General features: G+C 40.8%; 3 protein-coding genes across 11 annotated transcripts; 2 read left to right on the forward strand and 1 right to left on the reverse strand.

Annotated features, from left to right (window-relative positions):
* The first annotated feature begins 12,466 nt into the window (after positions 1 to 12,466).
* On the forward strand, positions 12,467 to 15,598 carry RAG1 (recombination activating 1). Its single transcript, XM_042907087.1, has one exon. It carries the CDS (start codon positions 12,467 to 12,469, stop codon positions 15,596 to 15,598), a length of 3,132 nt encoding a protein of 1,043 aa, XP_042763021.1.
* A 10,094-nt stretch (positions 15,599 to 25,692) lies between these two features.
* Positions 25,693 to 29,585, reverse strand: RAG2 (recombination activating 2). Its single transcript, XM_042906368.1, has 2 exons — positions 29,482 to 29,585; positions 25,693 to 28,643 (listed from the first exon to the last, which is right to left on the reverse strand). Exon 2 carries the CDS (start codon positions 28,613 to 28,615, stop codon positions 27,032 to 27,034), a length of 1,584 nt encoding a protein of 527 aa, XP_042762302.1. The 5' UTR covers positions 28,616 to 28,643; positions 29,482 to 29,585; the 3' UTR covers positions 25,693 to 27,031.
* Positions 28,929 to 94,596, forward strand: LOC122200658 (intraflagellar transport associated protein). 9 transcript variants are annotated; one of them, XM_042906371.1, is made up of 10 exons: positions 28,929 to 29,096; positions 32,678 to 32,750; positions 46,228 to 46,383; positions 71,714 to 71,787; positions 73,232 to 73,303; positions 74,685 to 74,751; positions 85,223 to 85,317; positions 85,640 to 85,779; positions 86,346 to 86,373; positions 94,352 to 94,596. In XM_042906371.1, exons 3-10 carry the CDS (start codon positions 46,251 to 46,253, stop codon positions 94,514 to 94,516), a joined length of 774 nt encoding a protein of 257 aa, XP_042762305.1. In that variant the 5' UTR covers positions 28,929 to 29,096; positions 32,678 to 32,750; positions 46,228 to 46,250; the 3' UTR covers positions 94,517 to 94,596. The 9 variants fall into 9 exon arrangements, 8 of the variants coding, with proteins under 8 accessions (XP_042762305.1, XP_042762303.1, XP_042762311.1 ...); XM_042906372.1 differs by lacking the exon at positions 28,929 to 29,096 and adding an exon at positions 29,156 to 29,338; XM_042906373.1 differs by lacking the exon at positions 28,929 to 29,096 and adding an exon at positions 29,723 to 29,740.
* Positions 94,597 to 144,179: the final 49,583 nt, after the last annotated feature.

A 144,179-nucleotide genomic window follows, 5' to 3' on the forward strand; every position in this document is an offset into this window, starting at 1 on the left:
GTAGCATTGGGGCTCCTGGGTGGCTTAGTCGGTTAAGCATCTGACTCTTGGTTTCAACTTAGGTCATGGTCTCACAGTTTGTGAGATCGAGCTCTTCATCGGTCTGTGTGCGGACAGCACGGAGCCCACTTGGGATTCTCTCTCCCTTCTCTTTCTGTCCCTCCCCCATGCATGCCCACTCTCTCCCTCTCAAAATAAATAAACTTAAATAAATAAATAAAATGGCAGTGTTTAATGCAGTATTTCAGCAGAGAGGATAGCAAGTGGAAATACTTATGGGCTTTTTGAGGACCAGCACAAGCATCAGTGTGGGTATAGCAAGTGGGTGGAAGAAGTAATGATCCTGGTTTGTCCTTGTGAAATCTTTGGCTTTTACTCTAACCAAGATGGGGAACCACAGGAGGTTTTTGATCAGAGAAGTAAAATGATCTGACTTGTAATTTTAACAAGACTAGAATTTGCTGACTCATTGGATGTGAGGATTTAGAGAAAGATAATGAAGAATGACTTCAGGAATTTACCTTGAACTAGGGAGTTAGTTGTCTTTAAACAAGATGAAAAAGACTATGAGGGGAGAGGGTTTGGGGGGAGGATGGGGAGTTATTGAGGCAACATTGTGCTTAACAGTGTGCTAAGCACCTTACATGTATTTGTTTAATTCTCCTAAGAACTTTACCAGGCACTACTCTATTATTTCCATTTTCAAATAAGGAAATAGAGTCAGAGAGGTTAAGAAATGTGCTCAAGATCACACAGCCTACAAGAATTGGGGGTAGAATTTAAACCCAGGTTTGTGTCACTCCAAAGCCTGCAGTACCCAGTACCACAGCCAAAACTGATACAGATAATAATGGCCAAGATAGCCACATTTGCTCATTAAGACGGTGGCCTAATGAGTATCCTCAGATGTGACCATCCATAGAGCCTCTTCCTCCTTGGGTAGGTGGATAAAGGAAGTGTCCAAGATAAGAGACTTGATCCGCACTATATTAGTCTGCTTGGCCTACCGTGACCAAACACCACAGAGTGGGTGGCTTCAACAACAGAAATGTTTGGGCACCTGGGTGGCTCAGTCAGTTAAGCGTCCGACTTTGGCTCAGGTCATGATCTTGCGGTCCGTGGGTTCGAGTCCCGCATTGGGCTCTGTGCTGACAGCTTGGAGCCTGGAGCCTCCTTTGGATTCTGTGTCTCCCTCTCTCTCTCTCTCTCTCTGCCCCTCTCCTGCTCACACTCTGTCTCTCTCAAAAATAAATAAACATTAAAAAAATTAAAAAAAGAAAAACAACAGAAATGTATTTTCCCACAGGGAAGGCTAGGGGTCAGAGATCCAGGTGTCTCAGGTTTGGTTTCTTCTGAGACTTCTTTCCTTGGCTTGGAGATGGCCACCTTCTCTTTGTGTCCGCACATGGTCCTCTGTGCTTGTGCATATGGTCCTCTGTGCTTGTGCATCTCTAGAAGTGTCCTAATTTCTTCTAGAAAGGACATCAGTCAGACTGGATTAGGGCCCACCCGAATGACTTCCATTTTGTCTTAATCACCTCTTTAGAGGCTCTATCTCCATCTCCAAATACAGTCACATTTTGAGGTACTGGGGGTTAGGATTTCATCATGTGAATTGTGGGAGATACAATTCAGCCCATGACACCCACCTTCAGATCAACAGGCAGAAATCAGAAATTATGTCAACACTATACTATGTTGTTGCTGATTATTACCAAGGAGAAATAGTTTTGTTGGAGAAAGGTCATGAGTTCACGTTGCCAAGAGGCCATTAAACCTGGAGTTGATTCCTGGTATCTTACACCAAGTCTCTATGTAATGGCCTGTGGGCGATGGGAAATAAAGAAGCCACAACGAGACTTAAGAAGTCTGAGAACACGTCATGATATCATATTGCTGAGAACATTTTTTTTGGTATAATACATGCTAACTAAAAATAATCATGGGTCTTTGTTAGTGGTTGGTGATTTTTTTGGGGGGCGGGTGGAGGGTACTGGAGATATTGGATACGTTGAAGGAGGTTGGAGGATTGGAGGAGAATGATGGTATGTTCTTTGCTAGAAGTACAAAGAACATCAAATCTCAACTAAAGTTCAACTCAGCTAGTCCCCCCCACCCCTTCTTGTCACAAAGCAAAATTACTTTTAAAAAAAAATTGTATTAAAAGTTTTTTTAAGTTCATTCATCTATTTTGAGAGTGGGAAAGGGGCACAGAGAGAGAGGGAGAGAATCTCAAGCAGGCTCCTTGCTGTCAGCACAGAATAGGACACAGAAATGAGCACCAAAGCAAGAGGTGGACGCTTAAGCAACTGAGTCACCCAGGTGCCCCAAGCAAAGTTACTTTTCAAGGTTGACATGAAGACAGGAATGAGTAGAATCCAGATTGGTCTTTGTAGAAACTTGTATAATGAAGTAAATTATTGCTACTAATAGCCATCCCTAGAAGTGGAATTAAAGATATAAACATTTCTCTTTTCTGCAGTGATAATGGCATGGTGGGATTTTATCTGCATTTGGAAATTGTGCTCTTTGTTTGAGTGGGAGAAGTGTCCCAGGAAAAATTTATAATAAGATAAACATTTAAATCACATAGTAAATTATAAACTGTTTTTTGAGAAACATTATAGGCAATTCAATGACAGATTTTTGCACAAAAGTAATGAGGAGTTGATTCTGTCTTTCCGTTTCTCTCCAGAACCACTATTCATAAGTTGAAAAGAAAATAGTTTTTAACTAACATTTATTGAAAACATAACAATTGTTCTCATTATATAGAAAATCAAGCCACGTAGTAACTACGTACAGAAACACAGTTAAATTAAATTAAATTAAATTACAGTTAAAGTCCCTTCGTTTAAAAGTATCTTTTTGTCACCCTCCAAAAATTATTGTGCAGTTTTGGGAACCCCCAAATTGTAGAGCTTGGGACAGTTGCCCAGTGCGGGTTTTTGTAAAACCGTCTAGTGCCGTCCTGTGATTACTCATTTGGGGCTATTATGTTTACCCTAGGCTGAGAAAGCTCATTCCTCAAACTTGAATTCTAGCCTTAAGAAATTTTGATCCAATTCATCCTACACTGGTGTTTGAACTCATTCTTAGACCATCTGCAGCTAAATAGGACAAGGAGGAAAGAAACGACTTTCTATATTTGGGGTTTGAAGACAGAACAGAGGACTCCAAATTAGAAAGGATGTCTAGTACAGTCACAACCACTGCACCTCACTTCTCAGTTCCTCAGACTCCTTCACGAGGCCATGGGGTCTTCATGTTTTCACTTGTTTGAGGAACGAGGAGAAGGCATTCATTACCTATTTTCTGGGGCCAGTTAGCAGTCATGAGCTTCACGTTGGACCCTTGACTCCAATGGAAGATTGCAGCCAAATAGGTGTGGGGTGTTGAGCCAGCTACTTCGACTGCCTAAGCTTCTGGCATTGTTTCCTAGTCTATAGAAATTGTGGGGGGTCCCCACAGAGGTAGAGGGGAAGGTGGCGGGGGCGGGGAGGATGGAAGTTGGGATAAAGGGAGGGGAGAAGAGAACCAAACTAGCACTCCTGAAACCAGTTCGCGGATTCGACTTCAGGAGACTTTTTTCTGATAGACTTTTTTTGCCCACACGATGGCACTAGCCGTTTAGAAACAGCCTCGCTAACATCAGCGAGCCCGCTGCGGCACTCCTGAATTTGTGGAGAAGGAGCAGCAGCTGACGTTTAGAGCAATTAATAACACATTAGAAAATTTACTAACAGGGATAATCCACATTGAGTTAATTAGAAAGCAATTTCAAGACTGGGGAAGTGGGGGAGGAGTGAGCGTATAGAGATGCTGGCTGTCTGCTACCAGAGCCGTGGCAAGTTTGCATTATCACGGAAGTCTCTAATCTAGCAGTGACCTATTAAGGTCCTGCTTCTTTGCCAACTCAAGTTCCTTTCCAGGCTAAGGGGAGCCAGATGGCATGGGGGTGGGAGAGGCAGGGATGCTCCCTTTCCAGTGAAGTGGAAAGAATCTTGTCCCGGGAGCCTCGAGAGCTGGTTTGCAATGCTTTTCCTGCGACTAATTCCCTCCTGTGACATTGAGCAGGACACTGCCCTTCGGGGACTGTTTCTCACCTATAAGATGTGTTCGTTGGGTCAGATAACCCCTGAGTTCCCTTTCAGCTCTGGCATTTGAGTTGGCGATGTTAGGAGGCAAGAGTTTTGTAAACTGGAGATATATAGATACAAGTTTATATATGTAATCACGATGTCAGTAAATAGCATCTGCTGGATTATGATAAGAGCACAAAATGCCGCGTTCACACACTCAGACCACAGCTGCAGGAGGAGATTTTGATTGATATCAGCCACTAGAGCTCATGGCTGTCTGGGAAGAAATTGAATTTGAAAAGTTCTCTTAAAAGGGCCTGCAGGAAGCCAAGGGGAGTAAGTGTAGGCAACTTGCTAAGGAGGGTTGGGGGCTCGGATGGAGAGGCCAGGGAAAGAAGTGACCGCCTGGGAGGTGCACGTGGCCAGAGGGAGCCAGGCCAGAGCAGGGCCTGTCGACACTTCCAGGATTAACCATAGCTAATCACTCAGCTGGGAGTGCTGTGCTCAAGGCTGGAAACTGGCATCCAGTCGTCCAAACGCCACTTTGCCCTTTTCATTCTTTTCCTCTTGCTAAATTTGGCCAAGATCTGTCAGCAGTGTTTTATTTTTAATTTGCTTGGAACAACGTAGTATCCTAGGCAGCTCTGACTTTGCTGATTTATGACGGAAGTCCAAGTTTGCTCCAGGTGGGGTATGTCACGTGGAAAAGATCTGGAGCACGAAGAGTGGGTAGAATTTTAGTGGCCAGAAAAAGGGACAAGAATTCATGGCTGAGCTCGTTTCTCCTGATGATCCAATAGAGGTCTTAATTCTCGGCAGAGGACCAGGTGACCGTGATGTATTTTCAACATGGATGGGAGAAAGGCCCCAGGTGTCATGGGGAAGAACAAGGAAATACTGGAAATCCTGCCCTTGAAGAATCCGATATGTATAAATCCAGACTTTTATTTAAAAAAAATTAGAAGAGTATATCTTCATATGCACCCAATACTATATTTTGCCTCATTTAAAATTCATTATAGTACTGTTACTTATTTGTAAATCTTATGTGGGTTTTTTTTTCTATTTTAAAGGTAACATAACTGATAAGATTAGACAATACAAAACTCTACGGTAAATATGGTAAAAGAAAAAAAAAAGATAAAGCTCTCTGATGGCTAACTGGTCTGACTTTCATGCCCCTGTCCCCTATGGCCTGCTGCATATTCTTTGACGAGTCTCTGTGAACACCTAACTTCCCTAAGAAAAATTGGAAAGGATTCCATTTATGAATTTTGAGCTTAGATGAATTTTCCGACTCTGGTTTGGGCTTGAAGCGTGACCAACTGACCCTGTTTGCCTCAGGCTTTCAGGTCTAAACTCAGGAAAGTTCCAGGCAAGTGGGATGGTTGGTCACTTCAGTTTCACTTAACCTCTAAGCGAGTCTTTAGAACTGAAGCCCGATCCTTGGAAGCTGGGACTCGCTGCTTTGTTCTAAATCTGTGAGATATTTCCCGTTCGCTTCAAGGCGAAGCAAGAACATCTGGCTCTCTCTCCTTGAGACATGAGTCCATGAAGACAAGGGTTTGGGAGCATGGGAGGATGGATGGGAAAAGCATCTTCTCCCCTATCAGTTATGTTGTGCCTCCTCTCTTCCTGACCCAACTGAATAAAGAGGACTTCAAAGCCATAAAGCCCACACACCCTGGAGGCCCTACTTCCTGCTGAGTTGAACAGTTGAACATGGACACGGAACTTCTCAGCTCCCACCTGCCCAGTCTCACAGAGTCATATGAATCTCAGGCGATGAGTCCATCCCCTTGGGCACAAACACACTGAAGTGCCTAGAAGCCACAGGCCATCCCTCCCAATAATATTACAATGGCTTCTGCTCTGTCTTTAGCTTAGTGAGCAGAAGCTGTGTCCCCGGGACTGTTGTGCAGTTAGATAGACCCGAGTGCAAAATAGTGGGGATCTAAGAGGAGTGTCTTAGGAGGACAGCATAGCACAGAAAAATCCGCGCACCTGCCTCTCTGACAGTTTTTGCTAAGAATCAGATGAAAACAGGGGCACCTGGGGGGCTCAGTCAGTTAAGCGTCCGACTTTGGCTCAGGTCATGATCTTGCCATTCTGGAGTTCGAGCCCTGCGTCCGGCTCTGTACCGACAGCTCAGAGCCTGGATCCTGTTTCAGGTTCTGTGTCTCCCTCTCTCTCTGCCCCTCTCCCAATCGCACTCACTCTCTCTCCCTCTCCCTCTCTCAAAAATAAACAAACATTAAAAAAAAAAACCACGAATCAAATGAAAACAAGACAACCCCTCACATGTTAGCTGGACAGAGGGGGTACTTTGGGAATAAAGCTGGCCTACGAACTATGAATGGTATTTGAAACAGATGGTGCCAGGGATTCATCCTCACACTATTACAAAGCGCCTTTCAATAGTCTTTCACAGTGGAGTGGAGTGGAGTAGAGTGGTTAAGGGGCCCACGTTCACTAGTTAGGGCTGTGTGATCTTGCACAAGTTCTCCATTGCTCTAAACTTCTGTTGCTTCTCTTTAGAGATAAGAATGTCCAACGTAGGAGATTGCTGGGACAGTTAAATAATAGGTAAAGCACTTACAAACCTGGCCTACTGCTTGGGGCTAAAATGATCCATCCTACTTGTAGATGAGGGGATTATGGCTCCCAAAGTTTAAGTAATGTATCAAAGACCTGAGGCAAGATTCAAATCTAGGTCTGTTGACTTCAAAACACTGATAGTCAAGTTTAAACTCAGTGTTGGTGCTAGGAGCACAATGTTCTCTGACTGAGAATTGACCAGGTACGAGGCTTATGGGATGGTTTGGATACTATTTTAAAATAACAACAAGAAATTTTCACCAAGCTAGTATTTGATGAGTATCTACTGAGGGCAGACACTGTCCCAAGTATTTTCCTGTCCTAACTTTCACTGTATAACCTCACTGACTCTGAGGTATATGCTATTAGTATTGGATGAGATAACTGAGGCACAGAGCCCTAGAATCTTGGTAGAAGCCAGAGCTTATGTTGACAAGTTCATTTCCAACCCAAACAGTCTTGGGGAGTGAACTGGCAGCTCTGGCAATGTTCCAGCACACACCCGTGACACCTGGGTCCCCCAGCTAAGCTTCCTGAAGGGCCAGGTGCCAGCTGGAGCTGGGGGCTCCTGGCCTGTGATTGGCCGCCATCATGTGTGGTTAGCTGTCCGTGGTGGGGGAGGCTGGGAAGGACAGTGGAGGCTGATAAATAATGCAGCAGTCTGTTCTGAGGGACGAGAAGGCAAAGAGGAGGAGGAGAACACACTTTGCCTTCTCTTTGGCATCAAGTGATATCAGACGAATTACAGACATCCCAACAATTTGGCCAGGCAGCCTGCTGAGCAAGGTAACACTCATGATTTTCATGCCTTGAGCCACAACATTTATTACATTTTTTTAATGTTTCTAATCAGAAGGACTTAGGCTTTTCTTCCTTGCAGGGATTGAGGGGAGGGATCAAGGGAAGCTGACAACAATTTGATTTTTCTTTCTAACGTATAAAAATTGGAAAGGAATAAGAAGCCGAGTTTAGGAAGACACTATAGGTTCATAGAGAAGGCACAGATATCCAAATTACTGTAAATGAATATTGTGGGCAGAGAGAGGCTTTAAGGAGCGCTTCTTGAATGAATGAGTAAATAAATCAGCAGAAGGAAAGCTATGACTCTTGGAAAGGAATACTGTGCTTGTCTAGGCGTGATCATCAGCAAACGGATTCCAGAGTGGGAGGAAATGTGTAGTTTCCCAGGTATTTCCAGGTATTGCCAGGAATTTCCTGAACTAGATTGGATGAAGTAGCAGTCCAGTTTTTCTCAAAGTGTGACCCATGGACTCCTCACAGCAGGATCACCGAAATGCTTAACAAATGCATTTTCTGGACTCCATCCCAGATAAACTGAATCAGAATCTCTGGAACCTGATGATCTGCATAAAATTTTAAAAGCAAGCTCCCCAGTGATTCTAATACCCAATAATCTTGGGAATTGCCACTGTAGAGACCCTACACAGAGGTTATGTTCTTGAACCAGGATTGCTGACCAGGGGGTTGTGACAGTGCCCTTCTCCTTCTGAAGTGGTTCAAGCAGGCAGTTGCCTGGAAGAAGGGCAAGAATCTTCGGGTCATGTCGTGGATGCCTAAGACTTATAAAAAGGCTGTGGACGTTGTCAACTTTTTGATGATGGTGTTTGGCAAAAAGCAGGAAATAGTATTTGTGGAGTGAACGAACGGATGAATGAGTGGGGTGGGTGTGACAATGAGGGGTCACACTTGGGCACGCAGTGGTCACTTGGACATTGTGTAGAGACTAAGTTGAAGATGGGAAGAGGGAAGACTGTGAGTCAAGTGCTAGGATGTAGGTGTGTGCAGGGGAGGGGTTGGGTGGGGAGTCGGGGGCGGGGCTGCTGCTGTGACCCAGCCTCCTGAAGTCACTAATCACACACTCACCAAACCGTAGCTTCTGCCCTGGTTTGTCAAAATGAATCTGTGCCCTGTGTTGACAAAGCCCCCACAGCTGTGATGGCAGGTGATGGCAACACTGAGGTGGGAACGGGGCTGGGCCACCAACAGTCACTTTGCCTTTTAGATTCTAAGGTTGGTCTGCCGCTGAGACCTTTTTTTAGAAGAGAGGAGATCAAGCGTTTGCAAGATTCCTGAGTGTCAAACAATGACTACACGATAACTCGTTCATCATGCTAACTTCATGCTGTCTATAGGTCCATATTTTAGCTCCCTTTCTATATGTTTACCAGAAAAAAAAAAAAAAAAAAAAAAAAAGGAAAGGATGCTGGTCAGATTTGAGGCTTAGCCAGGTCTTAAAATTCGGTGAGGAGAGGGGAGAATTTAGGAAGAAATAAAAATGACTATGGGTACATATGAATCTAGTCATTAAAACATTTTTCCCTAAAGTGAACTGATCACAAAATTAAAAAAATAATACACGTCTGTTGTGAAAAACTAAAATGGTGTAAGAATGAATAAAATAGAAAATTAAAGATACCTTCTCACCAGTGTCATTCCATTTTTAGAGTAGATGTTGTTAAGATTTTAGTGCATGTCCTCCCAGAATGTTTGCACTTCCAGGCCTGAGCAAATGTGCCTACATGGAATCTTACTATACTTGTTCTTGTTGTCCGTTCTCTGCTTTGTTGTGTGGGTATCCTTCTGTATCGTTGAGGCATATAGAAATCACACATATGCACTAATGCATATGGAAATGTTAGACGTCTGTGTTGTTTTCCATTGTATATCTGGACCATAGTTTACTTAATAATGCCCTAGGGGTGATTATTTATGCTGCTGCCTCTTTTTTAAGGTAACAATTTTTTTAAACAAATCTCTTTCTGTCGCTCTGTCTTTCTCCATGTAATATTCACTGTGGGAACAACCTGTGGAATGTTTATTCCCACACAAGGAATAGCCTGTGGGAATATATCTATAGAATAACTTCCTAAAAGCAAATTTATTGCACCAAAGATAAAATGTATTTAAACTTTTTTTTTCTTTTGAGAGAGAGAGGATACAAGTGAGCGAGGGGCAGAGAGATAAGGCGGGGGTGGGGGGGGAGCGTGGCTCATCCAGGGCTCACGCTCACCCTAAGTTGGGCTCGTGCTCACCCAATGTGGAACTCAAACTCACAGACTGTGAGATGGTGACCTGAGCTGAAGTCAAATGCTTAACAACTGAGTCACCCAGGAGGCCACTATATTTAAACTTTTAAAAAACATTGCTAAATTGTCCACTAGAGGTATTATACCAATTTATACTTCTCCAAAGAATGTATGAAGATATTTGCATTTCCCCACACCTTCATTAATGCTGAGTAATGATAGTTTTAATCTTTGCTAACCATATAGATAAAAAAAAAAAAAAACACCTCATTAGGTCTAGTTATTAAAAGTTCTATCTTCTTGTAAAAGTAATAAATGTTTATTTCAGAAAGTAGAGATCATAGGCAAGCATGAAAAATATAAAACATCTACAGCTCCCACAGATCGCCACGATTAGCAGCTTGATGTATATTCCCTCAAAACAAAGAGCATAACACATCCCTTCCACCCTCTTCTTGCTTTTTGTTTGGATAAAGTTTTAGCAGTTGAGGTGAAAGACAAAATAGCAAATACATTTGATTCGAATGTCAATGGCTAATAATTGGTTGGGATAGTACTCTTTCTCTGGGAGTATTTAAAGGAGTGTATTTTGGCAGATCACATTTCCAGCCAGTGGGTGTCAGGAGAGGAGTGGGCAGGGAGGGGAGATAGTTCTAAGGATCCTTCCAACAAGCCTTGTGGTTGACTTCCTCATTGTGGAAGCTCATTATTTAGCTCCAGAGATGGTGATGCAGTTGTTTTTTTTTTAAAATTTTTTAATGTTTTTATTTATTTTTGAGACAGAGAGAGAGAGAGCATGAGCAGGGGAGGGGCAGAGAGAGAGGGAGACACAGAATCTAAAGCAGGCTCCAGGCTCTGAGCTGTCAGCACAGAGCCTGACGCGGGGCTCAAACTCACGGACTGTAAGATCATGACCTGAGCCGAAGTCAGACGCTTAACTGACTGAGCCACCCAGGCACCCCCCCCCCCCTTTTTTAAATAACACCTCAAAATAGTATCTTGGAAATCCAGACAACAAGCATGTTAGAAAAAGACTGGGTAGGAAAAGGCTAATGGAATGAAAAGGCATTTGGGAAAGAGTTCCAGCCAATGGGACAGGGGAGACCTGGAAGGCCTTCACACCTGACATAGGACAGAATTTAGAAACATAACTGAACCATAAGCAATGTTGAGGTGTTTGTTGGGCTGCAGTTGAGATACTTCTGAGGTTAATGAGACTTTTGAGATGGTTGAAATTGTACAGATCTCACACAGTCCTGTGTTCATATCTCACACAGTCCTGCAATTTCACAGGATTTCCTTTTTGACCATGTTGTCATGAAAAACATCAATCCCTGAATCCTAGTGCATGCCAGATGGAATAAACTTCAGTAGTTTAAAGGGATGACTCAAGAAGAAACTTTGTTAGCAGCAGTTAGGATTAGCACTTGTCCCTCCTTCCCCACAGATCCCACCCCGGCTCTTTCCTCTGAGGATTAGTCTCCATGAACACATGATTATATAAAAATATCATCAATTTTGTTAGCTAATTAACTGAGAAGTCGGGGGGGGCGGGGAATGTGTTGCTTGATATAATTGATGGGTCAAGAGTGTTAAGCTAGGCAAATTTGGGAGAGAGATGATAGGTTGAAATATAGTTGCTATTTTTCCAGTGATGTGTACCAAGGAATTTTGAGAATAGTAGGCTGTTTGGATCTGGAGAGGACTCAAATGACATTTTCAGGTTTTTTTCTACAGCATGATTGGTGTCTACACTGACACCGATCGGTAGGGTTTCCTGGCATATGCAATTGCTAATATTTTTTTATCAGAAGAAAAATCTTATTCCCACCTCTTCTTATTACAAACCATAAAACTAATGTCCATTGTCCACTAATGACTTCCAGGATGGCCTATGTGATTTTTATCTGAAACTACTTGAATTTTTCATCTTAAAAGCCCTTTGAAATGTTTGTATGTGCACCCTACGGTTTGTTGCAGGTTTAAAGTTCTGTGGTTTTTTGTTTCTAATAGAGACACAGCCCTTATAATTTACAGCAGTGTTCACTAATTAAAATTGTAAGCATAATTACTATCCATGATACTTATTATTAGCTAGCATTCATAAAGCTTCAAAATTCACTTCATTCTTTCAAGTAGTGAGTAATTAGTTTCTTTGGGTTTGTAGCTTTATCATCCCTTTATGGCCTGTTTGGAAGAAATAAACAACCAACCTCCTGGGAGACTGCTTTAAAAAGCTGGAAATATATCGTCCAGCTAGAGCAATGAGGCTAATACAATGCAGAAAATATGACTTTTCCGTGGTTTCACTAGCCAGTTTTTCCTTATATTTCTTCAGCAAATAACTATTCAACCCTACTAGGAATTGTACTAGGAAGTGTACTAGGAATGTTGGAGAGACAGAAATGACTTACTCAGAGATTCTGTCCTCAAAGACCTTAAGGTTTTGGTGGAAAGAGGTAAGAGTGTACATATCTATGTAACACAAACCATGGTGGCTCACGGTGGTGTAAACGACCACGTGCACTGTCAAGGCAGGGAATGACTGTCCTCTGCTGTATGCTCAGCACCTAACATAGTGTATTAAAATGGGACGTTTGAGAAGTAACTTTTTGCATCAGTGAATGAATGAACAATTGAATGTATTCATTCCTATTTCTTCCAAGATGCATCAGTGGGATATTGAATTTTTTGTCTTAATCTGACTTATTTCCATTGTTCTCAGGTAACTCAGCCATCATGGCTGTCTCTTTGCCACCTGCCCTGGGACTCAGTTCCGCCCCAGATGAAATTCAGCACCCGCATATGAAATTTTCAGAATGGAAATTTAAGCTCTTCAGGGTGAGATCTTTTGAAAAGGCACCTGAAGAAGCTCAAATAGAAAAGAAAATTTCCTCCGAGGGGAAACCCTCTCTGGAGCAATCTCCAGTAGTCCTGGACGAGGCTGATGGTCAGAAGCCAGCCCTGAGTCAACCGGCATTAAAAGCTCACCCTATGTTTTCAAAGAAGTCCCATGATGATGGGAAAGCAGGAGACAAAGCAATCCACCAAGCCAACCTTCGCCATCTCTGCCGTATCTGTGGAAATTCTTTTAAAACTGATGGGTACAATAGGAGCTATCCAGTCCATGGGCCAGTGGATGGTAAAACCCAAGTCCTTTTACGAAAGAAGGAAAAGAGAGCCACTTCCTGGCCAGACCTCATTGCCAAGGTTTTCCGGATTGATGTGAAAGCAGACGTTGACTCGATCCACCCCACTGAATTCTGCCACAGCTGCTGGAACATCATGTACAGGAAGTTTAGCAGTGCCCCGTGTGAAGTTAACTTCCCAAGGAATGCACCCATGGAGTGGCATCCCCACACGCCATCCTGTGACATCTGCCACGCTGCCCGCCGGGGACTCAAAAGGAAGAGTCATCAGCCAAACGTGCAGCTCAGCAAAAAACTCAAAACCGTGGTTGACCGAGCGAGAAGAGCCCGTCGGCACAAGAAAAGAGCCCAGGCAAGGATCAGCAGCAAGGAAGTGATGAAGAAGATCTCCAAGTGCAGTGACATTCATCTTAGTACCAAGCTTCTTGCGGTGGACTTCCCGGCACACTTTGTGAAATCTATCTCCTGCCAGATTTGTGAACACATCCTGGCTGACCCTGTGGAGACCAGCTGTAAGCACGTATTTTGCAGGATTTGCATTCTCAGGTGCCTCAAAGTCATGGGCAGCTATTGTCCCTGTTGCCAATATCCCTGCTTCCCTACCGACCTGGAGAGTCCAGTGAAGTCCTTTGTGAGCATCTTGAACTCCCTGATGGTGAGATGTCCAGCAAAAGAGTGCAATGAGGAGGTCAGCTTGGAAAAATATAACCACCATGTCTCAAGCCACAAGGAGTCAAAAGAGACTTTTGTGCATATTAATAAAGGGGGTCGGCCCCGCCAGCATCTCCTGTCCTTGACGCGAAGGGCTCAGAAGCATCGCCTGAGGGAGCTCAAGCTGCAAGTGAAGGCTTTCGCCGACAAGGAAGAAGGTGGAGATGTGAAGTCTGTGTGTCTGACCTTGTTCCTGCTGGCACTGAGGGCGAGGAATGAGCACAGACAAGCCGACGAGCTGGAGGCCATCATGCAGGGACGGGGTTCTGGCCTGCAGCCAGCTGTGTGCTTGGCCATCCGTGTCAACACCTTCCTCAGCTGCAGTCAGTACCACAAGATGTACAGGACTGTGAAAGCCATCACGGGGAGGCAGATTTTTCAGCCTTTGCACGCCCTTCGGAATGCTGAGAAGGTCCTTCTGCCAGGCTACTACCCCTTTGAGTGGCAGCCACCTCTGAAGAACGTGTCTTCCAGCACTGACGTCGGCATTATTGACGGCCTGTCTGGACTGTCCTCCTCTGTGGACGATTACCCGGTGGACACCATTGCCAAGCGGTTCCGCTACGACTCGGCTTTGGTGTCTGCTTTGATGGACATGGAAGAAGACATCCTGGAAGGCATGAGAGCCCAAGACTTGGATGACTACCTGAATGGCCCCTTCACCGTCGTGGTGAAGGAGTCTTGTGACGGCATGGGAGATGTGAGTGAGAAGCATGGGAGCGGGCCAGCAGTTCCAGAAAAGGCGGTTCGCTTTTCGTTCACAGTCATGAAGATTTCCGTAGCGCACGGCTCAGAAAACGTGAAGGTATTTGAGGAGGTCAAACCTAACTCTGAACTGTGTTGCAAGCCCTTGTGCCTCATGCTGGCAGACGAGTCTGACCACGAGACGCTGACGGCCATCTTGAGCCCTCTCATCGCCGAGAGGGAGGCCATGAAGGCCAGCAACTTAGTGCTGGAGATGGGAGGCATCCTTCGGACTTTCAAGTTCATCTTCAGGGGCACTGGGTACGATGAGAAGCTTGTCCGGGAAGTTGAAGGCCTCGAGGCTTCTGGCTCAGTCTACATTTGTACCCTTTGTGATGCCACCCGCCTGGAGGCCTCTCAAAATCTTGTCTTCCACTCCATAACCAGAAGCCACTCTGAGAACCTGGAGCGCTACGAGGTCTGGCGTTCCAACCCGTACCACGAGTCTGTGGAAGAACTGCGGGATCGCGTGAAAGGAGTCTCATCGAAACCTTTCATTGAGACCGTCCCTTCCATAGATGCACTCCACTGTGACATTGGCAATGCGGCTGAGTTCTACAAGATTTTCCAGCTAGAGATAGGGGAGGTGTACAAGAATCCCAATGCCTCCAAAGAGGAGAGGAAAAGGTGGCAGGCTACGCTGGACAAGCATCTCCGGAAGAAGATGAACCTGAAGCCAATCATGAGGATGAACGGCAACTTTGCCAGGAGGCTCATGACCAAAGAAACAGTTGAAGCAGTCTGTGAATTAATCCCCTCCGAGGAGAGGCACGAAGCTCTCAGGGAGCTGATGGACCTTTACCTGAAGATGAAACCCGTGTGGCGATCGTCATGTCCTGCTAAAGAGTGCCCAGAATCCCTCTGCCAGTATAGTTTCAATTCACAGCGTTTTGCTGAGCTCCTCTCTACCAAGTTCAAGTATAGATATGAGGGCAAAATCACCAATTACTTTCACAAAACCCTGGCGCACGTGCCTGAAATTATTGAGAGAGACGGCTCCATTGGGGCATGGGCAAGCGAGGGAAATGAATCTGGCAACAAACTGTTCAGGCGCTTCCGAAAAATGAATGCCAGACAGTCCAAGTGCTACGAGATGGAAGATGTCTTGAAACATCACTGGTTGTATACCTCCAAATATCTGCAGAAGTTTATGAACGCTCATAACGCGTATAGAAACTCTGGGTTTACCTTAAACTCGCAGTCAGGCGTGGGGGACCCAATAGGCCTAGAGGACTCTCTGGAAACTCAAGATTCGATGGATTTTTAAGCAGGGCAGCCGCCTTTGTGTTGGTTTTGCAAATAAGTTTTCTTCTGGGTTGCACTGAGACCTTCTCCTGGCACCCTTCACTTCTGTGTGTGGGGCTTCACCACCCGAGCAGTGGTAGATCGGAGAGGCCAGAGGTGCCGAATCCATGTCAGCAATGGATAACTGATGAGCTGAGTGCTTGAGCTGTTTAGGGAGTTCAGGAAAGCAACAGGAGAAATCAGTTATTTGGAAGCTCAATAACTCAGAACAGGAGTAACTGCAGGGGCCCAGAGATGAACAAAGATGTGCGTGTGTGACTGAGTGCCGTGGAAAATCAAAGATAAGGTTGTCAAAGAAATAGCCAGGGAAGTCAGGAAAGGGATTTGTCTTGTGGTTTGCATTCCCCACCCCCTCAATGTATTATTCTTTGTATTGAGATATAAGTGTGTGTTTTTTTAAATACCATTTCTGTAGAATTCTTTATTTTATAAATTTCACAGATCTTGGCTTATTCCACAGGATTCAAAAATCTTTCAAAGCTTTTCAGATTTCTCTGATAATAACATCTTACACTTGTATGGCATGGTGACCTTTACAAAGTGCTCAGTGCATTTTCTCATTTGGTATTCTTATGCAGAAATACCCTAGAAATATCCAGAAAATTTTTGGAAAATCAGCCTTCTTCTGAGTCTCAATGATGTCAATGTCGAGTGACCTTAAGGGGCTTAGGGGGTCATCTGCCACCATGAATTTTTCAATAATAAAGTTGAAAGAATAAAACTGTTAGCTACAGTTAGTCATGAAATCTTCTGATAATACATTTTTCTTATCTATCAGTAGCCAAATATGATTTTTATTTTTACTTTTTAATTTCAATAGAGTCTCCAATGCTTTTCTATATAATCTTGAAGCCTTTTAAAATCTGGGTTGACTTACTGTATAAAAACAGATTTAATGTTTTACTGAAAAATTTCTGCCAGATTTTCTCCATGTGAAACCGGGGTCAATTTTACTAAATCCAGATTTCATGGAGTCTTTCCCTCTGCAATATGTTACTCTTTCTATTAAGACCAGTTTACTTTTTTATTATTTATTTTTGTTTTTATTTTTTGAGAGACAGCACAAACAGTGGAGTGGCAGAGAGAGAGAGAGAGAGAGAGAGAGAGAGAGAAAGAGAGAGAGACCCAAGCAAGCTTCACGCCCAGTGCAGAGCCTGACATGAGGCTTGATCTTGCCACTGGGAGATCATAACCTGAGCCAAAATCAAGAGTTTGGCTTGGGTGACTGAGCCACCCAGATACCCCAAGATCAGTTTACTTTTAGTGTATTCAGATTTTCATAGCAGGATACCTTTGTACTTTTCACACCTGCTCTGTTTAGATGAATCCTGCTCGTAGTAAAGAGGAAGAGTTAACATTTGTAGAGTGAGTTTTGGGGTTTTTTTTGTGGGGTTTTTTGGCCACTTTTGAATATTTTCACATTCATTTTTCCTCACAACAACCTGTGTGGGTGGATATTGTTATTATTCCCATTTGATGGAGGGTTAAACGATCTGCCTGAAGTTACTGTGATAGTAAATATCTGATCTGGAATTTGAACTCAGGCATTTTGTTTCCAAATTCCATGTTCCTTCCACCACAAAAATTAACCACCATCTTTTTTTTCTTTTTATAAGGCGGTATCATTGTTTAGGATCCAGAACTAATCACACTACAGTTTATAATTCTTGGGAGCAGAGATGAGTGGGTTTTACAAGTCATTATTGTGCTTTGAGCTCTTTGATAGAAGGGAATGCTAATGCCCCAAGAGGCCCCCAAATCTCTGGTGGCTCCTGTTATTTGGAAACTATTGTCTTCATCCTTAGGAATTTGAGAATTGCCAATTGCTGGCAATTTAGAGCAGGCATGGGATTTTATATGCTAGTGAGTCATAATGATATGTTAGTGTTAATTAGGTTTTTTCCCTTTCTTTGATTTTATTGGCCATAATTGCCACTCTTCATACACAGTATATCAAAGAGCTGTGTAATTTAGTTGTCAAACGTGTGTCAGTGACATTATCCTAAATGATGTGCATTTAGTGCTTTTGCAGGGTTTGAGCCCTGAATTTTCCACTAAAAAATACAGCAGTCTTCCTTGCTTTTTATATATAGCATATATATAAATTGCAAAGATATTCGTAATTTAGTTGTCAAAAATATATACAGATTTTAATTGTTTTTGTTTTTCTGGAGAATGTTGAGTTTTGTATTTTGTAAACTAATGGGCTTCTGAGCCACCCCTACCTTTCATCCCATTTAATCCTTACAGCATGTCTCTGCGCTAATAAACAGCTAAATTTATGTAATCATTCATTTCCTGAGGCATGCTGGTGCTGGTTATTTGCAGATTTTTCCCCCCATTTCCACTCTGTTACTTGATTGGTGGCACTGTAAATACTTTCTGATATTAAATTCTCCTTTCTAGCATTGCGGGATCTATTTTGAATGCATGTGACTAACAGCATGATTTATAGCACAACCTTCCCAATAATCTCTTAATCAGATCACATTTTGATAAACCCCAGGAACATCTGGCCGCAGGAGTTTCAATATGTAGAAATGCTGCCTCTGGTTGTTTGAGCCCTCAGTGTTGAGACTGCAATATCGAAGACCTGGTTTTATACTGGAGTTTTATTTTTGACAATGCCCATTGTAAATGCACGCACATTCTCCAGGGAAATTCACCACACTGAACAGAGCATTTTGTATTTTTTTTTTTTTTTTGGAGTGTAGACTGAGACTTCAGAAGTGCAACGCATTTTTCTCCAGTGAAACCTGATTCTACAAGTTTTCCTGCCAGAGGTGCACTGCAGGGACCAGTGGTAATGGCTGATGTAAACTGATGAGTGGTTGGGGTGAGGTCAAAAAGTGCTCTGGGATTAATAAACACGCACTGAGAAGCAAGAGCAGGAGAAAAGATGTGTTTTCCTTCCAGGTGAGCTGGAGTTTAGTTTTGCCTCAATTTGTTTTCACAATATAGAGACGAAGATAAAGATTTTGTTGGTTGAGTATGTAGGTCTCGCATTACATCAAACAGAATTCAAATTCCGGGGACTAGTAGGGTTTGTAAGCCAGTGGTGTTTGAGAGGAACAAATCACCATTTGGATGCAAATGATTTTTCACTGCAGATGTGTATGTGTCTTCAGTCGTAGACTGGGAGATGGTCTGTTCTTTCATTGTTAAGAAGTAAGGGTGTTTTAAGTAAGTTTACTTTCATTGTTTTAGGTAAGGGTGGATATTTTGTTCTATTTCATTTTTTCTCTTTAACTATAGTAATCTACATAAATATACCTCAGAAATCATTTTTGGTAAGATTTTTGTAAGAACGGCACTTCACTTTATTTTCTTGACAAATAATCATAAAGTCTGCTTAATGGCTTCCAAGAGCTTTCCTTTTTGTGTTTTAGGGAAAGTTCAGGTGCCAGGATGCAATGGAATTTTATCTGATGCAGCTTACCTATGTTTCCCTATCAAATGTTTTCAAATTAAACAAACTATGTATTGCAATACTTACTTTTGGATTTTAATATTTTTACTCCTTATTAATATGAATATTGTTTTTGTGAACAATTTTATGTTTAAGTATTTGAAATAAAGTTTAAAATTTGAAAACAGAGTGTATTGTGATTTATATTCAAATAATAATATTGAGGGCGACATTTGAAACAATGAAGTAACACATTTTTTCTTGAGGAAAATACAAAATAAATTTGGTGAACTTTAGAATAAAGGGCAACAGAGTAGAGATAACGAGTATGATTTATCCTAATATAGGCTGAGACCATTTGTTTCTAGATATTTGAAGTGAATAGTAAGCCTTTTGAAAATATAGAATTTGAAAATCAGTGTTTTGGCTCTTTTTGAGAATCAAATAAAATATGGGCCTGTTTCTCAGAAAATTCACATTTTCATACCCTGAAAACTTTGGTCAGAGTGGTCGACTTGTCCAGAGCCACACAGGTAATGGCAGGAATGAGCTAGATCCCGAGTTCTTTTGTCCAGTGTTTTTTCTAATGGTGATATTGATGGTGATGATGATGATGATGATGATGATGATGATGATGATACAAACATCAACAACGTCTGCCACTTAGCAAACAGGTGTGGTAAGCAATGGCACATGGTTTTCTCATTGGATTCTTTCAGAGCGGGTACTGTTACCTCCATGTTGCACATGAAGTCACTGAAGCTTAGCTCAGCCAGAAAAGGGCAGGCCTGCAGCTCCACAATTTCCCCTCCAGCTCTGTGCAGCTTCCCTGTACACTACTCAGTCATCTCTTCATCATCCATGGATTTTCAAGCATCTCAGCACATCTTTGCTAGAGACCTCTGAGCTCCCTTCTGCTTAGAACAGAGATTCAGCCTGTCTGCTTCTGTGCAACCGTACCAGCTTTTTAAAAAAATATTTTTAAGGGTATTTATTTATTTTAGAGAGAAAGGGAGAATGAGTGGGGGAGAGGCAGAGAGAGAGAGAAAGAATCCCAAGCAGGCTCTGCACTGTCAGCATAGAGCCCAGTGCAGGGCTCAGCCTCACAAACCATAAGATTATGACCTGAGCTGAAATCAAGAGTTGGACCATTAGCCAACTGATTCACCTAGGTGCCCTGTACCAGTTTTTAAAATATTGAAATCTGTTTGTACTTGTAGGCAAACAGCCTGTGTCCCCAAGGCCCTAGTAGTCTTCCAACTCTGGCAGCCCTGTCTCATCCTCAAGGAACCCAGATCCAGCAAGTAACGGGTTAATACTAGCACATCAGGGGGCCTTAAGAACTGCCTCAGCGCCATTTTCTTCCATTGATTTTTTTAAAACTGTGCTATCCTTGCTTTGCTTTGTTTTTCCAGTTTTGTTGAAATATAATTGACAAAATTGTATATCAAGTGTACAACATAATAGTTTAATACACATTGCAAAATATTTACCATAATCAAACTAATTAATGCATCTATCATTTCACATTGTTACCTTTTATTGTGGTGTGGGGAGGGTGCTTAAGATCTACTCTCGGAAATTTCAAGTGTACAATACGGTATCATTAACTGTCGTCACCATGCTGTTCACTAGATCTTCAGGACTTACTCATCACAAAACTAAAAGTTTGGACCTTCTGACCAAGTATTTGAATATTACTCCTGCCTTTGAGAATGAAGCATCTCCTTACCCCTTAAGGCCCGGCTAAGTTCTATATTGTTCCTGATAGCCTTTCTAACTACTTCAGCCTATATTTTAAAGAAATACGTATAGGATACCTTCTATGCACATGCAGTGTGTGCCTGGCACTGGAGATACAGTGATGAACAGCGCAGTTTTTGCTCACAAAAAGCTAGGTGGAAGCAGACATGAAGACAACAGTAAGCCTAATAAATGCATCACCGCACACTCTAGTAGATGTTATGAAGAAAAAGCACTAAGTTCAGTTTGAGTATAGTAAGACAATGGAATTTAAATTGGGGGGTCAGAAAAAGCATCTAGGAAGAAGGAACCTTTAAGGAGAGATGGGTAGAATGGGTGATGTGGGGGCAAGTGTGGGGGGTTAGACCAAGAGCAGACTTCACCCATGGGAAGATTCTGAGGTGGAGAGCAGTTGGTGGAGTCTAGGAACAGAAGAAAAGTCCCTCTGACAGGAGCAGATAGAGTGAATGCGAGGAAGGGGTTGTGTGTATTTGGAGAATCAGGCAGAAGTCTTATTATGCAGGACGTGGCAGGTGGGGTAAAGACTTGACTACTACCCCGGTGGAAATGGAAACCTTTGAAGAGTTTTAGGCGGGCAATGGATGCCATCCAAGCCATGCCAGGAGTGGGGCATGACTGAAATGTTTTCAGAAGGTATACATGGGAGGGGATTCGTCCAAGATTAAGAAGGGTCACGCATAAATATTTCAATGACGGAGTAGCGATTTCAAACATTTTTTTATGTCAATTATACATGACCTGCTGATTCATGTGTCTCACTACCTCACACAACTGTGTCTAACCCTAGGCAGGAGGATGTGAGGGAGGTTCTGCAGCAGCAACATCTTCTCATGAATTTAGCATTTCTTTCCATGACAGTTTTCCTTCTCTCTTGTGGAAAGTTCCTTTTCTCCTTGGCTTCTCTATGATTGTTTTTCCTCTCTTCATGGTGACAATGTATCTCTGCCTTCACAAAATACACACTGAGTTACTTGTAGGCCAAGTATGTGCATTTAAGTTTATTGATTTATTTATTTGAGACAGAGAGAGAGAGAGAGAGAGAGAGAGAGAGCACGAGGAGGGGAAAGGCAGAGAGAGAGGGAGAGAGAGAATCCTAAGCAGGCTCCACGCTGTCAGTACAGAGCACTATGTGGGGCTTGAACCCATGAACCGTGAGATCATGACTGGAGTCGAAGTCAGACACTTAACCGACTGAGCCACCCCGATGGCCCCAAAGTTTGAAGCTTCTAATCAAGGCTTGCTCTCTCGGGTGACCAGCCCCCATGCTGAAGTCATACAGGGCTGTCTCAATAGAACAAAAGACTCTCCTAGCACCCTTATCACTCAAGAAATGCCAGGAGTTTTAGGAGCTCTATGCCAGAACCAGGGACAAAGACCAAATATCTTCCTCTGACACCACATTCATAGTTTTTAATGGTTAAAAATTGATGATTTGGTCATCTTTAATATGTACACCCACACCCCTCCTCTTTTGGTTATCACCATACATTTTGGATGGCACTTCGAGCAGTCTTTTCCACATTTTAGAGTTGTCTTGGACACAACATCTCTTCAGCTAAGGTCAATATAACAAAGGAGACTTAGAGATATTTTAGTCCAATTTTTAAATTTTACCACTATATTCCAGGTTAAAAAAAAGAAAACTGTTATTGCAAGGATAGCTTGCACTATACAATTTCAAATTTGTCACCAACTGCTTCCAGTATACGATTTCACTTTCTGTAACTCTCCTGTCCTGCCCCTTGCCCCGTTCTACAGTAGGACAATAAGTTCCCTAAAGACGGGGCTCTTCTTTTGTTCTTTTTCAGGTCCCATAATATTTATTGTGGATCTTGGATTTTATTTTCTTTTTTGTTTTTTAATTTGAGAGAGAAAGTGCATTTGAGTGGGGAGAGGGGAAGAGAGAGAGAGATAGAGATAGAGAGTGAGATGGGGTGCCTGGGTGGCTCAGTCGGTTAAGCGTCCGACTTCGGCTCAGGTCACGATCTCACTGTCCATGAGTTTGAGCCCCGTGTCGGGCTCTGTGCTTACTGCTCAGAACCTGGAGCCTGTTTCAGATTCTGTGTCTCCCTCTCTCTCTGACCCTCCCCCGTTCATGCTCTGTCTCTCCCTGTCTCAAAAATAAATAAAATGTTAAAAAAAATTTTTTTTAAAAAGAGAGAGAGATAGAGATAGAGAGCAAGAGAGAGAGAGAGAGAGAAAGAGAAAATCCCAAGCTGGTTCCACACCGAGCATGGAGCCTGATGCATGGCTTGATCCCACAACCCTGGGACCATGACCTGAGCCAAAATCAAAAGTCAGACATTTAACCAACCGAGTCACCCAGGGACGGCCAAGGATGTTGGATTTTCAATAAACACTTACTGATGGGTCCCCTGAAATAGTCTATTAATAAGGGAATTAAGCCAGAGATTCAAGGGATCTTTATCCTTAAGCTATACATACTCACAAGCCTTTTTTTCCCCATGTTTATTTATTTTTGAGTAAGAGAGCATGCGTGGGGGAGGGGCAGAGAGAGAGGGACAGAGGATCCAAAGCCACCTCTGCACTGACAGCAGCAAGCTTCATCTAGGGCTCGAACTCACGAACTGTGAGATCATGACTTGAGCCCAAGTCAGACACTCAAGCAACTGAGCCACCGAGGAGCCCTATATCCACCAGTCTTTTTAAAGGGGTGTTATTGATAACTTTTCTTTCCTATTCTAAAAATAATAATTTAAATGAATATACATTTACTGGATTGATATCTAGAGACAGAATGAGGTATTGGTTCTCTTAGTAATAAACGTGCTGTATTAGATGTTTCTTGACAGAACTATGTTTGGGAAAATGTAATATCATTTATGGCAAATTCCAAGTCAAAAGGCAATGTTCTATGGTAGAGTAGAATTTGGTGGTGTATAAATCATTTGAAATTCTTGTGACTGTGGGTTAGAATGGCTGCCTATTCAAGCTAAGTTTACCAAGAAATGCCCAAGAATGGTACAGAAATAGACAAGTCCTAGGTGGTCTCACAGAGAGAACTGTGACCATGCTGAGAGAAGAAGGGCAGAATGATCTCCTCCATCATATGAGCCCAGTAGGGACCCAGGAAGCAGCTGAGAGAAAGCTAGATATAATGATGTCTGGTGGTTAAGGCTGAGATACAACTCAGGAGTCATCATGAAGCTGATAACCTTGGCCCTGTGGGGGTGTGGGTATTGTAGCAGAAGCCAGTGAGAAGGGATGACGACCCTTAAGGACCAAATGCTTCAACCCTACTCATTCCCACTTCTGGAAACCCAGTATTATGTTTCTCCCTGGAACCTGGATAAAAAGCTGGGTAAAGAGGGTAGACCTTAAATTTATTGAAATTAAATTTCCAACACACAGTAAAGGTGATGCATAATACAATGTGAGTTATAGAAAAATACAGATGGTTTTGTCTCTTGTACTGCTGAGTATATAAGCAGAGATTTGTAAGTGCTATGGCCATCAAGGAGGTAATGGGGTTCAGAACAGCCTTTCTGAGGGAGAAGGTATCTGAACTGAGATGTAGAGTGGATAGGAATGGGCCAGATAGCCTAGGATATTAGCAGGAGTTATAAAGCACCAGAGGAAAGGCATGCCCAGCAGAAGGGATGGGTTGCTCAAAAGCTTAGTTTAGTATTTTTGGAGAATGAATACAAAATGCGAAGAGTAGTGAAACAGGAGGGGGAGGGGACAGGGCAAACGGTATGAATGCAGTTGTATATGACTTTATTTTACCGATGAAAACCTCAGGGAGCCGGCCCCTTGCTTTAGGGTCACGCCATTCCATACTCCCTTTGTTTACTATATTTTAACCAGACTGACCTTTCAGTTCCTCAAACGTGATAAGCTTCATCTCACTCCAGGGACTTCAGACTAACTATTCCTTTTCCTTATGCTTCCTCTCTTTCTAAGACATTCAGCCCCTTAAAATGGTCACCTTGGAAAGCCAAATACTTATTTATTGATATTATTCTATGTAAGCAGTTTCCAGACTTATCTTTAGGACATATTTATGAGCCATATCAGAAAGACCATTTGTACTCAGACTTTCTTTTTTCTTTTTCTTTTTAACCTAAAGTGGTAATACTGAGAGTTATACCCTACTAGGGCTTTGGATGACATTTGTCTGTTTTCAGAGATGTTTCCTACTCCATCTCTAATGGTGGAAGAAGGACAGTTGTTAAGTGTCTTCAAAGGAATGAACCATAGGACCCGAAGGTGACTGAAGTGTGAGTTCTATAAATGTTTTAAGCAAAGGCAGTATATCATTAGAATAAGTGAATCCTTTTCTAATGTGGTCCATTTGAATGTTTGCATGTGCTTATCAGAACAGAAACTTCATCATCTTTAATGTCAGCTGCTGAATTCACTTAGGACTTAAAAAGACCTAATTCTACTAAAAAATATGGTAGTAAAACCAAAGTACTTGCTTTCGTGACACATACTCATATAACACACACACACACACACACACACACACACACACACACTCTAAAAGTAGCTATGCTGGTGGCATCTGAGTTTAACTATAGAACCCAGTGAGTTCAGAATTAAATCACTTAGATTATCATTGACTACAAAATAAATATGGTAATAATTCTTCAGCTACTCAGTCACTATACCTCTTGAAGAAATAACTCTTTTGAACTCTGTAAAGGATATTTCAGTTCTAACTTATGACACTTCCTATGAACAACAGAAAAAAGAAATCAAAGTAGAGTGATCCTGAGAAAATTAAATAGTATAATTTTGTCCTTAATTGGGTAACTATGCATATTAATAATGAGAAATCGATATAAACAAGACATTTTAATGCTTTATTGGGTTTACATAGATGACAAAAACAACAAAAAATCAAAGCAAAGGTATAGCAAATGGTTCAAAAGGAGTATTCATTAAGCAACATTACTGAAACAAACAACAGGACTTAATTCATCCAAGTTAGTTTTAGTAGCTAAGACATGGAACTGGTAGCAGACGAACTTGTATTCCAGGGATTTATCTCCTGTATGGTCATGTGCCCCCTAAATCTGGCAATAGAACTTCACACACTGTGGACTTTCAATGAATACTGATGAATAGGAAGCTGTGGCTTAAGCTCCTAGGATAAAGTAAGATGCTTTTCTAGAAAAATACTCCAAAAGGAGAGACATTTATTTATAAGGTCATCTAATTATCAGTTGATGTCTTAAAGCCTCAAAGTGAACAGTCTTTTTTAACTCTCTTTCTAGAAAGTATCTAATTGAACCATAGCAAGTTCATTGATTTTGCAATTTTCATTGGCATCCAACACCACATGTCAACTAGACACATACACACACAAATTTATTTTTCCCCACTTAAAATCTTATACCTATTAACTTTAGAACATTCTTTAACTTCTTTTATTGGGGGGAAATAATACTATTGTTCTTTATGAGATTTTAACTGGTGGTCTTTTCTTAGCATGCTCTGACTTATTCCCTTTTCCCAGACTGCTAAGTAGCAGTGGACTTCAGTTTTCATTAAATCTCTCAAAGAATTGGTTCAAGCAATTGGCCTTGGTCCATCATCTGTGCACCAGACAGGGCAGAGAGGGGGAATCCTCTGAATAAAGTCATGCAGGTAACTTGATAAAATATAACAAACTTGATGTAGAGTCCTTTTCTCCTCCTTCATGTCAATGGAGACTATGTTACAGCTTAAATAAGCTTTATGGAACTTTTTCTGTTCATAGATATAATCAAGAGACCAGTTTAGAGTTAGAGACATATAAAGAGTACTAGCATGGGATACAGGTGATCTTGGTTTTAATTTTTGGCCAACCATCAAATTGTTATATTGTGCAAAAAAATTCATTTAAGTCCTTTGGGTGTTAGTTTCTTTACTGGCTTAATTTTGTCTTAACTACTCTATAGCTTATTTGTTATGAAAAATTATATGAAGGATATAAACATATCTTGATTATTACTACCGCCTCTGTATTGAAGATTGCTTGAATGAAAAAATTCAGGTCAGAAATTCTCATTTAAGATACCTTTGACTAAAATTTTTTCAAGCATTTAGCATTGTATTATGAGCACTTTCCCCTGGCACTTGATTCATAAGACTAAAAGAAAACACGGGCATTTTCAATAAACAAAAATAGAAATATAATTTTCATCATTGTTATGATTCTTTAAAACAGGTTTAAAAATTTGATGCACTTGAATTTGGAAGACATTTGTGAAACTAATCAAACAGCCTTCTAAGAAAAGATTTCTTGGCAGGAGTAAAAATTTTCCCAGAACCTTTTTTGTGGAGGGATTTCAGTGGAGGCTTTTTTAAGGGTAGGTCTCTTTTGGGGGTTTGTAGTGCTCTTGCTATCTTCACATGCTCATTGCAGTAATACTTGTTGCTTCCTTCTGATAGATGGATGAGTGTGCGTTCTGCCAGATCCATGCATTGGGCATGGACCCAGTGCCCATCTCCATGAGAGCAATAGATCATGGCAGGTTTATTGAGCTCAGTTGAATAAAATGGTACCCAAGTGTTGATATCCACATCACAAGTAGCACAGCATGTAATCCAGTAGCCTGTCTCAGACTCATCTTCTTCATCGTCTTCGTTATAGGTGTCAAATTCATCATCGCCATCAAAACTATTTGCTTCTGCACTGAAACAAAATTCTTCTGAGTCTTCAAAGGGAGTGGAGTCCCCTGGGTCTTCTGTTGATGTCTGACTATTTGTGAGTGTTTTCTGATCTTCATTCACATCATCTTCAGCACATTTCAACATATAAAAATAGAATGCCTCTGAAGAAGCCTGTTTATTGTCTCCTGGTATGCCAAGGAAAACATTTCCATTTCCCATGTTGCTCCCAAACCAGATCTTGCTGTGCTTAATATCTGGGGTCCAATCTGGGGTCTCCATCTCACGAATTTCTATCTTGTTGTCCACAAAAGAGACAATGTTGCAGACCATTCTCTTTTGATTTTCAAGCTGATAGCCACCAACAATAACAAATTCATCACTGTTTGTTTGAGTCAGGATCGCACTGGAGACAGAGATTCCTCCTGGCAATACTGTGCAATTCACAGCTGGGCTACCCAGTGGGAGATCAACCTTTATGCTGTATAGGTTGGCAGGGCGGATGTTATTGGCAAGTGAGTGTCCTCCTAAAATATAAATGGTATCATTTCTGGCAATGGAGACATGAAAAGATAACCCATCCTGAAGTTCTGGCAGAATGTATGACGTAGAACACCCAAATTCAAAATCTACCAGGAAAACATGGGGCAGACAGTCAGCTACACTATTCCATTTTTCTGTGATTCTTTGGGCAGAAGGCATGTATGACCGTCCTCCAAAGAGAACACCTATACTTCTCCCTCGACTATACACCACATCAATGGAATGACCATATCTGGCTTCAGGAACATCTCCTACCAAGTCTTTCTCCGTGCAGCAAAAAGTAACTTTTTTGTTGTTCTTGCCAACAACAGACATGACATAAATCTTATCTGAAAGCTCATTATTTGGTGTTTTCCCTCCATGGATGATATATTGATGCTTTTCAGACTCTAAGCTGCCTCTGAAGATGCAAGTGGCTGGGTAACGAAGAGGAGGAAGGTAGCAGGAATCCTTAGAGAAAACTGCAGGCTTCAGTTTGAGATGGTTATGCTTTACATCAAAGTGGAAAACTCCAGTGGGGCAGGATCTCTTGGGCCAGCCTTTTTGACCAAAGAAGAAAACTTGCCCATCAAAATTCATCAGTGAGAAGCCTGGTTGTATTAGGGCTGTATTATTACTGACTGTTATCATCTGTAGTGACATATTTTCTGATAGTGGATGGATCTTTTATCTGAAAGAATTACACACACAAAATTACTGTATCTCTTCATATAAATCATTATGTTTGCATCACCTTACATGTAAAACGCTTATTTAAAAAAAGTTCTTCCACAAGCTTGTAGAGGGACTGAATTAGCAAAATCCAGGCAGCTAGGTAAGTAAAGAGCCACAGAACCTTCCTTTCTAATAGGATCCAAGCAGTTGGGACATGTTTTCGACATGGACCATCCTCCCTTAGATTTCTGGGAATTGTAGTCCTATCCCCCCCACCCTCTCCACAGATTCACCGCTTGTCGGCCGAAAGAACTACATTTCCCAGGAATCCGTTCTCTATGGGATGCGTGGTTGGAGACAGTTTCTGTTGCTCCAGGAGAAGCGACTCCTGGGATGCCCCTCTGAATAAAGACGCTCAAAGTGCGGAGTGACAAGAAGGGAGCCAAAGCGGAAAACTAGGGAACGGGAGGTGAGCGCAGCTGACGCAGACCCAACATCCGGGTTACGGGAAGGCTGCAGCACCAGGAGGGGCGTCAGGCCGACTGCTGCCAAGTGTTCCCGGTGCCTCTCCGGGGACTCTTAAACAAGTGACCCCGTAGGAAGCACAGTTGTTTCTGGCCCTAGTGGGGTTGCCTGGAAACCGCAGCTTAGAAGGAAGCCCCGGATGAGGCGTCCTAGCGGACTCCTGCCTGGATGCTTTCGAGGACTCGAGTCAGTTACACCCCTGAACGTCCTTAGGTTGCTGGGTCGGGGCGGGGGGGTGGTGTGGAGGACCTGAGGTCACAGAAGCTGTGACTGTTTTACGGAAGCCAAAGACCAGGCTCTGAATACCTGGAGCGCGGGGGAGAAATTACCTGATAATGATTTCGTAGTGGAAACACTAATTGGATTTCAACGAGTGTCTTGGCAAAAGCCCCTGGTTTTTCCTCAATCGCTCTTGCTCCTGCATTTAGGGTTCTTTCAGGGAAGCAGAGAAGGTTCCTAAATACCCCCCTGCCTCCATTCTCTCTTCCTCTTACCTCTAGGAAAATACAGTTAGTGGCCGTTATTTCAGATCGCTCTTTCCTGCACAAAACATTTGACATAAGCGTTTAGAAACACTGTCGTAAGCAGGTACTAAGCAAAGAGGTGCCAGAATTATTCAGGATTTAATATTAGTCATAATATTTTTTTAAAAAGCTATTTATTAGATGAACTCAGCTGGATACATTTTTATTTTATTATTATCACTTACCTTAGGGAGATGCCAGGAGCCTTAATGAGAAATATACTCTGTTTGCAGAGTGAGGTCCTAGGCACCAAAGGTTAAAGGAATCAAAAGGGTACAGATTCCCGACTGTTCAGAGTAAATTATTACTATGCTTCAAAAACAGGATGAAACAGTGTCTCTGAATATGGTTCTCAGTAGAGTATGGACTCTGAAGGCCGTTGGCTATAATCAAATCCTTTGTCTGTCACCTATTAACTATATGAACTTGGGCAAGTAATTTAACATCACTCTGTCTCAGTTTCCTCATCTGTAAAATGAGATAATTTACCTACCTCCTTGGTTGATGTAAATTATCATTAGTAAATTACTGCATGTAAATTATTTACAATAGGGCTTTGCACACTGTGTTAGTTATAATTATGCTTGAACTTATCAAAAGTAGCGTTGTTAGTACACAATTACCTACAAGTCATGGCAGATGATACTTAATGTTGGAGATGGTTAAAAGAAATTTAGGATCTGGGATCTGGTCAGTGGGTATAGATTGATGAATTTTTTAGACTAATAAGAATTGGATAAGCATACACAATGGAGGTGTGGGTGGTGAGTTCAATTTAAATAACAGGAAATCATTCAGTCATTCTTCTGTTACTCTTTCTCTAACCTCTCCTTAAAAATGCAGACTTTGGGGGTGCCTGGGTGACTCAGTTGGCTAAGTGTCCGACTTCTGGTCAGGTCATGATCTCACGGTTTGTGGGTTCGAGCCCTGCATTGGGCTCTGTGCTGACAGTTTGGGGCCTGGAGCCTGCTTTGGATTCTGTGTCTCCCTCTCTCTGCCCCTCCCTTGCTCATGCCCTGTCTCTCTCTATCTCTTAAACATAAATAAATGTTAAAACATTTAAAAAAAATGCAGACTTTGCAGCCTGAGTCCAAATCTTGGTCAAGTTTTTTTTTCTCTGTTCTTTCTTTTCTGTAAAATGGGAATAGTATTAGTATGTATTCATTGGGTTGTTTTGAAGGATAAATGGGATAACACGTGTAAATCACATAGTACAGTGCCTGGCACATAATAAACATTTGATAAATGTTGGTCGATACTATAGTTTTTATCTTGCCTGCAAAGATTCCTTGGCCCATTTAGAATCTATGTGTTCAGTGTAGTGAGATTTTGGTAAGGCTTTTTGTCTTGAAGCACTTCTGTAGATCAGATGTAATTAACCACTAAATGTGCTCTTCTATTTAGCTTTAGTTTACTTGGGAGATTCCTCAAGGTGTGATATTTTAAGAATCACATCTTGTGGGTTATGAAACCAAGTGAGGACATGGTGAATGAGAAGGGTTATTGTTAAAGTCATGAAAGCAAGCCTGCCTCTTCTTCATGATGGTTTGTAGGTTCAGCAACTTGCCCTGCTTATGAAATCACATGGGTGTCTTTTTTATTCATGGCCCATCCAAGTATGCATGAGAGAAGGCCTGGTGCAACTAAGAACATGCTCTCCATAGGGATTAAAAGGAAGTATCGTTCCCTCAATTCAGTAAATGAAAACTGTAAGTGACTCAGCGTGATACATGCTTGTCAGACAGTTGTCCGCTTCTGGGTAGGGAGAGCACTGAAGCCAAAGCCAGTTTGTTTTAAGTATCTCTGAAGACTGTTATTGGAATAAAAAGCAAGCTCTACAGGGGTCATGGAGTCCATATCCCAGGGGGTGAACATATACCAAGAACACTAGCTTTTAAACAGCAGACTTAAAAAAAAAAATTAATGTTTATTTATTTTTGAGAGAGACAGAGACAGAATGCGAGTGGGTTAGGGGCAGAGAGAGGGAGACACAGAAGTGGAAGCAGGCTCCAGGCTCCAAGCTGTCAGCACAGAGCCCAATGCGGGGCTTGGACCCACGAACCCTGAGATCATGACCTGAGCTGAAGTCGGATGCTCAACCGCTCAACCAACTGAGCCACCCAGGTGCCCCAACAGCAGGCTTTTTTAAAAATAAGGTCTCATTGTGGCCTTTTGGCTTCATTTTAAGGTTGTCTTAGGGAATTTGGCTTCTCATAAGTGAAAACATGACTACTACAGATGAAACAGATACATTTTCTTAGGCAAGACATAAGGAATACTACCCATTTTTTTTACAGCTTAGTTTGGTTCCCTAAAGATTTCTGACCTGTTCTCCTTTTGATGCCCTGCTCTTGATGCACCTCGTAATTTCAGGGCCCTAAAAAACAGGCGAGGTTTATTACTGTTAAGGTGAATTTCCTCCTCTTGTAATGCAGGTCAAGTATCTGTGTATTTAATGTTTAGATTACCCATTTAAAACCATGACCAGATGGCACACTTATTTAAAGAATAAACAGGAACACTGAAAGTATTTTCACATTAATTTGCCATATTTTTTTAGCTTTTGAAATTTGCTTTATTCACTTAAATATGCCCTCACTGGAGTGGACTATTGTATATTTTCCATAGTTTTAACATGACTATATTAGTCACATCTTGGTTTTTAAGAGTTTTTAAAAGGTAATACTAGAACTAAAATAATCTACTTTCTTTAAATAGTCTAGATAAAAAAGGAAGATTTGGAAAAAAAAAAAAGATACTGTTCTTCAACTGAAGGAAGTTTCAAAGTCCACGCATTAAAGATTCTTTTTAAAAGACAGAAATAGAGGACCAATAAATTTATACAATTTTCCCAACCCCATGCTAACATTCCTCAGCAGGGAGGTTTTCATTTATTCACTGTGAAGCTAGGGCACAGTTGAAAATCAAAAGAGGACTAATGGTGTGAGGTCTGGGTTTGTAGTTTCCTGTGTCTGAACTGACTCTTTTTTTCCTTCCAAAGAAAGGTACTGTACTCGGAGGCATTAAATCTTACTGATCAGTGTTGCCCGTGTTTTCTTGATTGCTCCAAAAGAGTAAGTAACCTCATGTAACCACATCATTTCGGGCATGAATTAACACTATCTTGCACAGCTAATTGGGTCTGAGATATACGTTGTTTGCTTTTTTTGCTGGCACTGAAGCCAGGATTAGGTCTTTTTGTTTTGTTTTTTTTTCCTGACACTTATGCCAGAGAAGCATTTATGTACTAAGATGAACACATGGGCTCTGATGCCACAGGAACTGAATCCTTGCAGCAGCCTGACAGCAGAAAGCCCCATAGTTTCCAAATTTTACAGCATCCCTTCCCCATCTGGACACCCAATGCATCTGTAACTCACCCGCTGCTAAAGTGGGGCATCGTCTTTCCCTTCAAGTTGACAAACGTAGGTGCCCATCTTTTAGCTTTGATAGAAATGAAGGTATCGGACCTACCTGAAGGCCAGAGAGGCTGCTCACCCCTCTCTGAATCTTTGCCGCTAAACCAGGTATTAAATGTCAGCACTTGGGGAAGATTCACTGACTGCCCACTCTGACTGTGGCAAGAGGAAGGCTCACAGTAAAGAGAATGTGTATATGTGCCTCCAGATGTTCCAGTGAACACTGATCTAACGGGAGTAACTGACTGTGACCTTTTTTTTTTTTTTTTCTTTTCTTTAGATGGTCGAGGGAGATATCCACCGGGGTACATGCTCAAGATTTAACTATTTCCTTACTGGCAAACAATGGAAACACAGTCAGCTTAAAGACCAAAACAAAACAAAACCTGGCTGAAACCTGACTTATATTTTTATTAAAAACATATTAGAAAAATATAGAAGAAAATGAATATAATTGCTATGATTTAAATAACACTATTAAGAATCAAATGATAAATTATTTCCTAAAGCAGAGACCACTGATACCAATGTCAGTTATTTTGATCTTGAATTGCTCTTCAACAGTCTCATTTTCTTTAATGCAAAGCTCAGAAGTCATTCTAATTATTGGAGGCCTACTGCCAACTTCATATCATATATCAGGAGCTGCTGTGTAATATTACCCAGCAGAATGATTAAGCAAATGGGCTTTGGAGTCAAACTGACCTGGTTTTCTTTACCAGCTCTGCCATTTTCCACTGGAGTCATCCTAATCTTTAAGCCTCTGATTGTCTCTGTAGTGGGAATAATAGAAATAGTCACCCCAAAAGATTGTTGCAAAAAGATTAAATAAGATAATGTCTTTATTTTTTTTAATTACAATTTTTAAAAAATGTTTATTATTTTGAGAGAGAGAGAGAGAGACAGACAGACAGACAGACAGACAGAGAGCCAGCAGGGGAGGGGTAGAGAGATACAGAACTCGAAGCAGGTCCCAGGCTCTGAGCTGTCAGCACAGAGCCTGATGGGGAGCTCAAACTTGCAGACCGCGAGATCGTGACCTCAGCTAAAGTCGGATACTTAGCCGACTGAGCCACCCAGGTGCCCCTCAGTATCTTTAAAGTGCTCAGTGCCCAGTAGCAACAAATGAGCGTTCCTATAGCTGCACATCCTCACCAGCATTTGGTGTTGTCAGTGTTCTGGATTCTGGTCATTCTTTTTTTTTTTTTTTCAACGTTTTTTTTTTTTTTTAATTTATTTTTGGGACAGAGAGAGACAGAGCATGAACGGGGGAGGGGCAGAGAGAGAGGGAGACACAGAATCGGAAACAGGCTCCAGGCTCCAAGCCATCAGCCCAGAGCCTGACGCGGGGCTCGAACTCACGGACCGCGAGATCGTGACCTGGCTGAAGTCGGAGGCTTAACCGACTGCGCCACCCAGGCGCCCCTGGATTCTGGTCATTCTAATAGCTGTGTAGTAGGATTTCATTGTTGTTTTAGTTTGTATTTCCCAGATCACATATGATGTGGAACATCTCTTCAGGTTTTTTGTTTGTTTGTTTTTGTCATCTGTATGTCTTTGTCAGGTATCTCTGAGTTTTTGTTTTGTTTTGTTTTGTTTTGTTTTTTTGCCAGGTTGTTTGTTTTCTTATTGTTGACTTTAAGAGTTCTTTGTATATTTTGGATAACAGTCCTTTGTCAGATGTGTTTCTGGCAAATATCTTCTGCCAGTCTGTGGCTTTTCTTTCTATTCTCTTGTCAGTGTCTTTAGCAGAGCAGAAGTTTTTAACTTTAATAAGTTATTATCAATTATTTCTTTCATAGATTGTACCTTTGGTATTATATCTAAAAAGTGGTTGCCAGACCCATGAGCTGTGAACTTTATGGTTTTGCATTTTTTTTGTTTAGGTCTGTGATCCATTTGAGTTAATTCTTGTGAAGGGTGTAAGGTCTGTGGCTAGATTAATTTTTCACATGTGGAGATGCAGTTCTAGAATCTTTGTTGAAAAGACTGTGTGTATGTCTATTCTATTGCCTTTGTTTCTTTGTTAAAGATCAGTTGATTGTGTTTATGTGAGTCTATTTCAGTGCTCTCGGCTCTGTTCGATTGATCTGTTTGTCTATTTAACTAATACCACACTGTCTTGATTACTATAGCTGACTTAATTTTAAAGCAACTCATTAAAAACAGTTCCATCAGGAGAAATATATACCACTCATTAGCTTATTGCCTAATCATAAAATTTTTTATTTGTGCTCTATTACAATGTTTATCCAAATGTATATACATTTTACCTGATTATAATAAATAAGAATGCATTTAAATTTTATTTTCTCTTTTTAATGTAACATTATTTCGTATACACTATGAAATGTATATTTTATTTCCACCTTTATGATTTTTAATAACTTTCTAAAATTCCATTCAGTAAATGTAAGATAATTTTTCTGACTAACCACCATTGTTGGTTATTTAATCAGTTTCCGTGTGGCTTAGATGATAGAATGCATGATCAGAAGTAGACAGATCTGGATTTGAGTCTCAGTTTTGCCACTTACTAGCTAAATTCTCCTTTTGAGCTTCAGTTTCCTTATCTCTAAAACAGGAATGATCCCTGCTTTGTTGTAAGAATTAATGGATACAAAGTGTCTGATATAAAAGAGTGTACTAGTAAATCTTGTCTGATGATGATGATGATGCTATAAATATATTTGTACAAGTGACTGAGTTTTTGCAAAATTTTAGTATATATATGTTCAGGGTTGATTTTTTAAAAAACTAATGAGTAGCTCAGTTGTTTGGCTGATTTTCATCATTTGAAGTGTTGGTCCATCCTTTAAAAAGGCATCATCATCTCTTCTAGTTACTTCCATGATGATTTTTTTCTTTGTCTGCAAAAGAGTATTGGATTATTTCCCTAATCTGTCTATGGTGTTATATGATGATTATAGTACTTGAAATTCCAGCATCAATGACAGCTCTCATAAAGTTGATGTATTGGGTATCTCCACAGTAAATACAAAATAAGAAATGCAACATAGTAACCATGGGTAGGTTTAGGCAAATATTTTAGCCTTTCTGTGTTACTAACATCAGAAAACAGGCAGTTTGTTGCTGAATGGGTTAGTTGTTTTCTGAAGCAGCTGGAATTAGCAACACATTTGGAAATGGATTTTAAAACCTTTAGCCTTTGCCACACCATTAGGAGAGCATTAGATTTGCAGTGATCTCAGTCAAGATCCCAATCTACTGAAATGCTCAGCATAGAAACTAAATGTGAAATAGTAAACTGTATTTATTGTGCATCCACTATGTATAGGGGCATGTGGAGAATTAGAAAAATTATCACAGACACAAATCTTGTCTTTAAGAGACATACATAGTAATGGGACAAAGCAACTTTACATCCTTCCTTACACTTACCCTTAGAAGGTCTTAAAAGTTCACCAGGAAATTGTAATTATAGGTTACTCAGCCCATTCTTAAACCCCTTTGGCACAATCTAATTCAAACTTCTGCTGAGGGGCACCTGCGTGGCTCAGTTGGTTAAGCATCTGATTTTGGCTCAGGTCATGATCTCCCGGTTTGTGGGTTCGAGCCCTGCATCAGGTTCTGTGCTGACAGCTCAGAGCCTATAAAGCCTGCTTCAGATTCTGTGTCTCCCTCTCTCTCTGCCCCTCCCTCACTCAACTCTCTGTCTCAAAAATAAACATTTTTTTAAAATTTAAAACAAAACTACTGAAATATATTAATTTCTCCTACCTTAATCCAAAACACAGTGGATAATTAAAGAATGAGAGTCAGTGCAATTACAGAATAAAATAATTTTTCTTTCACAGTGGGGAGATAAAAGTAAGAGGATATACTGACATAGTAATTGAACAATTAGGAAGCATAATTGGAGAAAAATAGAATGCCAGAGATGGGGGACAGCTTCAAGTCCAGTGCCTTTATTTTCACATTCAAACTACTTTAAGGTCAGAGAAGTTAAATAACAGAACAAGGGTAGCAGAGCTGCAGGGGTGTGTATCCATGGTGGGTTGAGGGGACGCAGGGGAGGGACACTCTTCTGTGAACTCATGATTGGTTTTCAAGAAGTACAGAGTGCCTCTCAAGCATTTCCATCCCCATTTTGCAAATGGAGAAAAAATTACATTGCTGCTCAACGAATTAATAAGTTTGAGTCAAGGACAACTTTTCATAGCATTCGGATAGGAATAGATAATTTTTACTTTTTAAATAAGTGGCTGATGCTTAAGGAAATAATATAAACAGCCTAGGAAAAGGAGATATTTGACTTGTTGAGTGAATCCCGTAATGGGAGCCACAATGGAAACTGGCAGAGAGGAGAAAAGAGGCAGGAAAAGGAAGTCTATGGAAGGAAGCAAACTACAGTTAGTATGATGGATTGTCAAAAGAAGGACATGACAAGTGACCTGTCACTTTTTATTTAGGACAATTAATTAAATATGGCCACCTGACTGCAATGACTGGTATTTTCCTCTTCATTGTTCTGTGATTTAAGGTGGACTCTGCTGTAAAATAAAATGGAGAAAAATTGCAGAGGTGATTTACAATGTTGTAGTAAAAAAAAATTCACTTCAAAATTTTATTTTTAGAGAAGGAGGGATTTTGTGTTTCTTAGTTACTGTCTTTGGATATAGAAACCACATTTGTGTATGTGTGTTACATTGTGTACATTGAGGCAAAATTGCAATTAAAATGCTGAGATTAATTGGAAGCTGGGGAATTACTGTACTCCCTGTTAAAGCTCATTTATTATTCCACAGTCATAGTCATAGGAGTTTAGAATAAAAAATAGTTGAGAAATGCATCTTTAAAATCTTATTTCTTTCAAGAAATGTCAAATGAAAAGGTCGATTTTATTTGCAAGATCTGGCATTTTGAAGCACTTAGAAATGAATTTCTGCAAGCAGAGTTGGTTTAGTTGGGTTTGTCTACACCTGCTTCTAACTGGCTGTGTGGATTTTGCTTTAAAGCAGGATTTCTGGTATTGTAACAGTACTGTGCACTGTGCAGGTGGCTTACAGACTCAGGACGCTGGAGAGAAGGGGATAGCTTTAATTAAGAGTGGATACCTTTGTGCTGCAATTACTATGCAATACAGGTAACATAGGCATTAATGGGGCATTGCATCCCCTGTGAAGGTGGGATTACAACTGAGCTAAAAAAAATTCTCTTATGATTGAAATATTATTGCATGGTTATAGAGCTATAAAGTTGACTCAGAAACTCTACTGCCTCTACTGGATTCACAGCTTTATCAGGCACCTTGAAAAAATGTTCGATGAAAGACTCGTCACCATTCATAACGCACTGATGTAGTTGATCACATTTCTGAAGATAGGAGATCAGTTTTGAAAGTGGTTGAAGGACATGTGTGGCACATTTTTCTTGATAAATGGACTAGCCTAGAGTTAATGTGCTTGTTGGAGTTTTACTAGGGGGTGAAGATAGGGTATTTACTTGTGATTACCCATAATGAAATTTTTCAACAAAGCAAATAATCAAAAGTGGTAGTGAAAAAGTAGTCTTTCTGATTTCCCAAACAGTGGATTTTCTGAAATTTGTCTTATGGGTATATCCTTCAGATTCCATATCCACTGGTAATCTGCTTTTTAAAAAAATTATAGGAAACGAGTGGGGGGAGGAAGTTTGAATGCTTAACTGTGTGCATTTTTCTTTGCTTAATGGAATTAATAACTGTGTAATTGAAAACAATCTAATACTCAGTTGACCTGCCTCAGTGAGTCAATGCAGACATTTCTGGATTGACTGAAACAGCTTGAAGGAAGAGTATATTTTGGGGACATAAAATTGATTTTATACAATCTGCTGATGAACAGTAAGGCTTAATGAATGATAGCCTCAAGAAACCTCATTACAGTAGCTTGGATGGATGAGCAGGAAAGGGAAGCAAATTTTTCAACAGGAAAGTTTCTGCTTCAACATGTAATTTTATAGATTAGTGTTATTCCCATTCCCCCAGAGCTTTCTGCAGGGGAAAAACAATCAACATGCATAATTTTATTTTCTTAAATCTTTTCTTTTACCTTACTTGCCTTAGCCTTCTTCTCTTGCTCCCCTTTTCCCCTTTTCAACTTTTAACTTTGAAATAATCACAGATCACAGAACGGATTCATGTGAGGTTCCAAAAAAAATGTATAGGGAGGGAGATTTTGTGCACTCTTGTTGCAGCCTTTTGCAATGTTAACATCTTGTGTATCTGTGTACATTATAAAAGTCAGGAAATTGATATTGGTACAATCCATAGAACATATCCCGGTTTTACCAGTTACATATGCACAATTTGTGTGTGTAGTTCAGCTGTCTGACATGTGTAGCCACATGTCAAGATACGACAGTCAAGATACCCAGCTCTATCACCACTGCCAGACTAATGTTACCCCACTTATATCCACAACACAAAATTGGTGTTCTCACAATTTTTCTGATGATTTGTCTCACCCATTCTGATGAGTGTGTAGGGGTATCTCATTGTGGCTTTAATTTACATTCCTTTAATGGCTAATGATATTAACATCTTTTCATTAGATTATTTACAATTTATATATCCTCTTTGGTGAAATGTCTGTGCATGTCTTTAGTTTTTTTTTTTAACTGGACTTTTCTTTAATGTTGGGTTTTGAGAGTTCTTTATATGTTCCGTGTGCTAGTCCTGTGTTGGATGTGTAATTTATAAATGTTTTCTCCCAGCCTGTGATTCTTTTTTATCTTCTTAACAGGATCTTTCCCAGAGCAAAGTTTTGAATTTTGATGAGGTTTAACTTATCACGTTTTCTTCTTTTTTTATTTCAAGTTTATATTTAAATTCTATTTTTTTTAATTTTTAATTATTTATTTATTTATTTATTTTGAGACAGAGAGAGACAGCGTTAGCCGGGGAGGGGCAGAGAGATAGGGAGACACAGAATCAGAAGCAGGCTCCAGGCTCTGAGCTGTCAGCACAGAGCCCGATGCGGGGCTCGAACTCACAAACCGTGAGATCATGACTTGAGCCGAGGTCGGACACTCAACCGACTGAGCCACCCAGGCACCCTGTTAAATTCTACTTAACATATATTGTAAAATTGGTTTCAGGTGTAGAATTTAGTGATTCATCACTTATATATAACACCCAGTGCTCAGCACAAGTGACCTCCTTAATACCCATTACCCATTTAGCCCATCCCCCACCCACCTTTCTCCATCAACCTTGAGTTTGTTCTCTACACTTTAAAGTCTCTTATGGTTTGCTTCTCTCTTTTTTTCCCTCCTTCCCCTATGTTCACCTGTACACACACACACACACACACACACACACACACACACACATTTACACCACATCTTTATTTGTTCCTTAGTCAATGGACATTTGGGCCCTTTCCATAATTTGACTATTGTTGATACTGCTGCTGTAAACGTTGGGGTGCATGTGCCCCTTTGGATCTGTATTTTTGTCTCCTTTGGGTAAATACCTAGTAGTGCAGTTGCTGGGTTATAGGGTATATCACTTTTTCTTCTTAGAGACATGCTTTTGGTGTCAGTTCTAAGAACTCTTTGCCTAGTCCTATGTCCTAAAGATTGTCTATATATTTTTTTCCTGCTTCTTTTATAAAATCCACTGTTTTGTCTTGATATGTTTTCATTGTTCTTACTATTACAGCCTTCATTAAAAAATACTTTCACTCCATTCCATATTGCTCTAATTTAAAAATAATCACCAAAAAAATACAAAAAATAAAAACAATCACCATACATATGGATCATCAGAGTCATTCTTGTTACAAAAATGGAGTCCTGTATAGAGTGCATAGATTATAATCCTCTTTAGGAAAGGAACTAGATCTGTTTCTCTTAAGGCATCTCTTGTATCTGTGTTCATGATGAGCATGTACTTAGCTCGCATGTTTTATTAGATGCAGCTTTTAGTATGGGTGTCTCTTTTTTCTCTTTTCCTCACGGTGAGATTTTGTCAAGGAAAAAATAAGCTGCGAAATTCCTATTAATAAGACCATCGCATGGATGACAATACAACTTCTCTCTTCTGAAGCTCTGTAGTCGGCAGTAATCCCCAAGCTTTTTCACCTCCCTCCAAGTGCTGCCCTTAAAGCTCAATGCAGAAGTGTGCCTAGGGAAGTCTTTATATAGACATGTAGATGCTTATGCCATCAACATTTTGGTGATAATGAAGAATTCCGTGCCTTTAAGTGTTAGGAAAGTCTCGTTGGGAGAAGCTTATAACTTGAAGTGCAGTGTATTCTTTGATGCTAGAATTGTATGTTTTTATCTCATTCTGATAAAACGCAGCAGAGGAGTTACTGTGCACACACGTATACACATATGCTTTGCCTTGCTTTGCCTCAAGGTTTTTGTATGTTGTTGAGGTACAGGATGTAGTTGGGGGCATGGTTATAACAATCCTGATGAGATTGCTGCCTTTCCCTTAATTTCCTGCTGCCTTCATGTTTGCCTTGAAATTCATAGTCATAAGCATGTTGTCATTACTGTTTTGATATGCAAACCCTAGTACTGCTCCTCATCAGTAGTCCTTACTTGACAAAAACCCTACCTGAAGTTTCTTTGCCAGATTTATTCATTTATTCTCTGTCATTGGACTAGATGACCTCCAGGTTTCTCTCAACCCTGAGAATCTGTGACAATTTCAATCACTGGATTTCTTTCTCTCTTTAATATGATCTAAAAGACATAAAAAATATTAGAGGATGCAAAATAGGTGTAGTTCAGTCAAGGCAGAAGAAATCAGTTCATACCGGGTCTCTTCTATCATCTAAATAAATCAGTACACTTGCAATGTAATTTTGGTCTTTTTAAAATTTGCCCATTTTCCAAAAAATAAAAGAAGACCCATCCTGTGAAGTACCAAGGTTGATAGTTTCATCTCTGTAGGCAAGGTGAATTCTTTTGATAATATTCCATCTTACCATTCGGCACAGCAGGAGATTCTTGTTGAGCAGAACTATGAACATTTGAGGAAGTGGATTTTGACAGCCTCTGCACAACTCTTTAAAAATGTGTTGTTATTTATTATTTTAAAATATCAGCAGTAAACCTCACAGTTTAAAAAAGACAACCCCATTTTTGTCAACGTACAATTCTTTATGCTGTTAAAAGCAGGTTATACACTTTGAGGGGAGACCAGCTCATGGCGACTTGTTTCCGAAGACTTACCACTCTTGCCTCTGAAGGTTGCAATTTGTTTAGGTAGGTTGCATTAGGCAGAGGTCTGCAGATAAACATCAAAGATGTGTTGAGTCAATGGTGATAATTCCACATGCCATGTTTCATAATTATGCTTTTCAGAGACCACAGAGCACTAATTGGCTTGGGTGGTTGTTAGTTTCATTATTTGGTAGTAGAAAACAGGACCCCGGGAAGGTTCTGTGATTTTCTCTCCATCTCTCAGTGACTGGATAGGAAGAGAACCGAGCCTGTGGTCTTCCTGTGAAATTTAGTAGTCCAAGCAGAGCAAAATATCCTCCCTGTGTTTCCCTCTGGAGGCTGTGATTGTGAAAGTGTTGTGTGTGATTTTCCAGTCAATATTTCTACTCATTTACTTATCGTCACAAAAGTTCTGGGTCTTTCATGTGGAGCTCTAAGCCTTAAAATATAAAATCCATGCCAAAATAAAGGATCCTATTATGGGCAAGTCGCTCTCGCTCTCGCTCTCTCTCTCCCCCTTTTTCCTTTTTAGAAATAATACTTCACGATAAAAACAAATAAACGTGAATGGCAACTGAAAAAGCATTGCTTCCTTCTAGAAAACCACTGGGATTTGCATAAACCACTTGAGTGTCTGGTAAATGATTACCTGCTCTGTCAGTCCCTGGGGACTTTTAACATTAGGCTATTTGCATTTTTAGAGATAAGGAAAGTTCTAAATTTGAAGGTGGGTATTTGTTACACTCTTCAGATGATGCCAGTTTACAAAACTCTTTATAAAGTCAGTAAAAACATTACCTCTTCTGTATTGGGATAACCACGTGAATTAAATTAAAGGCCTTGAAGGAGTTTGAATGTGTCCTGTGCATAGCCTGTTAATTATGTCCTTTTGGTAAAACTGAGATGTGTTAAGGCTAAAATCTCAGAATATTACCACTTTGAGAATTGGAAAAGAAGTTTAAAGGATTTTCTATTGTCACTCTTAAAGCATCCACAAGGAGACATTTACAGCAATGTAAAACAGCCTGGCCGCCTCTTTTCGGTATTTATCGGCTGAAGGAGATTTGAGGAAGAGATTGATGTCCTACGGAGCTGGAATTTCACTGGGGTTCCATCCTGGAAAAGCAGATTGACGTTAACATTCTTGTAACTAAGTCCATGTCCTACTGACAGTGAAATAATAGCCACCTTTGAATTTATTATTTTTTATCTGGCAACTGCAAGCATAGTTTATTAAACTTCGAATTGCTGAAGCCTGGCAGTGTTATGGGTGAATTTGCATAAACTCTACCTGATACTTTTTCCTGTATTTAATTTTCAGGTTACAAATAGTTTGAAACAGTTTCTTTCATTTTGAGTTCATATATAGTTACGTTAAAATTTTTCCTTTTATTTTTATTTTATTTTTTGTGGTTTTCAGACTTCGATAGCACCATATTTTTTTCTAGGGTTGTAAAGCATGCGGGCTTATCTTGATTTATCTTGAGGTGACATCAATGCCTTCAAAGTCAGAGGGGGTCACACACAGTCAAGGCAGGTCTTTGTGGAGGCAATGGACAGAATACCAAGGCTGATCCATTATCATCATGGTCATCATGGCTAACATTGTTTGACGGTTCATTTATATCCATTTAATTCTCACCGCAATCCTGTGAAGTATGCGAAACTTAACAATTCCTTACTTAAAACCCTTAGGGTCAGATGTGTTTCAGAATTCAGAGTTTTTTGGAGTTTAGAAAGGTAATCGGGTAATACCATGTGTTACACAAAATCTCCAGTGGGGTCCGGGAAAACACCTCAAAAGCATCCCCCTTAGAACTTCTTCAGGGAAACGTCTGAGTGGTCACACTGAGTAGAATTAACAAAAACCATAGATACTTTCATGTTAATTCAGGTCAGGTCTTGCCACCAAATGAGGTTGGCCATCATCTTATGAAAACATTTCTGTGTCTATCTGAACTTCTGGTAGATACCAAATAAATAAATTTAATAACAGATAACAAAATTTTGTGCTTGTTTTGGAAAACTAGAAGAAGCTTGGTGCTTTCTCTCCCTCCTGTACACTATCAGAGAACACCCTCCTTTTTATTATCCCCCACGAATTCTACTTCTTAGGCAGTAATTACTCTTCTGCTTTCTGTAGATAGTAAATTTCTCAAAGCTATGATATTTCATACCGAATGAATGGAGTTTAACAAGTTGAAATGTCACAAGGAAAAACAAAGTTAGACTGCAAGGATTGAGGCATTGTGTCCTAGCCGACACGCATTTAGCAGTATGTTAAGTAACTGACAATGTGAGGAGGCCACCAGCAATGTGAACACACTTCAGCATATAGTAGGAGTGCAGTATTCAGAATGTGGGAGTTAGTCAAACCTCACTGGATCCAGAGCGTATCTGGAGTCTTGTCTTCATTTCTGGTTGGCATACTTTAAAGGGATGCAGGCGGTGTGAAATCTCTTCCGGGTAGACTGCTCAGGAGAGCGGAACCGCTTGAAGCTGTGTCGTGTTAAGGCACAGGTGAAATAATTGGGCAAGTTTAGTTGAGTTTTGCCAGTTTCTAGCAGTATTTGACTACCCTACCTGCTCAAATGAGTAATGTTAGCTTCATATTGATGGGTGCCAGCAGTATGCCATGTCCTGAGCTATTTAGCACTTGGGATACAAAGAAGGAAAGACATGGGCCCTGCCTGTCACAGGCTTCATGTCTAATGGGACCCAGAAATCTATACAACTATTTCCAATACAGTATGTTAAGTGTAACCATAGACACAGTATGAGGCAGCACAGAGAAATTGTGATTAGCTCTCTGTGGTGATGGGGTTGGAAGGCTAAAGCCTCTGGAGAGAAACTGATTTTTTTTTTTCTTCATCGAGAGAGAGTGGGGGAGGGGGAGAGGGAGAGAAACTTTTTTGTAATTTTAAATGTTTATTTTGAGACAGAGAGAGGGAGAATGTACACGTGCAAGCGGGGGAGGGGCAGAGAGAGAGAGGGAGGGAGAGAATCCCAAGCAGACTCTGAGCTGTCAGCATACAGCCTGACATGGGGCTTGAAATCACTAACCGTGAGATCATGATGACCTGGGCCGAAATCAAGAGTCAGACAAGTGTCTGACTGAACCACTCAGGTGTCCTGAAAGAGAGAGACAGACAGGCAGACAGTGAGAGAGAGAATCTTCAGCAGGCTCCACGCTCAGCATGGGGCTTGACGCAGGGCTCAATCCCACGACCCCGGGATCCTGACCTGAGCTGAAATCGAGAGTTGGATACTCAACTGACTGAGCCACCCAGGCACCCCGAGAAACTGAATTCTGAGGTTGGTTTTGAAAAAAAAAAAATTAAGTGAGTGAGATAAAATTGAGAAAGGACGGCATAGGCTTGTTCAAATATTTGGAAGGATGTTATGTATAAGAAGGATTGAAATTGTGCAATATGATCCCCAGGGGCTCAGGGCCCAGTTGGGGAGATGTGCAGGGAGAGAGATTTTGAAGGAGTCTTTGATACAGTGGTCCAAAGCTTCTTTGGAATGTTCGGAGTTCCCAGTCCTTGGATGTGTTAAAGCACAGACGAGTCAGTTGTTTGGTGGCAACAGTACAGTAGCACGTGGTGGGGGCAGGGGTACCACACAATGGCTAGAGGTGAAGCACAGTGAAGTGCTTAAGGGCATGGGTTCTAGATCTGACTCCTGGAACTGGTCCTTCTAACTACTGGCTCTGTGACCTGAGCTAGGATTGTTAGGAAGTTAACATCGAAGGGCTCAGAACTGCACCCGGTACACAGTGAGTGCTAAATAAGTAGCTAATGAATATTAGCTGTTATTGTTGTCGTTGGATATACCCTTTGAAGTACCTCTCACCTTGAAAGACTGAATTTCTGCAAATTTCTACAACATTTTCAAGAGAGGCTGGTACCCCAACTCTCTCTAGCTCATGCTTTTCTTTGTCCCATAGATAAAGTGGCCTCGTGAATAGGAATGCCTGCCCGAATATCAGAATTGGAGATCATGGATGAAGATCGATTAACTGAAGAAGTCTTGGATAAGTTTGTTAATTGTCATGAACAAACATATGAAGAATTTCTGAGCACTTTTCCTCATCTTTCAAAAGGTAAAATGGGGAAGTCAACTCTCTAGAGCAATAGAGATAAAGAATTTTATTATAATTTTATGTCTTTGCTGTTTTTTCAAAAAGACTATTTAATAAGCATTCATTCATTCCTTTCCTTTGATCAGCTAATGCATATCAGGGATTTGAGACTGATGCATGCAAATTCCAACATTTTTCTACAACCAAGAGTTGTATTATGGAGTCAGAGCCATCGAATTTGAGAACTAAAAGGGACCCGAGAAATCATTTCATATAATTCATTTGCTTTTGAAGAGATATAAGCGCAAAGAGTAGAGGTTTTTAAAAGCATGTTTAAAATGTTTAAGAAATATAGCATAATATAGGCTATGGAGTTACACTGTATCCCTTTGGGTCCTGGCATTGCCACTTTCTAGGTATGTGACCTTGGGAGAGGCGGTTGAGTAAGGGGGGTGGGTAATAATGGTGCCTTAAAGGTTTACGAAGGTTAATTGAGAGACTCCAAGTAAAACCCTGAGCAGAGTGGCTAACACAAGAAATACTCAATGCTAGGCATTGTTGGTTGTTGTCACTGGGATGTCACTGGGATGCTGTGGTCACTGGAGAATGGAAACACCCCTCCAGACTGGAAGTGATAAACCGAAGCCTAAAGTCCAAGCCCATGTTGTGTGTTTCATTATGTGTCTTGCTCGCCTCATACAGTGGTGTTGTGTTTTTTCGATTGAGTCAACCTTTAAAAGTTGGGAAATGTTACATAAAAAATCTTTATTTATGGTCTTCTTTGATTAAGAGGGAAGACCTGTTACCTCTGATTTCCCTGATGGCAAGATCAGCTAGAGCTGGGGAGCCCTTGCCCTGTGAGCGCCCTGTTTGTCACACCCTCTGGCATTCGCACGTTGTGAAGAAGTGTGTATGCGTTGCCTGCTTCATTCACCGAAGTGGCTCCTGTAGGCATTTGAGTTTGTAGTCTTTGTTCTGGGTTCTGCCTCAGATGGCCTGCCATTGGCTCGGTCTCAACTTTGGTCCTTTCTGGGTCCCTGATCCACATTTGTGAGACAATTGGTTCTCCCCCTTGCTGCACATCGGACTCACCTGAGGGGTTTTTTAGAGCATGGTGACACCAGGGCCCACTCTAAATCTTAGCTGGGGCCCAGGAATTGGTATTTTGTAAAAATTCCCCTGGTTATTCTAATGCGTACCTGATTGAGAATAGGGAGTTTCATAATCTCCGGGGTGATCACACTTTCAAGATACTTCATGATTTTAAGTCATGATTCATGTGCCCTTAACAAATGTAAACGAAGGGTATTTATAATGAAGAAAAGGAAAAGTGATTCTAACTGGTTACTTTGTGCAAGATAGTTGGAATATTGATATTTGTTTTGTTTACGCTTGAAAACTGTGGGCGATGTGTTTATTTACACTTAATGGAGAAATTAGGAAATATCTTGTTTACTTTGAGGCTGTGAACGATCTGTTTTGACATGATATGTCAATCAAATTAATCTTGCTTAAGGCCAAATCATCTTTTGGTCTATAAACTTGGGTTTGGGAAGATGTTTGCTTTCTCAGAGCCTAATGATTTAGTTCCATCCTTTCTGTACCTAACAAAGCAGTAGGAATGGTTGGGGTGGGGTGTGGAAACAAGGGCAAAACTAGCAGAATTAATATATTTTGTATGACAATTGCATTTTGTGTGTGGTGGTTTTTTTTTTTTTTTTTTGGAAAGAGTGTGTGTGCAAGTGGGGGTGGAGTGGGGTGGGGGGAGAAGGCTGGAGAGAGAGAGAATCTTAAACAGGCTCCATGCTCAGTGTAGAGCCCAACGAGGGCCTCGATCCCACAACGGTGAGATCATGACCTGAGCCAAAATCAAGAGTCGAATACTTAACTGCCTGAGCCACCCAGGCGCCCCACCAATGGCATTTTGATAATCCAAATTATTTTGGAAGTTGCAAAGCTGACTTTATTTTCATACTCTGGAAAAGTAAGAACTTCTTGCAAGGACCTGAATGTTTTAAAGGGGTTATGATGTTTTTTGTTTTGAGGGTAAGGGGCATATTGTGTTTTCAAATTTCTGTAAGATCATTGCATGCTGAGAAAGAAACTGTTGCAGATGTGGTGAACTCATTCTGAGTTCAGTTTTGTGCCCCAAATTGAGCTGAAATAAATGATGATGCAAGTTACATTAACTGCATCTCCAAGCACACTCTTTTTTTTTTCCCTTTCAAAATATCCCTAGGCACCAGTTCACATTATAAACTAATGACCTGAAAAAATTCCTCTTAAAGCACAAAGAATTGTGAGTGCAAAAATGTGTCTTAAATCAGTAAGCATCCTTCCCTTCCCCGCCCCCGAAACATTTAAGTACCTTCTGAAAAACCAAATAGTACTCAGGGACAGGCCTAGGAGTCTGCAGAATTGATTGAACTGAATGCGGTTAGTTTTGTTTTAAGGAAGAGATGAAAGCTGTTTGTTCAAAGTTTTCCCATTCTTTCCAGCCCTTCATTTGTCTTGGTGTGCTCGCTTGTTTTGCTGGTGTGTAGAATCTTCTCTCTGTGAAAGTGGTAATCACCACACAGGCTCATGTACATTTCTTGAGTAAGTTTGGTTTCTCAAGTCTATTACAATTTCCTCTGATTGACTGTTCTATTTATTTTTATAATAGTTATATGCCGGAATGCTTATAAGATTCATTTTCTTTCCAAGACTGTTAAAAGGGTCAGTAATCCTATTAAAAATATTTCCCTGGAAAAAGATTAAACTATAGCCTGATTGAAAGAAATTCACATCACTGTTTCAGACTGTTGGAAAATCATTGGAAACTGTGAATATTGTAGCAAAAGTCTCACTCCAATACATTGATGTTGATCCTATTTTGCAAGGGTTTTGTTTTGTTTTTTAAAGCAACTCTGTTTTTTTTTTTTTTAACTATGGTACATACTTGATAATAAATACAATGTTCTATCAAAATGTTTATAGAGACACATTAATTATGTGTTTCAAACAGACAGTTGTAATTGAATTCTCAATAGTATCATCAGTTCAAGAGAGTAAGACAAAGTTGTGAGATTTGTATTAGAAAATCAGTGTGCAGACTTTGGTTTTATTCATTATTGGTGAGATGTTTATTATATTGTTGATATTATTGAGGGTAAAGATAAGAGGCTAAGTTTCAATCCTTGGCATCTCAATTTCTTTGTGAATGTAATTCTTTTATCCATATAAAGGAAAAAAGTGCCTTTTCCTTCTTGTCTGTCATATTTCTATCATTTGCTTAGGTTAGGAAAACATAGATGTGAAAACTTATATTTGATTTTCTGCTAATGCATTTATTCATTTATTCATTCATTAATTCTGTACCTCCTAATGGTCTAGGTATTGTTTTAGGTGCTAAGGATCCCAAAATAAATTAAGATATACTTTGTGTTTTCAAGCATACATAGTCCAGGATGAGAGGTACATAAGTAAACAAAAAAATTACACTATTGTATGATAAATACCATAATAGAGAAAAGCAGGGAGTTCCGTGAGAGCTCACAGGAAGGCCATTCAGCCCCTGCCTGGGTGGGGAGGGCAGTAAAATCTACTCATTGGCGACAATGTCCATGGTGAGCCTGCAGTAACCACTGAACCAGTGGTTCAGTGCAGAAGGTTTTGAGAGATAAGAGCCAAATTGAACGATGTTAAAAATGCCTCCATTGTTGGTTGTCCTTTGGATCATATTTCCCTTTGTGTTGGTACTAATATATATATTTTTTAAATAATAGGTTTTTAAGGTAGAGATGTAGCCTTATCTTAGTGAGGGTGAGAATTGTTTCTAATTTCCTTCCACACCAAGATCAATCACCACACGAGCTGATAGGGGAGGCATTTGCTCCCTTTTTTTTTTTAATTTTATTTTTTTAAAATTTACATCCAAATTAGTTAGCATATAGTGCAACAATGATTTCAGGAGTAGATTCCTTAATGCCCCTTACCCATTTAGCCCATCCCCCCTCCCACACCCCCTCCCGTAACCTTCTGTTTGTTCTCCGTATTTATGAGTCTCTTCTGTTTTGTCCCCTTCCCCGTTTTTATATTATTTTTGTTTCCCTTCCCTTATGTTCATCTGTTTTGTCTCTTAAAGTCCTTGTTTGAGTGAAGTCATATGATATTTGTCTTTCTCTGACTGACTAATTTCACTTAGCATAATACCTTCCAGTTCCATCCACATAGTTGCAAATGGCAAGATTTCATTCTTTTTGATTGCCGAGTAATACTCCATTGTATATATATACCGCATCTTCTTTATCCATTCATCCATCGATGGACATTTGGGCTCCTTCCATACTTTGGCTATTGTTGATAGTGCTGCTATAAACATGGGGGTGCATGTGTCCCTTCGAAACAGCATACCTGTATCCCTTGGATAAATACCTAGTAGTGCAATTGCTGGGTCGTAGAGTGGTTCTATTTTTAATTTTTTGAGGAACCTCCATACTGTTTTCCAGAGTGGCTGCACCAGCTTGTGTTCCCACCAACAATGCAAAAGAGGTCCTCTTTCTCTGCATCCTCACCAACATCTGTTGTTATCCGAGTTGTTAATGTTAGCCATTCTGACAGGTGTGAGGTGGTATCTCATTGTGGTGTTGATTTGTATTTCCCTGATGATGAGTGATATTGAGCATTTTTTCATGTGTCTGTTAGCCATCTGGATGTCTTCTTTGCAGAAGTGTCTATTCATATCTTTTGCTCATTTCTTCACTGGATTATTTGTTTTTTGTGTGTTGAGTTTGATAAGTTCTTTATAGATTTTGGATACTAACCCTTTATCTGATATGTCATTTGCAAATATCTTCTCCCGTTCTGTCGGTTGCCTTTTAGTTTTGCTGCTTGTTTCCTTTGCTGTGCAGAAGCTTTTTATTTTGATGAGGTCCCAGTAGTTCATTTTTGCTTTTGTTTCCCTTGCCTCTGGAGACGTGTTGAGTAAGAAGTTGCTGCGGCCAAGATCAGAGAGGTTTTTTGCCTGCTTTCTCCTCGAGGATTTTGATGGCTTCCTGTTTTACTTTTAGGTCTTTCATCCATTTTGAGTTTATTTCTGTGTATGGTGTAAGAAAGTGGTCCAGGTTCATTGTTCTGCATGTCGCTGTCCAGTTTTCCCAGCACCACGTGCTGAAGAGACTGTCTTTATTCCATTGGATATTCTTTCCTGCTTTGTCAAAGATTGATTGGCCATATGTTTGTGGGTCCATTTCTGGGTTCTCTATTCTGTTCCATTGATCTGAGCGTCTGTTTTTGTGCACTCCCATTTTTTAAAGTGTTAGTTACTACTCATATTGGGGTCACACAAATTATATACGTAGGAAGCCAGCGACTTAGAAATTGACATTCAGTCTTTTCAACTCCATTTTGTTACATATGGTAGTAACTTTGGTGGGGGGAGGGTTATAGTGGTTACATCCAGTTCTCAAACTCTCTCTATCATACACATACCCCGTCATTGTTCTGGTTTTGTTCTTTAGGCTGCATGATTAGTTTTCATTAAAGTTATGTACTTTACCAACTGTTTAACTTAAAATAGTTTGGAAGTTGAAATGAATACACTGTGATTTTATTAAAACAATTTTTTTAACATTATTTATTTTTTGAGAGACAGAGACAGAGCGTGAGTGGGGGAGGGGCAGAGAGAGAGGGAGTCAAAGAATCTGAAGCAGGCTCCAGACTCTGAGCTGTCAGCACAGACCCTGATGTGGGGCTCGAACTCATGAACCGCAAGATCATGACCTTAGTCGAAGTTGGACACTTAACTGACTAGCCACCCAGGCACCCCTATACTGTGATTTTATGATTAACTCTTAAATAAGTCTTTGGTTTTCATTCTCTCCTTTCAATCTTAAAACACATAGGATCCAGTTCCCAAGTGATTTTACCAGTTTTTAGGATTACCACATAACAGCTTTCTATTCACTGCTATATTTATCTACTTTAGCTTGTTTTCTTATGTCTAGATCAAAGATTTTATTTCTGATTTTGATGTGTAATTTCGTTTCTGGTTTTCCTTATGCTACTCTCATTTTACTAATAATACTTTGTGCTTTCAGCATTTTATTATTCTTTCAATATATCTTTGAAAAAACGCCCATCAACTCAACCGCCCTTCTCCCTTCATACTTGTTAATATTTGAATTAAATTCCCCCCGAGGTAGAACATTCAGTACAAATGGCCATGCATGTGGCTTTATAAGCTGGTGGTGTTCTGGCCTTTGTTCCAAACTCTTAAGAGTTTCAAAACCTCTGAATAGGTTTCAAGTTTTTTTAGATTTTAGTAATCTTATATAATCATAAGAGAGCTTATTCTATATTTTTCACTTTATTCACATTTAGTTCTTTAAGGAGCTGTGCCAGTGCTCTATCACCATTACAAATTTCAGGAATGTACAGTTACCATGATTTGTGATCATTCGGCCTGCAGTGTCCAGCACGAGAGACACAGATGGTGGTTGAGCACTTGAAATGTGGCTAGTGCTGCCCACTTGAGTTTTAAAGTTCACTTAATTTTAATTAGTTTAAGTTTAAATAAAAATGCTCATATTCAGCTCAGTTATTGGAAAACTTTTAAATATGTTTAGGACAACTTGGGTATGTGAATTAATTTTTTCAAATGTAAATTTTATGAAATATTGAGGAGTCCCCTTCTGTGGTTTCAATTACCTGTGGTCAACCAGGATCTGCAAGAAGATGGTCCTCCTTCTGAATTATCGTCAGAAGGTCATAGTAGCCTAATACTACATCATAGTGCCTGCCTCATTCACATCATTTCATCTTATCAGATAGGCATTTTATTGTCTCATCATCACAAGAAGAAGTGAATATGTTACAGTAAGATATTTTAAAGAGAGAGTGACCGACCATTCACACTAACTTTTATTATAGTTATTGTTGTAATTATTCTACTTTATTATTGTTGTTGTTAATCTCTTACTGTACCTAATTTATAAATCAAAGTTTACCATAGGTATGTATGTACTGGAAAAAACAGTTTATATAGGGTTTGGTACTGATTGGGGTTTCAGGCATCCATTGGGGGTCTTGGAACAAATTCTTCATGGAAAAGCGGGGAACTACTATCAACACAGATCAAGTATTTCTGATGAAAAATTTTCACCTGGGGGCACCTGGGTGACTCAGTCGGTTGAGTGTTCGACTTTGGCTCAGGTCATGATCTCTTGGTTTGTGAGTTCGAGGCCCACATCGGGCTCTGTGCTGACAGGTTAGAGCCTGGAGCCTGCTTCAGATTCTGTGTCTCCCTTCCTCTCTGCCCCTCCCCTGCTCATGCTCTGTCTGTCTCTGTCTCTCAAAACTACATAAACATTAAAAAATTTTTTAAAAAGTTAAAAAAATTTTTCTTCATCTGAATTGAGATAAGCTATAAATGCAAAATATGCAAGGTTTTTGAAGAATTTGTATAAAAATAGAATATAAAATATCTCAGTAGTATTTTCATTTTAACTGCATTTAAAATGACAATATTTTAGAAAATTGACTTAAATAAGATATGTTATTAAAATTAAATTCACTTTCTAAAACTTTAAAAAATGTTGCTTGAAAATTTAAAACCATGTATGTGGCTTACATTATATTTCTACTGAGCATCACTGCTCTAGATCAGTAGTTCTCAAACTTGGCTAAATATCAGAAAAACTTTTATAATGTCAAACTTGTATAAGCATAAAGATTTCCAGGACCACCTGGGTCACTCAGTCAGTTAAGTATCCGACTCTTCATTTTGGCTCAGGTCATGATCTCACAAATCAAGCCCCACGTCGGGCTCTGTGCTGACAGCCCAGAGCCTGCTTGGGATTCTCTCCATCTCTCTCTGCCCCTACTCCACTCACACACTCTCTCTCACAAAATAAATAAATAAATAAATAAATAAGCTTAAAAAAAAAAAAGAATAAAGATTTCCAGATGCTTTCTGGGCTTATTAAATTAGAGGCTCTATAGTGAAGGGTCCAGGAATTTTTACATTCATAACGCTTTTCACTAATTCAGCTGTACCACTAGTTTTGAGAACCTCTGGTTTAGACTACAATTCTGATAATGCAGTCCCTTAAAAGGCAGGACTATCTAAATACCTTTTTTAAGGTATTTAGATTTTTTAAACAATACTTATTTAAGTAATCTTTATAGCCAACGTGGGACTCGAACTCACGATCCCAAGATCTAGAGTCACATGCTCTTATGACTGAGCCAGCCAGGCATCCCCTTGTTTCTGTTTAAACTATAATGTTAGAAGAGACATTCCAGTGCTCTTAATTTTAGCTTAATTCACTGATGTATTCACTAAGCATTTGTCTTGAGTAACTTTAATTGTGACAATGATGCAAAGAAGAGCCATTACTTACCCTTTTTATAGCTCAGAGAACTGAAAGCCATTGTAAATTAACACCTTGCCTGAGGACCAGTCAGGGGTTCAGACTCCAGACATCTGACCCTCCTCTGTATCACTATACTCCCACAGAAACATCTGGGAAGGTGAGATTGTAGGAAAACTAGTCTAATATTATAATTGATAAGCAGCTAGCATTTAGTAGGCACTAGATATTGTGCTAAGCACTTTACCTGGGTCATCTCATTTCTTACAATAGCCTAGTGAATTTTTTCTTATGTTTTGATTTTTACGATTGCCAACTTTTAAACAGGTGAGGACATGAAGACTTAAGGTTAATAAACACCTTACTATTGTGGACTGAACTGTGTCCCGCCAAAATTTATACAATGAAAACTGAACCACCAACGTGAGTGTATTTAGAGATAGGGTCTATAATGAGGAGATTGAGGCTAAGGGTGGAGTCCTAACCCAATATGATGTGTGTCCTTATGAGAGAGACACCTCAGGGATGTGCACACACAGAGAAAGGCCCCAGGAGGACTCAGCAAGAAGGTGGCCTTCTGCAAGCCAAGGAGAGAGGCTCAGGAGAAACCGAACCTTGCTAACACCTTGATCTTGGACTTCTAGTCTCCTGAATTGTGAGAAAATATATTTGCGTTGTTTAAGCCACCCAGTCTGTGATATTTTGTTATGGCATCCCTAACAGACTTTCCAAGGTTATGTAGCTAGTTATTGGTGGAATTAGATTATGGACCAAGTCAGTGTAGCTCCAAAGCCCATAATCAACCCACTTTGCTTTTTCTGTCTTCCTCGTAGCATCGGGCAGTTCTTCTCAAGATCTGGGAGTCACTGGCATGCAGATACTGTGGACCACGGGAATAGTTGCACTTCTTCAAAAGATAATTATTTCAATGTTCTTTAGAGTGTAAGCTTCATGAAGGCTGGATTTTGTTCACCGATGTTATTCTAGTGCCTGAAGCAATGCCTGGCAATATAAAATAAATAGATGCTTAATAATATTTGTTGAGGGTCACCTGGGTGGTGGCTCAGTCAGTTAAGTGTCTGACTCTTGATCTCAGTTCAGGTCTTGATCTTAGGGTCATGAGTTCAAGCCTTGCCTTGGGCTCTGCACTGGGTGTGAAGCCTACTTGAAAACAAATATTTGTTGAATAGATGAAATTAAAAAAAAAAAAAAAAGAATGTAGAATGCCAAACAGGAGGGCCTCTGAGATCCAAAGAACATCCACATTTAATGGACGGGTACAAGAAGAAGAAGCCCATGAAGAAGACCATGTCAGATGCCCCCTGTTTGGATTCAGTATACTAGCTAACTGGGAGCCTTAGTAGAATTCACACACACATAGACACACACACATACACAGGGAGAGAGACAGAAACAGAGACAGAGAGACAGACATTGCAAGCGATTTTGAAAGGCAGAAGCAAAGAAGGAGAGAAACAGTTGGAGTCAGGGAGACCAGCAAGGACCCTGAGCAGAAATACGTCCTTGGAGGTACGGAGGAGGGCAGTGGAGGGGGATACGGAAAGCGGGGAAGCCTATAATGAGACCCTGACAGCACCTGGCACAAGGTGAGTGCCAGAGGATTAGGGAGAAGCGTCAAAGATGAGTCACAAGTGTCTTGCCTGGAGAGGCTGAGGCCCATGGAGGCCGAGTGACTGGTTTGAAGGCACACAAGTCTCATTTCAGGAGGCTTTTGTTTCTTTCCTTATTGGGCGTCTGCTCTGTCAAGAGCTTAGAATCTTGGGCTGGGATTTGCTTTACGCTTCCGGACTGATGAGTTCTGAGCTGTCACTTCAGCCAAAGGAATATCACTACTCATACTTGACAACTTCTAAAAACTGTAATTAAAGAGGAAAGTGGTGACAGCGCGTAAAACAACACGTTTCCAAAGTTGACACATCATTTTGGTCCCCAAAGCTGTTTTGAATTTGAACGCTAGAAACGCATCTTTCAACTTCCATAGGGTTCCAAAGAGTCTCTTCCTAGTCTGAAGAATGAATTTAAAATCTGCGATAGAAAAATACCACAGAGAAAAATAGAGAAAGCAGCTGGCACTCTTACCCACTTCAGAGCAGGAAAGGAATTTCAGCGGAGCATGAAAACAGCTTTCTCTCATGAAAGAAAACACAACAACAAAAAATAATCCCTGCTGTGTAGCCTTTTGCAGTTGTTTCCTGTCGAGTATTAGACAGAGACCGGCGGGCTTAACATTGTTTTGATACCCCTGCAACCCGCAGACAGCGGAGGAAGTTGGAAACGAACCGCCCAGCTTCATGCTTCCAGGTGGCACGTTCGCCACATTTTCTGCGCTGTTGTTATCAGTCACTTAATTCCCTACTGAATATTGAGTGGTGTTTTTAGTTCACAGGCCATTTGCAGTGTCTTTCTGTTTCTCCTTTTTTTTCTGTTAGCCACGTGAGAAAAAAAAAGGCAGCTTGGGAGGCGCTTTTGCAAATGGGAGTTTAACAGTGAAGTGCACGATGGAAAACAGCACAGCAAATAGCAGTAAACTTGCCTTGACCTAAGACATAGGCCACTGGGATGTTAACCTCAAGAGGAAGTTGTAGGAAGCATAGTATGAGGGCTTGCTAATAAAAGCCACTAGGCAATTAAAAATCCCTGCTAATTAGTCTGGCATCCCCAGGGAGAGAATAAGGAAGCGGTGTTATTTTTGAAGATTTTTATTGATTTTTTTTGTTTGCCTTTTGGTATTGCTGAAAGAATTTTTTAAAAAAGTTCATGATTTGGGGCGCCTGGGTGGCTCAGTCGGTTAAGCATCCGACTTCACCTCAGGTCATGATCTCGCGGTCCGTGAGTTCGAGCCCTGCGTCAGGCTCTGGGCTGATGGCTCAGAGCCTGGAGCCTGTTTCAGATTCTGTGTCTCCCTCTCTCTCTGCCCCTCCCCCGTTCATGCTCTGTCTCTCTCTGTCCCAAAAAGAAATAAACGTTTAAAAAAAAAATTTAAAAAAAAAATAAAAAAGTTCATGATTTTATATTGACTTATATTAGTTTTATATCAGTAGTTATATGTATGTGACCTCTTTATCAAAACATAGTACCAAGCGGGGGGGGGGGGGGGGAGGGGGCACCCGGGTAGCGCAATCGGTTAAGCGTGGGACTCTTGATCTCAGCTCAGGTCTTGGATCTCAGGGTCATGAGTTCCAGCCCTGCATTGGGGTCCATGCTGGGCATGAACAAAACAAAACAGAAAAACATAGTACCAAGCATCACATAGAACCCTCAAGGAGGAAGAAAGTGTTGAATAAAGGGAACTCATTTGTAGCAGAGCCCCATGGAAGAAACAGCACCAGCAGCATTAACCTATTCTTTCTCTTTGAGGGAACATCTGCAAACTGTAATTAAGCAATTTTCATTTGTTTCTCTATTTCTTTTGTCATCACTAAATCACTACATTTAGGGAGCAAATTGATAAATTAGATAACACAAAATGGCTGGTTCAGTGGTGGAAGAAAATCTCCCCTCCCTCAAATTATGATGCATTTTGAACTGATTAAGCCATTTTGTTTTAGATACATTAGCGTAAATCTTCAGCTGTGGTTGTTACAATTCATTTTCTACACATGAATATTTGGTCCATAGATAATCATTTGTTTTCTGTGTCTGCTATAACTCAGGTGCAATTGGGTAAGGAAAGAAAATGTATTGGAGCATTTACAATGTTTTGAATTATAATCATTAAACTTATTTTTGGCAATGTTGTTAACACATAGTATTTTGTTGCAATAAATTTCTAGTGTGTTTTCTCAGTGAAGTAAGATATTATGAGCATTTAAATTGGGTTTGTGTGTAAATAAAGGATCATTTTCTTTGATTCTCCTTATATGTTTTTAGTGTATATATATTGTATATATTTTGTGTGTGCATATAAATGAGAGAGGTGAATTTTCTTGGGCAAACGGAATCTTGAACTTTTACAAACTAAAGCAGAAAATTGCTGGTGGCCAAATAAACTTTTAAGGTGGTCACGGTCAGCCTTTAAGTGGCTGATTAAAACAATATTAAGTGAGTGCGCAGTTGTTTTGTATGCGTTTGTCTTTAACTTGAGACGTTATTTTTACTTATCGTTGTTAAATGTATTATCATACTTGAAGAGAAAGAGTAAATTACTTGAAACCGAGTTGGTTTTAAGACTGTGTCCTTGGATTCAGTTGAACGGGCCCGTATTCAAATGTGAGTGGTTTTCAAATCTGGAATCTTTCAGCTGTAGAACAATAATATTTTCTTTGAAATGGTCAGCTAAACCCAACGGGATACAAACAGGAAACTTTATGGTAACCAAACTCATATCTTCTTTGTATGAAAATCAAACCACAGTCTGTCTAGTTTGAGATTGTTAGTGTCTTTTTTCTCCTCTACTTGGATTGCCTCCAGATGAGATGGATTTACGTGACACCACTTAGCTCAGTGTTCTTGGAGCCCATTGTTTGTTTAGCACAGAGAAGAATCATTGTACCATTTTTGTGAGTTTTCTGGACTTAACCTGCCTTTGCATTAGCTATTACAGCGTACGGGCTGCTGATTAGAAAAAAGGGATTGTGAATCAAGTACCCTATTTCCTGCCTCTTCTCTATAAATTATACTTTGTGTGACTTGCAGCCCGTCATCTAATTTCAGGGTATAAGGCTTAGTCCCCAATTAAAGTGTCAATGCAGTTCTTGCACATGTTGAGATCATTTCAGTATTGACTGTATTCCTGCTATGTTTAGGCATTGAGCTAAAATCTGGGAATAGAAGATGAATGAGACACAGTCCCTACTCTGATATATCGTTCTTCCTTATTTCTGTGTGCCCTGTGCTCCACACGCTCTAGATGTGTGAAGGCACATTAGCAGTCACAGGCTGCATGGTTAGGGGCTGATTGGTAAGGTAATACTAACTATTCTTTACATAGAGCTGATAAAACACTACCCAGAATATTGCGCTTGGTCTGGGGGACTCAGTTTTAGATTGAATAAACACTCTATCTGAGTTTTAAAAAGAGCAATTAGGATGATTAGAACAGTGGATTCTTCAGAATTTTTCTCCTTTTTTTTCTTTCAAGCTTTTTAAATTTAATTTTATTTTTTATGAAAGATGCCCTGAATTACCCTGAAAAATGAGGGAATGTGAGAGACGTGTATAATTTAAGTGTATTCTTGCATTGCCCTAATGCTGTATGCCAATGAATGGGTCTTGGATTATTACAGATTTGTGCAGAAGATGTTATTCCACCTCATAAAGTTTGAAAACTCCTAAAAAGCATTTATTTGTAAAGGAGATGGAAAAAAAATTACTTTCTCTAACTTTCTCCAACCTGTGTGAATAAAAGAGGTTGTTCTTAAGTTGATACATCGTTGTGCAGGTAGGCAGAAGGGCATGATCTCAGGGTGAAGGAAAGTTTTTTCGGTCGATGGGATTTTGTTTTATGAAGAGTTGGGTATACTGCCCTTGTATTTCTTATTTTGTTGTAGGCAGGGCCAGTGTATGGAAAGGATTCTATTCCAGCTTAGGATTCAGAAGACCTGGTCTAGGCATTTATTACTTCTTTGACACTACAGGCCTACCACTTAATCTCTCTGAATCAGTAAATCAGGGATAATCCTGCCTTCTCAGTGTGTCTCATATGGTTGTGATGTGAATCAGCTGAAATATACATGAAGGTACTTGGTAGGTTTTAAAGATGTACACCAGTGTAGTTTTATTTATGGGGCCTATTTAGGATTTCAAAGAGAAACATCAAGGTTAAATATTAAAGAAATCTTGAATCTACAATACAGAAAAAAGAAAATATTGTTTACAGTGTTAGCGGTCCACATCCCATTCCTTGATGGGGTCACAACCAATTCTGTATAGTATATATTGTATAGAGTCTATGTACAGTGTCTATTGTGTAGTGTAAGACTATACAATTCAGGGAATAATCCTACACTGGCCTCTGGTGGATAGAATAAATAGTATGTTTACACATAACCTTCAGGTAAAGGTATTTATCTCCTTTGACAAAGATATCAGATACTACATCTTTATGTGATTTTTTTTTTTTAATTTTTATTTTGAGAGACAGAGACTTAGTGTGAACAGGGGAGGGGCAGAGAGAGAGGGAGACACAGAATCCAAAGCAGGCTCCAGGCTCTGAGCAGTTGGCACAAAGCCCGACACTGGGCTCGGACTCAGGGGCCATGAGATCATGACCTGAGCTGAAGTCGGACGCTCAACTGACTGAGCCATCCAGGTGCCCCTTTAATTGAAGTATAATTGACACACAATGTTACATGAGCTTCAGGTAGACAACATAGTGATTCAACAGGTGTGCATTATCGTGTGCTCACCACAAGTGTAGCTACCATCTGTCACCATACAACACGATTAAAATTCCTTTGACTATGTTCCTTGTGCTGTACCTTCCATCCATGTGACTTATTCATTCTATAACTAGAAGCCTGTACCTCCCTCTCTTTTTAATTCTCAATTTTTACATCCTACTCCCAAGGAATCTTTACTTGGGAGTCTTAAGTATCACCTGGGAGATGCTTATTAAAATGCAGATTCTTGGGGAATCACTCCCCAAATTTTGGTTCAGCAGTGCTAGTGCACAGACTTTTGGATCAGCTTTCAGAAATATGCCCTATATGAGATCAGGGAGAGATATAGGAAGATGTATTCATTCCACAAAATTCTCTGCTTTTGTATATTGTGTTTTCCTGGGGATAAGGTCCACAACTTTCATGAATCTGTACAGTTATTTCACTTTAACCATTTTTTTTTTTGTGCTTAATGTTACCCTATTTATATTATTTAAAAGGAACTTGGACAGTAAAAAGTGTGATGGGTTACAGGAGCAATTTTACTGTGATCTTGCTAATTGTTAGGACATACTCGCTCACAGAATTTTAGGGTGGGCTTTGGTTTTTGGCATACGTTCTGTCCCAGGTCTGAGGGATTATAGAGCATGTGCACACAGGGTTACTCTAGCACAGGGAAATCTCCTGGATACTTGTGTTGCCAGAAGAACTGTGTTCCCTACGAGCATTTTTCCATTCGGAGTGTGCAGGCAAGAGTCTTGGGAGACCACAGGGATATAGAGGCATCTTGTGTGTACTTTAAGGAGATGCTCCTCCAATAATTTTGGTGCTTTTGGTACATTTTTTGCTGTGTATTTTACACATGAAGGTACTTTTAAAGACTCACTCAAGTGTAAAATTTTATGATTAGGTAACTATGATTTAAAAGAGGGACGTCAAAATTGAATATTAAAAGAATCTTGGACCTATAATATAAAAAATTTAATTGTGAAATATTATGTATGTATATGTATTTTTTTTCTTCAGTATTTCCAGGAAGGGCTTAAAAGTATTTTTTAATGTTTATTTATTTTTGAGAGAGAGAGAGAGAGAGACAGAGTGTGAACAGGGGAGGGGCAGAGAGAGAGGGAGACACAGAATCCGAAGCAGGCTCCAGGCTCTGAGCTGTCAGCACAGAGCCCAGCATGGTGCTCAAACTCATGAACCATGAGATCATGACCTGAGCTGAAGTCAGATGCCCAACCGACTGAGTCAGTCAGATGCTCCTTCAGGAAGGACTTTTTAAGAAGGAAGGAAATCTATGTAGGTATCCTCCCTAGAAGAAGAGACTTGGTTAGGTAAAATGCTTTTCACCTATAAATAGGTTTATTTTTTTGTTCATGGTAGGAAAGCTAGAAAATACAGAGGTATGAACACACACATACTCTCTCTCTCTCTCTCTCTCTCTCTCTCTCTCTCTCTCTCTCACACACACACACACACACACAAGAAAATAGAAAACATATCCTTTCTATAGCAATAACATTTTTAGCTGCTCCACAGTCACTCAGAATAAAAATGACATGTCTCATTCTCCCTGCAGCTGGGTATAGCTGTTTGACTAAGTTTGTGCCATTAAAAAGTGAGGGGAACTGATACGTGTAACTTCTGGGTGATATCCTTAAGACACGTGCCCAAGTCTCTTCTAATCCTTTCCCCCAGTCTGGAAATAGGCAATCGTGGAGCAGTCCTTAGACACAGAGGTGGAAGCCATATGCTGAGGATGGCAGGGCACCCTGCCAGCCCAGCTCCCTGGACCATCTCATGGAACAGGGCCTGCCCACTTGTCTAAACTGTTACATAACAAAGAAATAAAATTATGGGGCTCGAACTCACAAACTGTGAGATCATGGCCTGAGCTAAGTCAGACACTTAACTGACTGAGGCCACCCAGGCTCCCCTATGAATACCTAAATTATAGTAAGGGCTCAACTTACTATATATATATATATATATACATATATATATATATATATATATATATATATATATGTATATATATATATATATACACACACACACACACATATATGTATATATATATGTGTTATATATTTTTTCATTCATTTATATATTCAAATTTATTATGATTATTTTATAAAAGTGATACCATACTATACATACCTTTGTAACTTGCTTTTTCACATAATAAACTTCCCAATTAATAAATATTATTTAACAGAATTTTTAAAGACTGCATAGTATTCAATTGTGTGCCCTAATTTACTTAACCATTCTCTTTTTTGTTGGACACGTAGTTATTTCCAATTTTTGGCTATTAAAAACGATGCTACATTGCACATCCTCATTCATTCAGTAAATGTTTATTGAACATCTGTGTGCCAAGTACTGCTCACATAACTGACCAAAAGAGACAAAGGTCATTACTTTCAGGGAATTTGCATCCTAGAAGGGAGAGAGAGCAATGAATGGTAAACATAATGAGTAAGAAAAATATTTGTGCTAGAAGATAGTAACTGCTCTGGTAAAAAGATATACAGAGCAAGATGTGGGATCATGAGTGCGGGTGGGGGGTAGAGGGTTGCATTTTTATGTAGAGTGATCTGGTTAGGCCTCCTTGGGAAAGTAAAATGTGAATGAAGTTTGGTAGGAAGCGATGGGGTAAAGCCTATGCATTCTTGAAGGAAAGGCATTTGAGCCCAAGGGAACAACCAGTGTGGAGGCCTGGGGACAACAGCGCCCCTGCCTGGTTGAAGAGTAATGAAGAGGTCACTGTGGCCAGAATGGCATGAGCAAAGTTGAGCAAGGGAGCTGAGACCAGAGGGTATGGAGGTGGTGGGGCACGGACAGCCTTGCTGGTCCTAATAATGCCTCGCTCCTTATTTATCTTTTTGGTAGCTCCGGCTTTGCACCCTTCTTATTCATGGCCTTTGGATAAATTTTTACACATGGAAATGCTGGTTCAAAGACATGCAAAAGTTTAAGGCCTTGATTAAGTAAAAATTTTCAAGGGAATAGGTTATATATTTTCTTGTGGATAAACTCTTAGACATGGAAATGCTGGCTGAAAGATATGCAAAATGTTATGTCTTTGAGTGAGTAGAAGTTGTTTTTTTTTTTTAATGTTTATTTATTATTGAGAGACAGAGACAGAGTGTGAGCAGGGGAGGGGCAGAGAGAGAAGGAGACACAGAATCTGAATGAAGCAGGCTCCAGGCTCCGAGCTGTCAGCACAGAGCCCGACACGGAGCTCGAACTCACCACTCACAAACCATGAGATCATGACCTGAGTCGAAGTCTGATGCTTAACGGACTGAGCCACCCAGGCTCCCCGAGTGAGTAGAAGTTTTAAGAGAGTAAATTATATGTGTCTCACAGGCAGAGGCCAAGTCTTAATAACTTTCTTAACTGCTCCTCCAGTCTTTCAGCTTAGCACTCAGTGAACTCACTGGTTGAAGGGTTGAGTATCAATCTACATTCAGTCTTAAATGTTACATGTCCTTTGGACTGGAGAATGAATGTTTTCCCTTTTAAGAACTGTAAGTACTTTCCTGACAGAGAGGTTCCTGCTTTCTTTAGGCTTACATTTTAGTGGGAAGAGATAGACCATGAAGAGTTAAGAAAGGTAATTTGAGATGATTTCAGATACATTCGAAGAAAACGGGAACATATACTAGAGTGGCCTCATGCTAAGTCTAGACCATGTGAGGAGATAAGATGATCAGAGAGTTTTAGCTCCAATGACTACTGCATTCCTTCCATTGTCTGGGTGTGGAGGAAAGTTGAAACTATAGTTGTCTTCTGTTTTGGCTTCATCATGTTGTGGCACTGCATGGAACTGGGTTAGCAATGGCGTTCCTGGGATCAAACTCAACATCAGAATCAAGGGGGAGCAAAATGTGGAAACTACCCAAATGTCCATTCACTGGTGAATGGAAAAAACAAAATGTGATCTATCCATACAATAGATAAAAAGTAGCAAAGTGCTAATACATGCTGAACCTCAAAGATGTTATGCTGAGTAAAGAAGTCAGGCACAAAGACCACATATTGTTTGATTACATTTATGTTGTCTAGAAAAGGCAAATCCATAGCTATAAAAAAGTAGATTAGTGGTTGCCTGCCGTTGGAAGTAGGAACAGAGAGGGACTCCAGATGAGCACCAGAGACCTTTTTGGGGTGATGGAAAAGACGTAAAATTTAATTGTGGTGATGGTTGTACAACCCTGTGTTTACTAAAAATCATTGAATTATATATTTAAAATAAGGAATTTTGTAAATTATACCTCAATAAAGCTATGGAGAGGTGGAGCTACCATTCATGGGTACTTAGATCCTTACTGTGAGTTCTTCACTGGATGACTATATGACCTTGTGACTCTGGATTTGGCTCGAGAAGAGGAGCATCCCATTTGTCTGTAAATATTTCCGATTAAGAAAATGAGTTGTTTGTGCACAGACTTGAAAGTTCTAAGTAGGTAAACTTGTGATACAAAAAGAAAGGAACTTTTGGATGCAGCAAGATCCTGCCTTGTGTAGACAATGTCAGCAGCAACTGTCACCCTGTTACGGACTCTGGGAGCTAAGGGAGGCTGTGCTCACGCATGAGGTATCTGCTACTAAGGCAGGCCACCTCCCTTCTGTGGCCTTGGCTAAATCAGTTGGGAAGGTGAGCCTATCTTATGGGATGATACGTGTAGCCTCTTTGCACCAAAGTGTAATCCATTTCACAGGTTGCAAGCATGCCGTATTATCTACTTCCATCATCACAGAGCTTGTTAAGAAAAAAGAAGTTACTTAGGGTGTACCAAATTAAATTAAAAGAATAGTACAGGTTGCAGTGGAGAGATAAGGTGAATATTTGGAGATATCTAGAGGGAGGAAATATAACCACCTGGAGATAGTGTCTTCATTTCTGTTTTGGAGACAAAAAATAAAAATAAATAAATAAAACAAAAGAACTCCCTTTGTGAGCTCTTTTTTTCCTTTCTTAAATCCTTTGCTGAGGGTCCCTTTAGCTCTTACCTGGATTACTTCCTGTACTTTCTGCTTTTCGCTCCAGTGTCTGATCTCCTCTGCTCCACTCTCTCCATCATCTCCTTAGAGCACAGCTCTGATTGTGACTCCCAAGGGCCTAGGTTAAACTACAGAGTTTTTGTTTGGCCCTCCGAGTATCACCCCTTCCACCTGTCACTGAAGGTGTGCTCCCACCTTCCTGGAATACTCTGTGATTCTTCCTCAGGCCCCCTATTTTCCCACCTTGGGAGCTCTGCTCATGCAGTTTTCCCTTTTTGTGGGATAACCTCAGCAGTGCTCCGCTGTTGAAATTGTAGCTGTAGTTTTCCAAAGCCCAGCTCAGATGCTCCACGCCTATGTGAAGCCTTTTGTGATTCTTCCAAACCTGTTGTGATTTCTCCATTCTCTTACTTTGTACTCCCTTACATCGTCCGCCGTAGTTGTGTTCTGTCTTGGTCGTTGACATATCCAGCTTAACTTCTCTGGAGACTCTGTAAGCGTGGGGACTGGGTCTTGCCCATTTTTGTCACCTTGCATATAGCCGATGCCCACAATATAACTTTCAGATCGAATGGATTGCACGGCTCAGCGGCCACTCGGATTCTCTTCCTGTAAATCACCTTTCGGCTACTTTACACTCCCTTCACAGTTTTCTCTCTGTAAGTACCTAATGCTGGACATTTCAAAAATTTCAACTTATTCCTGTTGTGTCCCTCATCTTGGTCTTTTGACACATGTTTTTCCAGGCCAGGGTTGTACATTTGTGTCTTGGCAGCTTGAGAGCTGACTGTGAATAATGAGTCAATTATCATCCAGCCTCAGGGAAAGCACAATTATTCCTGACTGGCCTGGCTGAGGTAATCCTCTCCTCCCTGTGCCCTTTCAAATGAAGAACATAAAGCAGTTGGAATTCAGAGCACTGCAAAGGGAATTTAGACAAAACCTTTGTCTGCTGAATTTAGCTTCTTTGGATTTATTCTGATTTATGATTGATTGGTTTTTAAATTGCTTATTTAATCCTAACGACTATCGCTCCAGGGGAGGCCGGATACGAAGGAGCATGTGATCAAGAAGCAGTGGAGTGAAGTAGTTTGGCTGGACAAATCAAGAGCAAATATTATTGTCCAGAGAAACATTGCTCTAGGCTAGGAATATAAAGTGAAAATCACCCCCTGACTTTCAAAGTACCCAACCTTGTTATAAGCATGATTGCTTATCCCCTATTCTTTTTGCAGAAGGCTTTTTGCAACTGCCCAGTGTTGCACAGAATTTCCCCCCATGTATTTTTCTTTCCTTCCAGCAACATAGCCAATATCTCTTCGTGACTGAGCACACGCTCTTGATTTATATTGCCGTGGATCGTGGGGCAGAAGGACAGACTCTCGAGGTTGCCGTCAGGAATCAATGGGTCATGAATTCTGATGTCGGTTGTGTTGATCTGTGAAAACTCTCCCACGAGCGTGGTGCTGCTATTCTCAGCACATGGGGTCTAGTCTAGTCTGGCTTTTGTATGGGCAGAATTTGAATTTTTAAAAAGCTTTTTTACAAAATTGAGTTCTCTGAAAGAGATCACTTTCATCTGGAAGAGACACAACCAATATGTGGTTAATGTTTAACTTATCAAGGCATCTGTGGTTTCCACCTTTTCAAAGAGTGAAATCTTTTTCCTTGGCCTGAAATTAGACATGGTAGGTATAGTTGGTGGTCTTGTAAGGGACATCTGTTAGAAGCTTATCTGTTTGGTACCAAAAGAAAATTGAAATTCCATTGTTTCAGAATAATGAAACCTTAAAAAACCTTTAGGAAAAAACAAACAAACAGACAAACAAACGAAAAAACCCTTTGTTTCATCCATATTGAAGTTTTGACTCAGAAACACCCCAAGAAACTGTCTTTCAGGTCTCAATAACCTACTTGCATTCTGAAATATTGCTGCTAGATTTCTAAAGTGTATTATGTCTGATACTTATTTCAAAGCAAGAAACATTACGGATGAGATGAAAGGGGTAAAAGGACCCCGATGGAGCACAGAAGCAGATGAGACGGGCGCTTGGGTGGCACGTTTGGATTGCCACCAGGATAACTCTAGGAAGCAGCAGCTGGCTCTCTGATCAGGCTTTAGGCCACTTTGGATTCTGGGCTGTGCCAACATCTGCCATTTTGACATTATCATATCGAAAAAGAACTTTTTTTCCTATCTTATTCTGCCAAGAGATATAGTATTTGCTGTTTTTTCAAAAAATGATAAAAGCTTTCATAAGAAGCATTCTGGGTCTTTGGAGTGATAGAATATACATTCTTATGAAACTACTTTCAAGGTTCAGGAAGGAGGCTTAAAACTGTAGGTTCCGTCAGAGAGAGAACAAGTTCTTTTCTGAATCTTCTGGTATTTTTTCTTTCTTTTTCTTTTTCCTTTTCTTTTTCCTTTTCTTTTTCCTTTTCTTTTTCTTTTTCTTTTTTTCTTTTCTTTTCTCTTTTCTTTTCTTTGCTATTCTTAGGTTTATTTATTTATTTTAAAAGGAGGGGGGCGCAGAGAGAGAGGAAGATAGAGAATCCCAAGCAGGCTTGGTGCTGTCAGCACAGAGCCCAACGCAGGGCTCGAACCGACAAACCATGAGATTAAGAGATGATGTTTAAATGACTGAGCCACCAGGCATTCCTCTTCTGGTATTGTTTTTAGTGAAAGCTTTATGTTTACAAAAGGAAGTTTTAAAAGAATGAAGATGTTTTGTTAGATCTGAGATCCCTGCAATAGCTCAACATCAGCATCAGACGATGGGACTTTGTTATATATTGCTCATTATTTTGAAGGAGTCTCATTTGATTATCTGTCAAATAACCTGAGCGTTTCATTGGAAATGGCAGAGGAGTGCATTGAGTGATTATGGGAACAATCAGAACTTGTCCTTACAGAGCATCTGTTCTTCTCAGACATCACTGCTTCTCAGGTATTTAAGTCAATAGACTATTACAACAGTGTGCTGGGACGTAGTGTGTTCTTAGTAAATACTAGCTTTAGGTTGTGCTGGATTTAAAGGAAAAGCAGGGAGAAGAGAAACTATTCCACCTCCTATTAGGACAGGGCACTGAAGGGGGTGCCTGGGTGGCTTAGCTGGTTAGGCGTCCGACTTCGGCTCAGCTCATGATCTCATAGTTCGTGGGTTTGAGCCCCATGTCGGGCTCTGTGCTGACAGCTCAGAGCCTGGATCCTGCTTCAGCGTCTGTGTCTCCCTCTCTCTGCCGCTTCCCCGCTTGCACTCTGTCTCTCTGTCTCTCTCTCTCTCAAAAATAAGTAAACATTAAAAAAATAAAAACAAAAACAGTGCACTTAGGAATGACCAGTAGCCACAGGAAGTCTTCTTGTCTCTAACTTTGATGAAGTTTGAGGAGCCCTTCCGTTCCTCAGGTGAATCCTCCTGTCTCCAGGCATTTCTGTTCAGATCTTGCTCTACCCTGCTACCTTTGCTTATCTTTCCCCCAGGACCGATTTAGGACAGCTCTGGTTGTAAAAGGGGAAGAAATCGGGGAGGTAAGTCCGAAGACCATCACTTCCTCACCTATCTGATCTTTTCTAGTGCTGGTTGCTTACTCCAGCAGTACTATTGGCAACATTCCCATTACCTTACTCACTCAGCCCTCCACCCCCTGACCCCCACCCCTCCATGCCAGCTGCCAAGGCTAGTGCTTCCCATCAGAATTTCTGCCTTCCCAGTGGAAGCTACTTAGGAGTCATGGATGCTGGTGTAGGAGTAAGCAGAGAGAACTGACCTCAGCTTGTGTTATTTATTAACACAGACTTTTTAAGGAAAAAAATGATGCATTCAGTATTTGCATTTTCCCTCTCTTGTTTATTGAGTGTTAATAATGTATTACAGACTAGGTTACCTTACCTCTGTGCCCCAACAGTATTCCAGCATTAATGTCCTGTAGATACCCCTGCAAGTCTTAATTCTGCCAATGATGGGGTAGACGGAAGCAAACAAAGGACTCTGACTGAACTTGCACTAGGCTGTAAACAACAAGAATCTCACTGCTTTTGATGCCATGCAAGTCACAGCTCCAGAGAAACAAACATGGCCACTCTGCTGGGTTAGGCTGTCTCCTACCGCTTTGGTTAGATACACGCCTAGGAAGCACACAGATCAAAGTTCTCCTGGCTCTACGACTACCATTGGTTCTTCTTGTGCTGTTGTAAACTTTTCTTTGTCTCCTTTCTGGGATTTTTTTTTTTTTTTTTCTGTTTCATTCTTCTGTACTCTAAACACCCTTTCCCTTCATTTGCTATATCACTCTAAGTGGCATAGCACTGTGATTGGGAGTGTGGATTCTGAGTCAAAAGGCCTGGGTTCAAATCCCCACTCTGTGATTTGCCAGCTATGTGACTTTGAACGGGTTACTTGATCTCTCTAGTAGGTCTTGGTTTCCTCGTCTGTAAAATGGGGATAACAGATAGTATCTACCTCTAGGGTTTCTGTGTGCCTTAAATGAGATGTATGAGGCCCTCGTAAAAGAGGATTTGACACTCAATCCATGTTAACCCTCATTATTAGTTCTAATACTGAAAATAATTTTATGGTTTAAACCCCTATCCCAGTGTAATTTTGACCAGATATTTACCTCTAGCTATGATTCAGCCTATGTCTATGCTGCCTCTGGGATGTTTCCCTCACTATTTCTACTGGCACCTCAAATGAGCATGATCAAAGCTTAATTCATTACCTCTCATCCAAATTTACCCCCCACATTTCTGTTAATGGCATCATGTTATCATAATCTTTTCAGTCTCTTAATTTAGGATTACTCTTAGACCCTTTCCTTATCTTAAGAAGATAATCACAAATGTGAACAGATTTAGCACAAAGATACTATAATTATAAATAGTCAAGAATGGTCAAACATTGCTCTTTAGAATTACATACGTGGACGCACAGATAAAATATGAGAAAAATAGCCATTGGGAAAAAATTTTGTTACAGCTTTTCTGTTTTGTAAGATTAGGAGTGATTTTCTAATTTTAATTTTTTTCTCTTGCAAATTTTCCAAAATCATCCATACATTGCTTCCACATAAGGAAAACCTACCCTCAATTTTAGAAAAAAAAAAAAAGAGAAATATAATATCTAAGAGTTTTGCAAATACTGTACTTTACTGACCTTGTAATGGTGGTTGAGAACAGTGTTGGATATATAGTAAGCACTTAATAAGTATTTATTGAAAAGTGAATGAAATAGTGTTATCTTTCTATGCATTTTTAGAAATAATTTTATAAGTTTTTTTTTTTTAAATAAAAGTTTACTTATTTCTTTTTGAGTGGGGGAGAGGCAGAGAGAGAGGGAGAGAGACAGAATCCCAAGCAGGCTCCATGTTCAGCATGGAGCTCAATGTGGGGCTCGATCCCATGACTGTGAGATCATGACTGGAGCTGAAATCAAGAGTCAGGTGCTCAACCAACTGAGCCACCCAGGCACCCCAGAAATAATTTTGTAAAGTTAAGAGTGCTCAATCCCTCAAGCATTCAGCTTGTAGATTTCTTTGAAAAACATTTTTTTTTTTTTTTGGTTGTTGTTTGCAAGAAAGATTCTCAATAAATGTAAAATTAACTAGACTCCGTGTGGTGGATGTTTTATAATATCATTTCAGAGGATAACGTGACCAAAAGAGGAGCATTTGGAACTGATTCTTCAGAAAACGTATTTCCTTCAGAAGAGGAACAGGTAATACCCCACATTTATAGAAACAGGAAAGAAAAACATCTTTTATGAATTAGAAGAAGAGAGAAAGAGAGTGTAAGAACATAAGAAACATTGGACAGTACTGGATCAGTAACTCAGACTCTTAATTCTAGGCATGGCATTGGGATACTTCATTGAAAATCATCATTACATTTCATGATTTCAGCAGCCAAAGTTTATGACAGTAACATAGTTATCCCCCAATTTTTAAGTTCCCTTAAGGAACTGCCATCTAAAAATTCTTATTATTGTTTACATATTTTAGCTTGTCCTCTACTTGGAAAAAAAAAGAGTTCCTTTTTATAATTCTCTGTGTAAAATAGGAATTTCTTTTACCTGCTCTGGGTTCATCTTTTTTTTATTGATTTTTTTTTTTTTTTAATGTCTAGTTTTGAGAGAGAGAGACAGACAGACAGATGGCAAGCAGGGGCGGGCAGAGAGAGAGAGGGAGACACAGAATCCAAAGCAGGCTCCAGGCTCTGAGCTATCAGCATAGAGCCTGAAGTGGGGCTTGAACTCACAAACCACGAGATCATGACTTGAGCTGAAGTTGGACGCTTAACCAACTGAGCCACCCAGGTGACCTTGGGTTCATCTCTTAAAGTGAAATCTATTATCCTGGTTTTTCCAAGATTTGGTCAATAAATATTGGATGCTCTCTTCCCAATTTTAAAGACTTAATAGACTATATTCGTATTCTCCTTGGCTATGGTTCTTAACTATCAAGGAATCCTAGTGGAAGCTAGTGTACTTTTTACACCATTTGAGTTTCTACTTTCTAGTTCATCATGTCTTCCTTGGGGTATTGTGGACAAAAGTGTACATGAGATTGTGGTTTCATACAAGGGAACAAAGTTCTCTGTGTTATTAAAGTGTTTATACATAGCAGAGTCCTACAATTCTTTAATTCCAGAACTTGCTCCCAATGAGATGATTATGGGACCTAACCATTTTTTTCCCCTGTAAAGGATTCACTTTCTACTGGCAATCACTGGCAATTGGTATATTTTCTATTGAGTCTTTAACCAGCATGTGAGAGGCAGAGAATTGTCCAATGATATTGTTTCCTAATAACTTGGAAATGTTGTACTAGCATTCTCTGGTTTGTCCTTCAGAGGTTCAATGGGATGGAATGGGAGGTGGGGTAATGAGGTGGGGAGTGTTCCTACTTTACACATGAGAAAACTGAGGTTAAGTAGTTTACTCTAGGTTATACTGTGGATGAGTGTAGAAGCAGAAGTAGAAGTCAGACCTCCTGAAAACTATTCCCTGACCACTACTATGACTTAGTGGATCTGGTCCATCACGCATAGCTAATTAACAAAAACTGGAAGGGGAGTTTTATTTCCCGAGGGGCTACAATGTCAGCTCCTTTATTTTTGGTTGTTTCATTTTCCCATCAATGTGTCCTCACTGTTTTTTTCAGATAGTGATAGATGAAGGCCAAAAAGTTGGCAGTACCTTTCAAGGTGATCTGAATCGGGCAGGAAAGGTGAAGGTAAGGCTTGATTCAATTTTCTTCCGTGGTTAAAAAAAAAAAACAAAAAACAAAAAACAAAAAACAACCACAAAGAAAAAGAAAAAGTCAAAACAAAACAAAAAAACCCCACAGAACTCATTTGCTATCTCTCATACAAAATTGGATAATTCAGCACATTTTACTGGTGTTTAAATATCTTTGAAGTATGCTTGGTTGGTGGGGTTCCAGATCTTTTCTCCTGGAAGCGTAGCAAATGGAAGGGGTGTTTTAGTAGAGAAACATGACTCTAGTCACCCTGAACATACACCATTATTAAGAGAAATGGCAGTCTAACAGTTTTAGTACTGAAACCATCATGGTGAAGATAAATTCTTGCTGTCACTTGGATGCCAGGAAATAACTACAGTTATGTACTTACAAGCAATGGAAGCTTCCATTTTTAATTCATATGCCAGAGCCACGGTCTGGGAAGTAGAGCTGGGGGAAGAAAAACCCAGGCTGTGTTTTGAATTCCATTTACGAGATCTGAATTTCTAACTTTATGATATTTCGTTATGAGCATGTTTTAGGTCACGAGCATTTCGACATTATGCCTTTACTCTACTAGGTCTCCTTTATGCCGGTGGTGAAATCATTTTCTTATTTACACTCTGGTATTCACCTGAGATGAATTAGTTCGTGTCTGAAATGTTACCGTTTTGTTAATCTAAAATGTCTCATTGTCAGCTTGCTGTGGAGAGCAGGATTCCACGAGGACTAGTCTTTCATTGAAATGCTGCTATTGTGTCTGTAAAGGTCATTTGCTCTGCTTTTTACCTTTGAAGTAATTTTCAGTTTTATTTGTTCGAAAGAGAGAACACTTGATTTTTGGCCCTGCTCACCTCTCTTGTGATTTACCTGGGGCAGGATGATTTTATTTCCAATGAACCTTTCTCTTCTGCTTTCTTTAGTTTCTTCTCTCTGACTCTAGAGTGAAAAGCCCATTATGGTAATAGCCAGACCCAACACCATCATTTGGTTGAGAAGCAAAAGCAATAAAACAAAAACAAAAAACCAGAGTCACTGTTTTGGACTGTCTTGGTAGTAGTATATATCCTGGGAGAGAATCTGGGAACAAAGTCCCTTTTCAAAAACTCCTCAGACCATCCTTTCCCTTTCAGTATAGAGATCTTACTATCGTGCCTATAAAACCCAGGCTAACTTCCAAATTTACTGCTTCTTTCAGATGTCTTTGGGAAAGCACAGTGAACCCAAAGACAGTTAGTTGAGACTCAGAAGTTAATGAGAAAAGTGGATTCAGTTGCTTACTTTGAATGCTGTGGAAGGGGGTTCATTGATTCTTAATTGTATTTTTTCAGTAGGTCTCATATACATAACAATGATGTTAATCCTTTTTTAGGTGGACAATTTCCTAGATTTAGAAGATTTGGACATAGATGAAGAGACTCAGCCCCAAATGAGCAAGGGTATGCTTTCTGTTTCCTCTCTCTACTGCTTGACCTCTTTCCAGAAACTACAAATAAGACTTTAGACAGGTTTTTCTTTCTTTCTTTTTTTTTTCTTTTTTTTGGCAATCCCTACCTGCACTTACCCTGACGTAGGGAAAACTACAGTCCTGCAATTTCTTTTTCAATAACAAAGATTTCAGCTGAAAGGTCAAAGCCTGTTGAAGGTTGTAAACTCTTTGGTAAAATGAAATAAAGATGCCCCTCCCTGCCCCCACCCCATATGGTTGAGTTTCAGATAATTTTAAGCCATTTGAGTCAAACCCTTATTTCTTAGAAGTACCGTGTAAATTGAATTATTTTTGAGTGATACCTAAAGTATCAATCGATCATAGAAATCATAAAAATAGCAGAATTCATCGTAAAATAAAAACATAAAATCAAAATCTTCACTTTTATAAGTATTTATTAAATATATAAGCCAAACATTTACGACTAAAGATATATTGTAAATGTTTCTTTCAGGGCGTTTTCCCATTTGGGCTGGGCTGGGAGAGGCTTAATGTTAGTCCATTGATGTTTATGTAGATGAGGCCTTTTTCCTTTCCTGCTTAACATTACTGTGTAAACATAGGTGTCCTTTTGTTGCTCAAAAAACCTTTGAAATACATTCAAAATTGGAGTCGTTTGGTTTGGAAATTCCTGTTCCTAATTTAATATGCAAGAATATCTTAAAGTTAATGTTGAATGTTAGGAAAGGGGCAGTTTCTCTGGGGGTTTGGTTGCTGGTGTTGAATTGTTGTTTACAGTCTTTAGGTAATTATAAACATGGATGACAGTGATTATTGTTGGGGAGGGTGATTAATTTATAATCACCTACACATTACAGTGTGGGTGTTGTTAGTTCCGGGGGTGGTGACTCTGTGTAAACTGGTTGTATGAAAGTCCCTGCTCTGGCTCCTCTGGTTGCCCAAAATTGAGAGGTTCTGGTAATTGGGAATAATGAACATTTTTATTCTGCTCTGAAACATCACACTACTCCACGGAAGGGAGTGTTTCTCATGCACCCTGTTAACCAGTAGACTTTACAGATTTTTTCCTTACTTACTTGGTTCAAGTGAGATCAGAGACCTAAAGGAATCATGCTCCAGAGAGAGGTTCTTTTAACTTTAATACCCCAGGCAGCTCTGAATGTCTCTATATAAGCAGCTTAAGGGGTCCGATTGGATTAGAAGGGGTAACTAAGGACTTATCAGGAAGCCAAGTTTGTAGAGAAAACACACTGTTTGGGGGAAGAAGAGATGTTAAAAACGCAGATTCCTGGGTCCTATTCCCAAGACAGAGTCTAAATCAGAAGGTCTTTGGTGAACAGCTAGTGCTCTACATTTTTAACCACTATCCCAGGGGATTCTGATTCAGTTGTCTGTGGATGACACTTGGGGACAAATGGTTCTAGTTCGCATGTACTACATTTGCAGTATAAACTTAATATTCTAGGAAGGCACAAAAGTAGACAGGTTGGGCATTTCTTCCATGCCTCAGATGTCTTGCTTCCTGCCATTAACAAGAATGTGTGTATACTGGCATAAACCCACTTAGGCCACACATCTGATTTTGGTGATAGCAGTCTTTCAGTTAGCCTTTTTACCTTTCCCATTATTTTTACATTGTTTTTGTTTTCTTTAAACATTTTTTCAAGTTGTATTTTTTTTTTTTTTTATTACCAGAGCTATTTCTTTAAAGCAAATAACATATAAACATCTCCCTGCTATAGCAGATTTTTCCAGAAATCAGATAACAGGCAGTATTGCATTTGTGTATAAAAGGTTGCTGAGGCTAAACCAGGTCTCAGTGGACTTGAAGGAGCTAGTCCCCCCTGTCCCATGTGGAAAGCAATGTGCAAAGGCCAGACAGAACAGCAACCCAGGCTTCGGTGATCGATTCCAATTTCTGAAAAGACCACCAGGACTTCACAATTTTCATAATGCACAATCTGGGTCATTTGAAAGGAAAAAAAAAAGTTTGTGCCAAGGTGAATTTTCGTTTGGGCCTAATTTGTATTACACTTCAGGAATGTGAGCAGAAGGCAGATATTTATATCAGATGGGAAATGTGACATTTGAAATAGGCAAGTTGCTTGTATAATCTTGGCAGCTGAGAGGTTTACTGATTAGATTCTGTTGTTATTGTTTAAGCAACAGATTTGCCCAGGGCAACAGGGAAGAGTTGCGTATTGTTTTTCTACCATTGATTTTATTTGCTCACCTTATTTGCTTTCATAAATATTCTCCAAGATTCAGGAGCATGATTCTTTCCTGGGATTTGGCTAATCATTTTGGCAGCTTGGGAGGAGACGGTGTTTCCAAGGAGCCAACTCGGCGCAGCGGTCTCGAGCTGTCGTCTGAGGGACACATTGGCCACCAAGTTTGGTGCCCGGTGTGTCTTTGACATCAAATTAACCGCTTTTGCCTCCTTTGAATTTGAGATAGGTGGTTAACCTGATGGTTACTGTCATACCCGACTCTTACCCAGAAAAATCGTTATTTGGCACAGGTATTAGTTATTGTGCTGAAGCCTTAAAGCAGGAAGAATCTTTTGGTCTTCTTTCTTTATTTTTTCCCCTCATTTGGTCCAGCCTGTGTTCTGGCTGAGTGCAAGTTGACTGAAGAGAGTCTTTCGAGGTTTTATTCTCGCATGATGCCATCTTACACAGGTCTCTTGACCGGTGGGTGTGCTTATGCCGTGGTTATGTTGGGTGAAAAAGGGCAAGTCATTCTGGCTCAAGCATTGGCAGCCTTATCTGATTTTCATTTTCAAGCTCTCTGGTACTCCCAATTCTAAGGAAGGCACTAGTCACCTCTTGTTTCAAAAATTCTTTCCTTGAGGCGCGTGTGTGTCCCAGTCAGTTAACTCTTGATTTCGTACAACTCTTGATTTCGGCTCAGGTCATGATCTCACGGTTCATGGGATCCAGCCCTGCCTTGGGCTCTGTGCTGTCAGTGCGGAGCCTGGTTGGGATTCTCTCTCCTCTCTGCCCCTCCCTGCTCATGCTCCCTCTCTCTCTCTCTCTTTAAAAGTAAATAAACATAAAAAAAATTCTTTCCTTCTCTGCAACTTCAAGCAGCTTGTGCAGTCTGTGAATGGCCTGGGACTCATTCCACAGACATATAACAACTATGACTGGAGCCTGGAATATAATGAAGAATAAGCAGATCCAGGTCTGTCCTCATGTAATTCATTAACCAGATGTTAACCAGATAATCACAAATGTAGGATTATAAGTTGTTTTAGATCTCATGGGAACATATGGTGGGGTAACTTAAATTTGTCTGTGGGATCAGAGAAAGCTCTCCCAGAGCCTGAGATCTAAAGGATTTGTACCTGTAACTAGATGAGAGGGGTGGGGGTCAGGATGAGGGGAGGGTGGGTGGAAGAGTATAGGAACAGCATAAGGAACAGCATGTGTAAAGGTCCTGAGCTCAGAAAGACATATTTCAGCCAACTTATAGCTTAGGCATTTTGTTTCTTTTATACTTAGGACTGTTAATAATCATTCTTTTATTGCTTAGAAGACTACTAAAAATACTGAGAGAGAAAAATCCTTGCTTCAAAATGTCTCTCTATCCCTGTTCCTCCAGTTTTGTTTTTGATTTTTCCTGTTCTTCCAATTTTTATATGTGCAAACTTACCTACCTATGAAGGCCCAGCTTGAAAGCCACATCAGCCACAGGGGCAAATCTGCCACCCGATCCTCATGATTGTATGAAGAAACTTCCACTCCATTCCTGAGAAGAGAACAGAATTGGGAAGACATTTCTGCCCTTTCAACATCCTCTACCTTTTTCTCTCCAAGGGAAATGTAAGGCTGTATCTACTTAGAGAGATTGGGAAAACAAACTGTGTATATATGGTTCAGTCCCTTTGTTTCTTCTTTTGGGTTCATGCTCTTTGGAAGATGTATGTCTTCTTGTCTGGGTCTTTGCCATCTTTCTTATAATAGACACACTAATTTGATGGGGCCCATGCCTATCTTATCCAGTGGTTTTCAGCCTTAGAGACACAATGGAATCACTTTAAAAAAAAAAAAAAAAGATACCTGGATCCTACCTTTGCAGATTCCTTTTCAGTGGTTTGGTGCATGTCCATTTTAAAGCTTCTCAGTGATTCTCCTGTGCAGTTGAGGCTGACAATTGAGATCCTCCTGTGCATCTCTAGACCTCTGGAGGCACTGCTCTCTGAGGTCCTACTTGAAGGGCTCTAGGGATGTGAAGCCGTTCTTATACTTGGATAGATATGTGTCCGCTGTGTGGACTTTCTGTCAGGTGGAATAGCCTAACGTCTAGACTTGTAGGGAAGCTTGATACATAAGAAGCCCACTTTGTGACGACAGGACAAACGCTATTTTCAAATTCAGCTCTATTGGTTGTAAAGCTCCTATTTTAATCCCCATCTTTTGACTTCTGTATGTATTTCTCTTTTGTTTCTGTACTTAAAGATAGAGGGATATGACCTATTATAACTGTCAAATCCCAACCCCACACAGTGAAATGAGTCTTCCTTCATTGTCCCGACCTTGTCCTTGGATGGGCAGTAATCTTCCTCCTTTTGCACTTCCATTTTATTTATTCTGCATTTTTTTCTCAAAGCAAGTGTTGATGTGTCTCTTGAAAGCAGCATATGGTTTATATGTATGCATCTACATACATACTATAATTTTGAATTTTAATTGGAGTGTTTAGTTCATTTATACTTAATGTAGTAACTGATATATTTGGCTTTAAATCTAGTATCTTACTATTTTACTTTCTACTTGTCCTGCCAGTTTTATGCATTTTCCCCCTCTCATTTCTGGCCTATTTTGAATTAATCAATTATTATTGTATTATTTCATTGCCCACTATTTTTGCTGGGTTGAAAATTCTAGGGTTGTAATTATTTTCTTTCATTATTTTACAGATGATATTCTATTCTTTTCTGGTGTAAATTGTTGAAACTGTTGAAATCCAGATGTCAATCTTACTGTTGTTCCTTTGAAGATTATGTTTTTCCCTCAGCTAGCTGCTTTTATATTTCTTTCTTTTGTTTTTCAGTAATTTCACTATGACTTGGCATTGTTTTATTTGAATGTATTTTGCTTGGGGTTTGTAGAGATTTTTGTGAAGTACTGGGAAATTCTCAGCTCTTGTCTCTTCAGATATTACTTATGCCTTGAACTTTCCACCGTGTCCCATATATCTGTCTTTTATGGGTTTTTTTCTGCATTTTCCATCCTTTTTAATTTCCTTTCTTGCTTCAGTTAGAATATTTTCAACTATCTATATTCCAGGTCACTAATTCTTTTTCAAATTGTGTCTATCTTCTGTTAAAGCCATCAATATTTCAATTATTTTAGGTTAAAAAAATTTTTTTTAAGTTTATTTGTTTTGGGGGAGGGACAGAGAGAGGGGGAGAGAGAGAGAATCCCAAGCAGTCTCCACACCATCAGCGCAGAGCCTGATGCAGGGCTCAAACTCATGAACCATGAGATCATGACCTGAGCCAAAACCAAGAGTCAGAGGCTTAACCAACAGAGCCACCCAGGTGCTCCTCAGTTACTTTAGCTTTTAAAAGAGATCTGGAATATCTGTTTTTATAGATTTCAGTTTTGTACTGAAATTCTCCAGTTTTGTAATGTATTTGGGGGGAACATAATCAGTTGTTTTAAAGTTCGTGTCTTATAATGCCAATACCTGGAATCTCCTGTGGGTCTGTTTATTTTATTCATTTTCCCTTTTGATCTGGTATCTTTGTATACCTGGTAATTTTTGTTTGAATGCTGAATATTGTATATAAAATATTATGTAGGGTCTGGATGATGTTATCTTTTTCTAGCATAGCTTTTCTTCAACGTCTTGCTAGCAATTAGAGTAGTAATAGATTACCTTAATCCATTCTAGGGATAGGATGATATAGGATTGGGTTTAAGGCCTTGTGGGGGCTGCTTTACTTCCAGTGCTTGCTTATTCCTAGGGTGTAGCCCTACAAATAAATCACAGCCCCTCCTGTTTGGAGGCCCTAAACTCTAATTTTATCTTCATTGCACTGTGACTCTGTTGGTAAATTCTGCTAAGCTTCTCAGCATCTTAGCCTCTCTCTCCTTTGCTTTTTGGCTTCTCAGCTTCTGCTTGCAAATCAGTAAATGCCATCAGTTGAAAAGCATTTTGGACTGTTGGACTCATTTCTCAGTATGTTCCATCTCTCTAGGATCTTGGCACCTCAAGTCCCAGGCTGCCCTGGTAGCTTGCCAATGCCTTTAAGTAGTTGATTTTTTGGTAACTTATCCAGCTTTTCCAGTGTTATTGGTGGGAGAGTTGGACAGACATTCGTTAGACCAGCAGACCCCTAGGGATGTGGTCTGGGAACTCCTAGGGAAATCCCAAGGTCTGAAGGGCAAATGTGTTGATGTTTGCATTGATGTAGCAAAAGCAGTGTGGGTAAAGATTCTGGTAGCTTAGTGAAAGTCAAGGTAGTGGCACAAAACTATACTAGTAGTCATTGTAATCTTCACTGTCATGGATTTGTAGTTCAAATAAATGCTAGTTTCCATTGACAATGTTTTTGATGAAGTGGTAAAAATGATTAGTTTTGCTAAATGTTGATCCTTGACTACACCTTTTTTAGTGTTTTGTGTGCTGAAATAGCAAGTATGCAAAAAGCACTTCTGCATTCTGAAATACAGTGGTTGTCTCATGGAAAAATGCTTGTGTGATTGAGTGTATGCTGAACTAGTTTTTTTCTTTCTTTCATGGAACAACATTTTTACTTCAAAGAATGACAGACAAACTATAGTTCTCAAAAATGAATGAAGTGAGCCTTCAAGAAAAACAACTGGTAGTGTTCATGGCCAATGATAAAATTGGCAATGGATCCAGTGAAAATTCATTTTTGGAAAACTTGTAGCTAGTACTGTGAGCTTGACAGCTTCCCAATATCTAAAGGCTTTTCTGATAAAGTTCGTAATGCTAACTAATGTGATTTTTATACTGTATAATGAAATGTGTCAACATTTGGAAGATCTACATAAACAGTGAACCAATATTTTCCAAATGACCAATTTATGATGTTATAAAATTATGCATAGGAGAAAGATCCATTCAGTGTGTAAGATAGACCAATGAATTTTAATGTAACAGTATGAAAAATTCACTGAAATAGTTTCAGATTGCACACTGAAACTATTTTTAAAAACGTTATCATTTGTCAAGATCTGGTATAGCATCAAAGAAGAATATCCACAATTATATAAAAAGGCTATTAAAGTACTCCTCTCTTTTCCAACTACATATCTGCATGAGACTAGATTTTCTTCATTTACTTCAACAGAAAGAGCGTATTCCAAAATTGAATGCAGAAGCAAATATAAAACGTAGTTTTTTTTTTCTCTTAAGACAGACATTTACAAATTTTGAAATTGTAAAACAATGCTTTCTTTCCCACTATTTTCCTTATTTTTGGAAAAGAGATTTTTCATAAAAATATTTATTTTACTATGTAATAGTATTATTGTTACTAATTGAATAAGTATGTATAAATTTGTCAGTTTTAATTTCTAATATGGTGAATGTTGATAAGATCTAACCCACATAAACAAAACAGCTCTTTGGGGTCTTCAAAAATGTTTAAGAACAAGAACCAGTGAGATAGACTATCATAGCCGAAAACTATGTGCTGAAAGCAGTTCTTATCTATATTCTCTTTGATCTGGGGGTTGCCCAAATTTTCAGAAAATTTTGGCCATTTCTACATGGCAACAAAGGAACAAATTGGTTAATTTTTATGAATATGCCAGGCAGGGGCGCCTGGGTGGCTCAGTCAGTTAAGCGTCCAACTCTCTCTCCAAAAACAAATAAATAAACTTAAAAAAAAAATGCCAGGCAGATTGAAAATTATCTAAATGATCAGATGTCAGGTAAATTGGTTAATTTTTTTAAAAAAATTTAAGTTTATTTATTTATTTTGAGAGAGAGATAGCGAGCGAGCATGAGTGGGGTAGGGGCAGAGAGAGAGAGGGAGAGACTTTTGTCAGCATAGAGCCTAACGTGGGGCTTGAACCCATGAACTGTGAGATCATGACCTGAGCTGAAATCAAGAGTCAGATGCTTAACTGAACCACTTAGGTGTCCCTAGATTGCTTACTTTTTAATGTTGTACTAGACTATGTGATTATAGTTTTTGAATTGTGATTATTGGCTTAATACAGAAGGACACGTGTCATCAACACACAGTTTGTACATGTTGAAATTCTTATCATTTAGTTGAGAAAGAAGATATTGGAATGTTTTCAACCCGTCTTGCCCTATGACATCGAGATTTGCTTTTGAGAGATGCCTTGATTCTACAATGCACATGAGCCAAGATGGTGGTATTTAGTGAAGATGAAAACAAGGCCTTTGGTTGTTTCAGAAACAACCATTAATAAGATCGGATTAAGTTTCACAAAACATTTCAGTTTTAGAGAGTGAGAACTTCAGAAATTCCATTTCCTCCCATCAATGAATACAATCATTTTCCCCCCAAGAGAATGTAACTTACCTATGATTTTAAAATGGCTGAAAGATAAGATAGCCTTCTTAAAATATGCCTTACCAGACTATTTCTGTATGTATTAGTTTCATTCTTCTATAAATCTGTCCTCTTTAGGGTTAAAGCTGTTCAATTTTGTCCTTAATTATTCTCGGATTGATTTTATGTATGAAAATCTTACCCCTCTAATAAAATTTATTTTTTGTGGGGAAGGATTATATACAGTTTACATCATCCACAGTGTCCTATTGGTAGACAGACTCTTGATATTTTCTGTTCAGTTTAAAAGTCGAGATGCAGGGAATTCATTTCCTATCTCAAGTATTTGTTGAGAATTTGCTATGTGTAAGGTGCTGTGTTAGGCATCAGTGAATATGCATTTGTGCATTTTCGGAGGAAACCGAACCTTATTGTTTTGAGAGAATTGTTTCCATGGCAGTAGAATCTTTATGAAAGAAACCATTTTTGTTGAAATCCTACTTTCTCTGCGAACATATTAGGAAGGCAAAGAGTTTCAGCATAGGAATTAGAGAGTGGTCTTCCTTGGCGCATAATATTGTCAATCAGATTTTAAATAGCTCCGAAAACAGAATTGATTTTGATTCACATTTGAACTGATGTTTGCACTGGCAGCCAGTGGGTCTGGTAGTTACTGGTTTTCACATTAAGAGGCCTGAACCTTTCTCTGCTTGCCTTTGTTGTTGGCAGGCCCTGACCAGCCTTGTATCCATCGTAGGCAGTTCCACCAGGGAGATCAATGCGGGGAGCTGGCTTTGAGCTCATAAATGGATATATTAGAAAGCCAATCTTTCCATCAACCTGATTGAGTTTAAAAATGCTTCTTCTCCGGGTATAAAATCTTTCAATGTAACCATGCTAATGTGCTATAGTAGTGACATTTCTTGGCTCTGAGTTTGGACGTATCATCTGATAGACTTAAATAATTTATGTAATGAAAATGCTTGCTTAGAAGAAGTTCATCATGTGACATAGCGGGCTAAGAGTCTGGGCTGTGCTGCCAGACTGTCCAGCTCTGACACTTTCTAGCTGTGGCACCTTGAATGAGGTTACTCTCAGTGCTTGAAGCCCATTGCCTGGAAAACAGGAAGTAATAGCACTGTTGGGAAGATTAGCTGAATTAATGCATATGAAATGTCAATTCATATAAGTGTTGGCTATTACTGTTGTTTTTATTTCTGCTAACTAATTAGGTCCTATTTTAAGGTTCCCGTAATTCATCATAGCAAAACTACCTTCTTCACCATACCCCTACCCACACGCGTTCAGTTTCTAGGCTGTGTTCTGTTGCTGGAGTCCTAAGAACTTTGTAGTTACACGTTTTGTGAAGGTGATATCTGCAGTGGTGAGAGATGTATTTCAAATAAGTTTCAGTTTTTGAATATTAATACCTGCTTAATTATCTCCCTATATGTGCTGCCATTGGCAACAGCCACGGCATGCCTGTTGTTAATTAATCACTTCCACTGAGAACTTAATTAGTGTCTTCATTAGGATCATCATGGAGTAGCAGGCAGCGTCATCCTGAGCCAGCTGCAAGTTATTGGCTAGGTCCAGCAGCCCTTCTGGTCCTATGAAAGCTTACACTGACCAGGAGGCCTGGTGTGCTTCCCCTTTTTTTTTTTTTTTTGTCCTCTTTAGAGAAAGTTGTGGAAGATCTGACCGTGATGCATCCATGTTCTGTCACACATGCAAAAATAAGGCAACATATCCACTTACAATGGATAGATCAAAAAACCCAGATTGGTTATTGAATTCTTGTCATGGTGCTGAACAAGCTGGAAACAAGTTGTTGTTGTTTGCAATGTCGAAAATCAGACCATGAATCCTGTCTATGACAGAGTGTTTCATTTTTCTGCTGAAAGTCAAAACTCTTTCCTTCTGGCATCATTGTTTTTTTTAATACACACAGAGTCTGAAATATTGCCAGAGTGTTATGGGATGAAATCAGCCCTCCCATTTCCTGTCTCTCCATCCCTTAGGAAAATACGGGGAAATGAGGCAAAGGTAGGCATCTTCTTGCCTTACTTTTCTGCAGAGGTAGAGTCTGGGTTGGGGGTGAGAGGCATGAGCAAGTCACCCTATAAACGATACTTCTCCCAGACCTTTTGGATGGAATGTAACTTTGGGACAATAAGATAAAAATAAATGCACCAATGACTCCTATTTAATGGAAAACAGAATCCCTTGGGTCAGTCCCCAAATGAGCATAAGCATTGTGAAATGAACGACTTTACTTGAGCATTTCTGCTTCATTCTTTTGGCTATTGTAGGCTTCTAGGTAATTTAGGTCAATTGTGAACGTGGTGAAATATTTTGTATCTCACAGATTTGCTGCTGCTTCCAGGAGAAGTGGAGGAGGACGTCCACACACCTGTTCCACCTTACATTCCTTCGGTGGCCCAGCCCTTCACCCCTGAGGTCGAGCTGGTGCCCACTGGGAGAGGGGCACACAAAGAAATGGAAGAGGTACCCCACGGGGAGTTCAATCGGTTTTGAAATTGCCTTGAGTTTGTAACTCGTCCTTTCAGAGAAATGCTGCTATATCTGTGTGCTTTTTAATTTTTCTTAGATTTGGAAAAATTTTAAATTCAAGTTGCTTAATTGCATCACTCTGAGTGCCATCTGTTTCTAATGGGTGTATTTCTTTTTAAACATGGGGAGCAGAGTGCCTGGGTGGCTCAGTAGGTTGATCCTCCGACTTCAGCTCAGGTGGTGACCTAGAGGCTCGTGGGTTTGAGTCCTGCATTGGGCTCTGTGCTGACAGCTCAGAGCCTGGATCCTGCTTTGGATTCTATGTCTCCCTCTCTGCCCTTCCCCTGTTTGCATTCTGTCTGTCTCTCTCTTAAAAATAAATAAACATTAGAAAAAATTTAAAAATTACTGAGAGCTATTATGTTTTTATGTGGAAACTATTTTTATTTCATGATGTATGTCGTGCTATAGGACAGTGTTACCTGGGGGAGGCGCTTATGCAATAGATTCTCTCTTTTTTGTTCTGGACTGGCCATTTTCTTTTTATTCTTGTTTCCAAGGTCCTGTAAACATCTGGTGGTCATTAAGGTAAGGCCAAGCTGTTGTCGCAGAGAATCCCAACAATAATGCAGTGGCTGAAAAGAGACTGAAAAGAGATAGAACTTTGTCTCTCATACAACAGCCTATGGAAAACCTTTAAAGTGAGCATTTGGCACTGTTCCCTGGGGCCATCAGGGGCCCAATTTCCTTCTCTCTGGATCCCCACTATGCCTTAGGACATTGTCATATTCCCCTGGCCACCGTTAGTTACATGTTCCTATCGAGCACAGGGGGTGTTGGGAAGGGTCATCCAGTCATGTCCTTCACAATCAGGGAGAATGGCGTCCCTGCCACATGTCTCTCCCACTTGTACATCTAGAAAGTCATCTTTTGTCATCCTTTGCAACTCTTCTGTATATACTTTACAAACATGCACTAACCAAGGCTGCCGGTGGTGTTGGGTAAGGACCTTTATCACCCTGTTTACTCCAGCATCAAAGAGTATCAGCTACAAGAAGCTGTGAAGGGCTCTTTATTATTGCTTCCTAATAAAACCCCTAGGGATTGATTATTTGATCATTCAGTTACTACTAGTCTTGTCACCTGAAGATATTCTGTTATGGAAGCAGTCGTTCAGTCAAAGGTAGTCCACACATTTCAATTTTAAATTGCCTCTTTCTCATGGAACTTTAGTTTACTGACAGCACAAAAGTATGTCTAGGATGCTTGCAGGCTTATATTAAACCCCCAAATTGGTACCAGATAAACTGGTAGGGACAGCCACTTTTCAATGTGCTTTTTGGATTACAGATTGCTTTCTCTGAGTAATAAGAAATAAAATTGCAATGTTATTTCTGGCAGGAATCAGTTTCTTTTAAAGACTTGTTCATACTCTTGACTTCAGCTGTGACCATACAAATGACTGGACCAACCAGTGGTCATGGCACCTAGTGCCATAGAGGAATTATTATACAATTGTTTCAGTTGATAGGTTACAGAAACGGAATGATTCCTAGAATCTATCAAATAGCCAGTAAAAATGCAAGTTAAAACCTTGTACATGATTGTATCTTTAAAAGGAATATAGATTTCTTCCCAGAAAATGTGAACATTTTTTAAATGTTGGAATCAAAATGCTGTGAACAATTGCTGTGTTGGCAAACTTCTGAAACGTAGATGAAGAACTTTTGCTGTTTTTCAGATATCTGGGATATCTTGGTTGGGATTTTTATTTCCAACCACTATTTGTTAGAGAAACTTTTCAGAACTGTCTAGAATCATAATGCTGTATCAACTGTACCTTGGTTTAACAGTCTTAATCTTATTTTAAGGCACCTACTTCCAGAAAAGATCATAAGAATCATTTTCTAGCAAATATGTCTTGTAAGGACCTACCAAGGGACTACTGTGGGCCCGAGATGATAGCTGCTTTCTGTAACTTCAGTCTCAAAAGACGAAAGTGTAGCCTGGATGTCTTGACTTCCTCTTAATTGCCTAAGAAGAGGCCACAAATTACCAGGTTTTACACATATGCATCTCCCCCTTCGAGTCAAACATTTTCCAAGAACCTTCTATATTCTATTTGTGAATACCTTCTTGCCTTAGTTATTCTGTTTTGATGAATTTTGGACAGCTTTATAGATGAAAAAAAAATCCACATTAGGAAGATGAAAAATTGTGTGTTGTTCCTCATAGAAGAAACTTTTGTAGTATTTCAACGGGAGATCTCCTGCTTTTCTAGTGCATAATGAGACTCTAAATTTTTTCACCTATAAAGACGGTTTATTTACTATATTACTTTGTAAGATAGCCTACAGCTAAATGCTGCTCTTATTGATTTGAGCATTAGTCCTGTTTTCTTTAATTTGCCTGTGTGGTAATCTGAATGAAAATGATTCCTCCTGTAACAGGGTCTCTCTTAGAATAAGTCACATGAGCAATTGTAAGGAAACTAGCTGTTTTCTAACAGTGTGCAAATTCTATTCCCTGAGAGGCTACAAAAAAGATTTCAATTAGATTTGAAATGAGACCCCTCAAATCCACATATTTCTCTCAGCTCCTTAGGCAAAAATAACAAGTTAATAACTTAATTCACAGTTGTTTTCTTTTTAGTAGCAGGGGATTTGGTTTTCCATTGCACAAATTATTCTCTTTGAAATAAATCAGAATTTCAGTTTGTAATCCAAAAACCGTGGAGTCTTACAGTTTAGAACCCTGAAATGAACCTAACCTGAAGGAAGAGAATTCCCAGTGTGTGCCACAGTAGCCAAGAGCTGAAATACGTAAATAGAATTGCAACTTTTACTGTATTAGAAAAAAAAAATTTTTTAATGTTTATTTATTTTTGAGACAGAGAGAGACAGCATGAACAGGGGAGGGGCAGAGAGAGAGGGAGACACAGAACCCCAAAGCAGGCTCCAGGCTCCAAGCTATCAGCACAGAGCCCAACGGGGGCTCGAACTCACAGACCGTGAGATCGTGACCTGAGCCGAAGTCGGAGGCTTCACCGACTGAGCCACCCAGGCGCCCCCCCTACTGTATTTTAAAAGCTGCCATTTAGAAGATCACAGTGATGTCTTCTGAATTGCAGTATACATCTGCTTTGAATTACGTATGTGACCCTCGTCCTGGAGAACTTTGAATTCACTGATGTGTGTCTTCGTAAGCTTACTTTTCGTTAAAAAGCAAAAAGGTAGGAACCAGTGCCGAGTTCAGTGCTATGCATATGGTAGACACGCAATAAGTGTTGAATGAACAAATAAATAAACAAAAAACCTCACTACCTACCGAGAGTGTTTTTTTCTGGTGTGGTAACATGGTAGGGCCCTTCTCTCTTTTCTTCTCTGTTGGTTCATTCTCCTCAACGTGTAAACGTGTTCAAGTCTCTCGCATCCTTAATGGAATGGAATGAAACAAAGGAAAAGAAAAACAGCCTTCTCTTTACCTCAGGCCCTCTTTGGCTACAGTCTGTTCTCCCGTTCTCATCTAGACTTGAGGAACTGTTAGACTAGCTGCTTCCTTTCCCGTCATGCCTCATTCAGTCTACCACAGAGTGTCCTTGCTCCAGCACCTGCTGGAGTGTATTCAGAATAAAGGTCCCGATTACTCTCTAACTGCCAGATCCCAGTGGACACTTCCCATCTTTATTTTAATCGACCTCTCTACTGGGCTTCTCACTCCACTGTGCTGGACCCTTGTGGTCCTTCTGGTTCTCCCCTCACTGCTGTCCGCAGATGCTCTGTGCATTTCTGTTTGTTCTTTCCCCGCCTCCATTGGGGGTTTCCCTGCATCCATCCCCGATGAGGTGGTGTTGCTCAGGGTTCTGTGCCAAACCTCTTCCCACTTACATACTTGAATCCATTTATCTCTAGGCTACCACCTTCTATGATTGTGCCTCCAAATGTGTATCTCCAGCCTCAGACCTTTTTCTGAGCTTCAGGTTTCTGTTTTCAGTTGCCTGTTGTTATCTCTATCTGGATTCCTTTAGGTGCCTTCAAATCAGCATGTTAGAAACAGCTTACCTTTCTTCACCTGCTTCCCTCCTTGCATTCATCCCCTCCTTCCCTTTCCATATCCAGATCAGTCATCAAGTGCTGCCAGTTTTACTTTCTGATATTTTCACATCTCGGCTCTCAGCTTCCTGTTCTCATTACCTCTTGCCTGGACTGCTTCAGCAGGCTCCTAACTGGCCTCCTTGACTCCAGATCTACCCTTTGTAATCTTCAAAGGAACCTATCTAGATATAACCTCCCAAGAGGGCCGGACATCTTTCTGTTTTGTGCAGACCTATCTGTCCAGCACTGTCTCATTATAGGTGCTCAGTTAAAATTTGAATGCATGAAGGAATTTATCTGAAACGCACAGATGACCAAGTATCTACTTTGCTTTCAAAAAATCCTTCAGTGACTTCATCATCTCTAGGATAAACAGCATATTAGACCATCATGATCTGGCACCACCTTTGTCTCTCGCTTCTCTCTACCTTGACATTAACACTTAACTACTTGCAGAGCCTCACATGTGAAACGTTGTATCTTATTTCCTTGGCCTGTTCCCTAGAACTCTCCTTATCTGCAAAGTTCTTCTTTCCTCAACCTTGTTAACTGATATGACGCTTTAAGATTCTGTTTAGATATCACCTCTGCCAGGAAGCCGTCTCTGATTCTTTCCCGTTGCCTTCCAGTCTGCGCTGGGTTAGGTATCCCTTCTCTGTTCCCGATACTCCCTAACTATGTGATTTGTACTTACTGTATTTTACTGTACTAACTTGTTCATATGTCTATCTCCTTTCTCTGTGATTTCATACAAGTCTTCATCTTTGTATCCTCAGCACCGAGCACAAAGCGTAGAATTTAATAGGAACATAGTGTTTGTGGAAAGAATGGAAAATATCTGAATGACTACGGGAGGCTCCTCCTCTGACATTTTTGAACCAGGGATATACTGGCCACATTACAGTGATATCCCCAAATGGTTTAAAATGTCAGGAGTATCATCACATTTCGGCATTTTAAATACGAAATTATTCCATTCTTTTTTAAAACAATTATTGATATTCTTGGTTTCTTGCTTTTGTATTTCAGCATTTAACTGATTGCCTAGGGAATTAATCTAACAACAGCTACCATTAATAATTCAGCTTCCAGGTGAAGAAATTTATATTTTTAAGTATGCTTTTATAGCTTTAAGCGTATTATGAATGAATAATTCTTGCATTGGCATCAAATTTATTGACTAGCTAAAAACTTTATTCTTTGTTCTTGTTTTGGCTAGTACCAAATGATTGATGAAAAGAATCATGCTCCATGACAGAGAAAAATTTGTGTATTAAAAAAAAAAAAACCTTAAAGGAAAATAAGATTTTCCCACTTAAGGATAAACTTCTACATCTCCAGTACTGTAATGTTGGATATTACGGCTGTAAGATATGTTGGGACCTTAGGGAATAGGGAGGTGATGGGTTAGACCATATGTAGAGCTAAGTTGGCTATGGGAGTGAGCCCTTATCAGAGAGTCTAGATGTCTACCATGTGAACCTTACTCTGTCTGGGTTGCTAATACAAGGTGGGTCACGAGTGGGGTGATGAGTAGGGAGGCAAGTAGGATTTTTCAGAGAGTGGCAATACTCAGCTGAGGGTAAGGTAAGCTTCAGCACTTCCCCCTCTGTGCTTCTCTAACCTTTTTTGCATTGCTCTGTTGGAGAGCATGGCACATGATGTTGAAATCATTCATTTACTTCTATCTTCTCCCTGAAGTTAGGAAACTTTGTGGACACAGGTTTTGCTATTTTCATCCTGTGTTCCCCATATCTAATACATATTACACATTCAATAAATGTTTATGGAGGGAGCAACTCAAGGGGAGTGGGGTGGGAACATGAGAGTTGTTTATGTGTTATGTAGGGGGAATGTGAGGAGTGTGGTCCGGCATCACTGGGATTTTAGCACGGCAAAGGGATTTGTCTTCTTTGAAACCGCATTCCAGCCTCGAGGGGAGGTGGGTGAAGACAAAGCAACCTCTAATATAGTGAGAGTGGCCAGTAAGGTGTAGGTAGGTTTTAGAGACCAGAGTGGGGGTGGAGGTTTCAAATTCCGAGAGCTGTAGGCCCATATGGGTACTTGCGGCTTGAAACTTGGTGGACAAGTAGGTGCCAGGACTTTAACCGGGCACGAAAGGGCAGCAAGAATCCCGTCAGACTGGATACATGGTAGAGATGGGGTTCCTCCTCGTCCTCTCCCAGGATCTTTTGGAATCAGCTCAGGACGCAATGTGGCCAGGCCTGCCAGCCCCAGTGCTCACTGCTGAGTAGAAGTAGAAATGACAGGGATGCTGATGTTCAGGAAATGAACATATTGTAGCATTGTTTGTTTATACGTTTCCTCATTTGAGATGTTCTTAACAATATTATCACTCTGTCGCTTTAACTTAACCTTAGGAACTGACCAAAATGGACAGATCCACTTACGCCGCAGACTCACGGGTTTCCTGTGTACAGCCACTCGCTTGAAGGCAGTCACGGTGTTACATGGAGCCTTGAATGTGTTTTTGATGATAAGCTCTGAGAATTGCTTAGCTTATTTAGAAAAATTCTTTTCTTCCAAAGAGCTATGTATGACTTGGCTTAGTGAAAAGCTCAAGGTTAATTCTTGCTGGTATTTTTGTTGAAAAGGTAAAGATTTAGCGAAAGCAGATTGCCCTGGATTCAAATCTTGCTTCTCTCCCTTACTAATTGTGTAGCCTTGGGCAAGTGGCCTAATCTTTCAGAGCTTCAGAAGACGGCTTATTTGAAGATTACTGCTAATGCCCACACCGTTCCTGGTACCGGGGCTGGCACGTGGTGGGAACTCACTCAGCAGCAGCTCCCGTCATTACTTTTGTCAGGAGAGCGCGCAGACACTTTGAAATGAGGAGGAAGTGAACAAGCCTCTGAAATTTGTTCTCTTGCTGGTTTTACTGAGAAAGGATGGTACATGGCTATGTGATTGCTGTCAGCACTGCACCCCTAACCCCGAGACGCAGCTTGCCAAATAGATGGGGGATGGCCACTTTTCATGTTTTTTATTTCACCTTTAATAACAGCACATGGCTTCTCAGCTACGTGCTCTATTTTCAAGAACATTGCAAAATCCACTCAATGAGATAATTTTGAATGCAAGAATATTTAAAGCTGATTATAGTTTCAGGGCATTTTTTTTCATTCTTCCATAAACCATGGTTTTCAATTATTTTAGTATCACCATACATATTACAACACAGAGGTGCTAGATAAGTTCATTGTATCACACACCATTTGCTTTTGGAGAGTCTCTTTAAGGGGTGATACAATGTGATTTAAGGTACTCTCTTTTTGTTTATTGGAAAATATGCTTCTTTATCTACCTTCCTCTAGGAAGTCTTTAAAACTCACAGATTATGAATAAATAGATGCAAAATTATTACATCGCTTTGCAGCTACTCTGACTTATAGATAAATTCTGCAAAAGTTTAAAAATTCTTAGTAGGAGATTGGGGCGCCTGGGTGGCACAGTCGGTTAAGGGTCTGACTTTGGCTCAGGTCATGATCTCCCGATTTGTGAATTTGAGCCCCACATCGGGCTCTGTGCTGACAGCTCAGAGCCTGGAGTCTGCTTTGGATTCTGTGCCTCTCTCTCTGTCTCTCTCTCTCTCTTTCTCTCTCTCAAAAATAAATAAACATTAAAACAATTTTTAAAAATTCTTGGTGGGAAAAAGGGATCCTGGACTTTTAAAGGTGATACTAATCCCACTGTTATTGGCCCAAGAATTATAGGTAGTTTCTGAAGAAGTAAGTTTATTGAGTGTAGAGTATTTTTATCTTTGAAAATAGTTTTTCTGAGGGTTGCCTGGGTGGCTCAGTTGATTAAGCGTCTGGCTAGCCATTTTGGCTTGGGTCATGATCTCACAGTTTCGTGAGTTGGAGCCCCGTGTCAGGCTCTGCACTGACAGTGCGGAGGCTGCTTGGGATTCTTCCTCTGTCACTCTCTCTCTGCCCCTCCCCTGCTCATCCTGTCTCTTTCTCCAAAATAAATAAACTTGAAAATTACTTTACTGATATAAGGTGTTTTTGTTTTCTTTTGTTTTGCTTTTGGGTTTTTTTTGGTTTTTTTTTTAGTAAATGGTGAAGGTGTATTTAAGGTTGATCAAAATCTTAAGGTGTGTCTTCTCTAATGTAACTCTTAGTTTTTCCATATGCCTCTAGCCCTAACACTACAAGTGGTAAAAATATAATGAATTTGTGCAAGAGAGACTTTCTGATTCTTGCCGTGGGTGGAATTAGTTAATGATATTCATTCAGATTCAGGGTGGTACAAATGGGGCATATCAAGAGACTTAAATTAGGTCAAATTGAATAATTGAATGTATTCCTTTACTTAAAAACATCTTAATCAGCGGAGAGTGCTAAAGTCTGAAAAAAAGTTGAATTAAATATTAATAGGGAGTTTATGTTTTCAACTTTTTCTTTGTTTACAGTGATTCTAGGATTTTTCTCCTTTGTTACCTTTTACAGGTACTTGGAGATGAAGTTCAGCCCTTCTCACTTGATGAAGAATTTGATTATGATGCTGTGACACTAACCCCCAAGTTCACGCCTGCCGAGAGAGAGGCGATCACAGAGCTATCCAAGCAACAGAGGCAGATCACCAAGACAGATTTAGAGGAACCCCACGCCTGATTTCACCAAGACATCTTTGTGTTAATGTTTACTGTGTTGTTATGCAAGCAGCATCGGAATAAAAGGTAGACCTACCAGAACTCCCTTTGTGGAAATTTACTTGTGCGTTGATCAATCAGGGTTTTTATCTGTAGGGAGATGTAACTAAGAAGACCAAAGAGATCTCTGCACTTACAGGGTTCTCTTCTGTCATGGTGTTGCTGAATCCCATGGCAGGTAGGGGGAGATGGAGGTGGCAGATGGGGACAGGAAGTGACGCCTACAGAGGGCTTCTTTTTTTTTTTTTTTAACTAAATTTTTTTTTATTTGAGTATAGTTGACGCACAACGTTACATTAGTTTCAGGTGTACAACGTAGTGATTGGACAAGTTTGTACATGATGCTACGCTCACCACAAGTGTAGCTACCATGTGTCGCCATGCGATGCTGCTACACCGTCAACCTTGACTGTATTCCCTATGCTGCGCCTTTTGTTGCTGTCACCGGAAGCCCGTATCTCCCGGTCTCCTTTGCCTGTTTTGCCCATCCCCTCAGCCCCCTCCCCTCCGGCAACCCGCTTTAGTTCCAGCTGTCCCGCCAGGGTACCCTCTGCTCAGAGAGCTCAGGGACCTCCTGGCCCACACCTGCCTCAGCTCCAGCCACCCTGCCAGGGGACCACCTGTGCAGAGTGCCCCGGGACACCCTTGCCGTCCCATTTCAGCTTCAGCTGTCCTGCCAGGGTGCCCACGGTGCACAGAGCAGAAGGGTCCATTTTGATGAGAGCACAGCAACTAAGTAATATACCGGCTATTCCAAGATTGGAAACCACATCCCACCTCCTTGGGGGTGAAGCATCAAAGCACACTGTAGCACATAGAGAGGAACCGATGGGGTCGGGAGGTCCCTGGTCCCGGCCACGCAGAGACAGTCGTGTGAATGTGAGTGCCGAGAGGCTGGGCTTCTAGGATCGATCGGGAAAGTCTTTGCCAAGAAAGAAGGCATCTGAGAATTGATTATGTGTCATATGTTTATTTCTTGTACTTTATTATTGCCGTTAAGCCGTGTGTGTGATGATGGTTACAAAGTACAAGGAATGATGTCTATCTATCTCCAGAAGCTTAACATATAATTTCAGAAGGCAAGACCTAGACAGAGAAGGTAACTGGAGAATGTGGAAACATATTATGAACTGCTAATTGTGAGGAATACGCATAAATGCGTAGGAAGGAGAAAAGAACAGTGAGGGCACAAAAAGGGGGAATAGCATGTCAAAGTAATTTTTACTATTAAAGGGATCAGTGACAAATCAAATGTACGAAGGCTTAATGAGTTTTCACGCAGGCTTGTGCTTGTGGGTGCCTCTTACATTCCTCATAGAGAATGTTCTTGATTTAATGTTGGGATAGAGTCAAGTGACTCCCACTTCTCTTTTTCTTTATCTAGTCAACAAGCTTTCATAAAATACCATTTACATGCCAAACCTTAAGCTAGGCGCTGGGAACGATATAGTAAATTGGACACGGTCTGATTTAGTGGGGAAGACAGACCCACACACTAATTATAGCAGAGTTACACTGTCCAATATAATAGCCAAGAGCTGCACGTTGGGCTATGGGGCATTTGAAACATAGTTAGTATGACTGAGGGACTGATTTTTAAATGTTAATTTTACTTTAAATTAAAAAGTAGATGCAATGTACACCATGGGGCATGTAGTCAATAACATTGTATTAACTTTGTAAGGGGACAAATGGTAGGTAATTAGACTTACAGTGGTAACCATTTCACGGTGTATGCAAATATCCAATCCTTATTTTGTACACTTGAAAGCGATATACTGTAGGCCAATGACAAAGGAAGAAAGGGCACAAGTCTTTTTTTTGTTTTGTTTTGTTTTTAATTTGAGAGAGAGAGTATGTAAGCGCGGGGGGGGGGGGTGTTTGAGAGAGAGAGAGAGAGAGAGAGAGAGAAAGAATCTTAAGCAGACTCCATGCTCAGCAAGGAGCCTGATGGGGTCTCGATCTCATGACTGCAAGATTTTGACCTGAGCTGAAATCAAGAATTGGACACTTAACCGTCTGAGCCACCCAGGAGCCCCACAAGTCTTTTTTTTAAAAAAGTTGCTATTTGATGCAGTTACTGTAAAACTTTCAAGTAGGTTTGGAACAATGTGGGTGCATGACTGTACGTTTTCATTTGTAAATTTTATGACAGGTAAATACAATTCAATTATTTTTTATGACAACTTAGTACCTAATTTAAAAATGCTATGGGGCGCCTGGGTGGCTCAGTTGGTTAAGCATCCGACTTCAGCTCAGGTCATGATCTTGCGGTCTGTGAGTTTGAGCCCCGCGTCGGGCTCTGTGCTGACAGCTCAGAGCCTGGAGCCTGTTTCAGAGTCTGTGTCTCCCTCTCTCTCTGACTCTCCCCCCGTTCATGCTCTGTCTCTCTGTGTCTCAAAAATAAATAAACGTTAAAAACAAATTTTTTTAAATGCTATAAATGTAAGACGCACATTGGATTTTGAAGAATTAAAATGAAAAATTATAGACTATTGTATGCTTTATATTGATTACATGTGGAAGTGATAATATTTTGGATATACCAGGTTAAATAAAATGGATTATTAAAATGCATCAATTTCTTTTTACCTTTTTTTTTTTTTTAAAGTTTATTTATTTTTGAGACAGAGAGAGACAGAGCATGAACATGGAAGGGGCAGAGAGAGGGGGAGCACAGGATCTGAAGCAGGCTCCAGGCTCCGAGCTGTCAGCACAGAGCCTGACGTGGGGCTCGAACTCGCGGACCGTGAGATCATGACCTGAGCCGAAGTCGGACGCTCAACCGACTGAGCCACCCAGGCGCCCCTCTTTTTACCTTTTTAATGAGGCTACTAGCACATTTAAATTTGCACACATGGCTTGCATATTTTTGATAGCACTGCAGGAGGGAGAAATCTGTGTTGTAGGAGCGGTGTGTACCAAAGGTTACCGGGGCAAAGCAAGTGGAGTTGTTTAATCATGGATGGAGAGCTGGGGAATCTTCATAGGGGAGGTGACATTTGAGCCTGCTCAGGACAGTCAGTAGGAGTTTTTGGCTGGAGGCTCTTGGAATAGTTTGTATGGGAGATAAGAGCTCGAATCAAGGCGGTGGAGGTGGAGGGATTTGATTAGAGATTTTGAGGTAGAACAAACAATAACAAGCAAGGATTATTGATTGATACAGTGTGGGAAAGGAAGAGCAACTGTGAGATGAAGACAAGATTTTAGCACACAATCTGTCTACACGCTGACTTGAGGAGACAACACATTGTGATATAATTGTTCACAAGACCAGAAACTCACCTGACTCAATATATATGCAGTATTTTGGTATTTTGAATAAAAAAAAAAAAAAGACGTCACCATTTTTAAGACACCTCAATTTTATGGACTTAAATGTTTTGTAATAGAAAAAAACACTATCTTTCTACGTGTTTAAGAACTGCATTTTAGTGGAGCATTTCAGTAAGCAGCCAGGCTAAATGCAGGCGGACAGTACCACAGAGCATTCCGTCTGGGCAGCCGGTGCACTAGGTTTTGGCTTTATTCCTTTTGGCAATTTTTGATTCCTGTATTACTTGGGGCAATTGTGCGTTACAGCAAAAGCGACACTGGAAAATGGGTTCCTTAAAGCCTTTGCTTTCGTGAAATAGTTGCGCCGTGACTCTTGCCCTAACTAGCAAATGCTCCTCCATGACTTTCGGCTTTAGGTATCCCTTGAATTGATGTAAATGGTTCGTTTTACGTCGGCTGGCAAACCCCTAACCAAGCACCTTTAGAAGAAGCCTGCACTTGTCTCGATGGATAATGCACACTTCGATTAGGGAGTGGCATCAGAGGTAAGATTAATAAAGAGCGAAAGATAGAAGGGAACACCTGCACACATATATATATATATATATATATATATATATATATGTATATGTGTGTGTGTATATATATATGTATATATATGTATATATACATACATATATATACATATATATATATACACATATATGTCTGTGTGTGTGTATGTGTATATACCAAAATGGGAGGGAAGAACACAAACAGTTTAAAAGCGTCTTGAAATAACGCAGGAGTTGCAACACAAGCTGGCTTGAATAGAGACCATTTCGCCTCAAGCCTGCAGCGCCCGTCCTGCCTGCTCTCTGTGGTGGCCCGTGCATTGAGCGATCGTATGCTTTCAGGTTCCACCTCAAGTGGATCAGCACAAGAAAGTGGATAAGATCTTTGGATCTGATACTGAATTCCCTTGATTCCTTCATCAAGGATTCTCTTTTCTTTTGCCATGAACATGATGGAACTGTAGCCTCATTTCAAAAAGAAAGAAGAAAAAGAAAATTTCTTTAGTCAGAGAAAGACAAATATCATGACTTCACTCATATGAGGAGTTTAAGAGACAAAACAGATGAACATAAGGGAAGGGAAGCAAAAATAATATAAAAACAGGCAGGGGGACAAAACATAAGAGACTCTTAAATACAGAGAACAAACTGAGGGTTTCTGGAGGGGCTGTGGAAGGGGGGATGGGCTAAACGGGTCAGGGGCATTAAGGAGGGCACTTGTTGAGATGAGCACGGGGTGTTATACATAGGGGATGAATCACTGGGTTCTACACCTGAAATCACTTTTGCACTATCTGCTAACTAACTTGGATCTAAATTAAAAAATAAATGTGTAAATAAACAAAATTTTAAAAATTTCAAAAATTTTTTAAAAAAGAAAATTTCCTTAGTGCTCAGCAGCCGTATGGTTGAAATAAAATGTGAAAACAACAGTTGAAAAAAACTTCATTTGCTTGTTTCTTGGCAGTTGATGGTGAGTGAATATAATAGTATAGTCAGTCTTATTATGAATTTTCTAGAAAAATATTTCTCCATATGTGAAGAGAAATCCATACTCTTGACCATGGCCTACCCAGCCCTTACATATTATGGCCCTTGCTTACCTCTCCAATCTTATCTTGAATTGTCTTCCTCATTTTTTGTTACATTCCCATCAGTTCCTATTCTTTTTTATTTTTCTCTTTTTTTAAATGTTTATTTTTGAGAGAGAGAAACAGAGTGTGAATGGGGGAGGGGTAAAAGGAGAGGGAGACACAGAATCGGAAGCAGGCTCCAGGCTCTGAGCTGTCAGCACAGACCATAATGTGGGACTCAAACTCATGAACTGCGAGATCATGACCTGAGCCAAAGTCAGATGCTTAACAGACTGGGCCACCCAGGTGCCCCTCATTGTTTATTTTTTAAACACACCACTTCCATTTCTTTACTTTTGTTATTTTTTCTGCCTGGTCTTCCCTGGTCTTTGCATGGCTGGATTCTGTCACTATTCAGGTCTCCGGTGAAATGTATCTCCCCAAATTGTTTCTCTGACCACCCTATCCAAAACAATTCCTTTCTCGCAACCTTCACCCTGTCACTATGCATCCCTACCCTACCTTGCCTCGTTTATTATTAGACGCTCCCATGAGAACATAAGCTACAAGAGGGCATGGGCTTACTCTGCCTTTTTATTGACAAAAAGGGCCCGGAGAACAGGTGTTCAATAAGTATTTACTGAATGAACCGAACCTGAAAGTGTAAGCTCATCAGTTTGAATAATCCGGAGATCCATTTCATCAAGTCAGTTTGGTTAGACATATATTGGGCACTTTTTGTATTCACCTTATCAACTTCTGTATAGGAATATGTAAGTTCTTACTTCCTAGACTCATGATAGTCTGATGGCCAATGCAAATGTGGAACACCTAACCTAATCGAATAGAATGGTTCCATGTTCCACGTTGCCTTCTTTTCCTCACCATAGCCCCATGGAGAGTTGAGAGAATCTTGGAAGCTTCACCTACTTCTCAACTGCTCTTTTGAAATTTTGTTATGACTTCTTCCATTAAAGATCTCATTCAGGAGCCATTCATACAATCCTGGTATGACCAACAATCCGCATTAAAAGAGTGCATTGATGACTGAAGTCAAACTGAAAGGGAAAAGAACACAAGCCTCGAGGAGGGAGGTAGGAAGAAGAAAAGCTCCATTTTGGTAGCTGTCTGTAGAGCAGAATCCTTTATCCATTCATTCAAAAATGTTAATGCTCATGAGAGTCATCCGACTTTAGAAGTGGTCTTAAAAGTCCAATTCCCCTGTTTTCTTTCTATTTTTATTTTTTCTGAGAGCACAGAAGGTTTGAAACAGAGGAGGGACCTGGTCTGACTTCTATTTGGGGGGAGATGGGGGGGAAGGGGGCTGGGCTGGATTGTGCTGGGGAGAGGTGACCCTGGAGGGGGTGGCATGCATGGCTGGACTGTGAAGGAAATGTATGCAAGTTCGTTATCCTCAGCATTCTGAAAATGTATGATGATGTGTGTTGACATAAGACTGTTTTTGTCTTTTGATACTGGGCATTTCAGTAGCCTTTTAGTTTAGAAAACTATGTCCAGAGTTCTGAGAAATTGTCTTGAATTATTTTTTGATTATTCTCTTCCTTCAATTCTCTTCCTCTTTCCTTTCTTCCTAGAATGTCCACTTTTCAGATGTTGAATTTCTTTGATCTCTGATCCCTTCTCCTATTTTATATTCCCTTCTCTCCTATTTTCCTCTCTTTTTGCTCTATTTTTCTGAGATTGTGTTCAACTTTATCATCCACATTTTTTAAAAATAAGGGCTTTAAAAATTTTTTTTAACGTTTATTCATTTTTGAGACACAGAGTGTGAGCAGAGGAGGGGCAGAGAGAGAGGGAGACACAGAATCTGAAAAAGGCTCCAGGCTCTGAGCCGTCAGAACAGAGCCTGATGAGGGGCTCGAACTTAGGATCTGTGAGATCATGACCTGAACCTAAGTCAGACACTCAACCGACTGGAATCCCCCAGGTGCCCCAAATAAGGACTTTTTAAAAAGTTTATTTATTTATTTGAGAGAGAGGGGAAGAGAGAGAGAGAATCCCAAACAGGCCCCACACTGTTGGTGCAGAGCCAACGCGGGGTTCGAACCCATGAACCGGGTCATCAACTGCACCGAAGTTGGACGCTTAACCAACTGAGCCACCCCGGCTCCCCTATCATCCATGTTTTTTGTTGCAATATGTGTATTGTTTTCTTTTTGAATTTTACATTCCTTTTAAATCCATAAAACAGCAAAAACATTTCCGTGAGCAACAAAGGACAAACAGCAAGAAAACACATCCTCCTCGGCCAAGTGCTGCAGCAGGACAAGACTGTCAGAACTGTGAAGGTGAAGACAGCATGTCTTGTCCTCGGTCGTGTTGAGAAAGGTGCCTGTTGATGGGAAAGCTCTTGTGTTTGCTCTGTTGAAATGACTGGGCAATAGGAAATGGAGTGAGATGTCGAGAGGGTAGTAGGTATCCCTGCATGGGGTAGAAAGCCTCAGGTGTGCACGTGTGGAAGCTTGGATCCCTGTTCTGGGATCCTTGATGCTGACGGAGGGGACAGGTGCTTTAGGGTGGTGGATCTCCGGGTGCTTGCCGTTAGTATGTCCCAGGCATTCGTGCGGTAGGCGCCCCATCCTCTAAAGCAGCTCCTTTTTCTCTTCCTGATGCTCCTGTTTGTGGCACCACTTTGGTTGCCAGAGTTTGGTGTTTTTGCCTCTGTGCTACCTTTTGATCCCATTCCCTCCCCTGTATCCCCCTTGCTGTTATTCAAGCCTTCATTTTTTACTTATCTTCTCCCAGAAGCCTCCTTACTTCCCAATTAGACTCTAAATGCCTCTGTTCTCTCAATTCTGGGTTGTTTTCCACGTTGCTGTCATACTAATCTTCATTGTCGCTTATCTTGTTTCGAAACTACCACAGCTGCTCGTTGTCTACTTATTCCAGAACTCCTCAACCTAGCACTCCATGCCGTATACCCACGTACCCCCACGATACAGATGAAGCGGACTACATGGGGCTGCCAGATGTTTCCTTCCATCTTCACGCTTTCCTTCCTATGGTTCTTTCTCTCTGGATGGTCACCCTTCATTTCTGCCCAGTGAATTTCTACTCTGCCTTTCAGATGTCCCCCAGTGGTCACCTCCTTCGTGAAGACTTCCTCATTCTCCCACCCAGGTATAATTTCATCTTCCCCAGAACCTTGATATTTGTCACTTGGTTAGTACTTGTCACATTCTGCCTTGTATTGTCTGTGTACACGCTTTCCTCCCGGGCCCAAGGGCAGGCACCAAATCTCATCCATTCTTACATCTTGAGTAAGCACTGTCTCGTGAACATCATGGCTCTGGTCACTGGCATTACTTACTTAGAAAATCCAGGTCGAGTGCTATAAAAATGGATCAGTTAAGATTTATTCATTCAACTAATGCTTATCTAGTGTCTGCTTTGTTTGTTAGAGTTTGCTATAGAAACAAATAATTAATGTTACGGTTTATTAACTCATTGAACTTAACGGTAAAGAAACTAATGCAAAATATCTGTACAAGCTATGCCAGATTGTTGATGTACTGAGGTAACAATTAGAAAAAATAATTCCATCCAGTAAAAAAGTTGGAGGGGAAAAAAAGCAACAATGTAATTCCAATGTAAGTAAGTTTTGCATGAACAGATATAGGAGGACATTTTAGTATCAAAATAATGGCAAGTCAGTAATCATGGTTATGTACATGATATATAATTATAATTTTTCATGTCTATAAAAATGTGCATTCTTTCCAAAGAGTTTTGTTGTTGCTGGTTCCACTTCAGATGGCAGTAGATTATCTTCATTTCATGCACTTAGAATATTGACATCCCTGTTAAGATTAAAAAAGTAAATCCAATAACTCTCCAAATTGTGTTAATATTGGCAATATTCTCAGAAGAAATTAGCATCAATTTTAGTTTAGACTGAAAAGTATTTTCAGAGGACGGCTTATGTGCAAGTGGTGGTAATGACGCTTGAAGTAATTAGGGTGTTTAACAACCAGGCAGAAAAAAAACCCCACTAATTATTCTCTTCTTCTTCCCCTCCAGCCCCACCCCCACAAGGATGGGGAAACCTGGAAAGGATTTCAATCATACACAGTTTGGGGCATTTTTATTTTAAACCAGGATATCAGATGACTTTGCAAAAATGATTTCCAAAGTCCTTGGGTTTAAGAAGGTTGGTGTCACGGACCTGCAGAGGACTTAGCTTTGGAAAATAAAGTCAACTGATCCCTGAAGAGGCTTTAGTTCTTACAGAATAGTTTATGCCTTTCTTAAATGATTTGGCTATAGGGTCATCCCAAAATTGATGCATATTCATATGTATATGATATATATTTTATATGTACATGCATGAAAATGATTATTTTTCAGTGAATCCAGCTTACTTCCACATGTCAGTAAGTTCCGCAGATTAGTTCATTTGTCGTGCCTTTTTGTTTTGCTGAAATTGAGTTTGTTAACCTTTTTCAGGGAAAAACGAGCAGCATCGGTCTCTATTCAACTCTGTTCCTTTTTATTGTTTTGACCTGGTCTTTGCCTATAGCATCTGTGTCTGCTTCCCCCAATCCATCAGTGTAAGCATAACATAGAGAGATGTGTGTTGCTTGTTGTTTTGTATTTAAACAGCTGAACACCTGTCTGCTCATGTGCAGGTGCACAGAACTCGGGAGAAGGGGTTTTAATTTAAGACAAACAAACAGAGGAATATATGCAACTTGCAGATGGGGTCTGGGGTGTTGGACTTGAGATGCTTCTGGGTTCAAAAACACTAAGGACGTGTGAATTTCTTATATGTCGGTGACCATGTAAAGTACTGGTCATTGTATCTCTGGAACATTTGTTCCCTTACATCATGGTTTCCATAGTTGTCAGCCTGAGCAGGTCTATTATATCTTAGTTAGTCATCGTCTTCAATTTACAAGGATCACAGAGAGTTTTACACAGGTGGCACCCAAAGCGATCACTCATCATGCTGAAATTAAACTCTAATATGCTGTGTATCAAATAAATAACCAGTCCCACGCCATCACAATAGTTCAGAATGAGAAATGAAATACATTTTGCAAAAAGTGTGCTCACACGTTCATTTCCCCAAAATTGGACAGTTATCACATGTTACCCCATTTAGACAATAATTAATCAAAAGAGAAAGTGTTAAGAACATAGTATCACTTGGGTGTCTACCGAACGTCCAGCATCATCTTAGGCGAGATGTGGGAGAAGGAGAAAAGAATGAATATACACTTTGGAACACGACACAGTGGCAAATTTTGACCCAGGAAAGAGAAGTCAATGCAATACCCCAGGCAAGCCAGTGGTGAACCAGTGCCACGCTGGCTGGACTCATTGCTGCAAATACTGACTTTTTGTAGCTAAGAGAAGTAAATCGACTTTCTTTATAACTTTCTAGAAGTTGAGCCCAGTGTTCTTTTGGGCAGAGATGGCTCCTCTAGATTATGTAGCATCAAAGGCAAATACCATGTGTGTGATGTATTGGGCAGGTATTGTGAGATTGTATTTTCTTAGCCTGTCCTGCTCCCCTGTGAGACGCTTCGCTGCACCACAGCTGGCACATGCTTATCCTGTGGTAGCGAAGGGTTGACATCAAAGGCAAAGAAACCCTTGAAATCCGTCCCTCTCAGCCCACAAGAGCAGCTTCTCTCTACCACAGCGATGAAAGCCCACGATAGCAGGGGCATTCCCACCGCTGCGCCCTCTCTTGTGGGCAGCTGACAGTTGACACAGGTGGGCGTAAGGTGCTGCCCGTCTTTTGAAGGTTGTCTGTTGAAGGGAATGCCACCTCTTTGGGATCGGTGCCCTGCTTTGGCACGTGGAGCTGCTTCTGAGAAGTGACCAGGTGGTGAATACCTGCCTGGCTTTTCAGAAAAGCACAGGTGGCTGTCAAAAGACCCAATATCCGTTCAAAGGCTGTCAGGCAAAGTGGTGAGTCTTTGACAAGTGGCTGTTGGAGGGGCCACCTTGATTCTTGCATTTTTCCGAGGTCAAATCCGATTGCTCAGCAGCTGGCTCATCTACCGCCTCCCATGAGTAGATGGGAGAGAGGCCGGGTCTGTTCGACTTGGGGAGTACACGGCTAAAGTGCATTAGGAAGGAAGCAAATGTTAAATGAGTGTGCCGTTCACCAAGCAAACATCATTTCGTTTAAATTACACTGTGCTATTTTATCTTGACCCACAACCCAGTGGAGCTCATTGTAATACATTATCACATACGAGATAGTGGCTCATTAATAAAACCCTAGGAAGAAGTCAGGGGTAAACAATGAAAATTCCCACACATTAGCACCATAATGTACTACAATATTTTTCCTTCTTTTCATCAAAATCCTCCACGTAATTAAATCTCAAGTAAGTCAGCAAACAAATCCCTCAGCTTCCATTACTACACTTTTTTCTAAATAAGTGATTCGTTATTTTTCATACTAAATAGCAACTCAGACAATAAATATTTCTTGAGTGCTCATTATACGCAAGGCACCGGCACTCCGGACTTAAAGCAGGGAGTAAGACGGAACGCATATTACCGACAGATGCTGGGATGAACATCCGTTTGGGTGAAGTGATGGAGAGCATTGAGGTGGGAAGGGCATACCTCATGAAGGAGGTTTCAGGTAAGCAGGGCGTGGAATGGCGAGACGGAGCCAGGCTCGCAGTAACCTGACGAAAGCCAGCTTCCCGGCTGAGCCAATAGTCAGGCTGAAACCCTAAAGTGGGAACAAACGTGGAGGCCAGAGGAGAATGAGGAAAGCCTGTGTGGCCGGAGTGTAACGAGGGAAAGCAGAGGTTGTGGGAGACGAGGTCAGACAGGTAGGGGAGATCCCGAGACGGTAGATCATGCTGGAGAGTTGGGTTTTAGTCTCAGTGCCATGGGAAGCCATTGGGTTGCTTGCTCAGTCTTTGATGGGCTTTGTAGTTCAAGCCGTCGGTTCTGCTTGATGAGGTTGTATGAAGTGGGGAGAAGAGGCAGGGAGGCCAGCTGGTGTTGCAGGAATTCGGGTGTGAGAAGGTGGCGGCAGGGGTGTTGATGGCGGAGGTGGAGCCAGGTGGATTCAGGACGTGTTTTGGAGGTAGAGTTGATGAGGGCTTCTTGAGGGGTTAGGTATGGACAGGGTGAGCCGACTCCTGAGTTCTTGCCTCACAGGTTTCTTTCTCACCCTCCGAGGGTTAAAGCCAAGATCAAGAAAAACGTGTGGCCAGGGCGTTGGGATTTGTCTAGAACTTGCAAACGTAGCACTGCATGATGATACAGGAGGTTTCATTCTCGATTACACATCATCTTCTCTGACTTGGATGTGCTATTTCTCAAGCCACATGCAATCTGCCCTGTTTTCAAGTTAAAACCTATGGATTTTTTTTTTTATTTTTTTTTTTAAGTTTATTTATTTTTGAGACAGAGAGAGACAGAGTATGAACGGGGGAGGGCAGAGAGAGAGGGAGACACAGAATCGGAAGCAGGCTCCAGGCTCCGAGCCATCAGCCCAGAGCCTGACGTGGGGCTCGAACTCACGGACCGCGAGATCGTGACCTGAGCTGAAGTCGGACGCTTAACCGACTGAGCCACCCAGGCGCCCCAACCTATGGATTATTTAATGATAGTCTCACTTTGAATTGGCCCAGCCTCATTCTGGATTCATCGCGGCATCTGAAAGAGGCTTCAAGCCAGCCATCTAAAATATCATTGGTGCCCACAGCTCCTAGCACACACATAGAAATTGCCTAATAGATGCCTGGAATTGAATTGGAAAGGGATTGAGGGCAATCCCGCTCGGTGTGGTCTTCCATCCTGCATGGTTCTGTGAACTGGTTGTTCTGAGCGGTTTGCCACGGGTCCGTGGCAAGACAAACTTGGAAATGAAGAGTGAACATTTAGAAACTTTTATTGCCGTTTGAAGTTGCTGTGCCATCTAGGCAACACTTTTTTTTTTCCAGTAATTTACTTTTATTCTATTTTATAAAATATCCGTCTGAGATGGATTGGAAGTTAAACAAACAAACAAAACTGTGTTTTTACCCCAGATAGTTGAAGAAGCAGTGGCTGAGGCCAATAGACAGCGTCGTTGTGTCTCCAGGCAAGAAAAGTAAAGTGCAGGTGGCGACCTGACGTGACAGGTGGAAGGCATTGTGGGAAACAGAGCTGGTTCTTGCGTGTTCCAATTCCACGTGGGTTGTGGGGAGTCGAGGACTCTTGCGGCACGTGTTACCCCTGTGGGTACCCGAAAAGCGGAAACAAATGACTGGGAATCCCAGAAGTCCAGATTACAGGGAAGCATGAAACTGAGCTTGAATAGGTGATTGAAAGCCCATGTGTGGACTGGACCTATTTTACCTACATCTCCTTCCAAGAAAGGTTCTATCAGCCGCTCCCAGTGGGTGATATGAAATTGGTTTTGCCATTTCAGAGAGACATAAAATTTGGAGTTTGAAGGCACCCGGAGACTGTTCACTTCCATTCTCTCATTTTACAGATGAAGTAACAGATATCCTAAGAGTATCTTTTGAGAGGAGAAAGGTCCGTAGGGTCCAGAAGCCCAGGATCAAGGACCCTTGCTGGTCTCTGTCACCACAAACTGGGCGGAGGCTGTGCGTGCTTTTTCACCGTCCTCATTTCTCAGTGTTGTGATTCGATGAGCTTTCTTTACAAGTCCTCATCTCTGTGAAATTGGGGCGTGGGCACCCATTTTTGCCTCTTGTTTTGACATAAGCCAAAGTTCTGTTCAGTCGTAAATTCGGGCCGGAAAAACACAATCGTGTGCCATAGCAGCCTTCCCCGGTTTGCACATCTGCGGTTGGAAGTGTTCGCAGAGAAAACTTCACGAGGTGCCTTTCACGAAGGGAGCGACACCGTCGATCTGTCTGTGCCTGCTCTTTCATCCACTTCCAGTAGGACTCGCCAAGCATTTCACTGCTTTCTTGAGGGTCTTCAGGGCTTAGTGGGTCAAGAGGATGAGTTTTGGGGTCAGGAAGAGCAGAGTTTGAGTTCGGCACATATTAGTTAGGTGATTGTGTGATTGATGTACCCGCGATGGGCTTAATTTACTCATCTTCAAGTGGGGTTAATATTATTTACTTCACAGGGCTGTTAGGGTTAAAAGGAAGGGAACGTGTAAGCACTTCGCACGGTGCCTAGCACAGAATAATCGCTCAATAGTGGGATGTTATAGGCAGATGTATCTGATAAGGGGAGGGGTACTGAATGCAGAGAGGATCAAGTGACAAGGTAAGCTGCCCACTCAAGTCCAGTGTGGGGACCACCTGTCGCTCTAATGTGACAACAGAGGCCAAATCTCCAGAGTTTACTAGGTGCTGAATGGGGGGAGGGGACACACCCCAGACAGAGCTGTCCATCTGGCAATGCCTTCATCTGCTAGGTGGCTGTCCTCCTAAGCAGAACATTAGAGGTGGTGACATAATCCACCTGGGAGATCTGAGGGTGAGCCTGAGCTCCAAGCTGTGGATCTCCACCCCAGGGGCTCGTCTGGGGGAAAGAGGGAGACGGGCGAGCCTGTGAAAGGATAAGGGAGATGCGGGTTAGACATCTAGACAGAGGCCGGGCCCTTTGCTACCAAAGAGAAAATCAGGTCTTCAAGGAGGACAGACGTCTACAACCAGGATTTGAATCCAGTGGGAAGCTCTTGGTTTTTTACCCCCTTGCCACAGAACACAACGTTCCGGCAAATGGACCTAGGTGAGCACATCAGGCTTCACTAGGGTGTGTGGATCTGAGCAATTTTCTCAGCGTCTCCATGTTTCACTTTTCCTACGGTGTAAATTGAGTTACTTCCTGCTTGGCTGAGTTGTTGTGGGGACTGGAGAAAATGTACATTGGGTGTCTAGCACAGCGTCTGGAGTGTCCTTGATAAAAATGGTAGCTGCTACTAGTGTGTCTTCTGGTTCCTAAGGGGTTCAAAGTCCCTAGGAGCTGAGTGGTCCAGGAAGGTAGCATGGCAGTTCTTTCCAAGATCCGGTAAATGGGATGGTTGGCTTAGACCAGCACTTCCAAAGGTGGGTTCCTCAAGGCCTTGAGATACTCTATAATAAAAACTTCTACGGTCAAATGTTGACATTCAAACTGAATTTCAAATTGCACATCAGAACATTAAAGACACTGTGAAGTCCCGCAGTAAAGAAAACTCTTTTTGTTGAATCTTGTGTGGGGGATTTCCCAAACCATGAGGTCTCTTTTTTCTTTTTCCTTCCTCCTTTCTTTCTTCTTCTCTCTGTTCCTACCTTTTCTCTTCGTCTTTCTTTTTCTCCTCTTCCTTCCTCCCTCCTTCTTTCCTTTATTTTCTCCTTCCTCCCTTCTTTCTTATTTTCCCTCTTCCCTTCCCTGCCTCTCTCCTTCTCTCCCCTCCCAACTTCCCAGGACACCTCTATAATCTGGGGGAGCTTTGGCTAAGACCTACTCTGAATGTCTGAATAACCCAACACAGTGACTTATCTAATGAAATTCCTGCAGTTCTCCATCATATTTAAATGAAAAAAAAAATTGCCTAGAGAATAGTGTTCAATCTTAATCTTTGTCCATATGTCAGCTTTCTCTTTTGTGGGTGAGCACGAATCTGATTGGACTTTGTGGATGAGCACGAATCTGACTGGGCTTTTTAGAGCAATGTTTCTCAAACTCTCTCGTTCACGCAAGCTCCCCAGAGAAACTGTCACAATACAGGTGCTGACCCAACAGATCTGTGGTGGAGCCAGAGATTATTCTACAAGCTCTCTGGTGATGCTTGTCACAAAAACAGACTCCCAGGCCTCACCCTAGATCTCTGGAGTCAAAATATCCACTTTCATGGGATCTCCAGGTGATTCACATGCACAGAAAAGTTTGAGAAGCGTTGGTCCAGATCAGGGCTTCTCAAATCTTAGCTCTAGTGACATTTTGGGGCTGTCCTGTACATTGTAGGATATCTAGTGGCACCACTGGCTTATACCCACCAGATGCCAGTTGCACTCCCCTTCCAATGATGACAAGCAAAATTCCTCCAGAAATCGACAAGAGTGCTCTGTTTTTGTTGTTGTTGTTTTTTGGAAGGGCTTATGTGGCAAAATTAATCCCGGTTGAGAACTGGTGGTCTAGATCCATCAAACTGTCTCATATTTCTGTTTCTGGGGCATTTGGAGATACTTGTTTCTTCTTCCTGTGAAGTGCCTTGTTTCTTAAAAAAATTTTTTTTTTAATTGAGGTATAATTGACATATATCATTAGTTTCAGGTGTACAACATAATGATTTGATATCTGTATGTATTGTGAAATGACACAATAAGTCTAGGCAACATACATCACCGATACAGAGAGAGTTACAGTTTTTTTCTTGCGACTAAGATCTCGGCAACTTTCAAATACGCAACACAGTATTATTTAACTACAGTCGCCATGCTGTACGTACACAGCCCCAGGACTTATTTATCTTAGGAAGTTTGTAACTTTTGACCCATTTGGAGATAAGATAACCAAACAATCATCTCCCTTAAAGCTGGGTTGCCTGGGTGGCTCAGTCGGTTAAGCGCCCGACTTTGGCTCAGGTCATGATCTCCTAGTGCGAGTTTGAGCCCCGTGTCAGGCTCTGTGCTGACAGCTTGGAGCCTGAAGCCTACTTTGGATTCTGTGTCTCCCTCTCTCTCTGCCCCTCCCCTGCTCACACTCTGTGTCTGTCTCTTTCTCAAAAAATAAACATTAATATGTATATATTTTTAAATAATAGAGTTGCCCATCTGTAGTTCCCAAAGCTGCCTAACGTCAGAATCACCTGAGGAGGCTTGCAGATTCAGATTCACTAGAACTGGGAGGAGCTTAGGAATCTGTATTTTTAAAAAAATAAATGTAACAGTTTAGACTTATGTAACACTTAATCTGTGTCAGGTGCTGTTCTAGAAGTTTTACATCCATTAACTCATTCAATCCTGGCCCCTATAAGGTAGGTACAGGTACTGCCTCTATTTTACAAATAAGGAAATTAAGCCACAGCATGGCTTCTTAAGATTTCAGAGCCTGTATTGGAAACTGATGGGGGCAGGGAGGTGTCTGTCCACAGAATCTGTTCCCACGTGCTGGGGACCCTGGAGATGGCTGGTATGGGGACTGCATAGCCCAGCTGTCTTACCCTCTTGGTAGCTATCCTTTTCAGCACTTGGAAAGATGGGACCACTATCATTTTCCAAGTTGTTCTTTATGCCAAGGTTACTGATATCTTCACTTCATCTGGGCATAGTAACACAGTTTACCATTTAGGGCATTTTGATCGATTTCCCCCAGAAATCTGGCAGAAGCAACAGACTTCTCCTGCCTTTCTATTACTGCCCCCTTTCCCCACTGCTTGTGTTCTATTAGACAAAAGCTTAATCTTGAGTTTCCAAATAAAACGGGAAATACAAACAATGGGTATATCCTAGTAACTCTTTATGAAAGAAGAAAGTTATTTAAAAAGATCTAGAGTTTAAATGATTAACAGTGTGACTGACACAGTCTGTTATGGATAACCTTTATTTATTTTCACCTCACCTGGGGCAGAATGATGGTATTGAAGCTGTGATTAATCACAGCGGTGAGAGTCACATGAAAACAAGATTAATTTTTAAAAGGCCTTAATGTCAAGTCCTTCACCCAAGTCCCAACATCCAGGAACACAAGTTTCTAGGACTATGTCCTGGAGTTATTTCTAGAACTAAAGTTGTTAAAAAAAAAAGTTAGAGCTTGCATAAATTAGCATTTAGCATATTTCAGTATTATAAGTTCTTTAACACATTTAGTCTCTCCGGCAACCCTATTGGTTGGTGCTATAATTACTAGCGGCTTACAGATGAGACGATTGAGGCACAGAGGGGTTGTGGAACTTGCCCAAAGTCACACAGCTGGCAAGTGGCAGAGCTGGGATTCTAACTGGGTTGCTCTGGCTCCAGAGTCTGGGCTCTGAACTACTTTTACTAGATTTTGGTTAGGATTATGTCAACTCACTGTCGTGACGTTGGTAGCTCTGTGCTGACGACAGCTTACATTGTCATTCCCTTTGTCCTTCATTAATTAAAAAGATGGGGAACAAAGGAACATTAGTCAATACTATTAGTTTGATTGGCAATATATATCAAGACATAGATTCCGTGGAGGAAGGGAGAAGGCTATGATAAAAACGATCCTTAATTGTGAAGATATTGGGCAAACGTGCATGACGACTGCTCGTGGGACCATAATGTTGCCCCTCCTGCAATATTTCTGTGTCAGAGGGGGCTTAGCTGGCATGACTCAGGAGTACATTTAAGGGGCTGTGGAAATGCTAGCATAGAGATTTGGGATCAGGGAGACGTTTTAGAATCGCCATTTGCAGTGGAGATGGCCGTGTCTACTGTCTAAATAAGGCTCTCAACAGAGGGTGTCAGTACTCCTGATGGAACTATTTCAGGTGAACAGTTTTTTGTTTGTTTGGGGGTTTTCGCCCGAGAGAATCAGAGGTGAGCAAACACGGCTAGCAGTTTCCCCCACCCCTTGCTACTCTCTCTAAAGCTAATGATCTCTCCCCCACCTGAACTGTTAAAACACATAGCTCCAAGCTTTCCTGAAAGGACGTGTTTTCATCATTCTTTCGGCCCCTTTCAAAGGATGCAGAAGGCATTCTGACCCAGAGTTCCAGGACCCTTGGATTCAGCTGCTGCAGGCCTGTGACAGATGCACCAAGTGCCCCCATGTCCCCCATAGCCTGGGAGCTCCTTTTTGGTGGAAAGGGTGAATCTCCTTTGAAGTATTTCAACTCTGCTGAGCTATTTTAGAAAACCCAGTCTTTCAGAATCCTTATTTGAAACATTAAAAAAAGATGAAAATCAATTAACTTCACACATGAAAAAATTCTTCATAGGGTTAATCTTCCTTTACATAATTTCTTGATTATGTTTGGAAGGAAATTGCCTTGATTATACCTTGGAATGGAAAGGAATGTCTTTTAATTAATTTGGAACATGCGATCGTGATGCTGATTTGTACCCCAGAATGATAAATTGGGTTGGGAGCAATAAGTCTGTCTGATAAGGAGTGAGCTTCAGTTTTTAGTTTATTTTTGGCCGAGTGGTGATCCAGAGTTCTGCTTTCTTAAAGGGAAAAAGCAAAGGATCTGTTTTCTTATTTGGAAGCCAGGCTGAGTTCTATTGGCTTTTGGTTGCAGGATCATTTGTGAGAGCGTTTTGGCAACGTCTGCTTTCTTTCTTTCAAACAACAAATTGCTGGGGTCATAAACTGAGACACTGGCAACTACAAAGCTAAGAACTCTGATATCTTTGAATGACAGAGCTGGATGGGGCAATTATATGACAGTATCTAGTGGCTACTCTTTATTGAGGGCATTATCTCATTTGATTTTAACTCCCTTTCACTTGAGGAAATTCTGAAGCGAGATCAAATACCCTGACCAAGTTCCCACTGTTAGCTAATGGTTAACCCTGGTTTTAAACCCAGATCTCTTTATTCCAAATCTACTGTCTTTTATTTTACTTTACTTTACTTTACTTTACTTTATTTTATTTTATTTTATTTTATTTTATTTTATTTTATTTTATTTTATTTTATTATTTAATTTTATTTTATTATTTTTTCAAGTTTTTATTTAAATTCCAGTTAATTGACATACAGTGTATTATTAGTTTCATGTGTACAATATAGTAATTCAACACATCCATACTGCACCCAGCGCTCATCACAAGTGCCCTCCTTAATTCTCATTATGCATTTAACACATCTCCCCACCCATTTCCCCTCCAGTAATCATCAGTTTGTTCTCTATCATTAAGAGTCTGTTGGTTTGCCTCTCTTTTTTTGTCCTTATGGTCAAGGCTATGGTTAATTGTTCAGGCGTTACAATGTTAGGAATCTGGGGACTTCTTATGTGACTAGTGGTAGATACTAAATTGCTAAAATTAATCTCAGTTTAAGTGGGTATAAATAACAAAATATACCTTGTAAAGTCTATCTGATGTTTAGTCGAATAATGTATACATGACTTTCAATGTAGGGACTCATTTACCAGATAGCCTATTGTTTCTTTTGCTGATAGCATGACTGTGTTTGAATTTAGGGTTGATAAAAGGTTTAATGTAATAGAAAGTATTATTGATCTTTATTATGAGGCCATTATTCATTGCTGTGGCATTCCTTAAATGTAGGTAAAGTATAAGAAGTATTTATTTCTAGGATTTTAGAATACATTGTTTAATTAAAAAAATAAACTGAATATTCCCAATGAGCAAATCTGAGTGTATTGCTGATAAAAATACAATAGATAATGTGATGAGGTAGAGTGGTGTCTTATACCAATGTCAAAGTAACCCATTTATTTACTTTTTGTATCCTGACTACTTGTAAATCACTGGGTAATTCTTGCACCGTTTTGTTTTTTTGTTTTTTGTTTTTTTCCCCCCCTTAACAGAAGAGCCATAGTTTCAAAAGAAGATGTCCTCCATCTGAGAAAAACTTTATAGTTGGTGTATGATTAAGCCAGATGTTTACTGCACTCTGGGACATATTGAGAAGATGTTTAAACATCTTCTAAAACCTGTAATTGATAGGGGTGCCTGGGTGGCTCAGTTGGTTAAGTGTCCAACTTCAGCTCAGGTCATGATTCCATGGTTCGTGGGTTTGAGCCCCACATCAGGCTCTGGGCTCACAGCTCAGAGCCTGGAGCCTGCTTTGGATTCTTTCTCCCTCTCTCTCTCCCTCTCCCCTGCTTTTGCTCTCTCCCTCTCTCTCTCAAAAATAAGTAAATAATAAAAAAAAATTTAAAAAGTTATTAAAACCTGTAATTGATTAATGTGGGTTGCATAATCTTCATCTTTCTGATGGAGAAACTAAGGTCTATAATAGCTAATTGTGTTCAAGATTATCCAGAGTATTTCAGAATTATCCCTCCTTCCTGATATTTAATTCCTACTTGTTAATCCAAGACAACCAAATAGCATTCAGAGGTGTTTAGTTTTTATATTAGTTCCATGACATAATATTAAAATATTTTTAAAATCACAGGCATGGTAAATATTTGATATAGAAAGTTTGGAGCATAAAAAAAAAGAAAAAGGAAAAACAAACCTCCTGGCAACTCAGAAAACCTCTCCACAAAGGTAGAGGAGAAAGAAAACAGTTTTTTGTTTTGTTTTTTTTAATGAGTGTTAAACTAGAATGTGTGGGCATCACAGGTAATCTGTCAAGAGATTACAAAGACAGAAAGAAATCTCACCCTTTAATATAGCCAAGCAGATACAACCCATTTTATACATGTTCTCAAGATAAAGGATAACTAGTCCTCAAGTTAGGGGACATGACAGCACTATTTGCTACACATAGTTCATCCCAAGTTCACCTGATAATTGGGATGGCCATCTGTGTTTGCGAGGTGACTTTATCCAAAGGAAGAGTAAGTTTCTAATATCTTTACGACAGGAGGTAGGTTTGTAATATGGATCCAGGAAGTGAGGCTCCTATCCTTCCAGGAAGCTGAGAGGCAGCCTATCTTTCTTGATGATTACATTTCAGAGAAATGACTCCTTGGTCCTTGAGGAAACATTTCTAGATTGTAAAATTGGCAAGAGGCTTACTTAGCTTTTAAAAAGATTTACAAGGGCACCTGGGTGGCTCAGTCAGTTAAGCATCCTACTCTTGAACTCAGGTCATGATCCCACGCTTTGTGAATTCAAGCCCAGAGCCAAGCTCTGTGCTGAGTGTGGAACCTGCTTGTGACTCTCTCTCTCTCTCTCTCTCTCTCTCTCTCTCTCTCTCTCTCTTTCTCTTCCTCTCTCTTCTTCTCTCTCTGTCCCTCCCCTGCTCTCTCAAAATAAATTTAAAAACTTAGCACACACAAAAAAAGATTTACATACATTTCAAACAGGCAAAGAGCTTATAATGATTACTTTTTCAAGGTAAAATCTCAAAGAACAAGGCAGCGGGAGATGGTCTTTTTCTATTTTCTTCACCTCAAGGAGAATTAATTTTTTTAAAATTTCTAATTCATATTGACCCTTATCACAAAAGCATCAGCATCACCTAGGAACTTTAGTTAGAGATGCAAATTCTCAGATCCCAACCCAGACCTACTGAACCAGGAATTCTGGGGATGGACGCAGCAATCTGTTTTCATAAGTTCCTGATGTTCCCTGAAGCCCAAGCATCTTCACTGAGAAATGTTGACAGCAGGTCATAGGAAAAGGATGTGGGGATGGTGAAGGATTGTATTTTGCTTGATTTAAGAGTTAGCTGCATTTGGCATTAGACAGTCACCTGTTTGGCTAGCATGTTACCCTTAGTTAATTGGCAAGAAATTAAGATATCTGACTTAAAGATACTAGGTAAGCTTCAGCCAAGATCACCAACTCTTAATGACTTGGGTAATGGAGGAGAGCAAAGCAAAAACATTATTAAAAAATACTAATGACCAATGTTTACATTCTTTTGTCTGTAGAGTGCATTCTCTGATTTGAAGAGTTGCCTGATTTTCCAGCAAATCACAAAATACTTAAATTAAGCAAAGCCATAAAAGCCAAACTCAAGAGGAATGAGACATCTGTGTAATTTTCTCACCTACACCCCTTCTTAAATACACCTGGCTCTCCCCTGGGGACCAAATCTATTCTTCACTAGTCTTCACAATGTTGGATGCAAAATAGAATCACCTGAAGATTATTTAAAACCAAAACAGCAGCAGAGGCTAGAAGGAGGGAGGGACAGGAAGTAAGCATGCTCCTCACTTCTCAGCAAGGACCAGAACCTCCATGGACCTTCAAGACAAGACATTCAGAGACGTTGTTGGTGTTCTAGGCACAGGACGGAGGAGGGTTATTTGGAGTAGTTTGGAACTGTCTCATTTAATGAGTGTGTCCTAAGCAGTTTTTATACTTCAAATCTGACCCATTCCTGAAAGACAGCCCTAATACCTTGGCCCCGTTCATGTGGACCTCACCCTCACGACCACATCTAATCCTCATCACTTCCCAAATGTCCTACTTCCTAATACCAGGACATCGTGGGGTAGGGACACGGACGTTCGGATCATTACAGGATCCGCTTGCTGGAGAAGGTCGTGAAGAAGAAGGATAAAGAAAACGAGGAGATTCTGCGGTGACCTGAGTTCGGAGGTAGAGAGCCTTCTGTGGAAGTCCCTGATCAGTGACCTCCTCCTATCTGTCCATCTGTCCGTGTGACCCTGTTAGCAGACAGGAGTGTTCTTGTCATTTTTTTTCTTTAGGTGGAAATCTAAGTGATCCTCAAAAAAGTTATAGAAAATTCAGCATATTTTGACTTTCGAATGTTACTTTTCATTCTCTATTTGGCTTGTTACGTGTTGATGCTAATCTTAAAAAAGGCACAAAGGGGGAAAACACACACACACACACACACACGATCCAGAGTAACTCCTGGCAATATTTCGTTCTGTCCTTTTAAGTCTTCTATCCATGAGAGTTGACTTAAAAAAATCGACCTCTACCATTCTCCTAGGGGGTCTTTCTGGAATTAAAGCAGCCAGGTAAAAAATCACTTGAGGGGCGCCTGGGTGGCGCAGTCGGTTAAGCGTCCGACTTCAGCCAGGTCACGATCTCGCGGTCCGTGAGTTCGCGGTCCGTGAGTTCGAGCCCCGCGTCGGGCTCTGGGCTGATGGCTCGGAGCCTGGAGCCTGTTTCCGATTCTGTGTCTCCCTCTCTCTCTGCCCCTCCCCCGTTCATGCTCTGTCTCTCTCTGTCCCAAAAATAAATAAAAAAAAAAAAAAAAAAAAAAAAAAAAAAAAAAATCACTTGATATAAAACTTAACTTTTAGTGGACTGTATTTCACATATAGAAGACTGCACAGGAATGAGACATTTTGCATAATATTTAATTAGTGGCTGTTTGCTTGGTAAATCCTTATGTGACCCGTGAAGCAATCAAAATAATTGTGGGCACAAATTGCATATGCAAAATTGAGCCCCGGTGGGTGTCCTCATCCCCTATGCTTATACCCCAGGGAATTACTGGTTCCTGACAATAGGGTTGTCTGCAGAAAGTTGCTGGCTTTTTCTTTGCTTCAGTGCTTTGCTTTGAAGCAGCTGAGAGATTAAAAAAATAAAGAACTTCACAATAGCAGAAAAGGAGGGGGAATCAGGGGTCGGGAGAGTGCCTTTTGAACTGCCAGTTAGAGCTTTTATTGACTTCACTCATTCAGAGGAGTGAGGTCTTACCTTTCATTATTATTCAAGAGGCTTTCTTACTATCAGATGGTAGTTTCCTTGGGGTTGTGGCCATGTCCCGTTTCTTCTGTACTCCCTGTAGTACTTTTTCTAGCATTGGGGAAGTGGCTCAGGAACGGCCTGGAGAATTTAACTGAAGACCTGGGGTAGTATCACAGGGTGATATTTTGATATTTTTGTCTTAACTGAATTTTGCATTTTTCTGTGCATAATCTTCCCCCCAGATTACCAAGCCCTCTTCCTACCTCTTAGAGTGGTTACTGGAGGCATGCAAAGGGAAAAAGTTAATATTCCAGGTTTGGTATTTAAAGTTATGTTTTTTGATTCTGCAGTAAGATAAGGCCTTTGTCAAGAAAGGACAAGGTTTTCAGAGCCCCTGTTACTGCCCACCCCCGCCACGTGAAGAGAAGTCCTCAGTGGATTAATACACAGAGATTTCCATGTGCAGAGTCTCCTCCCCGTGCCTAGGACAGGTAGGGCAAAGACTTGATGTCCGGAAGGAGGACAAATTTGCAGAGCCAGGGAACGTGTGTGTAACACCTGCAGTGAGTTGGGGATTCTGGGTGTGGATTTGTTTCACAGGCTGCCTTTGCTGTAACCTGTGGGCGTCTTCATTAGAGGACGCTGCTCAGCACAGCCTGGGTAGGTGGCGGAGGGCCTGGCTTTTCTCAACCAGCCTGAATTCTCAAGTGACTAAAAGGGGCCTAAGAGTTCCTCATGCCCTCAGGGAGAGCCACTGAGTAGGCCCTGGATTGCAGAGCCTGACTGGGGAGCTTGGCAGAAAGGGGTTGCTTCAGTGAGTAGGGGAGCTACTGTTGCTGAGGATGGCCGGTCAGGGATCCCTGGCCACGCCTCAGAGGTTGTCCACTAGTCTACAGATGTCATGTGGGGCCAGCCATAGCCTTCAGGGGCACCAGCAGAATGTCCAGGGCACAGGGTCATCATGCTGCTGTGGTCTGCAGTTCAGGGGTCAGCCCAGCCTGAACCCTCTGCAGCAGAGGCCAAATGACCACCTAAAGGAGCCCAGCCATCTCCCTTCTGTCCCTGTCAGCTCACATAAGCCACATTGGTCTTCCCATCCTCCAAGGTGCCATCTTAGGAGGCAAAGCAGGTCAGACATAGAAACACTGAGCATTAACCAAGCCATCCAAGCAGAGATGTGATACCAACAAAACCTGAATTAGTAGGCTGGACAAACATTTCATTTTTTCCTCCTGCCATCAACCGGGTGGAGAGGCCTGTGAGGGAAAGCAGATCAATTACAGAGGAATAAAAAGGCTATTTGTTTTGGTACATCTGAGTATAGTGTAAGTGAATATTGATCCTGCTACAGTGTGTTTTATGTTTCCTAAAATTCTGTAGGAATGAATATTTCCCAGCTTTCTCTGTAAGCTCCCAAGTTAGATCTCTGTTTATAAAGGCGTCAGCAGGAGGCAGTGCCTCCCAAGGTGGAGGGAATGTGGGACAAAAGCTTCCTGTCTGCTTCCGAGGGTCTGGGAGCCTGGGACAACTGGCCTGAGTGGACCAAAGCTTCTGGCAAGCAGATTCCAGCAAAGAAATATGCTTATTCTCCTAGAGGGATCCCCTACCCTGCCTTCTCCCAGTCAGCCCAAATGTTTCAATTTGCATTCAATGCTAACTCATCTCCAGGGATAAGGATAAAAACCACTTTGAATTTAACTTTTTAAACTAGGAAACAATAAAGCTGTCAGCTTCTATGGGAGTGAAAGAGATTCTCTGTCTCCCACTGCAAATAATGCATTTTTTTCCAGATACTGGAGGGTATGTGTGTGTATGTGTGTGACAGTCGCATAAAAAAGCCAAGTGTTTTGAGAATTAGAAACAGCATGGACTGTAGGACCTAGCCAGACCCTGGCATGCAATGAGGTTATTAATAATATGGAGATAACTGTAAAAATATGGGGTGACCAGAATTTTCTTGGGTGGATATTCAGTCAGCCTTCAGTCTTTAAGTTCACATCAGCTGCAAGGTGAGGCTGTGAGAGAGAGTGCTATCAAGTGATTCTGGTCATCAGAAAGGTGCTGGTTGAAGTGCGGAAGGGGGCTACCATTTATTATCCCGGGCCAAGAACTTGTGCATGTTTTCATGCAATATCACATTTAATCCTCTTAATATCACGAAGTAGAGATTTAAGTACTGATTCTATTCATAAGAAAACAGGCTGCAGTGGTTTAAATGACCTGACCAGATCCCCTGCTGATGGGTGGGAAGGTTTGAATTCAAATCTAAATCTGAATTAAAAGACTCTTTTGCTATCCTACACTGCCTCCTCTTGGGAGAGATGAGAAAATCTCCCAGAGGGATCTAACCGTCGTATTCCGTACTTCTCCTTTGTAGAACAGATCTCATCTATACTTTTTTTTTTTTTTTAATTAAATATCTGTCTTTCCTTCTGGATGGTGAGCAATGTGAGACCTGGGGCCATGTCTGTTTCGCTTACTAGAACACACGACACGTGCTTGGCATGTAGTCCGTGCCCAAGTTTCATTGGCTGACTGTAAGTAATCATATGATATTGGAGCCCTGAAGGTACACTAATGCAAATTTTGGGGATTGTTCTTTGTGGATAAATAAGTTTCCTGATCTATGCCTTTGATTAATTTAACAAAATAATTCTTTTTCTCCTAAGGTTATAGGTGGCTGGTGAGATTCTTTGATATTTATACTAACTCAAAAGTCCCACAAGATTGATAAAGAGGTAAGAAATGTCAAAGAACAGGCAGGTCATCTGCTGGAGGGATCACTGCGAAAGTTTTATGAGTTTTCCTGCCTTTTCCCTCCTCCTCCCCCCCCCCCCCCCCCCCCCCCCCCCCCCCCCCCACCTCTGGCTCCTTGTCCTCCTCTTTTCCTTCTTACAGATCAGGGTGAGATTTGTCTCCTAATGATTGGGCATGGACTTTGTGATCAGAATGGTTGTGGGGCTTATGATTTGAGGTCGGGAAAGGGGAGGCTTAAATAACCAGCCGTGGAGATTCAGAAATGGCTTGGAGGTCCATTAAGCTGATAGCTACTAACCAGAAAGCAACAGGGTAGGGAGAGAGCAGACTATACTGAACAAGAGGTGAAAACGAGTTCCTAAGGGTAAGCTGATTACCCAGTATTGTTGCCCTGACGAATGCCTTGTGTCCATATGGAAATAAGTCTAGTCACTCCTTGCCCAGCTGATTTCTGAGCTGAACGCGCAAAGGTTAAGCACGTAGGGAAGGCTGGGAAAGCAGTGCGTCTGTTTTAGTGGGGGTGGATATTATTTCCGCCTAAGCCATTTTTAGCTGGGGACCACATGGTGGCAATGTTGCATCATTCCTTGAGAAACCTTACCCCACAGCCTGACTCCAGGTAAATTCAATTGCTAAGCAATAAATTGGGAGATGCAGGACGGTGTTGGTTTAACCAGTGAACATTATACTTGTATTTGGTACCAATGATTGTGTTTTCCATGACAAAATATAGCATACTCCAGGAAAAGTAATGCATTTTCACCCCTTGTTAGAACACTCCTGTAATTCAAGCCAATAACAAATGCAGACAACAGTCTGAATTCCAGCCTTATAGGCTCCGTTTTCCCCAAGATCAAACTAATTAGTTTTGTTCTATCCAGTCAACACCTGTTTGAGAAGAACATTTAGTGTCATAAAACAAACCACCCACCAAGAAATAAGGAGACTGTGAAAGGCCCACATACCAACATCATGTTGCCAAGCTCAGCTCTTAAACAAAGCCTTACAACCTACCCTGGTGGTTCTCTTGGAGAAAACTCTATTTTCTAACATAAACTTCTCCATAAAAAAAAAGTGTGGAGTTGTGAAATGTTTCTAAGCAAATGATTCTGTTGGGAATCTTTTCCCTCCTCGCTAAGAAGCAGTCTCTCAGGACATGTTTGGGGCTGAGTTCTTTGAGCAAGTCTTGAGTCCTCTGATTTCTGAATGTGTTTGGGGGAGGAAGGGACTAAAATGAAATTATGCGGCATGATCAGATGCCACAAGGTTTGGAATCCTGCAAAGATTGAGGGACTTAGAATGCTGAATACTTTTTGATGGTTTTGAAGGTGAGGTTACAGGTGTTGGAATTGTTCTATAAAAGGATAAAATATAAATAAGTTTCTTTTATGGAGGGGGGTGAAGGGAAAGTATGCTGCTAGATCAGCGGTTCTCAAATCAACCTGGTGGACTTGTTAAAACAGTGCTGGATCCTATTCCCCCAGAGTTTCTGATTCAGTTGGCCTGAGGAATTGCCATTCTGACAAATTCCCAGGTGGAGTGAATGCTGTTGGTCTCTTGGAGAACCTGTACTCAAGACCTGTTTTTCTTAATAAATGGGCAGCTGGGTGAGTCTCATTTAGATGCTCTGCAGGTCATGTCGAGAAACATGGACTCCATGGAATTAACAGCTTACTGTAGGATATAAAGATGTGAGTTCAAATACAGGATCTATAATTCGGGACCTGCATGAATGAGGGCAGTAAATCAACTTCCTGGAACTTCCATCTGTCATCTGCAAAACAGGGTTTTACTCAGATATCAGGATTTGAATCCTGGATCTGCTAATTACTCTGTGGTCTTGTACAAATTACTTAACTACTCTGAGTCTGCTTCCTCATGGATTAAAAAGAGAGGTCTTTATTCAGAGTTATTTCGGAAATAGAACATTTAATGTTCAGGATTTGCTGCTCCTTCCTTCCCTTCTATTTTTCCTTCCTCAGTTTTGTGTACCTGAAAGCTCTTTATGACCTATAAAACCTCATAGACACATTAGTTAATATTTTACAGAGAAATGGCTTTAGGAGAAGCCTTTCTGGGTTCTTCAGATGGTCAGTTTTCATGGCCCAGACTAGTTCAGAAAAATTTGCTATTTTCTTTCCTTAATCTCATATTTGTTTGACTGAAATCACTGGGCAAGCCAAAAGTTTGCATAACATACTTTGGGTTGCAGGAGGAAGCTCTGATAATTCCTGGATTCTTCTCCAGCTTGGGTTGGCCAGCTCTGCTTCTGTCCTTTAGCTCCCATTTTTAAAAATATGAATGAAGATTCAAGAATTAGATGACTAAATGCAGCATGGTTTAGAGAATGGGGGTTGGCTGGGTGAGGAGATCTTTCCAGATCCATTTTCTGGGTTCCAGGATAGGCTGGAGCCCAAGCAGAATATACTGACTGGTTTCTGCCTCTGGCTGGGTCTCCTAGATGTCAACATGACTTGTTATAAAGTGAAAAAATAGTTGGTCATAGGAACGTTGATTTGAAGATGTTAAGACCTCATTCTGTTTCTGCCTGTACTAGAAGTATAATCCTTGAGTTAGTCATTTCCCCTCACCAGGCCTCAGTTTCCCCATTAATGAACTGAGGGGTTTGTGTGAGATCAGGCTTCTTAAGCAGCAGTCTATAGATGGGTTTAGTGGACCACCCCAAACTCCAAATCTTGTGGTTATGCAATTTAGTGGAGAGAGGGCCCATAGCTTTTATCAGATTCTTAAAGGAGTCTGTGGCACTGAAAAAGTTTAAGCTTTGGTGTTACTGAAAATCATGAAGTCTAGTCTTGTATCTCTGCCTGTGCTGCTAAATAACCATTTTGAATGGGCTTTTAATCACACAATTAAAAGGGATGAACTAGCTCTTTGGTATTGTATAGATACTGCCTATGAGTCCTACCATTAAAGGAAATTAGCCTTTTAAACAACAGTGCAAGAATGGAAAAAGATCAATGGCAAAGGAAAGGATAGAGTCATAGAAAGTCTCCTTGGTAAAATACAAGAGCAGCTTTGTAAATGTGCCACTGTCCATGGACTGTAGAAACTGGGCTTTATCAGTATACTTAGAATTGATCAGATTCAAAGCAGTAAATACTCGCTAGTCAATTCACATGAGATTAGTGGACAAACTAGAAGGCCAATGTGACTGTTTACAACAGGAGAGGACCCCTTGTGTGTGCCTGGGTGGCCCTTGTTCTAGGCATCGAGCTATATTATTAATCAGTAGATGACTGAATAAAGATTCAAAGCAAAAGGATGAAGATTCCTTTTCAAGGAACATTTATTTGGAGTCAAATTGAGGTCCCAATGTGCCAACATCATTGATTATGTTTCAGAAAAACCCTGGTAGATTTTTTGCTTCCTTCTATTCAGGGATAAGTTTATTTGGTTTGTCTGTCAGTGGCCACCCTTGTTTCCAAGTTCTTTGGGGGGAAAATTCCCTTTGCTCCCAAGTACTGCCTTAAGCTGATTATTTAAAAAAAATTTTTTTTTAATGTTTATTTATTTTTAAGACAGAGAGAGGCAGAGTGAGAGAGGTAGAGGGGCAGAGAGAGAGAGAGTGGGAGACACAGAATCTGAAGCAAGGTCCAAGCTCTGAGCTATCAGCACAGAGCCTGACACGGGGCTCAAACCCATGAACTGTGAGATCATGACCTGAGATGAAGTCGGACGCTTAACCAACTGAGCTGCCCAGGTGCCCTGCTGATTATTTTTGTTATTGAAAATATTCTTAAGGATCATCATATGCAAACCCAGTTATGTTGATGAGATATAAGGTATGCTTTTGTATTAACAACACCCTTTGGATTATTGACCTGTGTTGGAAGAAACTTGAGTGTCTAACCTTATGTAACACAGTGGTAAATATCATTATTCTTGAGTTTCCATTAACTATTTCAATGAAACTGGGGTATTTGTTCAAATACCTTTTTATCAGTTACTTTTACAATAAGAGCCTATAGCCATAAGAAGTGTCTTATCTTGTTCCTGGCATCCTCTGTGTTTCCAAAGAGCCTGACTGCTTGGTCCTCTACAACTTGTCAGATGAGCGAATCTCTTACCAGTTGGGGATGATTATATTTATCCTATGCATTCCATACAGGCATATGAGATCATCAGGACTCAGTGCAGAACCTTGCCCACCTGAGCAGACATTTTGTAAATTAAATGCAGCAGTTGTCATAGAGTTCTAAATATTCTGCCTTCCAGAGAGAGATGCAGGGCACATTGTAAGTGTACCTCACAAACCTCATGTAAAAAAGCATGCCCTTATCCAAACTAGTCAAGACACTTTCACTGTTCAAGATGATCTCACAAGTTTTCTCCTGGAGTACCTATGCTGTGATTTGACTTACAAGAAATTATTTACCCAGAGCTTGTCAGAAACATATATACTGTAGAAAGTGAAATACTAAGCTGGAATCGTAATGCTGATGCAATATTAGAGGCAGAAGATTTTAGTAACACAATCCTGCAGAATAGGATGCGAGCTACAGTTAGACACCTCAACCTCTTTTTTCCATATATTTGTCTACATGCAATTTTATCAAGGCCAAGCAAGAAGTACATACATGAAACAAGTGAGGTTTGCTCTCTTGGACCCTCATTCCTCTTTAGCCTTGCTTTTGATGTGTGGTGATGGACCTGCCCCAACTATTCAGGTCACCACCTCCACGTATTCTTTCCAGTGCCCTAGAAAAATGGCTAAATTTATTCAGATCTATCTAAGGTGTAAATGATTGACCATGGCTTGATATATGCTTTACCTATATGGTATTTGCATTTTAACAGAAAAAAAACCCCTAAAGGAATACATTTCTGGTTCTAGAATTTCATACCATAGCAAAATGGTAGGTTAAATTTGGGGAAGCTGTAGTGAGGCAAACAGCACATCGCATTAAATCAGACTTCGTGCCATATTTCTAGACCTGAATTCTCTGTGCTCATTACTAACTGTGCAATTGATATTAATAACATAATGGTTACCGCCACTCCTTTAGGATCAAGCATGCATTAACCTGTGGGGTTGTTTTATAGTAATTAAGTGATAAAACCTTTCTGAGGTTGGTGTGTGTGTATCGAAAGCTTTTGTAGTTGATTAGCAAGGAAGGAAGATGAAGGGTTTAATCAACCACCAGAATTGTTATGTTCAAGTTTATACCAGCACATTTCCTATTCTCTATTAAAGGAAGGAAGGCAGAAAGGTATGCGGGAAGGGAGGAAGGGAGGCAGACTTGCATCCACTGACATGCAGCACACATACTTTTTGTCGTTTTATCACAGGTTGGAGAAGATCCGTCCTTATGTTTCTCAACCCCACTGCCAGACTATGTGTAAGCTAAAGAGCCTGGGTTCAGCTGAGGAGGGAGTGATGCTGATGAGGAGGCCAAAATCAGAATTTTCTTCAAGGGTAGAGCCAGTTGGCTTTGTCCCTAGGCTCATACTGCTGAGGGCTCTCAGTCAGCCATTCTGTGATCATTGGGCCCAGGGTAACAAGGATGAGGAAATATGGTCTTCTCCATATAATCGATCTTGATGTTGGGAAACATACAAAAGTGAAATCTGGGGGCGCCTGGGTGGCTCAGTCGGTTAAGTGTCCGACTTCGGCTCAGGTCATGATCTCACAGTCTGTGAGTTCGAGCCCCGCGTCGGGCTCTGTGCTGACAGCTCAGAGCCTGGAGCCTGCTTCGGATTCTGTGTCTCTCCCTCTCTCTGACCCTCCCCCGTTCATGCTCTGTCTCTCTCTGTCTCAAAAATAAACATTAAAAAAATTTTAAAAAAAAGTGAAATCTGTTGGTAGGATTGTAGTGATGTAATCTTTGTATGTAAAGAATAGCACCTTCCTTCTCCCTCATTCATGCATTCATCAAATGTTCCTTACAGCTCATATTTTCCTCTGGGCTTGGTGCTGAGAGAAGTGCAAAGATTGATAAAACATGATTCCTGACCTCAAATAGCTTACAGTAAAGTCAGAGAGGAAACTCCATACTGTTTCCCATAATGGATGTACCAATTACATTTCCACTAATGCAGTACCTGGGTTCCCTTTCTTCCCACATCCTTGTCAACACTTGTTATCTTTGGTTGTTTTGCATAACAGGCATTCTAACGGGTGTGAGGTGGTAGCTCCTTGTGGCTTTGATTTGCACCTTCCCGATGGTTAGTGATGTTAAATATCTTTTCATGTACCTGTTGGCCATTTTTATGTCTTCCTTGAAGAAAGATCTATTCAGGACCTCTGCTGATTTTTTTTAGATGGGCTCTTTTTTTTTTTTTTTTTTTTGCTTTGTTTTGTTTTTTTGCTATTGAGTTGTAAGAATTCTTTATACTTTTTATATGTCAGTCATTTCAATAGAGTGGTTTTTTTTAAAGGTGGGAGAAAGTCTAGAAAACTAATATATAGAACACTTTGTCATATATATTGTATTAAGTGAATAGAGAGGAGGATATAATTGATTATTTCTGGGAGGACCCATAGAAGGCTTTTAGAGGACATGTCTGCTTACAACAATGGGTAAGAGTTAGCAAGGTGGAGGAACGGGAAGTTTGAATATTCCTGTTGGAAGAAACATACAATACAGAGAATGGGAATGGTTCCTGATTTTCTGTGGCTACAGTGTAGGGTAGTGGGTAAGTGGAATGGTAGCAGATGAGACTGAAAATGTAAGTAGGGGCTAGAGGTGGGTTTCTGGGCCATGCCAAGAATTTTAGAATACACCTGTTAGGTAACAGGGATTCTCTAAATATTTGTTATCTGGAAAAATGTTTAATTTGTGATTAAATATTTAGAAAGAGCCTATGTCAGCACTGTGGGCAGTAGGTTGGATAAAGTATTGATTGTGTGACCAAGTAGGAAGGCTGATGTCACGGTCCAGTGAGAGATGAAGGGGTCTAAATTCAGTTGCAGTGAGTATGGAGGGCAGTGACAGCTTTAGGAGATTGGCATCTCACTACTCCTTAGTATAATTGACATACTCCATTGGCTATCGATGTATGAATGCTATTGGAGTAAAAGTAGAAAACTCTAAAAAAAAAAAAAAAGAAACAGAAGATAGTGAAGGTTTTTTTTGTTTGTTTTTTTCTCAGAGAAAATGGAACAGCCTCTCAGGTAAGCACTCTCAGAGAGTGCTGCTACCTTGGAGTGAGTTCTGGATAGGTATTGATGGGGAAGTTTGCAGGAAGCTCCCAGATGCTTGGGTGCTGGGGAGGATGCAAAATTTAAAAAAGGAGGCAGGAGAGAAGAGCAGAGTGGAGATGAATCCCTATGTTTTGTCAGAGACCAACCCTATTAAGCCCTACAAGCAGGATTTCATATTGTAACAGTAGTGGTAATGATAGCAGTAAATTACATAACTCTAAGCATTTTGGGTATAGTAGCTCACTTAATGATCACAACAACTCTGTAAGGAAAGGGAAGCTCAGAGAGGTCAATGACACCTAAGGCAGGGCTAATAAGCAGGAGAGCTGGGCTTTGCACCCAGACAGCCTTGCCCACGATCCATGTGCTCATGGCTGAGCTGTCTCCCAAACCATTGGTAAGAGAGGACCTCCGCTCTAAACCCCGGGTTATGTCTGTTTCTTTATCTCAACGATTCCAAAGGGAGCCATTCCAATTCTATATTTAGGTTAGAATGGAGAAAGACAGGGAAGGATATTATCCTTACGTCTGTGAATTCCAGGTGATGGCCAATTAAGGAAGAGGACATAATCCCATGCTCTGGGATGCCTAACAGGCTGGCTGGTCCTTTGGGGGACGAACTGACCACATTTGAAAGAATGTTGTCTTTTTAGATCTAAGAGTGATGTTATTAAACCTGGGTCATTGCCCGTCAGCCCGCTTCTGGAAATGGTGGGCAGCTGAAGCCAAGATAACAAAGAAGATTAGAGGCAACTGAGACCTAACCAAGTCACAGACCTGGAAGATGAAAAGGTGAGTCTTGTTTGAAATTGCATCTCCTGGGTCCACTTCGATGCCTGCGCTTTCAGACAGAATTGTGGCACACACGCTTTTCTTTATTTTTAAAAGGTAAAACATTGATTGTTCTGGAGACAAGAAACTCACCTTAGCTGTGAACTAATGCCCTGGTGGAATGTGGGGATCAGTCTCTCCACGGCTTTCGAACCCCTGGGCAATGTTTTATAGCAATTACCTGTACAACCAGTTGCTATAGTTACCTATTGTCTACACTTCAAGAGGAGAAATATCTAGCTAGGCTAGTTAGCAGGAGACAAATATGCACTGGGGTGTGACAAAAAAGAGTGGGACATGCAGAAAAATATCCTTACCCACACAGGGACAAGTGTTAGAGCATCTACCCTATTCACAGGCCCATGATCATGCATCTCCATCCCCCCCTTTTCCTGTAGGAATCACCCCAGAACAGCCATGTTTGAAGCAGGTGACCACATCACCTGGTTATATTGGACCATGGTGAACACCTGACCCAAGCTGGTGCAATCAGATACTCTCCTCTGGAGATTGGGGCTGAAGTTTTCTTAGCCAATCTGTCTGCATAAATGGTAAAACCTGTCCTGTGTACACTTGGAAGCCTAGGGACCATTTTCTATCCTGTGGAATGAGAAGGAAAAGGAGGCATGTGGATAAAGAAGCCTGTTAGCAGAAGGAGTAGAAAGGGAGAAGATTTTGGGTGTTTTTCAGTTCCTGGTTCCTCTCCCTTTTTGAGTCATGATTATTTTCTTGCCTTTGAGTTTTTTCTTTCTTTTGCTTCTGCTGCTGCTGCTTTGCACTTACTGGCAGGAATTGGTTTCTATTGTCACTAAACACTTATAATCTGTTCTAACATAGGTTATCCTCAAGATCACCATTATGGGTTGAATTCCCCAATTCATATGTTGAATGAAGTCCTAATACTCAGTCTCCCCATGTGACAGTATTTGGAGATAGGGTCTTTAAAGAGAATTAGGTTAAAATGAAATCATTTGGGTGGGTGTTACTCCAATATGTCCTTGTAGGTAGAAGATATTAGGACCCAGATGTACACAGAGGGAAGACCATGTGAAGACATGGGAAGAAGGCAGCCATCTACGAGCCAAAGAGAAAAACCCTCAGGAGAAACTAAATCTTCTGATATTTTGGTCTTGAACTTCTAGCCTCCAGAATTGTGAGAAAATAAACTTTTGTTGTTTAAGACACTCAATTTGTGATACTGTGGTATGGCAGCCCTAGCGAACTACTACAACTACAATCCAAGATATGAGACTATAATTCCCGCTCCCTCTTCCTCCCACAAAGACAACTCAATACTTGGCTAACTGCTGCTTCTTTTCTTAATGGTGATCTTTAAAGACAGCAGCAAAAAGCTCTTTTGCTTTGGCTAAAAAGTAAGCCAATAACTGGCATTCAAGGACCCTGAAGGAGCACAGCTCTAGAGAAATACATCTTCTTAATGCTCTTGTTTGGCTTAAATTGAAAGTGTTCAGCTTCACGTCTTCCTGAAGAGAGGTGCCTGCTAAGCTTTAATTTTACATGAGAAAATGATTATTTTTTTTACTAATTGGGATGAAGGGGAACTCTTTCTTCAATTTATTTAAACTCAGGTGAAGACAAAGTGAGTTGCTCTGCAGGAAGTACAAGGGCCTTGCAGATTCTTGCCATTGTACTTGAGTTCTGAGGTCAGTGTATGAAAAGACTTTTCCATCAATTATGATCACATTAGAGAATTATGCAGAGGAAAGTGTCCAGGTCTTGCTTTTCATCAAGACCAGGTGTTTAGGGAAGTGCTGTAGAGATTTCAAAAAAAAAAAAAAAAAGTTTCAAGGAGAGGTGAAGGCCAAGAGTGAATAGAAAAAGAAAAAGATGTTGACTTACCTGGACTACAGTGGCGTTTCAAAGGTCACTGAATAGAGACAGGCTGCAAAAGAAATGGGAATACACGGTTTGTAGACTCAGGGAACACAATATGCGCTAATAGAAACAGGCACCAAAAGAATTCTGGCATTTGTGTGTGTGTGCCCCAAGGCAATTTCTCTTGAAGAGAGGAGAGGAGAGGGGCCTTGGGGACATTTTGTGATGTCTTCATGGTTCTGCACAGCAGCATTGGTTACTGCTAGAATAGACATGGCAGGTAAGTTTCAACTCCTGCAGCTCTGAATACTTTGGAACATGATCTCCCTTGGAGGATTGTGTTGAGATAGGTTCTGAGGATGCATTCAGACTCAGTGAAAGGATATCAGTTAGGGATGATTAATGCATTAATACATAAATACTGTACATGGCCACCCTTGAGATAAAAATTACAAACTGGTGGCCCATGGGACAAGTGGAAGCTGTGAGAGATTTCGTTTGGCCCAGATGGTCTTCTAAAAAAAAAAAAAATAGCAGTGAAACATTTAAAAATAGAGATTTAATTAAAAAAAACACCTCACATTTTTAGCTTCTCTTAAAAAAATTGTAAATTCCAGTAATACTAATTATTTCCACATAGCAGGATAGAATTGGGTAGTGGTTCAGTTCAAGCCTGACCCCTGTGGACTTTGGAGTATGTCATCCAGGATAGGCAAGTGTGGTAGAGGCAGACAGTCATTTGGTAGAGTGTGTGAGGACTTGACCATGTTCACAGCATTTCCAAAGTAAGTATTTTTTTTAAATTTTAATATTTGTTTGTTTTTGATACAGAGAGACAGAGCTTAAGAGGAGGAGGGGCAGAGAGAGAGAGAGGGAGACCCAGGCTCCAGGCTCTGAGCTGTCAACACAGAGCCTGATGTGGGGCTTGAACTCACGGGCCGTGAGATCATGACCTGAGCCGAAGTCAGACACTTCACTGACTGAGCAACCAGGCACCCCTCCAAAATAAGTTTTGAGTGCAGTCTTTTCTGGAGGGGTTGGCAGCCTGAAGTTCTACAGGAATGAAATCCTCCTTGGTCTACTTATGTACATATGCTACTTCTGGGCATCATCTTTTGTAGTTGAAAAAGGAGACATTTGGGAGCACCTGCGTGGCTAAGTTGGTTAAGGGTCTGACTCTTTCCGTTCAGTTCATGATCTCACAGTTTGTGAGATAGCTGTGCCAATAACACGGACCCTCCTTGGTCTTCTCTCTCTCCCCTCCTTCTGTCCCTCCTCTGCTCATGCACATGCTCTCGCTCTCTCTCAAAATAAATAAACATTTCAAAAAAGGAAAAATGAGACTTTCATCAAACTACTAGTTTATCTTTTTCTTAAAAAAATGGAATTAATGGTATCGACTAAACCACTCCTTTGAGCTCTAAAGTCACGTGTCCACCTATCCACTTGTCATCCTCATTGTGTCAAAGACACTGCAAATATGTCTCCAAAATGAAGCTTATGTCCTACCTCATTTCAGTCCTTTCTGATGTCTATCTCAAGGAATAAGTCCTCCCTGCATTCAGCTATAAAGATTGAAACCTCTTGCTCATCACCTGCTGCCTCTTTACCCATTGCTGATCATTGTGAAGCCCTGGTAATTTTGCTCTTAAATATCTGTTGACTCTGTCCCCTTCTCTTTGGCTCTGCTGCCCAGAGTCCTCATCTCCACTCACTTTTTGCCATAACAATGACCAAGACCTCCTAAGTGGTCTCTCACACACCCTTTTGCTCCACTCCAAACGTTTTTTCACACGTCAGCCACCCACAGCCATCTTTTCAAATCCCAGAACTGATCATGTCTCCTCCCTGCTCCAAATAGTTTACTGGCTTCCTGTTGTTGTCGAGAAATAACTCCTTTGCACGCACTCGCTCTCTCACAAAGGCTTGGTGTTTGCTTTTTATGTGCCTTGTGTAGCTTCCTCTCTTCCTTAGCAAACTGATCTTCATGGGAAAGCAAATCATTCCAGTCCTCAGGCCAAAGCATGACTGGGGATACATTTATGTGAGGGATAAAGAATAGAGACAAATGGGGGCGCCTGGGTGGCTTAGTCGGTTGAGCATCCGACTGTTGGTTTTGGCTCAGGTCGTGATCCCAGGGTCATGGGATCGAGCCCCATGGTTGGGCTTTGCCCTGAGCATAGAGCCTGCTTAAGACTCTCTTTCTCTTTCCCCTCTCCCTCTGCCCCTCTCCCCCTCTCTCTCTCTCAAATAAATAAATAGTAAAAAAAAAAAAATAGAGACAAATAATTCTGCTTTTCTTGGGGTGATACTTGATTTTTAATTTCTTCTTTCAGGACTTGCTGTGACTGCAGCAGTTAGTTCTGGACTTTTCCTGCCACTGAAATGTTCATCTTCCCATAAAACTGATAAAGAATAACTATTCTACATGCCTGAACTGAATAATGATAACTCGGCACAGGGCCAATTTGAGAGTCAGACTTCTAGTTCTTCTGCAAGCAAATTTTAGAAATATTTGGTTTGGGGACACAGCTCTATATGTACTCTTGCCCTCAGAGGACTAGCCTCCTCTAAGTTGACATTTTTTTTTTTTTTGTCTTAGGAGGTCAGATCCTGAATTTTGAGTAGCCATACCACACTGATTAGTTGAAGTGGATAATAGTCTATGGAGTTGTTCTGCCCAATATGGTAGTCACTCCCTATATGTGACTATTTACATTTATTAAAAATAAATGAAGTTAAAAATCTCATTCCTGGGCACCTGGGTGGTTCAGTTGGTTAAGTGTATGACTTCAGCTTAGGTCATGACCTCATGGTTCATGGGTTCAAGCCCCATTTCAGGGTCTGTATTGACAACTTAGAGCCTGGAGTCTGCTTCAGATTCTACGTCTCCTCCCCCCCCCCCCCCCCCACCGCTTGTGCTCTGTTTCTCTCTCTCAAAAAAAATGAATAAATATTTTGAAAAATTAAAAAAGAGATCTTTACAAAAATCTCATTTCTTAGTTGCAGTAGCAATATGCACATGTGACGAGTGGCTGTCATACTGGACAGTGAAGATAAAGAACATACTGCAGAAAGTTCTATTGGACAGCATGCCATAGAGCTTCTGTCCAGAAAGGGATCTTCACTTGACATATATGATATGTCTGAAGGAACAAGTTTTTCTTTTGATTAGAAGTAATTAATCTGTTATTTTAAGTGACAATTGTTGTTAATTTGCTTTCTGTAAAACCATAAGGAAGGAAAATGAATCCACCTGGTCTGGAGGGGAGGAAATAAGTGAAATAGCAAAACATGGAAGGCTGTTGAATTTGGAAAGAGAGCCCACTTTGGAGGTTCTAGGGGGATGAAGTGAGGAAGGCTGGGTTTGGGAGGGTTTCTCTGTGTCATGCTGGCTCCCATTGGACACAGACAAGATTATCACATGATCTATGTGTCCACAGGAGAACCCAATCTAGGGTACTTTCCACTTTTCCATAGGATTGGGCTAATTGTTAGGGAAGAAACTGAGCAGTCCCCATACTGGGAACAGGACGATTAAATGCCGGTGATGTGACACCCTTCCAAAAATTCCTATCTCTGTCATGGCACCTCCATTCATTTTCTGACGTACCCTTTACTTCTAAGTTGCCTTCATATCTATACTCTTACTTTCTTTCTACTTCCCCTCCTTGCTTCGTTTACCTTATGAAGCTGTGAAAAAGTGGATAATTCTATTTTGGTGCTTGGTGTGGGCAGGTGATTAGAGTACATTACAGTTCAAGTGAATGATTGCTATTGTCTTCCTAACTAATAGTAATGGGAATAGGAACAGCCAATGTGTATTAAGGATTTACTATGTACCAGGATTTGTACTGAGGGCTACATATGGTTGATGTCTTTTAGTACTTAAGAAATTCTTTGAGGTGGTTTCCATAGTGGGTAAGAGTACAGGTCCCCATCCTGGCCTTACCAATTGTTAGCTGTGCTTCAGTTTCTTAATTAAAGGAAGTTCCTAGTATTTCCTTCATTTATTATAGGATGAAGTGAATTATATGGAAGTCACTTAGAATTGTGTTTGCATATAAGAAACACAATGAGATATCATCTCACACTTCTTAGAGTGCCTGTTATCAAAAAGACAAAAGATAAGTGTTGGTGAGGGGACGGAGTAAGGAAGCCCTTAAACACTGTTGGTGGGAATGTAGATTGGTACAGCCAGTATGGAAAACAGAATGGAAGTTCCTCAAAAAATTTGAAACAGAGCTTACTGTATGACCCAGAAATCCCACTTCTGGGTAAACGTCCAAAAGAGTTAAAATCAGGGTCTTGAAGAGATACTTGCACTGCAGCATTATTCACAGTAGCACAGACGTGGGAACAATCAAGATGTCCATTGATGGATGAGTGGATAAAGGAGATGTGGTGTATATACAATGAAATATGATTTAGCTTTAGCAAAGAAGGAAAGCCACCATTTGTGACAATGTGGATGAGCCTGGGGGACATTATGCAAAGTGAAATAAGCCAGACACAGAAAGGCAAATACTGCCTGATCTCACCTATATGTGTAATCTAAAAGTCACCCATGTAATATTGTGTGTCAACTATTATTCAGTTAAAAAAATTATAAATTAAGAAACAGTTCTTTGACAAAAATGGCCAAACTCATAGAAGCAGAGAGTAGACTGATGATTGTCTGGGGTTGGGGGTAGGGAGAAAAGGGGACATGTCAGCCAAAGGGCACAAAGTTTCAGTTATACAAGATGAGTAAGTTCTGGAGATCTAATGAACCGCATGGTAACCAGAGTCAACAATACTGTATTGTATACTTGAAATTTGCTAAGTGGTTAGACCTTAAGTATTCTCTCTCTCCACACACACACACACACACACATACACGCAAATGGTAACCATGTGAGGGGATGGATATGGTAATTAGCTTTACTGTGGTGATTATTTCACAATGTATATGTACATCAAAACATCAGGTTGTACATCTTAATTATATACAATTTTTATTTGTCATAAAACAAAACTTCCTTGAAGAAACAATAACAATAATTATTCTCACTGTCACTATCTCTATTTTTATTGGTGAGAAAATGTGGCTTGAAGGAGACTTAAGGAGGTTAAGTAGTGTTCTCAAGGCCAAATATTTAGTAGAAGGAGGTGCTGGGGCTGGATTTTGTCATTTTGATACCAAAGTCCAAATGACTCCTTGCTACTGAATATGACTATTATCCAATATGTTGACTATTATGTCAATATGTTACCAAGTAAGATAATGTATATGTAAGTGGTTTAAAAAATATTTAGTCAAGATGAGATTATCATAGTCATCTTCAACCAAAAGGATTATGTGCTAACATTTTCTCAGATTTATAACATCAGCTATTTTTTTTAAATAAGTAAATTCACTTTCTTCAGCTACTTAAAAAGGGATATTATCATGTCTGTGACTTTGAGCAGAGGTCCTGGAGGGTTTCCAATGTGTACTAAAATAACACATTTGGGGAGTCATTCTGAAGAGCAGGAATCCAGCCTTTACAGAAGTGAAGATACCAATTAGGATTTCAGAATACTAAAGAATCCTGGATACTGGTTGGCAATTATTCTTCACAAAGATCTGTTGATGCTGATGTGTCAGAAACTGTATTAGGCACCAGGAGTATAATAATAAATTAGACATGGTTTCTACCTTTGAGAGGCACAAAATTTAGCAGAGAAGAGGCTCCCTAAGCATTGATGGATGAGTAGGAGTTTTCTGAGGAGAGTAGAAAAGGCATTTTAAATGGGAAAGGAGAAAAAAACCCACAGGGTCCTAAAGGAGTATTTCTTGATTAAATGATTGTTTAGAATGGCTAGAGCTTAGGACATACAAGGGAAAGTTTCTGGAAATGAACTTGGGCAGGAGAGCTGCTGAGAATTATGCTAAGAAATTTGGTAGGTATTAGACAAAAGATAACGTGATTAGACTTTTGAGAATGGTAACTTGGCACCTGTATGGGAGGGAAGGTGGAGAAGAGGGTGAGCCTTGAGTCAGAGAGGATAGTCAATGGAAGATTTTGGATAGGCCAAGTGAAAGTGACAAGGGTGCAGATATTGAGGGACAGTATGGATTCAGGAGACATTTCAGAGAGAAAAATGAGCAGGACTTGCTGACCAGAAACAAAGAGCTAGGGAAGAGGAAGAATTAAAATTCATTTACCTGGTGCTTACTCTGTGTGAGCACCAATGTAAGGTAGATCCAAAACACAAGTAGGGAAGGTGTTTAAGTAGCTGGAAGGAGAGGCAAAGATAATAATAAACATACACAGTACAGTGCCACGTATGCAATGATATGGGCATTGAAATTGTACACAAGAGGCTGCCAAGAATGATTCGTAAGTTTTTTAGCTCCAGTGACTTGGTGAATGTTGATGTGTCCTTGAATAAGAGAGGAAAAATGGAAGAGGAGTAGGTTTCTGGAGGTCTTTAATGCATTGGTTTTGATGTTCATGAGGTGGTTGGAACTTAAGATTTTCCAGCAATAGTCACAGTCTAGCCCATCCTGGATTTGCAAGAGTTACAGAAAAAGAAAAAAAAACCTACTGGCAAAGCGCTTTTCCTTTTAAATGTTTTTGTTATGAATATAAGGAGAGAGAGAGGGAGAGAGAGACAAAAAGAGAAAGAGACAGACTATTAATTGCCTCTTTACCTCCCACAGTCCTGGCTCGGGTTTAAAAAATTCTTCCTGCATTAATTAAGGGTTCTGTCTATTCACCCTGAAAACTTCTGGTTCAATTATTTAAAAAAATTAGAAATAGCACTGAAGGCGAAATTTGCTTTTATGTTGCAGGCGAGAGGTTGATATCCTAAGAGGGCCTCATAATCAGTGTTGCCTTCTAAAGGCCAGATGACCTATATCTTTACAGTGATCTTACCTAATATGGATTCTATAGTAATTTATGGGTAGGTGGAGATTTATGCAAAACATTCCATAGTTTGTAAAGATTAAAGAAAGAGTCAAGTGAAAGAGTCAAGTGTAAATACATTAACTTAACCAACTATCTGGAAAGCAAGTTTAACAAAAGGTAGAGATCAGTGTAATTTCAAAACTAACTTAGAGACTGTTCTAAACTCTGTATTCTTCTTTTTTTTTTAAATAGATAGTTTCTTCTATGGAGCTCAAAGAATTTGGCCAATGCTGCCCCAGGTTCAATACTCACCTGGAACCTCTAATATGCTAGTTCACTAAAGAGCAATTATTACCCTGATGTTAGGAACCAAGGATGATGTATGATTGTAGTCTTTCCATGCAAGAGTGGAGAGAAGTTTTATGCATCACTGTGTTCAGGAAGAAAGAGGACAACTTGGAAACCGACGTTAACGGATCCAGGACCTCACTCTATGTGAGCATAGAGAAGTCATCTGAGAGCAGCTGTTTTCACAGAAGGGTAGTTCTCAACCTTTTTGATTTCACTGACCTACTGAGTCCTGGGGTTTGCGGGACAAGCAACCTTTTATTTTGCCAATATGGAAACTTATCACCTACTATCACCCTAATTCACGAAAGGAGGTTTTAACACCAAGTGTAGGAAGGACATTGCCGCAGGGATTGCCGCGCAGTCCACAAAAGCCGGACTACATTTCCCAGCTGCCCTGCAGGTAGACCACGGCGTGAGGCGGAAGTGAGGTTCAGCACTTGCTGTCCTGGCCCAGAAACCCCCCGCCGTCCTCTGCACGTGTGGGGCAGATGCTGAGCATGCCACAGAGGCCCCGAAGCCCTAGTAGTGGCTGAGTCTCAGGGTGGTGGGAGCCCGTGTGCCCAAGAGGCCACTGCCAATGCAGAACATCCTCCCCGGACTCCAAGCGAGCAAGCGCGGAGCTGAACCTCAGCCTCTAAGGAGGGGACATTGGCCGGCGGTGCGGTGCGCACATCTCTGGGAGCTTGATGAAGCTCATTCTGGGAAACAGGAAAAAAAACTGGAGACCGGAACCAGCTGCTTCCAGAATCAACTGCCGCCTCCAGGTAAGGAATTGGTGCTCAAATAACATCGACAGGTATAGATAGCAAAAAACCAAAACAACCCACAAAAACACAAACAAAAAATCAAAACAAATCTAGGAGAGATCATGTCCCTTATCCTTCCTCCAGTCTTGTAATCACCTTTGGCCCTTCCTACTGGCAAAACCTCCAGGAAACAGCTGTAAAAAGGAGAATGTGGTTTGCTGAATTCCAACCACGGCATCCTAAAGCTGAGTATGGAAAGGCGGGTTTTAAGAAGAAAGAGAATAGTTTAATTGCCAGCAGAGTAGGAAATATATTTTTATTGTATTAAATCACCAAGATATTTGGTATTTGTTACAATAGCTAGTCAAAACAAATCCCCAAACTTAACTTAGATTGAATAAATGTAATTTCATGAAAACCCATTATACTTCACTTTCCCCCCCTTTATTTTGCTAAGGATTTAGTGAAAATTCACCTCCGGGCACTGTTCATGGGGAGGTGTGTGAAAACCAATGGTGCAGATAATTCCACCCTTTCTTCTAAGTATTTGTTTGTGTATTCAGACATTTATAGACTCCTGCGTTTACTGTGTGGGTGTGGGAAAGGAAGGAAGAATTTTGGTTGGGGCTGGGAAAAACAGGGAGAATGGAAAATGAAATGATGGTTTAGTACCTGTTTCCTTTGAACTCCTTGGACTGGGTTTGAATTCCTCTGATTAGTGGAGTATGAATGAAAACTGACTTGTCTGTTGTGGGGAGTTAGGTGGAGGGTCTGTGGTCAGCAGCTGGCAGAACTGTTCAAGAGAAACTTTGGATCCAGGAAGAGCTGCTTTGGGGTGCAAAGTGTGGCATAGAGATGGGGAAGAGTTTATATTCTGGTAACTTCTTCATGGGCGTTAGCAATGCTCTGACACCCTAAGAATTGAGGGTTTTGAGTATTTCCCAAGAAGTCACATGAGCTGGCCTCTCTGGCATCAGCTCTGCACCTTCTCCCTCTCTCCCACTGCTCCAACTGTACTAGTCTCCTGTTTCTGGGACAGGCCTGTTCCTACCTCAGGACCTTTGCACTTGCTATTCTCTTTCCTGGGGTGGTCTGGCCTCAGATTCTACCAGTCCATTCCTCAATTCCTTTATGTCTCTGTTCAAATGTCATTTTATTAGCAAGTTCTCTGTATAACCTACCCACCCACACTCGTCCTGGACTCTAGTTGCCATCTGACGTATTATATATTTCTTGATTTAAGGACTGCATCTCCCCATTAAAATACAGGTGCTGTGAGAACAGGGTGGGGTTTTTTGTTCATTTGTTTGTTTTTTGTTTTTTTTTTTTGTCTGTTTTGTTCACTTCTATATCCCTGGTACCTAGAACAGTTCCTGGCCTGTAATAAGCCCTTAATAAATATTAGTTGAATTAATGTTTGCCGTTGCTGAAGGCACCCCTGATGTGGACACTCTGCTTATTCCCATGAACTTTCTAAAATATACTTCCTATTTTGTTAGTCCTTTGTTTAGAACTCTTCAGGTGGTTTCTTTTTGCTTTCAAAATAAATTTAAAATTTCTTTACATGACCTGAAAGGCCTTCTAAGGTGATCCCTGCTAATATCTTCAGTCCCACCTTTGGCCATTCAATTCTTTCTACTCTCCTCTTCTGCCATATTGAAGCAGGTGCAGTGCCCAATGAAGCCATGGTCTTTCTCACCCTCTGAGTTTTGCACATGCCCACTTCTCCTTTGGAGATACTTTCTGTTCCTTTCGTCCTTTAGGATTTAGCTTTAGATATCATTTCTTCTGAGAAGATTTCCTACCCTCAAGGCTGGGTTAGTCCATTGTTGCATGATATTTACCTGCATCATAGTACATATCATGGTGTAATTTGTTAGCCTAATTTATTATAATTTAGGAAAAGACTGTCTTAGGCAGCTTGGGCTACCATAATAGATGACTGGGTGGTTTAAACCACAGAAATTTATTTTGCACAGTTCTGCAGGCTGGAAGTGTGAGATCAGGGTGCCCTCCTGGCTGAGTTCTGGTGAGAGCTGTCTTCCTGGCTCGCAGTTGGCTGCCTACCCTCTGTGCACTTACATGGCCTTTCCTAGCTGCGTGTGCCTGGAGAGACAGAGAAGAGACATATCTTCCTCTTATAAGGCCACCAATCTTACTGGATTAGGATGTCACCCTATGACCTTATTTAGCCTTAGGAATATTAACCTTAAACCTTAGGAAGTTTAACCTTTAACCTCCTAAAAGCCTTATCTCCAAATACAGTCACATTGGAGGTTAGAGCTTCAACATACAGACTTTGTTGGGGTGGGGATGGGGGCGCCATTCTGTTCATAACAAAGATCCTACTTTGAATTCTGTTAGTAAAATGTCAAACATTTATTGGATAGGGATTAATATAAATATTTCTGGCAAAGGCCAATGAGAATGAAATGGGGAAGAAAGATGAAACTGAGTTATCAGGAACCTAGGGGAGAAAGAGGAGAGTCTGGGCATATGTGCCCGCTGGAATGCTGGGGTCCTATGGGACTCTCCACCAAGGCCGCACTGAGTGAGGATAAGGCTCCTTATCCTCACTGTGTGAAGGCTGTAGCCATCTTTGGCATGTTTCAGGCAGTGTTTGGTAATGGGAAGACCAGTATAGATCAGTGATGTTCCAGGATGCCATCAATTAAAAATGAACAGATGAACAAGACCAGTACTGGAGATCTGCAAGGAGGCATAAGATCCAACCCTCAGAGGCTTGAACCGGGTGGGGATCAGGACTGTGTAACCAACCTTATACTAAAGGGTTTGGTGGGGAAACAGAGAATCTGGGTGTTTTGTACCAGATATTTTGTTCCAAAGGTACTTGGTTTGGTAATGGGGCATAGGGGAGCTCAGCTGGGAGGGGCCCAGGGGTATTTTGGGGTTCTGAGGGCACTCCTGGGAATTTGGCAGTGTGGGAGTCTCAAGGGGCTCCGAAGGAGTGTAGCAGCTATGACTAGATCCTGGATCCCCAGATTGGAAACCTTAGTTAATGTCTCATGATGATTCCCGTAGTCCCAAGAGCTGTCTTCTCACAGTCATGGCCTGCTGGAGTTTCAAACATACAAAGAAAAAGCCATTTCATAATAATTGGCAATTTCATTATCAGAATGTCAAGAGCCTTCAGGGGAGAGAGCAGTGTAATGCTTTGAGCTTTGGACCCAGGTTTATAGCAATCACAGAAGTATCTTCTCCCCAGGAGAAACCTTTCTACCGTGATAGGAGGGAAGAGTTTTGAGATGAAAACGTACTATAACCAAAGCACATAGTTCCTCCAGATTCCTACTGCCTCAAGCCTTCTGTAGTCAAGGCCTGTATCAGGTTTCTGCATATCCAAATTGTCTAACTTTTAGATACAGTAGGGGAACACGGAGGATTGTCAGGATGTCTTAACAGAGCTGTCTTTCCTAACAAAAGGAATCAAGCATTTATCTGCAGATTTGTAGGGAAATGAAATAATTCTGCCTTCTAACTACCAAATCCCAAGCAGTGGAAGAGATATGGATGATTTCAAGATTGTTCCAAAATCATTTTATGGTTTAAATTGTTCCTTCTCACTTTATGGTTTCTGCCATTCTGATTTACTCTTCAGGCCTCACGCCCAAGGTGCCTGTAAGTCGTGACCAGCTTTCATTATTCTTCAGGATGCGGGACAGTACAGAGGTTAGGAGTCTTGGGTTATTGACACTGGGGCATCAGCTTGTTAAGCCTTAACTTTCTTGGCTGGAGAATGAGTTTAATAAGAGTCTGTCTCTTATAAGATTGTTAATGAAACGCTGCATGTAGATGGCCACATAGTAAGCATCCAATAAATGGGAGCTCTTCTCACATTTTCATTTCCCCTACTGGAGCTTATACTCCATGAGGACAAGAGATGCTCTTAATTATCTCCAGGCCTTCACACAGTCGGTAGCACATGACCAGTGGCCAGTGGTAGTTCGGTGCATAAGGAAATAAATTATTGCAGCTATCTGAACCAGATCAGGCCACACCTGTCCCTTAGCTCTGTGAAAAGGTGGAGATTCGGAGGCCTCTCATCAATGACAATAATATGCCTTATAAAATATCTTATAAGTTGTGAAAATGCAGCCTAAAATTTTAGTACCAACATAATATTTCTTTGCATGTACTACTAGTCTGTGTGCACTGAAATGCTGTTTTCAGTGATCTCAAACATTTTTAGTCTGAGCAATAATATAATTGTTTTATGTTTCTTTTTTTAATGTTTATCTGTTTTGAGAGAGAGAGAGACAGAGCTAGCAGGGGAGAGGGGCAGAGACAGGGAGAGAGAGAATCCCAAGCAGGTTCCTTGCTCAGCGTGGAGCCTGATGTGGGGCTTGATCCCATGACTGTGAGATCATAACTTGAGCCAAAATCAAGAGTCGGATGCTTAACCCCAATAATAATTGTTTTAAGTTGTAGGTGCTCAAGAGCCACCGGGCATCCTTGTTAAAATGCAGAATCCTGGGCCCCATTACTGCGATTTTGAATCATAGGTCTAAAGGAGAGCCCAGGAAAATAGAAATTTTTGAAAATACAAATTAAAAGAAATTTTTGTAATGTTTGTTTATTTCTGAGACAGAGAGAGACAGAGCATGAGTGGGGGAGGGGAAGAGAGAGAGGGGGCACACAGAATCCAAAGCAGGCTCCAGGCTCTGAGCTGTCAGCACAGAGCCCGAAGCGGGGCTTGAACTCACAGTCCGTGAGATCATGACCTGAGCCAAAGCTGGACACTCAACCGACTGAGCCACCCAGGCACCCCCAAAATACAAATTTTTAAAAAGCTCTTCAGGTATTTCTGATGACATTTTGAATTTTCAAAAATACTAGTTGGTTCATTACCTTACAGACTGAATTGTACTTGGGAAAAGTCATCTCCTGTAGATCAGTTGGGCCACTAAAAGTGTCGTGGGAACAGGGCTTGACCATAGTAATTGGAGCTCACAC

The sequence above is a fragment of the Panthera leo genome, chromosome D1 (genome assembly GCF_018350215.1).
Source record: "Panthera leo isolate Ple1 chromosome D1, P.leo_Ple1_pat1.1, whole genome shotgun sequence".
NCBI classification, from domain to species: domain Eukaryota; kingdom Metazoa; phylum Chordata; class Mammalia; order Carnivora; family Felidae; genus Panthera; species Panthera leo.

Coding starts and splice junctions, on each gene's coding strand:
- LOC122200658 (XM_042906371.1), top strand. CDS start 46,251: ATGCCTGCCCGAATATCAGAATTGGAGATCATGGATGAAGATCGATTA. Junction 74,752..85,222: donor TCAGCCCCAAATGAGCAAGG/GTATGCTTTCTG, acceptor TAATACACACAG/AGTCTGAAATATTGCCAGAG. Junction 86,374..94,351: donor AACATCTGGTGGTCATTAAG/GTAAGGCCAAGC, acceptor TACCTTTTACAG/GTACTTGGAGATGAAGTTCA.
- RAG2 (XM_042906368.1), bottom strand. CDS start 28,615: ATGTCACTACAGATGATAACAGTCAGTAATAATACAGCCCTAATACAA.
- RAG1 (XM_042907087.1), top strand. CDS start 12,467: ATGGCTGTCTCTTTGCCACCTGCCCTGGGACTCAGTTCCGCCCCAGAT.